The 121,896-nt window shown below is 33.8% G+C and overlaps 8 protein-coding genes and 1 pseudogene across 11 annotated transcripts; 4 read left to right on the top strand and 5 right to left on the bottom strand.

Annotated features, from left to right (window-relative positions):
• The first annotated feature begins 605 nt into the window (after positions 1-605).
• Positions 606-16,284, top strand: LOC147387240 (uncharacterized; annotated as a pseudogene). Its single transcript, XR_015171450.1, has 5 exons — positions 606-920; positions 7,538-8,590; positions 8,687-10,014; positions 15,224-15,369; positions 15,890-16,284. The product of XR_015171450.1 is annotated as an uncharacterized LOC147387240 (transcript).
• Positions 16,285-19,580: 3,296 nt separating this feature from the next.
• On the top strand, positions 19,581-23,575 carry LOC147387239 (putative receptor-like protein kinase At3g47110). Its single transcript, XM_086421969.1, is given in 3 exon segments — positions 19,581-20,725; positions 20,727-22,347; positions 22,893-23,575. Coding segments are annotated over 3 exon segments (3,126 nt in total). The 5' UTR covers positions 19,581-19,615; the 3' UTR covers positions 23,288-23,575.
• A 13,065-nt stretch (positions 23,576-36,640) lies between these two features.
• Positions 36,641-40,883, bottom strand: LOC147387238 (uncharacterized). The gene is made up of 9 exons (XM_086421162.1): positions 40,137-40,883; positions 39,765-40,043; positions 38,520-38,632; positions 38,173-38,423; positions 37,877-38,083; positions 37,691-37,783; positions 37,504-37,608; positions 36,999-37,361; positions 36,641-36,912 (listed from the first exon to the last, which is right to left on the bottom strand). Exons 2-9 carry the CDS (start codon positions 39,800-39,802, stop codon positions 36,883-36,885), a joined length of 1,200 nt encoding a protein of 399 aa, XP_086277288.1. The 5' UTR covers positions 39,803-40,043; positions 40,137-40,883; the 3' UTR covers positions 36,641-36,882.
• A 4,862-nt stretch (positions 40,884-45,745) lies between these two features.
• Positions 45,746-52,832, top strand: LOC147387237 (heat shock protein 70 (Hsp 70) family protein). Of its 2 annotated transcripts, XM_086420818.1 has the most exons (11): positions 45,746-45,935; positions 46,239-47,543; positions 48,681-48,893; positions 49,383-49,478; positions 49,588-49,689; positions 50,532-50,732; positions 50,912-51,058; positions 51,159-51,287; positions 51,372-51,502; positions 52,350-52,453; positions 52,655-52,832. In XM_086420818.1, the coding sequence occupies exons 2-10, from the start codon at positions 46,374-46,376 to the stop codon at positions 52,450-52,452; spliced, it is 2,292 nt and encodes a 763-aa protein (XP_086276944.1). In that variant the 5' UTR covers positions 45,746-45,935; positions 46,239-46,373; the 3' UTR covers position 52,453; positions 52,655-52,832. The 2 variants fall into 2 exon arrangements, with proteins under 2 accessions (XP_086276944.1, XP_086276943.1); XM_086420817.1 differs by having other exon boundaries at positions 45,747-45,935; positions 52,350-52,832.
• Positions 52,833-55,109: 2,277 nt separating this feature from the next.
• On the bottom strand, positions 55,110-59,704 carry LOC147387236 (protein DETOXIFICATION 40-like). The gene is made up of 8 exons (XM_086420352.1): positions 59,238-59,704; positions 58,048-58,679; positions 57,183-57,239; positions 56,835-57,073; positions 56,598-56,716; positions 56,257-56,343; positions 55,263-55,351; positions 55,110-55,203 (listed from the first exon to the last, which is right to left on the bottom strand). The coding sequence occupies exons 1-7, from the start codon at positions 59,628-59,630 to the stop codon at positions 55,289-55,291; spliced, it is 1,590 nt and encodes a 529-aa protein (XP_086276478.1). The 5' UTR covers positions 59,631-59,704; the 3' UTR covers positions 55,110-55,203; positions 55,263-55,288.
• A 17,864-nt stretch (positions 59,705-77,568) lies between these two features.
• Positions 77,569-82,863, bottom strand: LOC147387235 (protein DETOXIFICATION 40-like). Its single transcript, XM_086420351.1, has 7 exons — positions 82,401-82,863; positions 81,226-81,857; positions 80,168-80,224; positions 79,818-80,056; positions 79,581-79,699; positions 78,883-78,969; positions 77,569-77,914 (listed from the first exon to the last, which is right to left on the bottom strand). Exons 1-7 carry the CDS (start codon positions 82,791-82,793, stop codon positions 77,852-77,854), a joined length of 1,590 nt encoding a protein of 529 aa, XP_086276477.1. The 5' UTR covers positions 82,794-82,863; the 3' UTR covers positions 77,569-77,851.
• A 7,401-nt stretch (positions 82,864-90,264) lies between these two features.
• Positions 90,265-99,150, bottom strand: LOC147387234 (Rho GTPase-activating protein). 2 transcript variants are annotated; one of them, XR_015171430.1, is made up of 7 exons: positions 98,528-99,150; positions 96,015-96,732; positions 95,681-95,921; positions 95,473-95,547; positions 94,598-94,660; positions 91,724-91,843; positions 90,265-90,426 (listed from the first exon to the last, which is right to left on the bottom strand). XR_015171430.1 is itself a non-coding variant. In XM_086421469.1 (6 exons), the coding sequence occupies exons 1-6, from the start codon at positions 99,123-99,125 to the stop codon at positions 91,778-91,780; spliced, it is 1,761 nt and encodes a 586-aa protein (XP_086277595.1). In that variant the 5' UTR covers positions 99,126-99,150; the 3' UTR covers positions 90,826-91,777. The 2 variants fall into 2 exon arrangements, 1 of the variants encoding a protein (XP_086277595.1); XM_086421469.1 differs by lacking the exon at positions 90,265-90,426 and having other exon boundaries at positions 90,826-91,843.
• Positions 99,151-105,342: 6,192 nt separating this feature from the next.
• Positions 105,343-105,705, bottom strand: LOC147387233 (uncharacterized). The gene has a single exon (XM_086421513.1). The coding sequence runs from the start codon at positions 105,703-105,705 to the stop codon at positions 105,343-105,345; it is 363 nt and encodes a 120-aa protein (XP_086277639.1).
• Positions 105,706-118,787: 13,082 nt separating this feature from the next.
• Positions 118,788-121,858, top strand: LOC147387232 (exopolygalacturonase-like). The gene is made up of 4 exons (XM_086421231.1): positions 118,788-118,957; positions 119,585-119,890; positions 120,489-121,004; positions 121,413-121,858. Exons 1-4 carry the CDS (start codon positions 118,823-118,825, stop codon positions 121,638-121,640), a joined length of 1,185 nt encoding a protein of 394 aa, XP_086277357.1. The 5' UTR covers positions 118,788-118,822; the 3' UTR covers positions 121,641-121,858.
• Positions 121,859-121,896: the final 38 nt, after the last annotated feature.

Genomic DNA, 121,896 nt, shown 5'->3' with positions numbered 1-121,896 from the left:
ATCAAGTTTGTTACTCAGCTTAGGGTGGGAATACAAATCATAAGATTCAAATCAATGCCAATTACTTTATTATTTCACATACCGCGTGAATGAATCTTCCAAGTATAGATTTGGGCATTCAAAAATATGATCTAATGCCGCAACGTTATAAAGGATAATTCTAAGAATTTTAAAAATAAATTAAAAAAAAAGTTTAATTTTTACCATTAAATTTTAGTTTTAAATTGAGAACTTGATAGCCATTCATATCTACACACTTCCACACGTCAGGAAAGTGAGATATGGCATAAAATCTTGAGGTCACTTAAGCATTATCATTAATTGATGGGCCACCTCTTGTCGGTGACGTGAGTGATAGAAATCTAAGTCAACAAAACTGATTTTGTTGGAGACTGGCTCAACACCTGTGGCAGGAGAATCGTATATTGTTTTCTTCGATATACAAGGAAAATAAGTCTATAATTCTTTGTCCACGTTCACATCAACGTAGTGTAAAACCAAGACAGTTACACATTTTCCTAACAATAATAGGAGAAAAACTAATACCACGCATACATAAATAGGGGGAGATGGGAAATTAGCTCAGTCACAAATATTTTAAAAACAAATCTCTATCTCTCCCTACTTGAAATATTTAATGGAGATTCCGGCTTTGAACTTAAGATTCCTTTGGTTATTTCTTGTACCCAATATTCTCTTGTGCTCGAGGATTGTGGATTCAATCCTTGGCGGGAATGAGACCGATCAACTTTCATTGCTGGCCTTCAAAGATGAGATTAGTAGTCATGACCGACTAGGGGCATTTAGTTCTTGGAATGATTCTCTCCATTTTTGTGAGTGGGGTGGGGTTACATGTGGTCGTCGACATCGACGTGTCACCACCTTGGACCTTACCTCCCAAAAGTTAGTGGGATCTATATGTTGGAAAAATCTGCATTTCTATGCAGATTTTTGTGATCAAGTAGGGATATTTGAGCTACGATTCAAGTGGGTCCCATTACTTTTTTGTAGTTGGACCACTTGGAAACTTATTCATCTCATTGAAGAGAATAGTTTCATGTTTTAAGTTGTCAAAAATTCATTATGGGTGAATGACAAATCAGCTCCAAAGAACCCCTATTAGCCATGGTTTGTTGTATGTGGTTTATAAGATTATTGAGTTTATAAGAGAAACTCTTTAGTCCCACATCGGATAGGAATAAGAAAATTGTCTAGTTCTTATATAGAACTTCTTATATCACTTAAGTGTATATGAGAGAGAGACTTGGATAAGCCCACGCACGCGCACAAGGGGCCCATGGGCTCAAGAAGGATTTAATCCATTGGTCCAAAATATCCTTAATGCGTATGCGGGCACACGATGCGCGCGCAGGGGGGGGGTGCAAATCCCGTCAATTTGGCTTCACGTGGGTGCGCGCGACGGGCCCTTGGGCTTGGGCTGGGCTCAAAATCCATTTTCTTATGAAGGGGCACACACACCCCACACCATGGGTGCCTGTTCGGCCAGTAAGGACACCTCCTTTGATTCTTTGGGTATCTCTTAAGAGACACACATGCACCTGTCCTTTTCTAAGAGACATTTGCACATTCCTTTTCCTAAGAGACACCTTGTCTCTTAAATTTCTATAAATAGGTCATCTCGACCTCAGTTTTATACACTCAAAAATTTTCTCTTCTTTGCTGTTTAAACGTGCAAGCATTCTGTTTTCCTTCTGCATTCTTTGAGAGTATAAACAGTAGCGTTCGGTTCGCTAGACGTGTAGATTGTAGTGCTGCCTCTACACGTGTGATCGTTGTATCCTGGGAGACAATTGTTCATTGATCCGTGTGCACCAAGTTGCGGGAACAAAATTGTCTTAAGGACATTGTGTTCAACACAAGCCTCGGTCAAACTTTCTTTTTGTTCATTCTCGGGTATCTACCGCTTCAACTATTCAACAATCTTAAGACAATTTTGTGTGTTGGATTTTTTTTCTGTTCTTACAGATTAGAAAAATGAATCACCAAGAGAAACCCGAGAAATTTAATGGCTCGGATTTTAAGCGTTGGCAACAGAAAATGTTGTTTTATTTAACAACATTAAACTTAGCCAAATTCCTTCAAGAAGATGCACCTGTTCTGAAGGAAAACGAATCAGATAGCACAACGGTTGCTGCTATCGAAGCATGGAAACACTCTGATTTTCTATGCAGGAACTATATCCTCAATGGATTGGATAATACACTGTATAACGTATATAGTCCAATCGTCACTGCAAAAGAACTGTGGGAATCCTTAGACAAGAAATATAAGACAGAAGATGCCGGACAAAAGAAATTTGTAGTCGGCAGATTCTTGGATTATAAAATGGTGGATTCTAAAACTGTTATCAATCAAGTTCAAGAACTTCAAATTATCCTGCATGAAATTCATGCAGAAGGTATGTCGATTAGTGAATCATTTCAAGTGGCATCGGTAATTGAAAAATTACCGCCATCTTGGAGAGACTTCAAAAATTATTTGAAGCACAAACGTAAGGAGATGAAGCTCGAGGACTTGATTGTGCGGTTAAGAATTGAGGAAGAAAACAGAATAAGTGAGAAAGGGACGAAGTATAACTACTACGAGTCCAAGGCCAATGTAATAGAAGTTAAACGGCCTAAGTCGATCTCTCACAACAAAAAGAGGAAAATCTCTACTCTGAGTCCTAAAGGTAAGGACTTTAAGAAATTCAAGGGAACCTGTTTTGTTTGCAACAAACCAGGACATCGAGCCAAGGACTGTCGCAAACGCAAGGACCAGGATTCATCGAAGAATAAATTGGTTCAAGCCCAGTTGTCCGAAGTAGAGAATCTTGTTGCTGTTGTTTCTGATATCAACCTCTCAGCAGTTGTCTCTGAAGTAAATTTAGTCGGAAATACTAAAGAATGGTGGGTAGACACAGGGGCTACTCGACACATATGTTCTGACAAAAATTTATTTTCAGAATATAGTAAAACAGGAAAGGATGAACAACTCTTTATGGGTAACTCTTCAACTTCAAGAATTGAAGGGCAAGGAAAAGTAGTGCTGAAATTTACTTCGGGAAAGAGTCTTACATTAAATGACGTGTTGCACGTACCAGACATCCGAAAAAATTTAGTATCCGGATCTTTACTAAGTAAGAAGGGTTTCAGATTAGTATTTGAATCTGATAAGTTTGTACTTACTAAAAATGGGATGTACGTGGGCAAGGGGTATTTGACCGATGGTCTGTTTAAACTAAATGTAATGACAATTGTACCCAAAAATTCAATTATGAATAAAGAGAATTCTTCTGTTTATATGCTTGAGTCTTTCAATATGTGGCATGATAGACTAGGTCATGTGAATTTTAATACCTTGCGAAGGTTAATGAATTTAGATTTATTGCCTAAATTTCATATTGATCAAAATCATAAATGTGAAACATGTGTGGAGGCCAAATTAACCAAAACACCCTTTCATTCTGTGGAAAGGAATTCAAAACCTCTAGAATTAATTCATAGTGATATCTGTGATTTAAAATTTGTGCAAACAAGAGGTGGAAAAAAGTATTTCATTACTTTTATCGATGATTGCACAAGATATTTTATGTTTATTTACTAAGGAGTAAAGACGAAGCCTTAGAAATGTTTAAATATTACAAGGATGAAGTTGAAAATCAACTCAATCAAAAGATAAAGGTAATAAGAAGTGATAGAGGAGGTGAATATGAAGCACCCATCGGTGAGTTCTGTTTAGAACATGGTATTATTCACCAAACTACCGCTCCTTATTCACCACAATCTAATGGTGTTGCTGAACGCAAAAATCGAACCTTAAAAGAAATGATGAATGCTATGTTAATAAGTTCTGGTTTACCCCAGAATTTGTGGGGGGAAGCAATACTTTCAGCAAATCATATTCTTAACAAAATACCTCACAAGAAATCAGACCAAACTCCATATGAGTTATGGAAAGGTCGAAAACCATCATATAAATATTTAAAAGTGTGGGGGTGTTTAGCTAAGGTAATGGTTCCTAGTCCGAAAAAGGTTAAAATAGGACCAAAAACCATTGATTGTATATTCATTGGTTATGCACATAATAGTAGTGCATATCGATTCCTTGTGCACAAATCTGACATTCTTGACGTTCATGAAAATACGATTATTGAGTCAAGGAATGCTTCATTTTTTGAGAATATTTTTCCTTGCAAAAATATACAAAGAATAAGTTCTCATAAAAGAACTTATGATACTGCGATTACTAGCTCACAAGGAAATATAGACCAAAAGTCTATAGAAAAAAAGATGAACCTAGACGCAGTAAGAGACGTAAAGTGACTAAGTCTTTTGGTCCTGATTTTCTAACTTTTTTGTTAGAAAATGAACCTCAAACCTTTAAGGAAGCTATGTCTACACCTGAAGCACCTTATTGGACAGAGGCTGTAAATAACGAAATTGATTCAATTATGCAGAATCATACTTGGGAATTAGTGGATCTTCCACCAGGCAGCAAACCTATAGGTTGTAAATGGATCTTCAAAAAGAAGATGAAACCCGATGGTTCCATAGACAAGTATAAGGCAAGACTTGTTGCCAAAGGGTTCAAACAAAAAGAAGGTTTGGATTATTTTGACACCTATTCACCAGTTACAAGAATAACTTCCATTCGCATGTTGATAGCTATTGCTGCATTGCATAATCTAGAAATGCATCAAATGGATGTTAAAACAGCATTTTTAAATGGTGAATTAAATGAAGAAATTTATATGGAACAACCAGAAGGTTTTACTGTCAAAGGACAGGAAAGAAAAGTGTGCAGACTTGTTAAATCTCTTTATGGATTAAAACAAGCACCTAAACAATGGCATGAAAAATTTGACAGTGTAATGATGTCAAATGGTTTCAAAATAAATGAATGTGACAAATGTGTATACGTTAAAAGCATTGAAGATGCTTATGTCATTGTTTGCTTATATGTTGATGATATGTTAATTTTAGGAACTAACAAAAATATCATCAAGTCAACAAAGAAAATGTTGACTAATAAGTTTGAAATGAAAGACTTAGGTGTTGCTGATGTTATACTAGGGATAAAAATTAGTAGAACATCAGAAGGACTTGTATTATCTCAATCACATTATATTGAGAAAATACTTAAGAAATTTAATCAATTTGATTGTAGTCCAGTTAAAACACCAATAGAAGTTAATTTTCATTTGAAGAAAAATACTGGTGAGAGTATCTCTCAATTAGAATATTCTCGTATAATTGGCAGTTTAATGTATCTCATGAACTGCACAAGGCCAGATATTGCTTACTCAGTTGCAAACTGAGTAGATATACAAGTAATCCAGGATTAGATCACTGGAAGGCATTAGTCAGAGTTTTAAGATACTTAAAATATACTCTAGACTATGGGTTGCACTATACAAGATATCCGGCGGTACTTGAAGGATATTGTGATGCGAATTGGATATCATATTCTGAAGAATCAAAATCCACAAGTGGATATATTTTTACACTTGGAGGTGCAGCCGTTTCTTGGAAATCTTCTAAGCAGACGTGTATAGCCCGATCTACCATGGAATCGGAATTTATAGCGTTAGATAAAGCAGGAGAAGAAGCTGAGTGGCTTCGACATTTTTTAGAAGATATTCCTTTATGGCCAAAACCCGTGCCCGCCATCTGTGTACATTGTGATAATCAAGCAGCGATAGCTAGGGCACAAAATAATATTTATAATGGTAAATCTCGACATATTCGTCGTAGACACAATACTGTTAAGCAGTTACTCTCAAATGGAGTTATTTCAATTGATTATATAAAATCTAAGGAAAATCTCGCGGATCCGCTTACCAAAGGTTTAACAAGAGAGCAAATATACTGCACATCGAGAGGAATGGGATTAAAGCCTACACAAAAGAATCATCACAATGGAAACCCAACCTAGTTGACTGGAGATCCCAAGATCTTGGTTCAATGGGACAACTAGTTGTGTGTGATTCGCCAGAAGCACTGAAGAGGAAAAACCTCTTATCCACTCCTATGATGTAACGGTGCTGCCTGTAACAGTTTTTTAGGGTAAGCTTTGCTTTTAATGATTCCTATAACTTGATTTTCAAGTGGGGTACAACAGGGTACTCTTAATAGGAATCACCTATGTGAGTGTGAAGTTGGGCCGCTTCCATGAGAATTTATAAAGGCTAAAATTCTCTATAGCACTCATGAATCCAGGAATGTTCAGGGCCAAAATGAACACAACCGTGAGAACCGACTATGTCAGGAAAGGAACTATGTGAATTCTATTGTCTAGATTTACACTTAAGCTTGAACAGTTCAAAACATGGTGTTCACTGTTTAGCTAGTAAATCCTATAGTTTTTTACTAGGGAAGGTTCAAAGCCACAAGCTACCTACCCCGATGTAGTTTATTTCCTATTTATACTCTCTTTATTTTATTTTATCGATTTTATTTGTCGCCATTTTTCATTCATGTGGGGGATTGTTGGAAAAATCTGCATTTCTATGCAGATTTTTGTGATCAAGTAGGGATATTTGAGCTACGATTCAAGTGGGTCCCATTACTTTTTTGTAGTTGGACCACTTGGAAACTTATTCATCTCATTGAAGAGAATAGTTTCATGTTTTAAGTTGTCAAAAATTCATTATGGGTGAATGACAAATCAGCTCCAAAGAACCCCTATTAGCCATGGTTTGTTGTATGTGGTTTATAAGATTATTGAGTTTATAAGAGAAACTCTTTAGTCCCACATCGGATAGGAATAAGAAAATTGTCTAGTTCTTATATAGAACTTCTTATATCACTTAAGTGTATGAGAGAGAGACTTGGATAAGCCCACGCACGCGCACAAGGGGCCCATGGGCTCAAGAAGGATTTAATCCATTGGTCCAAAATATCCTTAATGCGTATGCGGGCACACGATGCGCGCGCAGGGGGGGGGTGCAAATCCCGTCAATTTGGCTTCACGTGGGTGCGCGCGACGGGCCCTTTTGCTAAATTCCGTATTGGGCTTGGGCTGGGCTCAAAATCCATTTTCTTATGAAGGGGCACACACACCCCACACCATGGGTGCCTGTTCGGCCAGTAAGGACACCTCCTTTGATTCTTTGGGTATCTCTTAAGAGACACACATGCACCTGTCCTTTTCTAAGAGACATTTGCACATTCCTTTTCCTAAGAGACACCTTGTCTCTTAAATTTCTATAAATAGGTCATCTCGACCTCAGTTTTATTCACTCAAAAATTCAAATTTTCTCTTCTTTGCTGTTTAAACGTGCAAGCATTCTGTTTTCCTTCTGCATTCTTTGAGAGTATAAACAGTAGCGTTCGGTTCGCTAGACGTGTAGATTGTAGTGCTGCCTCTACACGTGTGATCGTTGTATCCTGGGAGACAATTGTTCATTGATCCGTGTGCACCAAGTTGCGGGAACAAAATTGTCTTAAGGACATTGTGTTCAACACAAGCCTCGGTCAAACTTTCTTTTTGTTCATTCTCGGGTATCTACCACTTCAAATATTCAACACTATATCTCCCTCCATAGGGAACCTTTCATTTCTTAGAGGGATTTTCCTCCAAGACAACAATTTGTACGGTGAGATCCCTCAAGAAATTGGTCTTTTGTCGAGGCTACAAGAGTTGGTTCTTTCTAATAATTTCTTGGGAGGGGAAATTCCTTTTAATCTATCAAGCTGTCCCAATCTTAAGAACCTTAATCTTTCTTACAACGAACTTGAAGGAAAAATTCCAATGGCGCTAGGCTCCTTGTCCAAGCTCACGGTGCTGTCAATTAGAGAAAACAATCTATTGGGGAGAATCCTATCCTCTTTGGGAAATCTTTCTTCTCTTAACATTCTTGCTTTACCAGGAAATGCTTTGGAAGGAAGTATCCCTGATGCCTTGGGTCAATTGACAAACTTAACTCTTCTTTCGCTTAGTGAAAATATGCTATTAGGTTTGATTCCTCCCTCTCTTTATAACTTTTCATCACTCACTGTTTTTTCCGTGACGCAAAACCGTTTATACGGAAGTCTTCCTCAAGATATCGGCTTCACTCTTTCTAAACTTCAATTCCTTATATGGGAGACAATCAACTTGGTGGAACCATTCCAGTTTCATTATCCAATGTTTCAAACCTTGAAATCCATGAAATCTCTCATAACAACTTGGTTGGGGCAATCCCTGTCAATCTAGGTGACTTAAAGGTTCTCTCAAAGCTAAACGTGGGTACAAATAATCTAGGCACTGGGAAGGCTTATGACCTCAACTTTCTCATCTCTCTTACTAACTACACCAATTAGGAATCTTGGGCCTTAACTGCAATAATTTCGGGGGAGAGTTACCTAGCACTATAACCAATCTCTCAACAAAACTCACAATACTAAATTTAGGACGAAATCAGATATCTGGTAGAATCCCCACTAAAATTGAAAACCTCGTGAACTTGACTAAACTTGGCATGGAGGAGAACCTATTTACTGGTACGATTATATCTATTTTGGGTCTTATTTTTTATTGGTCCAAAGTCTATAACGAGTTTAGAGGGATTTTCTTTATAATTGGGATGGGATTTGTTGTATTTCACGTGAGTAGCATCTTATTTGTAAGGTTTTGCTAGGCTGGTCACCTCGACTGGCCTAGTGTTTTTTTTAATGAAATGCTATTTATCAACAAAAAAAAGAAGAACCTATTTATTGTTAGTATACCCATTGGTATTAGAAATCTTAAAAATCTAGCAGGCCTTTCTTTAAAAGGAAACATGTTGTCAGGACAAATCCCAGTTTCCTTGGGCAATCTCACTCGATTGAGTGAGATTTACTTAGATAATAACAACTTACGGGGAAGTATTCCTTCAAGTCTTGGTGAGTGTAAATATTTGATTTGCATGAATCTTTCTCTAAATAACTTGAATGGAACCATACCAGAGGAAGTTATTGGTCTTTCTTCCCTATCATTGTTCCTTGATTTATCTTTCAACTCTCTTACTGGTCCTCTCCCTTTGGAAGTGGGTCGATTGAAAAATCTTGCGGTGTTGAACATATCTGAGAACAAATTGTCTGGCGAAATCCCCTACGCACTTGGTGATTGTGTGATGTTAGAAGTACTTTCTCTGGAAGGTAACTTCTTCCAAGGAAACATCCCTCCATCTTCGAAAGATCTACAAAGTGTTCAACACTTAGATCTTTCGCGCAACAACTTGTCAGGTGGTATTCCAAAATATTTTGAAAAGTTTCCCTTCTTGCAATATTTAAATCTTTCTTCCAATCAACTTGAGGGTGATGTACCAAGAGAAGGGAACTTCAAAAATATGAGTAAATTTTCCATTGATGGAAATGCCAAGCTTTGCGGTGGTGTTCCTGAATTGGAGTTGCCTGCTTGCCCAAATCAAGAGTCTAAGAAAAAAGGCCGATCTCTCTCTTTCAAAGTTAGAGTTACCATAATTGTTGTGGTTCTATCTTTGATTCTTATACCATCTTTACTTACTCTTTATTTGGTGGGATGGAAGTTGAGAAAAAATGCACCTTCCACAATGATTGTGGGCAATGAGTTTTCAAGAGTTTCTTATGACGAACTTTTTAAAGCAACGAGTGGGTTAGCTCCAACCAATTTGATTGGTATTGGAAGTTTTGGTTCGGTGTACAAGGGAATTCTTCGTCAAGATGAAAAACATGTTGCTGTAAAGGTACTCAACCTTCAACAAAAAGGGGCTTCCAAGAGTTTCATTGCCGAATGTGAAGCTTTAGGAAGAATTCGACATCGAAATCTTCTCAAAATCATAACTTCCTGCTCAAGTGTAGACTTTCAAGGTAATGATTTCAAAGCTCTAGTTTACGAGTTCATGCCAAACGGGAGTCTAGAGAACTGGTTGCATCCAAGTGTAAATGTTCAACAACGACTGAGAAATTTGAACCTTGGACAAAGATTGGACATCACAATTGGTGTTGCCTCTGCATTGGATTATTTGCACCACCATTGCTCAACACCTATTGTTCATTGTGATCTGAAGCCCAGTATATTAGGAAGTTGTGGTACTGGGCACACAATTACAACTAAAGTAGAAAAAGAAAAATGAAAATGAAAATGATGAACACAAAAATTTAACGTGGAAAACCTCCAAAAATTGGAGTAAAAATCACGGGCAAACTGCAGAATGATTTTACTATTGCAAAAGAAATACAACTCTTTCTCTATATAAATAAGGAGAGCACAATGGACAATACCTTCTCTCTTATCATATGAAAAAACACACTCTCTCTCTCTACAAAGGAAAGATTAAGAAGATTAGGAGAAACCTAACAATTTTTCTCTCTAAACTTTCTTTCCCTTTCTCTTAGTTAGGATGGGATTCTAACACAAGACTGGGATGATTTTTGAATGAGAGGAGGCATGTATTTATAGAGGGAGATATGTGGTTATCTAGTCGTCAAGTTTGACTTATCCAATCGTCAAATTTGACTTTATCCAGTCGTCATATTTGACTTTATCCAATCGTCAATTTTGACTTTATCTAGTCGTCAAATTTGACTTTATCTAGTCGCCATATTTGACTTTATCCACTCGTCAATTTTGACTTTTCTTAACCGTCTTTAGATAACAAAAGTGACTTTATTATCTGACAATCTCCTACTTAAAGTCACTCTTGCAATTCTTCTATCTTTTTTACTTGCCATTTCTATGCTACTTACGTTTCTACTAGGCCAATAGAGGATCGACACCAACTAAACTTATCATTATTAATTGACTTTGTTAGCATATCAGCTAGGTTGTCTTTAGTATGGATTTTATATATATCCACACTTCCTTCTTCCACCTTCTCACGAACGAAGTGATATTGAACTCGTATGTGCTTTGTCTTTGAATGAAATGTTGGATTCTTTGCTAGATGCAAAGTGCTCTGACTATCACAAAATAGAGTAATCTTCTCTTGTTTGTATCCGAGCTCCTCCAGTAGCATTTGCAACCATATTGCCTCTTTGCTAACTTGTGTAACTGTAACGTATTCTGCCTCTATTGTAGAAGTAGCCACAATAGACTGCAGTTTCGAAACCCAGCTTACAGCTCCTCCAGTAAGAGTAAACACATAACCTGAGGTGGACTTACTCTTATCAAGATCACCTGCATAATCTGAATCAACATAGCCTTTGACAATAAAGTCTGATCCTCCATAACATAATGCAGCATTTGAGGTACCCTTGACATATTTCAGGATCCTCTTTACAGCATTCCAATGCTCTCTACCAGGATTCGTCATGTATCGACTAACCGCTCCCATTGCTTGTGCAATGTTTGGTCTTGTGCAAACCATAGCGAACATTAAACTTCCCACTGCTGATGCGTACGGTACTCGAGACATTTCCATCATCTCTGCTTCGTTGCTAGGACTCATCTTTGAGGATAACTTGAAATTAATAGGAAAAGGTGTAGAAACTGGCTTACAATCTTGCATATTGAAGCGTCACAAGATTTTCTTCAGATAGTTTTTCTGAGAAAGCCATACCTTCCTATTATTTCTATCTCGGTAAATTTGCATCCCTAGAATCTTTTTTGCTGGTCCCAAGTCCTTCATTTCAAACTCCCTAGCCAACTGTGCCTTCAACTCTTTAAGACGATCTTTGTTGGGGCCTGCTACTAACATGTCATCAACATACAACAGTAGAATAATAAACTTATTATCACCAAATCTCTTGTAATAAGCACAAGGATCTGAACTAAGTCTGTTGTATCCAAGGCTCATAATGAAGGAATCAAATCTCCTATACCAACATCTCGGCGCCTGTTTGAGACCATACAGAGATTTGTTCAACCTGCAAACCAAGTTCTCTTTCCTTTTTTTTCAAAACCTCCTGGTTGAGTTCTTCATGAAGAAATGCAGTTTTCACATCCAACAGCTCTAAGTACAAGTCAAATGTAGTACACATTGCCAGGACTACTCGAACTGTTGTAAGTCGAACAACAGGAGAGAATATTTCGTTGAAGTCAATGCCTTCTTTCTAAGCGAATCCTTTCACCACCAATCCAGTACGATACCGCTCTACTTGGTCATTGCCATCTCGTTTGAGCTTGTAAACCCATTTGTTCCCGATGGCCTTCCTTCCTTGTGGTAGTGGAACAAGATCCCATGTCTTATTTTTATGGAGAGCTTCAATTTCTTCTTGCATTGCTACCATCCACAGAGAAGCTTCTTGACTTTTTATAACCTCATGGAAAGTTGATGGCTCTCCATCCTCTGTTAGTAGACAGTATGCAACGTTTCCCTCCATAATGTACTCTGACTGCCAAGCTGGTTCTTTTCTCTCCCGAGTTGACCGTCAAATTTGTGGAGTTGCAAACTCAGCTTGCTCTTGTTTTTTGTGTTCTGGTGCTGCTTTAGAAGAATCTGGAACTTCTTGTTCTTGTCTTTCTTCAACTTGAACTGTAGTAGTCTTTGATTTCTCTTTTGAAGTGTTATCATTTTCTTTTCCTTGTACTTTATCTTCTGTAAATATCACATCTCTGCTGATTATCACCTTGTGGGCAGTGGGATCCCACAGGCGGTACCCCTTGACTCCATCAGCATACCCTAAGAAAATGCATATTCTGGATTTTGGATCCAGCTTTGATGTTTCTTGGGCATTGTACATAACGTACACAGGACTTCCGAATGTATGTAAGCGAGAATAATCAGTTGGTTTACCAGTCCACATCTCTATTGGCGTCTTCAGATCAATTGCGGTTGATGGTGACCAATTGATCACATAACAGGCGGTCTTGACTGCTTCTGCCCAAAATGACTTGGCCATCCCTACAGTTCTCAACATCGCTCTTGTCCGTTCTAACAAGGTTATGTTCATCCGCTCTGCTACTCCATTTTGCTGTGGAGTGTATGCCACTATGAACTGCCTCTTGATACCTTCTTGATGACAGAAGTTATCAAATTCATCACTGGTATATTCTCCTCCATTGTCCGTCCTCAAATACTTGATCTTTTTCTCAGATTCAAGCTCCACTCGCGCTTTGAACATTTTGAAAACTAGAAATACGTCTGCCTTCTTCTTGGTTGGATACACGCAACATCTCCTGGAGTAATCATCAATAAAAGATACATAGTATCTTGCCCCTCTTAGGGATAGAATTGGTGCTTGCCAAACATCGGAATGGATCAGTTCTAAGATAGCTTTGCTTCTAGCATTAGAACTGTTGAACTTTAATCTGTGCTGCTTACTAGTAACACAATGCTCACAAAAGGGTAATGAAACCTTTTTGAGCCCTGGAAGAAGTCTTTGTTCAGCAAGAATCTTCAAGCATCGTTCCGACATGTGGCCAAGTTTACGATGCCACATCATCGTTAGTTCTTCTACCGAACTTGTCGATGTTGAAGACGCTTCTCTTTCTTGATGTGTTTCTCTTTTAAGCATGTACAAATTCGCAGCTATCTTTTCCACTTTCATCACCACAAGCGCGCCTTTAACTATTTTCATAATCCCATCTTGAACATGGGTTTTGCACCCACTATTATCTAATTGTCCTAAAGACAATAGATTTTTCTTCAGGCCCTTCACGTGCCGTACCTCCTGGATGGTGCAAACTATACCATCATACATCTTCAATTTGATGGTACCAATACCAACAATCTCCAAGGCATGATCATCTCCCATGAACACAGATCCTCCTGAGATAGGTTCATATTGGTGGAACCATTCTCTCCGGGAAGTCATATGCCATGTTGCTCCTGAGTCCATAAGCCAGACATCAGCGAATTTTCTTTTGCCTTCAACAACTGTTGTTGCCTCGCTGTATAAGATTTCGCCATCATCCGAGGTGCTTGCTACACAACCCTGAGCTTTTGACGACTCAGTACCTTTTTCTTTGGCTTCTTCGATCTTCTTGAGATACCAACACTCCTTTTTGTAGTGCCTTTTCTTGCCACAGTGATGACACTTGACATTTTTCTTACTTTTGGATTTTAATCAACTTTGATTTTGACTCCCACTGGAGCCACGTTCCGTTGATCTCCCTCTCGTCATCGTTAAAGCTTCAGGCTGCTGTGAGCTTCCTAGTCTATCTTCTTTGTTCTTGCGCCGACTTTCTTTTTCAAGAATCGCAGCTGCAATATCATCGAAAACTATAACTTCTATGTTGTTCGTTAAATTGATGATGAGTTGATCATACGAATCAGGTAGACTTTGAAGTAGAATTTCAGCACGTTCACCCGTCTCTATGTTGTGCCCCATTGTTGTGAGCTATGAACATAAAGTGTTGAGGGTGTTGATGTGGTCGGTCACCGTAGTTGACCCCATCATCCAAAGGGTGTAAAGCCTTCTTTTCAAGAAGATTTTGTTGTGTAATGATTTGGCCTCGTACAATTTTGTCAGTATATCCCATATTTCTTTTGCTGTCTTTTTCTCCGCCACACTTGACAGTACTCCATCGGCTAGTGTTAAGTGCAGATTAGCAATAGCATTGCTATCCATCTCGTTCCACTTGCTGTCGTCAGTGATTTCCTCGGGCCTATCTCCAATTGCCGCCAAGTAGTTATCTTTTCTCAAAACTGCTTTTATTCTCATTTTCCACAATGAGAAATTATTCCCATTGAACTTTTCTATTTCATACTTTGTCGTCATTATTGAAAATGCCTCTTTTCCACTAACTGGATCTGACTATAGCACGAAAAATCAGCTATAAACCTGGCGCACTGATACTACTGTTAGGAAGTTGTGGTACTGGGCATACAATTACAACTGAAGTAGAAAAAGAAAAATGAAAATGAAAATGATGAATACGAAAATTTAACGTGGAAAACCTCCAAAAATTGGAGTAAAAACCACGGGCAAACTGTAGAAGGATTTTACTATTGCAAAAGAAATACAACTCTTTCTTTATATAAATAAGGAGAGCACAATTAACAATAACCTCTCTCTTATCATATGAGAAAATACACACTCTCTCTAACAAAGGAAAGACTATGAAGATTAGGAGAAACCTAACAATTTTTCTCTCTAAACTTTCTTTCCCTTTCTCTTAGTTAGGATGGGATTCTAACACAAGACTGTGATGATTTCTGAATGAGAGGAGGCATGTATTTATAGAGGGAGATAGGTGGTTATCTAGTCGTCAAATTTGACTTTATCCAGTCGTCAATTTTGACTTTATCTAGTCGCCATATTTGACTTTATCCAGTCGTCAATTTTGACTTTTCTTAACCGTCTTCAGATAACAAAAGTGACTTTATTATCTGACACAGTAATGTTCTTCTTGATGAAGATTTAACTGCTCATGTGGGTAACTTTGGGTTGGCAAAGTTCCTCTCTTGAACTTCTAGGAGCTTCGGTAAGGATCAAACTAGCTCAATTACACTCAAGGGATCAATTGGATATGTCGCTCCAGGTATGAATTTCGTTTATTTTGCCCATTAGCCATGCAACTAGATTTATTTTGCAGGATTTGTATGTAATTTTAAGATAATAAAATAGCATGAATGAATATGAAAGGTACATAATTTAATTTTGGTAAAAGACAACTTATTTTTTGTAATGCATTCATGGGAACAAGAACAGGAATACTCCTGTTTGGGTTGATTTTAGTCCTCCACATTTTGGTCACTATTATAGATACCTTGTCTTTTCAAACTGATGGCATTCCCCCTTGACCCAGGTCTTCATCATGTCTGAGATTATCACAATGACCTGAATGCCCCCCACGAAATTACCTCTACCAACGATTAGAAAATCGTGAACCTGAATTCCTATTAGAATAATGCTGAAGTGACCTATTGTGTGTGTGTGTGTGTGTGTGTGTGTTCTTTTGCACTGTTGGACGTAATAATTTCGAAGTAGTAACAAAGTATCAAATGACATTTTTATTCCCTAACACAACACTTAATTACAATTTTACCAATAAATTGCAGAATACGGAATGGGTAGTCAAGTGTCAACAAAAGGGGACGTGTATAGTTATGGTATCCTTCTATTGGAGACATTCACAGCAAAGAGGCCAACTGAAGACATGTTTAAGGATGGTTTAAGCTACGCAACTTCTCTTTAATGGCCTTGTCTGAGAAAGTAATGGAAATTGTGGATTCGAGTATGCTGTTAGAAGAACAAAGAGATGAGCAATGAACGAAGAAACCCTGGATAGAAAGAAGAGCAAAAATACAAGAGTGCTTGGCCTCTATTTTCAAAATTGGAGTTGCATGTTGTGCAGAATTACCAAATGAACGAATGAATATCAGCGATGTTCTCGTGGAATTAAATGTAATTAATGATGTATTTCTTGGCGTTGGGATCCATGGAGGGAGATGAAACAGGTGCTTATCAGCTTTGGAAGGTTCATCACATCTTAGGAACTATTTTTATATTAAGGAAAATAGCGATATAAATAATCAGTGGTGTGGCTAAAAATGTAGCAATTTAAAAAGAGTTCTATATTGTATAATACTTTAGACGCAATGATGGTAAATTTACTCTTAAATGGACTTACGCCATCAAATTTATCTTGATTGGTAAATAACGACCTTCATTCATTAGATTTTTGTTGTAGCCCAAGCGTGATGAAATGCAGGAGAAAATCATTGTCTTCTTCCTTATGATAAAAAAAAAACTTGCAACCCTAATTCTAGAAGGTAAATAAAAGAAATAAGTCCTTGGAGTACTCGTAGTTATAATCTGAAGGATGATATGAATGTGGTAAAAAATCTTTTAGAATGATGACTTGATTTTTATTTTTTTTTTATCTAAGTTTTTCCATGAAATCTCTTGAGGGTTGTGTTGTTAGATTGCCAATGTGAATGTTGTGATTCATGTGGGCCCAACGACCCTTACCTCAGCAATGTTCAACCCATCTTGCCTGTCAAACACCACAGATTAGCAGTCTAGCATCATTGAAGACGTCAACTATTGAACTTCCAAGCATTTTGAGTCAAGTAATTTCTACAAGTCACGGAGCAATCTAAATTGTACTCCATTGTCCTTGACTTGTTTGAATAAGGTTTGCGAACAAATTTTTGCTCACAGAGCTCACAGAAATCTGGGATCCACCAATCATATGTACCCACGTGTGTTGAATGGTATTCCTAATGTACAAAAGTATTCTTCTTAGTTACAAAACTACCCTTGTATGCTTGACATGGCAAGAACTAAGGAGTCTCAGTAATGTGATAAAAAATTCTATGAGCAAAAATGACTAGAGGGAATGATTTTTTTCTCAGACTCTTAGTGTGACACATCAAGCATGGCAAGGATAGTTTTGTAACTAACAAGGGTAGTTTTGTAAATTAGGGATGCAATTCAATACACTTGGGCTAATGTGATGGGTGGATCCCAAATTTCTTTAACCTCTTTGAGCAAAATTCTGGAAACAAAAAAATTTTAATTGAGAGAGGAAGGCAAGGAGTGATTTTTTCCTCACAACCAACATCTGCTTGATATGTGATGCAAATGACATCAGCAATGGAGAGAGATTCTCTCTCTTACCCGTGTGTCCTCTGCCTATAGATTTATTTTTTAAGATTTCAAATGTTAGAAAGGTTCGTAGGGCCCAAATTGATTATCACATGTACAATCCAACAACACATAGTCTTATTGATTTCATGAAAATATTCATATTAAAAAACATATATATATATTAAAAAACAATTCTTTTTCGAGCTTCATCCAAGGTGTTGAAAATGGATAGCTATCAAGCACTCGAATTTTAAAATAAAATTCAACGGTGAAAAATACCTAATTTTTGAAAGTCACAAGGTGATCGGATAAGAAAAGCTTCTCTTTTTTCACTATGGGCAGGAGAGAAACTTTCTCTTTCATTGCTGATGTCATTTGCTCCATAATCCATCCTACTTTTTATAACGTTCCAAATCTCTGTTAGTCCCTCAATCTTAACCCTAAATTATGCATCACGCTTAGGATTCATGCACTAACTCTATTCTTAGACTTTTTACTTTTGTAGACCAGGGAGTTTCCCCACTTTTTGTGAGACTAATCTCCTTGGGGTCACAACCACCTTCCAACTCCCTGTCTGTGGAGGGCCATGTGGATACTGGAAGTCACGACCTGACTAATCAATGAAAAAACTGTAATTAGTAGAAAACCACAGCTTGTGGAGAGAGACTGGAATTAGTGGAGATTTCATCAATTGACAAATCAACTTTCCCCCCCAGCTGTGATGATGGCCCATCAATTAATTACAATAGTGGTTTTCTACTGAATATTCCACACAGCCAGAAGTATATCACACCTTGACTTTGCAAAAAGACAAAATCTAGACATGGAAAGATGAAATCTCCATTAATTCTAGTCTATCTTCCATGTATAGATATCATCTTCTTGCGAAGTCAAGTTGTGACGATGGGTCTGGCCGTGTGGAATACTTAGTAAAAAGAATAATATTGAAGTGACCTCAAGTGTCTAGTAGTCCTAGACGCTTTTCATCGAGATAGAAACCAAAAAGCATTTAGGGTTCCTAACCCTTTCACGTGAGGATGTGTGATCTTGAGGAAAAAACTTTGAAGTGGGCTGCTTCAAAATTTTGAAGAAATCCCGTCCATTGGATTACATATGATATTTTCAAGGAGGTGTTTCAAATTTTGGTGAAAATGTAGGGACATGAAATAAATTCAAAATGCCACATGTCTAAACAACTTATTTTTCATGTAAAGATGTCCATCAAAAGAACATTCGGTATAAAATGATGTTTTTTCGCAAATTTATGTAAAAGAATTTTTGGGATTAAATTTTTTTTTTTATTAAAAAGCTTTTGGATCCAAACTCGGTACACACGGAAGCCCACAATCTTTTAGGCTGTGAGCAGGTAACTCAGGCTTGGGCTTGAGACTTTTAAATCAGCCAAGCCTACGACGCAACCTGGTACTGTTCAGGCTCAACTTTGCTCAACACAAACCTTGCCAGGTTCGAGCCCAAGTCCAATGTACGCATATATCCGCATGATCACATGATTAAATTTAAGAAACCAAAAAACTAAATGTTACAAGCAATTAGGTGATACACAAAATTTGAATGATACCAAACCACATTATGTAAAGAGTCGTGCTGGAACCGGGAATCTTTCACGTCACATCATGTCACGTTATTCGTATCTTGATGAAAAACATCTATGATTCCCCCAAACAGAAGCGTGATATGAGGTTCCAACCTAGGTCATATGAGGTTCCAACCTAGGTCACTTCAGCATTATTCCTATCTAATAGGTGATTTAGACCTAGCCCTCCTGGTTCAGTGAATATTTGAGATACCTCACCCCTCTCTTTTCAAATTGAGAACATATCCTCTTTTCAAATTTTTTTCTCTCAAAAGAATGATTGTTTGGGGAAGAGGGAAGAAGATTCCCTGGGGGAAGAGACGATTGGTCATTTTTTTACTTCATAGTGGGGGATTAGTAGTCAATTTTTTTTTATTTTTATTTTTATTGTTAATTTCTTGGATTTTGTAACTGATGCTGATGTGGCAGTCAATGTTCAGGCGCAAGAGAGAAATGGTGCTCCACGTAAGTGAGTCGACTGAGCGAGTTGTTTTATCTATCACTCTAAATAAATAGGGGAGGGGGTCAAGACGTTTAGCTGTCAAGAAATTTGATCTCTCTAATTTTCTTTTCTCAAACCTCATTAAGAATAAGGAAAATGGAGGTACCACCACCACCACCACCATATTTTAGCTTAAGATTACATTGTTTAGTTCTCTTACCCAACCTTCTTTTATGCATGTTGATGGTGGATTCACTTAGTAGCACCACCACTAGAATGCTGCTGGGGAACGAGTCCGATCGACTTTCACTCCTGGCCTTCAAAAATGAGATTATTAGTCAGGACCCACAGAGTAAATTGAGTTCCTGGAACGATTCTCTTCATTTTTGTCTGTGGGGAGGGGTTACATGTGGTCGTCGACATCAACGTGTCACAACCTTGAACCTAACCTCCCAAAAGTTAACGGGATCCATATCTCCCTTCATAGGGAACCTTTCATTTCTTAGAGTGATTCATCTCCCAGGCAACTACTTATATGGAGAGATCCCTCAAGAAATCGGTCGTTTGTCTAGGCTACAAGAGTTGTTACTTTCTAACAATTCCTTGGGAGGGGAAATTCCAATCAATCTATCGAGCTGTTCCAATCTCAGGCACATCTATCTTTCTCGAAACAACCTTGAAGGAAAAATTCCAGTGGCACTAAGTTCCTTGTCCAAGCTCATGGTGCTGTCAATCTCAACAAACAATCTAACGGGGAGGATCCCATCCTCCTTGGGAAATCTTTCCTCTCTTAACCATCTTTCTCTACCAAGGAATGCTTTGGAAGGAAGTATCCCTGATGCCTTGGGCCAACTGACAAACTTAACTATTCTTTCACTTGGCCCAAATAAGCTGTCTGGTATGATTCCTCCCTCTCTTTACAATCGCTCAACACTAACTGTTTTTTCTTGTACAGAAAACCAACTCTATGGAAGTCTCCCTCAAGATATGGGTCTCACTCTTCCTAATCTTCAAATCCTTTTTATGGGAGCTAACCAATTTGGTGGAACCATTCCAGTTTCATTATCCAATATTTCAAACCTTCAAAAATTTGATCTCTCTCAAAACAACTTAGTTGGGGCAGTCCCTGTCAATTTAGGTACTTTACAATCTCTCTCATTGCTAAGTATAGGTTCTAATCATCTTGGGAGTGGAAAAACTGATGAACTAGACTTTCTCGTATCTCTTACTAACTGCACCAATTTAGGATTCTTGAACCTAGCTAGAAAACAATAATTTCGCGGGAGAGTTACCAAACTCCATAGCTAATCTCTCAACGATGCTCACATTTCTTATCCTACAAGGAAATCAAATATCAGGAAGTATCCTCCCTGAAATTGAAAACCTTGTGAATTTGATTCAACTGGGTATGGGGTACAACCAATTTACTGGTACTATCCCCATTGCTATCGGAAAGCTTCCAAAGCTAGCATTCCTTTCTTTAGCTGAAAACATGTTGTCTGGACCAATCCCAGCTTCCTTGGCCAACCTCACTCAATTGAGTGAGATTTATTTACAGAATAACGACTTACAAGGAAGTATTCCTTCAAGTCTTGGTGTGTGTAGGCATTTGAGTACCATGGATCTTTCTCTAAATAACTTGAATGGAAGCATACCGGAGGAAGTTATTGGTCTTTCTTCCCTATCTATTTACCTTGATTTATCTCATAACTCTCTTACTGGTGCTCTCCCTTTGGCAGTTGGTCAATTGAGAAATCTTGGGGAGTTGGACATCTCTGAGAACAACTTGTCAGGTGAAATCCCCAATACACTAGGTGATTGTGTGATGTTAGAAGTACTTTCTATAGAAGGTAACTTCTTCCAAGGAAACATCCCTGCATCCTTGAAAGATTTGAAAGGTGCTCGACACCTTGATTTTTCGCGCAACAACTTGTCAGGAGGTATTCCAAATTATTTTGAAATGCTTCCCTTCTTGCTACATTTAAATCTTTCTTCTAACCATCTTGAGGGTGATGTACCAAGAGAAGGGATCTTCAAAAATGTGAGTGCGTTTTCTGTTGATGGAAATGCCAAGCTTTGTGGTGGTGTTCCGGAATTGGAGTTGCCTGCTTGCCCAAATCAAGAGTCTAAGAAAGAAGGCCGATCTCTCTATTTCAAAGTTAGGGTCACTATAATTGTTGTGGTTCTATCTTTGATTCTTGTTCCGTCTTTTCTTACTCTTTACTTAGTGAGAAGGAAGTCGAGGAAAAATGCACCTTCCACAATGATTGTGGGCAATGAGTTTTTAAGAGTTTCTTATGTCGAGCTTTTTAAAGCTACAGGTGGATTGGCTCCAACCAATTTGATTGGTGTTGGAAGTTTTGGCTCGGTGTACGAGGGAATTCTTCGTCCAGAAGAAAAACATGTTGCTGTGAAGGTACTCAACCTTCAACAAGAAGGGGCTTCCAAGAGTTTCATTGCTGAATGTGAAGTTTTAGGTAGAATTCGACATCGAAATCTTCTCAAAATCATAACTTCCTGCTCAAGTGTAGACTTTCAAGGTAATGATTTCAAAGCTCTAGTTTACGAGTTCATGCCAAACGGGAGTCTAGAGAACTGGTTGCATCCAAGTGTAAATGTTCAACAACGACCAAGAAATTTGAACCTTGGACAAAGATTGGACATAGCAATTGGTGTTGCCTCTGCATTGGATTATTTGCATCACCATTGCTCAACACCTATTGTTCATTGTGATCTGAAGCCCAGTAATGTTCTTCTTGATGAAAATTTAACTGCTCATGTGGGTGACTTTGGGTTGGCAAAGTTCCTCTCTTGGACTTCTAGGAGCTTCAGTAAGGATCAAACTAGCTCAATTACACTCAAGGGATCGATTGGATATGTCGCTCCAGGTATGAAGTTCGTTTATTTTGCCCATTAGCTATGAAACTAGATTTATTTTTCAGGATTTGTATGTAATTTTAAGATAATAAAACAGCATGAATGAATATGAAAGGTACATAATTTAATTTTGGTAAAAGACACCTTATTTTTTGTAATGCATTCATGGGAACAAGAACAGGTATACTCCTGTTTGGGTTCATATTAGTCCTCAACATTTTGGTCACTATTATAGATACCTTGTCTTTTCAAACTGATGACATTCCCCCTTGACCTAGGTCTTCATCATGTCTGAGATTATCACAATGACCTGAATGCCCCCAACGAAATTACCTCTTCCAACTGGGTTTGCTCTGGATTAGAAAATCGGGAACCCGAATTCCTATTAGAATAATGCTGAAGTGACCTCTTGTGTGTGTGTGTGTGTGTGTGTGTGTGCGTGTGTGTGATCTTTTGCACTGTTGGACGCAATAATTTCGAAGTAGTAACAAAGTATCAAATGACATTTTTATTCCCTAAAACAACACCTAATTACAATTTTACCGATAAATTGCAGAATACGGAATGGGTAGTCAAGTGTCAACAAAAGGGGACGTGTACAGTTATGGTATCCTTCTATTGGAGACATTCACAGCAAAGAGGCCAACTGAAGACATGTTTAAGGATGGTTTAAGCCTACGCAACTTCTCTTTAATGGCCTTGCCTGAGAAAGTAATGGAAATTGTGGATTCGAGTATGCTGTTAGAAGAACAAAGAGATGAAGCAATGAACGAAGAAACCTGGATAGAAAGAAGAGCAAAAATACAAGAGTGCTTGGCCTCTATTTTCAAAATTGGAGTTGCATGTTGTGCAGAATTACCAAATGAACGAATGAATATCAGTGACGTTCTCGTGGAATTAAATGTAATTAATGAAGTATTTCTTGGCGTTGGGATCCATGGAGGGAGATGAAACAGGTGCTTGTCAGCCTTGGAACGTTCATCACACCTTAGGAACTATTTTTTTATTAAGGAAAATAGCAATACAAATAATCAATGGTGGCTATAAATGTAGCAATTTAAAAAGAGTTATATATTGTATATTACTTCAGACGCAATGATGGTAAATAACGAGCTTTATTCATTAGATTTTTGTTGTAGTCGAAGCGTGATGAAATGAAGGAGAAAATCATTGTCTTCTTCCTTATGTTAAAAAAAAATCTTGATTCAGAAGGCAACCCTAATTCTAAAAGGTAAATAAAAGAAATAATTATCTAGAGTTGTTGTATTTATAATCTGAAGGATATTATTGGTGGAGATTTGATCAATTGAATAATCAAGTTTCTCTGCACGCTGTGATGAAGGCAAATCATGAGTTAATTACAATTGTGGTTTTTTACTAAATATTCAACACGGCCAAACCTATCATCACAGCTTGACTTTGCAAAGAGATAAAATCTAGACTTCGAAAAGATGAAATCCCATCATGAGTTAATTACAATTGTGATTTTTTATCAAATATTCCACACGGCTGGACCCACCATCACGGCTGGACTTTGCAAAAAAGTAAAATCAAGACTTGGAAGAGAGACTTGGAAAAGATGCCGTTTGGAATACTTACTAGAAAACCACAATTGTAAGAGTCCGGATCCTAAGCACTCAGAGTGGAGGATTGAAACCGTCCTCCCACACCTCAACACATGCCGCGTTAAGTCACAATCCAAGGGATTGAGACATGAAATATCTCCTTTTTAAAATTTCCTTGGATTGTGACTTACGTCGCATGTATTGAGGTGTGCGAGGAGGATTTCAATCCTCCACCCCTAGGTGCATACGATCTGGACTCATAAACTAATACGATTGAGGCCCATGGTTTTATAATTTGTTTTGGCATCTCGTCTCATCCAAGAATAAGCCCGAGTTGTCTCAGATGAGTTTTCTAATACGTTTGAGTCATCTCGTTCAACAATGAGAAAAATGAATCGTGATTTTAAATCTTGTCCAGTACGTTTGACTTATCTATCAAACGAGATTTAAAACCATGTTGAGGCTTGATCATATATAAATGACTAATAAATGGGGGATTAGCTCATTTACAGACATTTCACTAACAAAACTTAACCCCCCCTCCTTCCCCCGTGGGTGGTTTGCTTGAAATAATTAATGGAGATTCCAACTTTGAGCTTAAGATTCCTTGGGTTATTTCTTGTGCCCAATATTCGGTTGTGTCCGAGAATGGTGGATTCAATCCTTGGAGGGAAAGAGACCGATTGACTTTCACTAGTCGCCTTAAAAAGTGAGATTATTACTCAGGATCCATAGAATGCATTGAGTTCCTGGAATGATTCTCTCCATTTTTGTGAGGTGGGAAGCGGTTACATGTGGTTGTCAACATCTACATGCCACCACCTTGAACCTAACTTCCAAAAGGTTAATGGGGTCCATATCCCACTTCATAGGGAACCTTACATTTCTTGGGGAATGTGTACAGTTATGGTATTCTTCAATTGGAGATATTCGCAGGGAAGCAGCCAACCAGGGGCGGAGCCAGGATTTTCCTGTAGTGGGGGCAAACTATGGTTAGTTGTTTAGTGAAGATGAATGGTCTTAGGGAGAAATTAAGAGGTTTTTAATTAGAAGTTGAAGAAAATGATATTTAGGTCATTTCCAATTAATATTTGAAAAGTCCCAATTAAGAGGCAATGCCATCAACAAAAAATTGAAGAGGTGAGGGAGTGGGGACAAATGGAACATGTAATTAGTTGAAAATAAAGGGGTGTCTGAAAATTTTGTGGGGGCAAAAATTGGAGGGAGGTGAGGGTGTAAGGGCAAATAGGGAGAGAGGTGAGGGAATGAGGACAAATGAGGCATGTAATTAGTTGAAAATATAGGGGTGTCTCAAAGTTTTGCGGGTGCAAAAATTGGACGGAGGTGAGGGTGTGGGGGGCAAATGGGGAGAGAGATGAGGGAGTGGGGACAAATAGAGCATGTAATTAGTTGAAAATATAGAGGTGTCTCAAAGTTTTGTGGGGGCAATTGCCCCCCACCAGCTCCTTACTAGCTCCGCCCCTGCAGCCAACTGAAGACATGTTTAAGGATGGTTTAAGCCTATATAACTTCTCTTTGATAGCCTTACTCGTGAAAGTAATGGAGATTGCGGATTCAAGTATGCTGTTAGAAGAACGAAGTAGTGAAGCTATCAACATTGAAAGAAGAGGTACAATACAAAAGTGCTTGGCTTCCACTTGTCAAAATTGGAGTTGCACGCTGTGCAGAGTTACCAAATGAACGAATGAATATCAGCAATGTTCTCATGGAATTAAAAGAAATTAATGAAGTATTTCTTGGGATTGTGATCCATGGAGGGAGATGAAATAGGTGGTTGTTAGCGAGGAACTATTTTGATAGCGACCTTAATAATAAATGGTGTGGCTGTAAATATTGCTAAAGAAAGAGAATGCCACACAGTATGTTCCTTTAGACTGTTGTATTCACTCTTAAATGGAACTATGCCTTCAAATTTATCTTGAATGGTAAATAATGACTCTTATATATCCACTAGATTTTTGATGGAGTCCAAATCTTCATTGAATTTCAAATGCATTCTTTTAATAAAGTAGTTAGCTTAGGAAAGTGATAAAAATAATTTTACTTAATTAATTCCTTTAATTTAAAATGATCTATCTTTATAATGCAGTCCAAAAGTTAGGGGGTGTTTTGAAGGAGTCCCTATTACACTGTCCACGCATTCGTTATTTTCCATGTTTTATTGTTACTCTGGAGAATTTTTTTGATCAAAGCAATTCGCTCACAGCACTCCCAACACCTCCCATACATTGACATTTGGTGGAGAGACAATAGAAAAAGGAAAAAAAAAAAAAAAAGGGTTTGAATCCTACCCACACCTCCTCGGCTTAGACATTTGAATCTTAAGATTTCAAATCTTACTAATGGTCGTTGGCCCCACATGGATTAGCAGATTGGCCAATGGTGGATTTAGAGCAACTCCAATGCAATCGGGCTCGGGCTCGGGCTAGGCATCCCCTCCCAACCGTTGTTTTTCAGAGCCAAGGCGTAGAGGTGTAACTCCAACGCACTCTTTTATATAATAGGCATTTTGAAATTATTTGAAGAGAGACAACGAGGAAGAGGAAAAAAAAGAGAGTGAGATTCTCTCTCTCACTCTCTCTTCTTAGTGGCAGTAAAAAAACATGACAGTTGAGAGTGGTTTCACCGTAGATGATTTTGTGGAGAGTCATTTTGGAGAGTTCGGTTGGAGCACAAACCCCTTGAATAGGCAGAATGTCTCTCCATAACAAAATGCCTTCCAATTATGCCTGGCCAATATGGCTCTTTGCGTTGGAATTGCTATTACAATGGGGGCATTTTCCCCACAATTTTTAAAAAAAATGCAAGTGTCTATTGAAATTTTTTGAGGCAGTTGAACCTTTCCTCATTTTTTGGGTTACTTATAGTACCTCCTCTATGTCAATGAATATTTGAGACACCCCTTGGCTTTTTAATCGATGACATGCCCCCCAAATTTTTATTGAATATTTGAAATACCGCTACGTTTTCAAACTGATTTTTTGGAGCAAAATTTATTTATAGGTACTATCCCCATTTCTCCATATCCAAATTGGTAATTTATATATATATATATATATAATTTTTTTGAATTTTGCAATTTTTTCCGAATCTTGACTTCGTAACTATGGCTATATCATATTTGTGATGCATTACATGTTCACAATTCTTCATACACAACTTTTATGAGACTGACAATGAGTTTTCCACTTTAAACCTATGATCTCATCACTTGAAATCTTACGATTTTGCAGCAGGTTCACATTTTTGTAATTAAATGAACAGTTAGCCAAAACCATAAATTTGCCAAAAGTTGGTCACAAATTGGTAATTTATCATTTTATTCCCATTTTTTTGGTGGTTGTTGAAGTTTGCAATTTTTATTGATTTTTTCCGAATCTTTACTTTGTCACTATGGTTATATCATATTTGTGGTGTATTTTTTGTTTACAACTCTTAACACTACTTCTTAGCAAAAGAAATCATAAAAAAATTATACTTAAATTAATCAAATTACTGACAAGTATATATCATTGTTAGCTATTAAGATCTCGATGAGAGAATGTTAAGCCTACTTCTAATGCAAACCAATTACAAGAGAAAGAAAAATCCTTGTATTTTAAAAGTACGGTGCTGATTTTCTAACCAGAAAGTCTTCACTAGGTCAATACTCGGATGATGACGTGGCACAGACACGACATCATAGAACTTTTTTCCTCGGGTTACACAACCACACATTCCCATAAAAGATGTGCAGTTGTAGTTTTCACTCGGGATACATAACTACACATCCTCATAAAAGATTGTATTTGTGTATCCCAAGGAAAAAGATCAATGGTTCTATGTCTGTGCCACGTCAACCGAGTGAAGATTTTCGAGTTAGAAAATCACTATTCTTAAAAGTAAGGGTAAAAAATACCTTTTAAGGTGGAGATTAGAGAGTTAAAGAAACACATAATTAGTAGATATTTTTTAATTGCAATAAAATAACAAAAGAATTTATAAACTTAGACGTTTTGATAGATTGTGTATATTCTTTATAAAATAATAGGTCAAACTATTTTTTGTTCATATGTGTAGACAAGAGTATAGGTAGGAAAGGAGAAAACAAAAAAATCGAAGACAATCAAGAAAGGCTGGCCTCAAGGAACCAAAAGATTCAAGAAAAGAGTTTTTTTCTTTTCTTAAAAGATTTAAACTGGATTTAAAAGAAAAGAAAATGTAGAAAGCACGGTATAATATTTGAAGTGATACTAAAGAAGATTATTTTAGCTTTGAAAAGGGTTTTAATAATAATGGGTATTATAATTAACTTTCAAACTTCAAATCTATATTTTGAGAAATAGAAGAAATTGCTATAACAATCGATTATATATACATATAGGGGATGAATCATGGGACATATGTAAAAACAATGATTTTTCAAAATATAGGTTAGAGGTTTTCGATTGAGCTGATTTTTCGTGAGGATAGTCTCTATGATGAGAAGATCATCCTCACAAAAAATCAGTCCAATCTGAAACTTCTAACTCCTTCAAAAGTGATTTAGCATGAGGCATGTCAATTTTGTACCAATAATTTGTAAACCACTTTTGATGGATTTACAAGTTTCAGATTGAGCTGATTTTTTGTGAGGATGATTTTCTCATCATAGAGACCATCGTCACAAAAATCAGTTCAATCCAAAATCTCTAACCCATATTTTGAAAAACCATTGTTTTTACATATGTCCAATGATCCCCTCCATATTGTGATATTTAAGCATCCACGCCCCCCCCCCCCCCCTCTTCAAAAAAAAAAAGAAAAAAAAACATATTTGAGCATTGAGTATAGTGGCCAAGGCGCATCCCTCCAAAAAGAGGATAGGTCTTGACTTTCAAGCCCTGCTCGTTGGACACCCACAGTGATTTATCCTTATTTACCTGGGGGATATGGGAGGCCAATTGCCTCGCTTTGCTAGTTGGACCTACGAGTCCAAAACTCTCATCATCATAAAAAAATTGATATTTGACCATCTATCACGTCATAATTCAACTTATTGTTTAGATATAAGTATTTATCAAATTCATTTGATGAGCCAGTTTGGAACAGTATGACTTCTCCTAAGTAAAAGACATAAACACAAGATCGTACTTATTGAAGTTAATAAAAAAGAAAAAAAAATACTTACTGAATATATTAATTAAATAGCAGTATTACACTTCATAAAACACTAAAGAACCATTTTGAAAGAAATTAAAAGGTAAGAACCACCTCAGATGATGAAAATGTTTTTCTATGTAGGTTTGAATTTGATGCTTGTAAATTTAACGATAAGAACGAAAAGATAAGATAAGTAAGAATGGCAGACCACAACAACAAAAAAAACAACGTAAGTATGAAATATAAATAAGGGATAGGGGTGATAATCTCATTCACAAATGATCACAAACAAGAATGGAGGTACCAACCTTAAGTTTAACATTATTTGGGTTATTTCTCCAACCCAACCTTCTATTGGGCTTGTGGATGGTGGATTCTTATTCTATTAGCACCACCACAAGAGAATCAACCCTTAGAGAGAACGAGACTGATTGACTTTCATTTCTTGCCTTCAAAGGTGAGATTAATAAGGATCCACTCAGAACACTAAGTTTGTGGAACGATTCTCTACATTTTAGTGAATGGGGAGGGGTAACATGTGATCTTCGACATCAACGTGTCACCAAATTAAAACAAACCTCACAAAGGTTATCGGGATTTATATCTCCCTTCATAGGAAACCTTACATTTTTTAGTAGGATTTATCTCCAAGACAACAACTTCTATGGTGAAATCCCTCAATTAATTTTGCCCATTTCTAAATGTTATAGAACCCAACGGTCTAAAACACATTAACTCTAACAGTTGGTCAGATCAACGATTTTAGCAAAAGTGGGTCTTTCACACGTACCCATGTGAGGCTTAAATCCGAGATTTGCACCTCTCATGTGTGTGCATCACATGGACACACACACATTAAGGTTTTCTGATGGGTTGGCCCAAAAAACAATGGGCTGCAGTTCCACTGTACCTTGGGCTCCCATATGCACGTGAAACCCACTCTCTTTCTCACTCACATCCAAGCAAGATAATGATCCTTTATTAGTTGAACATTATTTTTGTATTTATTCGCCGTGGGATTAAAGATTTGAAGAGTTGTTTTAAAACTCTCACAAACAAAAAAGATAAGAGAATCTTTACTTTTTAACTTATAAAAAAAAAAAAAATTATTTTTGTTTATGTTTCACCAATTAAGGAAATCTCTTATACTGAACAAATAATACTCAAGAGGTCTTGAGTTCAAACCTTCCCCTCAATAAAATACATAAATAAAACTTTGAATTTTACAACAATTGGACCTTAGGCTAAGCTTCGATTGGTATTTTCACCTTGGTTTCGATAGGGATATGACATTAGTTTTATCCACGTTTTGGTGTGGCCCATATGATCTACACGTTTTAAAGAATGTCAATGATTAAAGGAAACCTAGTACGTTGGAAATAGAAATATTCTATTCTCTTTATGTCTTATTTGAAAATCTTGATGGGATGATTTCTAATGAGAGAGAAACTCCAGGTCCTCTACTCTCATTTATGAGAGAAAATATTTGTAATCTTATGAAGTGCACAACCATAATGTTGGAGGCATTAATTGTTGACCATCAATTAATGCATACCTGAGGCGATCTTGAAAATAAAGAGAGGAGAAGGCACTACAACATTTTTGGTCTATAGCGGCGGAAAAATCCGCCGCTAAATGGCAATTTTTCCGCCACTAAAAGCTATTACGGCGATGAGCAGCGGAAACCAGATCCGACGTAGTATCCTCGGTCGCTAAATGTAGCGGCGGAACAAATATGCGCTGTTAAATGTACCATTTTTAGCGGCGGATATTTATATCCGCCACAATAGATCGATTTTTAAAATTAATAGAATATTCAACATCTAGCAGCGGACCTTAGGATCCGCTGCAATAGATCAAATTTTAAATTAATAAAATATTCAATATATAGCGGCGGTCCTCATTTCCGCTGCAAGGTTAATTTTTAAGTAATAAAAATATATAGCATATAGCGGCGGATTGTAAGATCCGCGGCAATAGGTTAATTTTTTAATTAATAAAAATATACAGCATATTGTGGCGGATTTATTATCCGCCGCAATAAGTCAATTCTTTAATTAATAAAAATATACAGCATATAGCGGCGGATCTTAAGATCCGCCACAATAGGTCATTTTGAATTTTAAAAAAAAAATATATTTTTTTTCCTGAATTTTAACAAAGATCTATTTTTCTGCTTTATCAAAATGGTCACTGGAATCTAACTCACGCACAGGCACGTGCACACACACATGCACTCCAACTCACACACACACACGGGCACAAACACACACACATACAAGCGCGCACACACACATATATATAAATACCTTTCAGCTTTGCTCCCCTTTGTTCACACTAAAATCCACAATCAATGCACCAATATTTAAGTCGAAGATAAAAACATACCAAGTATACTTAACAAACAAAAGGGAGAATAGAAGGGATCTGTTGACTAGCGCTTTACCTTCTGTTTAACATCAATGGAATGAGAACCTGATTTCAGCAAGCTCCAAGTATGATTTCCTACATAGAATGCCTCAGTTGCATCATGGAATTGTACACGTAATTAACTTATCTTCCAAAATTACAATCATAAGCAAAGCCTTATCTTCCAAAAGTGCAATATAAGTAGTAGGCAATTCAATGAACTTTGCCTCATTAATTTTTATATTGATGTCTAAGTTGATTATCAGAGTACATTTATTTTGCAAGTATACCACTAGATTTTGAAGGATGATTTTGATCCTATTGCTCAAGATCAAAAAGTTATCGCTATTTTGATGGCTTGTGCTAACTAGAGACTTTTAGAGGGAAGGATGATCATATGTTTGAGTTGAACAGAGTATCATTAAATGCTTACTCCAAAAATTTGGGAGCAAGTGAAGGATGTCATTCTTGTGTTGATGCTTGATTTCATTCTTTTGTATCTCTATTGTTCATCTACATCCTTCAACTAATGTGTTTATTTCGTTAACGGTAATAATCCAACACAACACAAACCAGTGTCATTTAGACCAGTTACAAGTTGATCCACAAACGCCGCTAACTTACTAGGGCTACTTTTCAGTTTGCTTGTTCTGTAAAGCATCCAAGTATTAGAAAGAATAATCTATTCTTCAAGGACTGTCCTTCACCCTCTAATTGGTTAATAAAAAGGTCTAAGATAATTTAGCTCAAATGAGCACTAAACATCCTACACAGATAACCCTCTAAATCTATATAAAAGATCTTTCATTTCTTAAAAATTTACAATTAAAACCAAAAGCCAAAATTTTGAATGCTAGTTCATACAACCATGACAAGGTTACTGCTAATAGTCCTTCACGGTCTATAACATGGATATGAAGCCATTGACTTTCCCTACTTATAAATCTAATTATACTATCTCTCAAGGTTCAGGAGGCCTGCAAGAGCTATAGGGAAGAATTCAAAGCTGTAATTTCATTTTTTATGATGTAGGGTATCCACACCTCTTGAGGTGTTAAATGTTATTGCATTCTGATTTGATATGGGCATTCAGATTCATACTACGAAACTGTTTCCAAAATGAACTTTGAAAACATGAGATTAAATGACCTCGACCTACATACCATTCGGCCGAGTACGCGGTGATGTTTTTTACCTCCTCATGTATATCACCTGTCAATTGTTTAAAATAAAGACATGACAAATAAATCAATATTATCATGTTAATCTCCTTCAACATTGTACAATAATTACAAACACTTTTTTGCACTTTGGAAACTACAGTAGCATATAATAAAACAAGATTAAAAGAGGGATTACAGCACCACAACATTGCAAACAAAGTTACATCTGCCAACCTGAAGTATAGGAGATCTCCCTATACTAGATATCCACCCAACCATATGATCCAAATCATCCAAGCTACAAAGAAAAAAGTTTGATAGTTAACTTGTCCTGGTTGATAAAAATAATGCTCAAAGTGCCAATGATCCTTTTATAACACAGCCCACACAATTTATCAATCTCAAAGTGTATGTTAAAGAAGCACTAAATGACCACCAAAAACTGAAAAATCTGATAAAAAATCACTAAAAAATACTTTTACTCCTAGTCATTAGTTTATCTGTTTGTCTATAATAACATATATACATGCAGGCAAAAACCCCGACCAAAACTGATAACATCTCATCTAAAATATACAAGGAAACAGGGAACATATGACCATAATACAAGAATTTTTTACTTATTCTATCTCAACATACCTAGGCTTTATGCCTTGAAGACTCTTGCATCAAATCTGCGCAAAATTTGTCTCCATCATTCAATGAATTTCTACTTACAAATTCCATTAACTTGTTGTAAGCCTTGGGGTTATAGCTCTGCTATACCAAATAAATGTAAAAAATGAAATGATCGAGATCTACGTGATTATATCTAACTACTCTAATGCAGTATCCATCTTATAAGTAATTTTCTAAGAGTCACAATGGGTCTCTAAACTACAAACCTTATTTGGTTTGGCAAATGGGTCTCTAAACTTATGCATTTTTTGTTTCCTTAACAAATGAGTGGGATCGATTGTGATTTCTCTTTGTGGATGAATTTATTTATTCCTTGATTTGAACTAAAATTTGTTGGATGATTTGGATTTCTATGTTGCAAAAGCTGTTTACCTGACCAAATCCAATAATCAAAATGCTAACTTGATTTATAGAAAGATAGTGGCTCTCTTACAGAAAACAAACAAAGCAGTCTATTGTTTTGGGGTCGAAATCAAACAGCCTTACATACTCCACATGAACCTGAACTTGCTACTAACACACAAGGGACTTCTCACACCTCACTAACTTGGTCTAATGGATGGACCATACATAATAAAGAGTGGGAAATACCTAGTCAAGACCAAGAATGCCGATTCAGGTAGAGTTCAGTGTGAGACATTTCCAACCATGATACCAATATCCACAGAAGTAAGTAAAGAAAAAAAAAACTTAAACAAAGAAGGTAGTTGGATTCATTCCTAGGTGGAGACAAATCTGAGACAGACCACTCAAACACACCGGCTATATCACAATTGTAAGCACTTATCCAACATAGGTGTAATCTAGGAGCCACTTGGAAGTTGGTTACTTAACATATGGGTGTCTAAGCCAATTTCTAACGTGTGACTTTGTGGAGAAAACTGTCTGGAGGTATGATTGAGTTTGGTTCTTGATCTTTCCTATTTTATTCAACAAAATTTCTTAGCAAGGATGCATTTTTAAGGAAGAGCTTGATGATTTGTTATGTTCTATATAAGTTTGAAGTTGAAGTACGTACTTACATATAGGGTGTCCTTTCTAATTTTCTACATGGTTTCATGTCTTTGTCAATACAAACTAAGACTATGTGAGGCACATAGAGCCAAATTAAACATTAAAAAAACTCTCAAGATATGATGGATAAAGCAGGGTGACTCAGACATTATGGATGGATGATCCAATATGAATAATGATGCAAATTCTTTAAGGTCTAGGACTGTCAGACACACTAATCCACACACACCAGATTAACAATCAAGTAATTTTTCAGTCACAGCCCCTTCGTATCAGTTTCTTAGCTATGGACATAGCTCAAGTCCAAGATATTAAATAGAATGAACTCAATAGTCAATTTCACACAAAAAAGTAAAGTGACTTTTATTTCACTTAAAGTGTGTCAGATCAACATATCAACATCAAACCAAATGAAGCAATAATTAGAACTAGTCACAGTAAACTGATGTATACCATGAGCCTAGTCAAAGAAAACTGAATGTATACCCTAAGCAGAATAGGATCTATTGAAATAGATTATCGGTCACTGATTAGATTTATGATAAATGCCCATAGAATCTAGCCTTATACAATTTTTGTGTTGGAAAATTACCTTGATTTGACTATAGCATTGATCGTTGGTGGACTTAACTGGCCAGTTCTATGTCAATACTTCAAATAAAATAACATGCAACCTTCTATTTCTCTACATCACAAAACCCAATAGATCAAATCAAAGAACATAACAATCTTTACCTCACATTACCATAGTGATAAGAACTTTAACAAACTATAGTAGAAACAACCATCAAGGAATACAGTAAGTTATATGCAATCTCCCTCGTACGGAAAATTAGATGAAGCAAAGCAAGAGTGTGAAAGACTATTAAATGACATAAAAGAAAATTTTCTATTTATATGCAATCCCTCATATGGAAAATTAGATGAACCAAAGCAAGCTAAGTGTAGAAATAAAAGCACCAAAATTGGTTTGACATACTGGATGATACTTCAGAAGGTTGTTGATGATGGTAAGCCTGATTCTCTCTAACATATCAGGATCCTCAACTTTGCGCCCAATGTCCCTGCCATGTTAACAAAATCAATTTCCTGTATAACCACTTTTAAAAACACTGATCTGGGAAAGGTGACTCCTTATTCAGGTGATAGTCTATGTGTGATAATAGTACAGACCTTGGATCAAAACTCCACCTTTACATACTCACGTCACAACTATCAAATAGGGAGAGGGGGGAAAAAAGTAAAAAAACACTGATCTGGTAACAGAGCTCTCTAGAAACAGACTGAACTTATGAACATGGGACATGGGAGTTTGAACATCTACTGAAATGTGTGCATCTTTCTGTAAGTGTCTTTTATTTCATATATTTTCGAAATAAATTTTGGAAAAATATGTTTCTACGCATGTTAAATTATTGGTGTGCGTCATGACCATGAAAATCAGACACTTCACATAGTCAAGAATCGATGAAAGAAGAAGAATACCAAGGAGATTTTCATAGATCAACTAGAAGTGACTAGTCAAACGAATTCCACTCTTTGAGAAGCTCCAAACAACTTCATCCGTGTCTGTATGTAAGTTTTCGTAAGTGCATAGGTGCAAGTATTTATGCAATATCTATGCACTCAAATGCACATACAAAACAAGCAGTACAATAAGGTTATTACAAAAAGATTTCTATGCTATCATATTCGAAGAGGATAAACAAAAGATGATTGAGTACTCACAATCGTTGAATGAAAAATTTTGTTTGTGTTACTGATGCCTCAGTCGAGACACTTCCCTTTGCCACATCCAAGCCTAAATCTTTAAGGGCCTTCATCTGTAGAATTGTGAAAAAAACTAGACATGAGAAACTCTTACCTCCATATATAAACCAAATGAATCAACATCTGATGAAATCAGTTAAGGAAAGAAACCTATTACCTGCGGTTATATGGAACGTGCAAATACAGTATAAACACACATAGCCATTTTATTTCAGGTGCTCAACGTTCAGAATGATTTATTCTTCACCAAAGTACAACAAGTTTTACCCAATTGCAGATTATTTTTAACACAAATCAATTAACTCCATCAAATAATCATCTTTTTTTCAAGACAACTAACCCATCTTAAGAGAAGGTTCATCAGACATGCAAAGAGTTAAAAAGTAATGAATTAATGGCATACCTTCTCCCTCCTCCTTTATCCGGGCTTGGGACCGGCAATGTAAAACGTTAATTTTACATTGGCGGAGTTAAAAAGGTTTTACCTAATACATGTAGAGTTAAATAAAGTTTTACCTAATACATGCAAAGAGTTAAAAAGGTTTTACCTAATGAGTGTTAGATATCAATCCATATATATAAGAAACGATACACATATCGAAGACCAAGTTCTTGTCTAATTTTTTATCTTTACATGGAACTGAACAATTATAACATTTTCAACTATCACTAATGAAAGTTACAATACAAAAAGTTGATCATTCCTACCTGATAAACAAAAGTGTGTGGATCTAACTATTACTATTAACAAAACTTGAAAAACAAAAAATTGATCATTGATATATACTTAACAAAAGGTTGTGGATCATGGTTGTGGATCGCTGCCATTGGAAGCCTACAAACAATATTATTTTAACTATTAGTACAAGAAAATAAAATTAAATATTTTTTGTTTAAGAAGGCAGAATAACAAGTTATTACCTGTGTACCTCGAAGAACTTCAGCCATATTTATGGTACGACCAAGTTGTTGACTCATAAATGACATCAGTGCTTCTAATTGCATCGACATGTTTGTCTGAAATTCAATCATCTCTTGGCGTGTTGCAGCGGCTTCTCGACATGCCTCATCAGCACGACGATTTGCCTCAACGGCCTGTGAGATACACTCTTGACGGGTCGGTTGGGGTCCGAAAAATGCAGAGGGTCTCACTCCCATCCCCATCTGCCTGACACGACCATGACCATCTTCTCCCATGACTTGGGAGAAGATGTCATTCCTACCTGTGTTGCTTTGGGAACCACCTGACAATTGTGACTCATTCTCTTTTTGTCTCATCTCATCCTAAAATAAATTAAATACAATCAATACATACATGATTTAGAAAGAAAAAAAAACGTCAAAAATTTATTATAAATTTATTATAAGATAAATAATTTGGATACATAAGTTTTTCTAATAGAATAGATTGAAAATATATACTTACAACAACTTTTGCTGTCTCTGCATCTATAAAAGTCTGGTCCTTTCTTGTGTGGGTTACTATGAACATTTGCATCCGGGATGGCTCCACTCCATTATTCTTTTCTGTCTATTAACAAGTAAAGCATAATAAGTCAATACATATTATTGCAATCTTGTACTAAATAGGCTCGATGGGTATTTGATTTTACCTCCTCCTCGAATTTTCTTGCAAAGCTCTTTGTGCCAGATGTGTGGTGCATTTTTTGGTTCTTACGATTGACTTTGTTTGTCATTTCACGCGTCTACAAAGTAAACCATAAAAAATTAGATAATATTCAAACCTTACCAATAGTTAATTAAATGAATTTATATGTAACTATGGTTGTTATTTATACCTTACCAACTTTGCTTTCCCAAAATTGAACAAGCCAATCCCACTCCACTTGATCCATAAAAGGTGGAAGGTTTTTTTTTGCCTCATCTGGAGCACCCACAAAGTCTAAATAGTATTTTGTTTTCAAGAGGGATTTGCGGTCTTTCCATTTTTTATTGAAGGATTCAAAAACCCAACTCTTCAAGTCGGCATCGATATCAAAAGCCCCCTACATCACATTTAAAAAAACATAAGAGTAAAATTTTTGGATTAATATAAACAATCGGTGTAGTTTAATTGATTTATTTTTCAGATTACCTGAACCGTTTGCCAAATGTTCTCTTTAGCTTCAATCGGCACTCTTCTCCAATCTGAATACATAAAAGATATGAACCGTGGCTTTCGTACCGCAGTGCCTAAGAACTGCCCAAGTAATTTAGCCCCATTGCCAATAGGTTGCTTGTAGTTGTTTTTCCGAACACGTGTTTTTAAATCCTGTGGACCAATGTTCCAAAGTGATTCAAGACGTGTATTGCCCCGCACACGTTTTCTATGCGTCGTGGTAGACCCTGCAGAAAATCATGTACAAAAAATTGATTATCATTCAATTATCTTACATATACATATATGAATGCAAAATCTTAAAAGCAATTACTCCATCTTACTAGATGTTGATTCAGATGCCTGATCGGAATGGGCAGTAATGTCAATCTGCGTGGACCCCAAATGTACCGTCTCATCCCCATGTTGGGGAGTTGGTGAATCATGACGATGCATCCTATAATAAAGATCAAGAAAATGATTAGTTATTTTCAAAACTTATAAGAAATGTTATTAAGTTAATGATAATGGAGGTTAATTCAAAGATTTACCAATGAGTTTCATTGAATTATTAATTACCAAATCTATGTCAAATGATATATTGAACTTGTAATTGCATCATTGTACATGAATAATTTCAAACAGCATCACTCTTCCCCATCAATACTATTGAAATCTGACTCGTCAATGTCATCCTCCCTAATTTCATCTGTGGCAGTTAAAGGTGTCGTGATAATTAGAGGTGCATTGATCGTTATTCCTGGCATATCTGACCTATCCCATGTTACATTATCATCAGAGACAATCGAAGTATCCACCATATTTTGATCATTGCAAGGCAAACTTTGCAAGTAATCATCGATATCCTCTACTGTACCATTTCCTCCCATTTCAAATAAGTCTCTTGGTTTTGATTGTATAGTAGTATACCAGTTTGAATCCATGGAGTCCTTGATGTAGAATACTTGTGCGGCTTGAGATGCTAGTACAAATGGTTCATCGTAAACATTTGCTCCAGTATTGGATAAGTATGTGAAATTCACGAGCGTAAATCCCAAGTCATCTTTTTTTATTCCTCTTCTAACATCAACCCACTCACACTTAAACAATACAACACGCTTCCATCCATAATAATTGAGCTCTATGATATCAGTCAATACACCATAATAGGTAATGTCTCCTTGAATTGGGTTTCTATCATTAACACTTGCGAAACTTGATGTATTTGCAACCACGGTAACTCCGCTGTTTTGAGTTTTTCTCTTACTTTCACTATCTTTCGTGCGAAACCTGAACCCATTAATAATGTACGTGTTGAATCTTTTTGCAACACGATCAGGACCCTTTGCTAATTTCTTAACTTCATCTGAAAATGCAAAATTCTCTGAATGGGAGGACATGTTGAAAAGCCAATCATCAAATTCTTTAGCATGAAGCCTATCAATTTCAAAACGACTGACCCAACGATGCTGCTGCTTAAGTTCATTCTTGTGTTTTCTGTATATGTTTGAGTTCAAGATATATGATTAACTATGGATATATTACATTCAACATGCATGATAAAATTTAAAATAAATATGTATTCTTACTCAAAGTATGGAACAAGCGTATCAGAGTTGAAAAGCATGTATCGATTTGCTTGTCTCTATGATATTTCATCTAGAGTAAATACTTGTTCTTTCCCCAATGATCGACCTGAGATAGTGTTACCAAAGTCATCATTTCTTATTGGCCGATTAAACCTTGTCTCCACACTATCAAAGTACCTCGAGCAAAATGTTAAGCATTCTTCTGCGAGATACCCTTCTGCGATAGAACCTTCTGGTCGACTTCGATTACGCACATACGATTTAAGTGTGAGAAGGTACCTATGACCATGCATTGAGATAATTTGACTATGAGATTGAATAGTGTGGTGCATGTGAAACTAAAATAAAAAGAAGATAAAAATTAATGCATACCTTTCAATAGGATACATCCATCGATAGTGTACTGATCCAGCGATTCGTGCCTCAGCAGCCAAATGAACGGGTAAATGCACCATAACATCAAAGAACGCTGGGGGAAAAATCCTCTCTAAGTGGCATAATGTTAACACAATCCGAGACTGCAACCTTTCAAAATCATCTACCCGTGCAACCTTAGAACACAACTCCTTAAAGAATGTGCACAACTCAATTAGGTTTGCGCTCACATGTTTAACCAATGTACCTCGCAAGGCTATCGGGAGTAGTTGTTGCATCAACACATGACAATCATGACTCTTGAGTCCTGAAATCTTACGTTTTTTGGGGTGTACACATCGTGAAATATTCGCTGCATAACCATCTGGAACCTTAACATTCTTCAAAGCATTACAAAATTTCTCTTTTTCAATATTGCTCATTGTAAAACACGCGGGGGGATAATATGTCTTATTTCCCATATTAATTGGATGAAGTTTATTTCGTATTTTCATTTCTTGCAAGTCTAGACGAGCCTTCAAATTATCCTTTGTCTTTCCTTCGATGCTCAACAAAGTCCCAATGACATTATCACACACATTTTTTTCAATGTGCATGACATCCAAACTATGCCGCAACAAATTTTGTTTCCAATAAGGTAAGTCAAAGAAAATGCTTTTCTTCTTCCAATTGTAAAAATCTCTCGCATCATCTTCTCGCCCTCTCTTGCGACCTTTTGTAACCTTAGAAATCTTTCCGAACGTGATGTTCAAAGAAATGGAGAGAATGAGAAGAAGAAAGGAGAACATGGCTGAAATTTTGAACCTTTATCCTCCAAAATTACCGCTAAAAACTTTTGCGCCAAATTTGGTCGGGGTTTGGGGAATGAAGTATAGCTGCGGACCAAACAATCCGCCCTTATAATGTGAAAAAGAACTATTTTTTAGCGGCGGATCTAAAAAAACCGCTGCTATATTATTTTTTTTTTCACTAATACACCCTTTTAGTGACGAATTTACATCTCCACTGCTACCTTAATTTTTTTTAACAAAAACAACTATTTTTTAGCGGCGGATCTAGCAAACCGCTGCTATATTATTTTTTTTATACTAATAAACCTATTTTTTAGTGACGGATCTACATCTCCGCTGCTATTTTAATTTTTTTTACAAAAACAACTATTTTTTAGTGGCGGATCCAAATATCCGCTGCTATACTAATTTTTTTTACTAAAACAACTATTTTTAGTGGCGGATCCAAATATCCGCTGCTATACTAATTTTTTTTTACTAAAACAACTATTTTTTTAGTGGCGGATCTACCAATCCGCTGCTATATTAATTTAAAAAACATTTTTAACGGCGGCAAAATGGATCCGCTCCTATATTAAATCTCACAACAATGAAATATTTAAAAATTTATTATATAGCGGCGGAAATATAATCCGCTGTTATATTCAATTAAAAATATTTTTATACTTCAAAAAAAATAACGAAATAAAAATTGATTTTTTAATGGCGGCAAAATTATACCGCTGTTACATTTTTTTTACTAAATATTTAAAAATTCATTTTATAGTGGCGAATATCCTGAGCCGTCGCTATATTCAATTTAAAATTAATTGATAAAGTGCATCACATTAATAGAATTTTTTATATTAAAAAATTCAATTTTTACTGGCGGATTTTCAAAGCCGCTGCTATATTCAATTAAAAAAATTTATAAGGAGAAGTCACTAAATCGGAAAAGAAATTTTGGTTTTGTAGTGGCGGATATAAGGTCCCGCTGCTATAGGACTTAAATTGGCGTTTACTTAGGAATCTATAGCGGCGGATATAATTATCCGCTGCAGAATGTACATATATAGCGGCGGATAACATAATCCGCTGCTATAGGGATTCAATACAGCGGCGGAGATAAGTATCTGCTGCAACATGTGTATCTATAGAGGCGGATAAAATTATCCGCCGTTATAAAACGCCGCTGTAGCTCAAAAATGTTGTAGTGAGGTGAGTAGAAATTGTGGAGCGCAAATCAACTTGGTACGTGAGGAATTAAAAGGGAACAATTCACTAAGCCAAATTCCTCACCAAATCAGGGTTTTTAGTCGGTTTGGGTTTTATCATGTTGGAATCATTTAAAGTTTACAATTAGAAGTTGATCAGGCTTAGAGTTGTTCCTAAAGCAGTCCTTTATGATTCAATTTGGGTTGGGCACATGGATCGGACTTTAAGTTGGATTAGACTCTAGTCTAAAAGTTAAAAACTCGAATTGAGATCAAGGAGATCAATCTGACCACACCCGGTCCACGACAACATGCATGAATATAATTTTACTCGTAATTTTTTAAGACCCTAACCAGTCATCAACCCGATGAAGGAACCATGCTAGTTTAAATTGAATTAGTTAAAAACAAAATTGAGACTAAATTTCTCCCAAGTCATGGTATAATTTGTGAATGAGACAAGACATCATGTTCAATGTGTTTGGATTTTCTTCCTCTATTGTTTTGTGGGAGATAAGTATCCCATCCTATTGTAATTTTTTTTTTTAAAGATCACTTAATTGTCTTTCTCTAACTTTACTATATTTTCTATTTAACCTATTTTATTGTTTTTCATCTTTTGCTCCATTAACTTTAATTTTTTAATAACACTCCTCTATTTTTATTTTCGTTTTTACCTGCTTAACCCCTACCTACGACACATAAAATTCTAGTGTGAGTGTGTGTGACCAATTCAACAGCCAACGAAAAAACCAACATCGATAGTCAACGTTTTATCCTATATAGGCTAGAAGTTTCAGAATTGGCTGATTTTTTGCAAGGATGATCTCCTCACCATAGAAATCATCCTCACAAAAAATCAACTCATTCTGCAACTTTTAACCCCATCAAAAATGGTTTACAATTAATCATTCCGAAACTTTTAATCCTTATAAGATAAAATGTTGTTTTTTTTTTTTTTTCTTTCGTCTAAGATAATCAAGATATCTCAATATCAATTTCTTTAAGTTAAAATAATTCCATCAATATGAATTTTTGAAAGTAAAAAAATAAAATAAAAATGAAATGGGGTCTCTCTTCATATATATATAATAAATGATGAATGTCAACATTCAAGACTTCATGAGAACATTAGTATTCTCTAACACTTTTTTTTTTTTAATACTAAGGTATATTAGTCTTTTTATATAATAAATGTTAAGAACATTTAATAGTTAGAATTAAATGTCTTATTGCAATAAATGATTTGGCAATCATTGCAATAAATAATTTGACAATTAATGCAAACAAACATTTATTGTGTAAAAGACCAACATACCCCTATTTTTTACCAAAAAATAAAATGAATATAGGTGTTATTGAAAAAAAAAAGTATTTGATAATGTTAACATCCTCATGAAGTCTTAGACTTTAGCATTCCTCTCTCTTTCTTTCTCTCTCTCTCACTATATATATATGGGTAGCATTCAATGGCCAACTTTTTGACAAAACATTTTTCAAAACATGAGTTAGAAGTTTTGGAATAGGTTGATTTTTGGTGAGGATGATCTCCTCACCGTAGAGATCATCCTCACCCAAAATCAGCCCATTCCAAAACTTCTAACTCATGTTTTGAAAAATGTTTTGCCAAAAAATTGGCCCTTGAACACCATCCTATATATATATATATATATATATATATAGGGAAATGTTAAGCAACAAACATTTTGGCAAAACATTTTTCAAAACATAGGTTAGAGGTTTTGGAATGGGTTGATTTTTGGTGATGATGATTTCTATGGTGAGGAGATCATCATCACCAAAAATCAGCCCATTCCAAAACTTCTAATCCCATCAAAAATGGTTTACAAAAAATGGACGATCCACAATTTTCAACTTGTAAACTGGGGCTAGAAGTTTTGGAATAGGCTGATTTTTGGTGAGGATGATCTCCTCACCGTAGAGATCATCCTCACAAAAAATCAGCCCATTCCAAAACTCTAACCCATGTTTTGAAAAATATTTTGCCAAAATGTTTGTTGCTGAACGAGACTCATATATATATATATATATATATATATATATATATGGATCCCGTTTAGCAACAAACACTTTGGCAAACATTTTGGCAAAACATTTTCAAACACATGGGTTAGAGGTTTTGGAATGGGCTGATTTTTGGTGAGAATGATCTCTACGGTGAGGAGATCATCCTCACCAAAAATCAGCCCATTCCAAAACTTCTAGCCCTATGTTTACAAGTTGAAAAATCGTGGGCCGTCCATTTTTGTAAACTATTTTTGATGGGGTTAGAAGTTTTGGAATGGGCTGATTTTTGGTGATGATGATCTCCTTACCCTAGAGATCATCCTCACCAAAAATCAGCCCATTCCAAAACCTCTAACCCATATTTTGAAAAATGTTTTGCCAAAATGTTTGTTGCTGAATATTTCCATATATATATATATATATATATAATATATATATATATATATATATATATATATATATATATATATAGAGAGAGAGAGAGAGAGAGAGAGAGAGAGAGAGAGAGAACTCTTATCTTGTCCAAGATAATCAAGATGTCTCATCAAGTCATCCCAATATCATTTATTGAATTGTCTAAGTTGATCCATGACATCACTAACTTTGTTAAGTTAAAATAATTCCATCAATATGAATTTATGAAACTAAAAGAAAAAAATGAAAATGGGGTATCTCTCTTGGATACTTGCAACTTTCAATCTTCTTGTTTTTTTTTTATTTATTTGAAATAATTTAATCTTGAAGATTTAATAGAAATTAGGATTTTTTTTTTTTTTTTTAATTTGAAATAAGATCGTGTAGATTATATATTTTAGAAAATCCACCGAAATATCTTCTGCTAGATAATATGGACCGCTTAAGGTCCCACTCTTTGAAACATTGTTCTCACAAGAAACTTTTGACATTTCCATTCACAATATTTAATGAAAATCCTAAAATACCCTCTCGAATATGCCACACACTTGTGTCTATTTATTTTTAAATCTACAAACACCCCTTCACATTTTAATGAATATTTGAGTCACATCTGTATTTTTAATCTGATGGACAAAGAATCTTACCATACTCATTAACCTTAAAGATTTTATCTACTTCAATCTTCAAATAGAATTAAAGAAACTATGATTTTTGAAGCATATTAATTATTATGAAATATAGGAATGAGATAGAAAAATAATAAGACGTGTGGAGAGGTGTTCCCACATCTTAAGTTCAAATCTCTTAAATTCATACTTTTTATACTAACCATTAAACAAAATATAAAATATTTAGTATAAAAAAATATATATATATGAGAGATTTTCTATTGCCAGCCCAACTTTTACTTAATCTCATACTTTTAATTGGAGTGTAATAAGTAAAAGTTGGGGTACCAACAGCTCTCAGAAAATTTGCACGGGCATTATTAATTTAAAATTGATTATTTTTCTTTCATGATTCACTTGAACGAGTGATTATCACATTCTTTATGTGTACCTTCCGATGCTTTGAACATCCCCCGGGTCCCACCCGCCAATTTTTGTGCTGACGTGGAAATTCAAAAACCAATAGAGTCCAAAGTCTAAACCGGTGAAATCGAGATTTCTTCTAAATCGTTCTTGTTCTCTCTCCATTAGTCTCTCTCTCTATATATATTTAGATTTCGAAGTTAGGTTTGTTTTTTCATCCTGAAGAAGCGTAAGACCATATTTGTTTCTCAAACACGACCGCCACTCATCTCCTCGAATCCCTCTATTACTTTCTGCATTTCTAGGGTTTCTCTTCTTCTGTTGTTCCTCAGCCAGGTATTTCGATTCTTATTTCTCTCTCTTTCTTTCTCCTAATCTGTGTCTTTGAAGTTAGAATTTATTACTTGATCGGGATTTCTATCGTTGTTAATTGTTTGTGAAAAATTCGAATTTTGGTGAGATATTTGGTGGTTTTTTAGTTTTATTTCGATTTTCTTTGAATTTGAGCTGCTATTCTTATCTGAATGACGTTTTATATGATATTCAAGTGATTTTCTGTGGTTGTAGATGTTAATTTTGAAATCTAGGTTTTTTATTTTTATTTTTGATAATTTAGAAGGTGATTTGGTGTTGATGCAGCCTGTTTGAGTTTTTGAACTTGCAAAATCGATACGGTTGTTGAGAAGAATCTATGAAATGTATGACATTTAGCATTTTCTGTTAGTGATTTTGTTGTCGAGTTCGTGAGGCTTATGTTTGTGGGTGACAATCAAGATGAGTGTTGTGGGATTTGATATTGGAAATGAGAACTGTGTCATTGCGGCCGCAAAGCAACGGGGAATTGACGTTCTATTGAATGATGAATCGAACCGTGAAACACCAGCGGTGGTCTCGTTTGGTGAGAAGCAACGGTTCTTGGGTTCAGCGGGAGCAGCGTCAGCATTGATGAACCCAAAGTCCACAATATCTCAAGTGAAGAGATTGGTTGGTTTGAATTATAAACAGCCAAATGTCCAAGATGAACTTCGATTATTCCCTTTTGAGACCTCTGAAGGTCCCGATGGTTGCATTTTGATTCATTTGCAATATATGGGTGAGACCCATACGTTCACTCCAGTACAAATCTTGGCAATGCTCTTATTGCATTTGAAAGACATTACGGAGAAGAATTTGGAAACATCAATTTCCGATTGTGTGATCGGAATTCCATCTTACTTCACCGATTTGCAGAGACGGGCTTATTTGAATGCTGCGACAATAGCAGGATTGAAACCGTTGAGGTTGATGCACGAATGCACTGCAACTGCCCTTGGTTATGGGATTTACAAGACGGATTTCACTAATGTTGGCCCCACTTACGTTGTTTTCATTGACATCGGTCATTGTGACACCCAGGTTGCGGTTGCATCATTTGAACCTGGTCATATGAAGATTGTTTCTCATGCTTTTGATAGAAGCTTAGGAGGGAGAGATTTCGATGAGGTTTTGTTTAATTATTTTGCTTCTCAGTTTAAGGAGCAGTATAATATTGATGTTTATTCTAATGTGAGGGCATGCTTTAGGCTCAGGACAGCATGTGAGAAACTGAAGAAGGTCTTGAGTGCAAATGCTGAGGCTCAATTGAATATTGAGTGTTTAATGGATGAGAAAGATGTGAAGGGTTTTATTAAAAGGGAAGAGTTTGAGAAGCTATCATCAGGTTTGCTAGAGAGGATTACAATTCCTTGTATTAAGGCTTTGGCTGATACAGGTTTGGAAGTAGACAAGATCCACTCAGTTGAGCTTGTTGGGTCAGGGTCTCGTATACCAGCTATCATGAGAGTGTTAGCTTCTCTGTTCAAGAGAGAGCCCAGCCGAACATTGAATGCAAGCGAGTGCATGGCACGTGGATGTGCACTTCAGTGTGCTATGCTTAGCCCGATATTCCGTGTCAGAGATTATGAGGTCTGCATTTTGATAAAAATTGCCTTGTTTTATGCTATCTTTATTTTTACCATCTGTGAATGCAAATTGGTTTTTTACATGCGAAGCTTCCCTTGTATTTTGTCATTTTATTGTTATTTAAGGAATTTGTGACACTGATCTTATGAGCACTTTATCTTGTGAATAAATTAATGGCCTTGGTTCTCCACGTCTTATCCTTTTTTTCTTTTAGTAGCTCAGTGTTAAAATTAATTTAGATTTAATCCAGTGTGTACAACTTTCAATTTTATCATCTTTATTGAATAACACTGTTGACTATTTTTGGATTGTTATCGTGTTTTCTTCTTTATCCCTTTGAGGGAATCCTCTTTTCTTTTCTTTTTTTAAGGGAAAAAAAAATGTTAGTGAATTTCTTGTTGGTTGTGACTTGTATCTAGTCTTTAAGTAGGTTATTCTTGGTGTTTTGTTCTGTGGGCTTAGACTCATAGCTCAGTTGGTTTGGCGCATTGCAAAACAACTTAGTGGTCGTGGGTTCAAGACCAGCTTACCCATAAAAAAATGGTGTTTTGTTTTGTCAAATTTATACCTGATATTTTTTTTTTATTGTTTTTTTTTAAATAGGTAAACATTTATTATTATTATTATTATTATTATTATTATCATCTTCTTTTTAGTAGCATGAAGTTTATTATTATTTTTGATGGATTAGAAAATCAAAGTAGACGAAAGGAGCTCGAGAAGACTCACCAAGAACATAACAATGACAACAAGAAAAGAAAGAAAAGAAAAACACAAAAGTACTGCCGTACACTCTACCCTCACAAACAGAATCCCAATGAAAACCCCATATTCATTAGCTCTGTTGTTACGAATTTTCCCACCTAATGTTGTATTTGTTTATGTGGTCTGAACATAACAAGTTCTCTGTAAACTTTTGTGTTTATTATTAGGGTTATCTCTTTTACTTTTATTATTTTATTAAAATGTTGAAAGAAGTGTTTTCTCTCTGACGAAATTTCATATTTATCATGGTGGAAAGGGTTCTACTCACAACAACTAGAATCGTACTTCATAGCAGATTCAATTGAATCATTATTTTCACATTTTCTTGTCTTTGTCTTTCATTAAGTTTCCTTACTTATTATGTATTATTTGCAGGTTCAAGATTCATTTCCTTTCTCTATTGGATTCTCATCAGAGGAAGGTCCCATTTGCACTCTGTCAAATGGCATTTTGTTTCCGAAATATCAACCCATTCCAAGTTTGAAAGTTCTTACGTTCCACCGTACTAGTATGTTTCATCTGGAAGCATTCTATGTTGATCAAAGTGAATTGCCTCCAGGCATTTCTCCTAAAATTAGTTGTTTCACGGTATGCTTGCACATTACACTCTTCTTTTGTTGGGTACTAGGAATATTTGTGGATCAAGTGTTATTGGAACTCTTGTTGTATTTTATAAAGCATGCTATAAAGTTCGAAAAAGTCATATTAGTTGTACTTAAGCATTGGTACCTTTGTGCTTCATGACTGTCTTACACCATCACCGTCTTAGCCAAGGTAAGGATTTCAATTATCAAAATTTTTATGAGAATTCACTTCTTAGACAAGAATTCTGTTTCCACTCAGCAGTCCATTTTTTACAGTTACATTGTGCAACATTCATATTTCCTTAATTAGTATATCAGGAGAAATAATTCCTTTTTCATTTTGTTTAGCTGTGTGGATCATTTTTCCCGCTTTTGTTTGGTCAGATATCCATGTCTGTGCCTATATCACTATTTGTGATAAGAGTTGCAGCCAGGAATGTCTCTGGAAATTGTTTGCAACCATCTCTAAATGGTTGATTTATTGTTTCTGCAGATTGGCCCTATACAAGTTTCCCATGCCGAAAAAGCTAAAATCAAAGTCAGAGTTCACCTAAACCTCCATGGAATTGTTTCTGTAGAGTCAGCTTATGTAAGTATGAAGCCTTGTATTCATTAGTTAATGTAATTTAACCAAAAAAATATTGAATAAATCTATCATGAGTTTCAATAACTCCAATGCAATTATGATTTGACTTCAGTTGTTAGAAGATCAAGTAGATGATCCAGTTACAAGTGACAACAGTAATTCAAATTTGGATAAAGTGGAGCCTGACTTTGCTTCTGGAGTTTCTTCCGATACGGTAGGAAATCATGCAGAAAATTGTAGCTTTGCACATCTTGAATCCTCACCCATGCCTTCAGTTCTAATACGGTACTTTTCATGTACCAGTAGTAGGAGATTAATAGAATGAAACCATAAAGTTTAGGTAGTGAATAAGTAGTTTGTCATCTTCTTGAATTGCAAATGAAAAAAAAAAAAGAAGGGGGGGGGGGGGGGGGTTTGGAAGAGAAAAGTACAATTACATGCTGCATTATCCTCACAAAACTTGGGCCATAAGCATAGATATTATACTATAAACAAACAACCAATAACCTTAGAAAATGGAGTAGATACTCTCTTGGAGCTTAATATTATTAACAATTGTGCTTTATTGTATAGATTTGTCCATCTTCCTTGACAGTGTTCATGCTTTCCGCATTTGTGGTTATCTATTTCTTGTCATAGTAACAAAGATCGGAATCGGTAATTGTTCAGTGGGGGTTCAATTTGGTTAATTCTGATAAACTCAGGAAAGTTTTGTAAAAAAATTGGCAAAATTTCTGAGATTATACAAAAATTTGGGTTTCTTACCAAAACTCATCATTTTCAACCTCTCTAAAAATCCTATCTTCTTTATGTTTGAATAAAATAAAATTTTCAAGGTGAAGGGTAAAAATGTTACAATGTTCAACAATTAATTGGGGAATCGTCGATTAATTCGGCATTTTGCCGATGTAATCGGCTAACCCCGAATTCTGAGCATTTTACAAATTCTTTAGAATAATTCAGAGAATTTTTTTACTAGGTTTCTTGTGCCTGTTTTGCCTCATATTAGTTGTGGAAAGGAATGTGAAAACCACTGACTGCCACTACCATATGCAGCCTGATGGAAAGAAGAATAGAAAGTCCTCTAGGAGACTTGAGATATCTGTCAGCGAGACTGTATATGGCGGGATGACCAAAGCCGAGTTAGCAGAAGCTCAAGAGAAAGAACGTCAGTTGGTACAACAGGATATAATAATGGAGCAAACCAAAGACAAAAAGAATGCCCTTGAAGCTTATGTTTACGAGATGCGCAATAAGGTACAACTCCAAAGTTCAAATAAAGTAGTTATTATCTTCCTTTGAAGCCCTTCTAGCAACTGTTCCGAGTCAAACTCTGTCTAGTCTTTCTAGAAAACACTATTAAGGTTGAGTTACCAACAATGATTGAGTCTACTTCCAGTTGTGTTCTTTGGATTAATACAAAAAGATGTGAACAGCTTTTTAGTACATATCGGAGTTTCGCAAATGATTCGGAGAGGGAAGGGATTTCCAGAAACCTACAACAGACCGAAGAATGGCTTTATGAGGATGGAGATGATGAATCTGAAAAGGTTTATACTGGCAAATTGGAGGATCTTAAGAAGGTGATTTAACATTTTGATTTATTCCAGAATTCTGTCTATCTGCTTTGTCTTTCTTTTTCATTAACGATGATGTGTTGCACTTTTCTTTTTTGGCCCATAGTTGGTGGATCCTATAGAAAACCGATATAAAGATGAAGAAGCCAGAGCCCAAGCTACAAGGGATTTGTTAAACTGCATTGTGGATAATCGAATGGCTGTGAAATCACTTCCGACCAATGAGAGAGATGCGGTACAAACCTTAATTCAATAAATTCAGTGATGAATGAGGGATTTGATTACCCAATCAACAGTTCTGATGTTTTCCTGATTGTAGGTCACTAACGAATGCAACAAAGCAGAGCAGTGGCTTCGGGAGAAGACACAACAACAGGATTCATTACCCAAGAACACTGACCCAATACTATGGTCAACTGAAATCAAGAAGATGACAGAAGCACTAGACATGTATTGTTCTCATATTACTATTTGATACTCGGGAAATCTTGGCTCCTACTGTCGAAAAAAATACGAACTGCAGTTATTTAAAACTAGGGCTTAAAATGGGTTGGGTTCGGGCTGGATCTGAGTATATCAATATCCAAAAAAATACTTGGCTGGTATTTTGCCATATCCAAACCATTTTGCCTTCACTAGATCCGAATCCGACATGGCCAAATTACTTCATTCGGATCAGTCAGGCCTGATAATATCAGGCCATTCAATATTTTCTTGCTATATTTCTTTTCTAATTGCTATATTATTCTATTTTACGATTATTATTCTTTCATTTTATAAGAATTCATGTTATATTTAAGTAGTAGAAAAAGAGTTTTTGAAAAACATAAATATATCATTCGGATCTAGTAGGATCTGTATCCGACATGGATTTGACTTGGGAAGGGGCATCAACCCATTTTTTAATTCAGGTCTACTAACCCAAAAAATTTGGATTCATATCACTCAGATTTTGGACAAAATCCAACCCATCTTATGCCTGCCCTATTTAAATGGCATACCTGTACTTGTGGTACATGCGCAGTGGATCCACTATTCAATAGGTCATAGTTAATACCAGCCAATTTGGTGATCATAACCTAAATCAAGCACATCCTACTGGTTTTGATACTAATTTGGTTGGGCTATTTTGAAATATGTAACGTATATGGGATTCTCATCCTTGAATCATACCCCTCCATGGACTGTTTTCGTTTCTTTTCTTTTTATATGTTAAGATAGGATCATACTGTAATCTAATATCTTCATAGTTTGTTCTACTAATGCTTCCTCTCTGCTTTGATTGACTCCATTTCAGGAAATGTAAAAATATTTTGAGATCCGGGGCCTCTCCTCCAGGACCAGAAGACACCAAGGGCCCTGATCAGCCCCACACCCCCGACAACATGCAATCAGACTGAGGTGGTAGTTTCCCAAACAGAGGCATGTTTTTCTCAAATTTTTTTGTTCGATATATTTATTTTTTGCTTTTGATTCCCCTATACCTTTTTGTTAACAAGCGATCCTGGTCCACAATAGTAAATGTTTACCAGATCTTGTGTTTCCCAACCAAAGCTTTTGTGAACTATTCGTCGTGTTCTAACGTTGACCATGTTTTTGTAGGCTTCATGTTATCCCTTCTTACCTCTCTCTCTTTGGTTGGGTTGGGTTGTAGTTCATGAACAAGTAGTTTCATGTTTTTTAATTTTTTGTGTTAAACTGGAGGAGGAAAGGCAAAGAAACCATTTTTTCTCGTGTTGTATCAAAAAAATTTCAATCTATGAAGATTATATTTATCACATGGATGAAGCTGTTTTGAGTGATATTAGTTATGCGAAATTTTCTTTTGGTTCAAATTGAAGCATTGTCTTTTACTCTTCTAACAGAGCCTAGAAAAGAGCAAAGATAAAGAACTAGTTGAAGCTAAGAGCAATGGTAATGCTAAAATTGCTGTTAAAATTTTTAGTTTTTGATATCAAAAAGTGAAAAAATGTCAAATTTGAAATGAAGCGCTCCAATGCATCTCAAAAAAATGCCATTTGTTTGCTTTGGGTGGCAATTTGGTAAAACAAAATTAACTCCAAAAGTATTTGTTCATTTGTTTTAATGGCAATTTGGTCAAAAAATAATTTAAAACCCCACTTTTATTACCTAAAAGCCACTTTAGCAAATTATGAGATATGCTGAAATTAAGGTTAGATATAGTATCGATTTTAGTATATGTTATATTTGAGACGTCATTTTGGGACGTGCTATTTCAAATTTTGGAATTGCCATCTCAATTTGAGAGACCGTTGGAGATGTTCTGACAATGATATATGCAAAAGTAATATTGTAAGGTTTCTAGAAGTTAGGACTGCAACTTGGGAGAGCAAAATCCAATTGGTTGAACCCAACCTTGGGTTATGTATGGGCAGAGTTTGCGTGGGATAGGCGTCAGGTTCGGGTAAAAAAAAAAAAAGAATGCCCGACTGAAATTGGGTTAGGTGCGGACAAAGAGTATCGGCCTATCCAATTTTTCCGAACCCGAACTTAATACGATTATAATTTAAAAATATTTCTTATCTTGGTTTCTTTCACACTTATAATTCATATTTCAATATGTTTGCTTTTATTTATCTATATATAAAAATTACTATGATTATTTTCATTAGATAAATAATCAATTTTTGTTATTAATGTTTTATTTTAAGTGTAATTTATATTGTCATACAATGATTATATCACAATTTTAAATATATATTTTTCTTTAAAATGATGATTATTAATAAAAATGATTAGTTTAGTTAATCTCACTATTTTTCTTCTCTCTTTAAATTTACTTATAATTTTATTTATATAAACTTTTGAAATAGTTTTAAGAAAAATAATTGTAAATTTTAAGTTCTTTTACACACCACTTATCTTTATATAAACCCTTACCTGTACTAAATTACCTAGTATTAATGAGAAATGAATTAACCCGAACAACCTGATTTGGGTAGGATTCGGGTTGAGAATTTTAAGTCCGAGGTTGGGTTGAGTAAGGGCATAGGTTGGTGTTTGTCAAGTTTGGGTTGAGCACGGGTTGACCCCCAATCCGCCCGAGTTGCAGTCCTAGTCGGATTTTATCCGAAATCCGAGTGATCTGAATCCTATTTTAACGGGTATGATTCCTTCAAATAGATCCGAATTAAAATATGGGTTAATGTCTCTTGACTTAAGTCGGATTCGGATTGGATATATTTATATATCTTTCTATATCCGAATGATGTATTATTTTATTTGTTATATTTATATATTTTTCGAGTTATTTTTCATCAACCAATAAATATTGAGTATAGTAGTTTGGGCTACTCTTTCAAAAGAGAAAGGTCCTAAATTCGCTTGAAATGATTTGAAAGTATATGACTGATCCAATTCAATTAATTCAGTCAAATCTGAATATAGGTTTAATGAAAGCTAAAAATATTTGGATATGATTTGAGTTAGTAAGATCCGAGTCATCCGTCCCTAATCCAATCCGTTTTAAGGCTTACTAGAAGAGGAGTTCAATTATTGGGGTAATTTAGACAATTTTGTATTTCCTTGTGAATTTTATTAGAATTTGATTATTGTTGGTAAAATCAATTGTATTCATAAGTAATATACAGTTATTTCACCACTCCACTTGTTCAACAATTTTCATGGAAACATTGTTTTCTAAGGCATGGGCGTGGATCATGGTGAAATATGCTACAAGTTCATTGGTGAGGCATCACCAATCAGATTGCATTCCTAGATTCTACTAGGAGTGGGACCAACTTTAATGAGATCAGATTACTTGAATGAGTGACAAGTGGCAGAATTTTTTATTTTTTATTTTTTTATTGATGTTTTTTTAAGGGTTTGAAAATAAATAAAAAAAAGAATAATATAAAACAAACGAACTTCATACCCTTGAAAAAAGGAAATTATTTAAGAATAACATAAAATATTTAAGAAGAAAAAGAAATAAATCCGATCAAATCATACTCAAATTCAAGTTCTTCCACAACTCACTAAGCAAATTCAAAGCCACCTTATGAATCTTGATTTTTTTTTTCCAATCAAAGTAGAGAGATGGGTCCCACCCATTACCAAGATTCATGTGCCCACTTATCTGTTGATTCAGACTCAAGAGCTGGACCACTAGTTTAGTGGCAAGAAACTTTATGGTGATTGATGTTAGACTCTCTCTCTCTCTCTCTCACCCCCACCCCCACACCCACACCCACACCAAGAAGAAGAGTTTCTTCACTACTGTAGAACAGCTTCTTTCTTGCCCTCCCACTTATCTAACCGTTTCATTGATTCATCAACCTGTAAAATCCAATTTTCATCATTAACGAAAGATACAAATTATCCCATACAACATGACATACATTTATCGTAAACTACGAGAGAACTATTTCAAAAGATCAATCTGATCAGATGGTCATAACACAGTCTTTGATCAATCTGGTTCTTTGATTGAATTGTCAAAAAGTGAAGGTTCTATAGATTAATTGGTTACTAAAGAAAAGTATTATATCTGAGACCCACTCCTACATGAATATTCATTTTTTTCGAAATAGACCCTATCAAAAATCAAAATAATGGAAAATTTGTATACCACTATTTTTTTTAGACACTTGGGAGGATAATCTCTCATTTTGAAAAAAACAAAAAGATTATCTCAAAAAAAGAATTATTATTTGTATGATTTGTCATTATTGGTATAATATTATTATTTTATATAAGAATTTTATAATATTTTATAAAGAGTCGTGTTGGAGTGATCTTATATGCACATCTTGACGTGAAAATGAATAGGAATCATAAATACTTTTTTATTTGTAATATTTATTATTTGTCAATTTTTTTTTTATTGTTGTCATGTTGATTGTATCTATCTGTGTATCTTTCTCTCTCAACTCTCAGTAAAGATAGTTTCTTTAAACTTTTTCTTTTTCTTTTTAAATACAATAACTGTTAATCTATGAATTGTTTTGCAATAGATAAAATGACTAAAAATATAATAGTTTTACAAGTATTATAAATTTAATAAACTTAAAAGATGGTTAGAAGATGTTAGAATCCTGAACACTTTGACCCACATTTTGATGGGCCCACACATTGAAAACAGCTTTGATTGGTAATTCAAACTATTAAGATCAAGCTATTCCCCATGGCTAACTTTAAGTTGACTCATAAAAATAAAAGATCAAGATGATAACGAAAATTACCTCTTTTTTCCAGTCCGTTCGATACGTGACCCATATCAAAATGATTGTCTGCAACGCAGTTCCCCCAATCATCCCTGACCATACTCCCTACACATACATACAACATGGTTTTAAATCTTGTCGAAACTAAGACCACTTGTCCAAGTTGTCTTGGTATCGTCCACCAACGAGACGAGTTGACAAGTTGACATAGTTTGTTCTAATTTTAAGGCATTTTTTAAAAATTTCATCCGAGACGGCCCAAATAAATCGGACATCTAGTCCAAGACGAGTCAAAACGAGTTTTAAAACCATGACATACAAGACCGAAGCATTGAATCATAAGTTAGTGTAGGTTGTACCTTAGCACCAAGATCGAACTTGAAGCCCAGCAGAGCCCCTAAAGGGATTCCAACCACATAATAACATCCAACGTTCACATAAGCCACAAAAGATTGCCATCCACATCCCACAGCCACACCTTCATTATCAAATAAATCAAAATTAATAAATAACTACTTTCATCTTGTCACCTCGAGATTTGTGTGTAATAGATAACAAACCATTTTGATCTAGTACATAAGGTAGTAAGTTCTTACCAGATAAAACGGGTTGGATCCCATTGAGGATAAGAGTGATGGCTAGAAGAGGACAGAGCTCTGAGACTGCATTTGCTACTGTTTCACCTTCTGTGAAAGCGTAGCTGATGACGTGGCGAAATTGGAGCACTACGATTGCAGCAATCACCGATATGATGAATGACAGCAAAGTCACAACCAGCACTGAAAACGCTGCTGACTTCGGATTCCCCGCCCCAAGTTCGTTACTCACCCTGACACTGTAACGTATAATAAAGTCAATAAAACAGAAGAATCTTTAGTCAAATATTTAAATGGTCATCCAATCTGACGGTCCAAATAAAAAGTTATCTTTAACAAATGACGAACCTTGCAGCTGCGTTGAATCCAACTGAAATCATGAAAACCAAACCAGATATTGTTGTGCTGCACATTTAATTTCAAGTTTAATCTGACGGTGTTTAATTCATGGGTCCCACCATAGATGTTAAAACTTTGCTAACTTAGTAAGATTTAAAATCATACTAAAGGTGGTTGGATTATCACATTTGCAATCAAACATCACAACTTCCACGTGAAATAATGTTTCTGAGATATAAATTTCAGAGTTCTTAAAGTTTTGTCCTCTGTACCTCCCTTTAGCATTAAATTCTGTTTTTTTGGTCCCGTGGCCCTAGTCGGTCTCATCTTCAAGGACATGCTTTATGTATATAACAACAACAACAACAAATTCTCTCAATTTTTTGCAAAATAATTTATAAAATTATTAGAATTAGGGGTTAAATGATTTATTCCACGAAATGACAAATTAATTGATCCCTTAATTCATTGTGAAATATGATAATATTTTTACTCTCAGTTCCAAAATTTTAATTTTTTTTTTAATAAACAAATATCTTTGTAGGCAATGGATCGGACTTATATTTAGGCTTTGTCGAGTTGATATACCATGGACTTGTTTGGACTTTGTTAACTTTTATGCGGCCTACGATTTTAGAGCTGTGGGGCCATGTTGAACCTCTTGGTGGACCTCACTCACAAAAGATCATCTTAATTAAATTCTTTCAAGCAATTTTTAAGATACCAAGATCAAATAGCTATAAATCATCATTCAGGTTGATTTTTTTTGTGTTTAGGTTTCACATCAGAAGACGTGGCATTTTTTGATTGGAGTATCAGTTCACATAAAAAAAAGAATCTACACATAAAAAAATAGGTTTCCAAGTTTTCTTACCAAATAGAGAGAGAATCTAACGCCAGCTCAGGATTCTTGAGCAACCCAGCAATCAAAACTAGAATCTGAAAATACCAAGTCTCCAAACAGAGCATAACAGCTGAAGCTATAGATAACCTCAAGAATTCTGGCAACCCAGAAAAGGCTTGTAAAGAGAATCCAGCCCACGTGTACTTACATCGTTCACTCTTTAGGATATAAATAAACTGGGCCACCACAACAATCCACCAAGACAAGCTCAACACCAAAGAAACACCAATCAACCCAAGACCGATCTTGTACACCACGAACCAACTTAAGAATAAATGCACCACTAACGTAACCGTTGATATATAAGCACTAGGAGCTACGATGCTCTGAGCTTGCAAGAATTTCTGTATAGGGAAGTTAGCTGCGTATGCAAATATTTGCGGAATTAATCCGTAAACAAACACAGCTGCAGCTCCTGCAATTGCTGTTGATTCTCCAAGTAAAATCAAGAGTGGTTTCGAAAATATGTAGATTATTGCAAGTGGGACGCCAGTTGCCATAAGGACAACCGTTGATCTTTGAAGATAGACACCTAGCATTTCATATTTTCGGGCTCCATAGGCTTGTCCACATAGAGTCTCAACAGCACTACCCATTCCAAGCTATAAATATCAAAAATGATGTTATATGTTATGTAGTGAATCGTATCCTTATTGACAAAGTAACAAAAGGATCAGACTATTTAGACCCATCATTTGTGCTCACTGCACCCACAAAAACACATTTTGGCGTGGATCACTAGATTGTATATTTGAATAGAAGAAAGTGGATGCATTAGGCACAAAGGTGGGTGCAAATAGAGCTGCCCAAAATAAAAACTTCTAAAAAAAAAATAAAATAGAAAGTCGGTGAAAGATCAATAAAGTTGGGAAAACATTGGATAAATTAAAAATATTTGTTTTAATTACAAAAAAAATGCAAAAATAATATTAACTTAATATATTAAATTATAAATAACAGTTAAAAATGCTAAAAATAAAAATAATCAGAATTGTTTTTCAAAAAATCGTCTACTAAATAACGAATAATCGTCTCTTTTTTTTCTTTAAATTGTGATTTAATGGACAACTATTGAAATAGTGATTTAAATGGTAGATTTTTGTAACTCTGATTCATATCTATATAGAGAAAGACAGAGTATTAGGTGCTATGTGATGTACCATCAGTCCGTAGGCGAAGACTTGAATACCAGTGTTACCAAGTGAAGCTGCTGCGAGTTCAAGATTGCCAAGATGACCAGCAAATATTCGTGTGGACATGGACATGAGATAGTTAATCATGTAGACCATAACGGCTGGCGAGGCTAGATAGAAGAGTAGCTTTAGTTCAACAATGGTGGCTAATCTAATTCTTTCGAAGCTTGTTATCTGTGTGTTTGTTAGTATGAGTTCAAGTCGATTGAGCTCATTATGTTGAGGAGTAGGAGGAGATTCTATATGGTGGTAGTGCTGATGTTGAGCATCAACGTATGGCAGAGATGATGGTGGTAATTGATTGGATTTTAGGAGAGGTTGATGGAGGACTACTTGATCTTCAGGTTCAGGAATCTTCATTGTGATGGTGTTTGTGAGAAAGAGTGGGTGGTGATGGGGAAAAGAAAGGTTAAAGACTGAGAAGTTTCTATGAAAACATATAAAGAGAATTGGTAGTTGGGGAGAGTGGGCCCTTTGTTGTAAAATTTACACATTGAAATATTCAACATGATTTTCATTATCCTAATAGAAACTAATCAATGCATATTTCAAACATACATATTTATGTTAAATTAAAAAATAGGGTATGGTTATTTACCTTGTGCCATCGTAATTTAATCTTTGATTCAATATGTTGGAGGTGCATACTTTAATCTGCATTCCTTATAACTTTCGAAACCCTAATCGAATTTGATCCATTTTATTATTAGACTCACATTCCCCCTTTTTCTATGTGGATCGATTGGGTTAGTGATTGATGGATATCATTATTCTTATTTGTTGTTTCTCCACAAAACGTTATGTGTTAACGTGCTCAATATGAGGTAGTCGATCCCCTCTTATACATGAAGGTTAAGTACTTAGAATTATTATTTTAGTAGTTTTCCTATCCATCAAGGTCTCCTACTAATTTTTAAAGAATATAAAATTCTAATTATGTTGAGATTCTATTAATATTGATATTCTTAAATATCATAAAATCCTTATACGTTTTTGAAACAAAATCGTGGAGGTCAACTTGACCAAAGTCAATGAGGCTACATGTTCATGGGTTTCTAGCATTCTCCCACTTGGCTCATTAAACCGATTGTGCTAATAGTGAGTTTTAAAAATGTTTTGAAAATTACTCAACTTTAGAATTATATAATTGAAAACATTTTATATGTAATCGTGCTTTTTAAAATCATGAATATTCCCAATATAAAATTCGATTAAATATTAATATGAGTAATGGTAGTTGTATGTCATCCATGTCATACTTTTTTTCATATATCACACAATCAATACCTTATCTGATATAAATCTTTAATCATGTCCCTTTTATTTGTCTTGTCAAGACATTTCCTGTATCACTTAAATCCAAACTAAATATGAATAATATAATTACAAACAGAAACAAACTTTTATTTAGTATTAATATTAATGTCAATTACATAATCACTTCAAAATGTGAGTTGTGACTTTAAAATAAATCCACCAAGTATCAGAAGTACTTCAGCTAAATTTGATTCATAACATACAAAAGAAATAAACATACCTTTATTTTTTAACCAACTTTTACGTTTAACGCAGTCCTTCTTTATGTGTCCCATCTTGCCACAAAAATAATAATTGACATTATTATTGTTCTTCCCTTTAGCCTTATTTGCATTTTGTGGTGTTTTATTTTTTTCTTATTAAATTTTTTTCCATTTCCTTGATATTCCTCATTTCGTCTTTGTTCCTTGAATCATCACAAAAACAAATTGTTTTTCTTCTTGTTTTAATCTCATATCTTCTTAAATGTACATGTTAGTCAGTTCGTTCACAATCAACTTATCTTTATTAGTGTTATAGTAGATCTTGAAAGATCTGAACTGAGTTGGGAAGGAGTTGATGATGAACTAAACCAGGAAGGAGTCGTTTACGCTAATTCTTAATGTTTTTAACTTTGCAGCCTTGTCTGTCATGTTTAGGATGTCGTCTTGTATTCCTCGGCCCCCATTGTACTTCATAGTTGTCAACTGAGCCATCAATGTGCCCTCAAGTGATTTATCAACATATTTAAACTTTTTTTATACGTTCTTCAGGTACTCTTACGTGTTGTTAGTCGGAGGTAGGGATGTCTTGATGTCATTACCGATAGTCATCCTCATGAAAATCAAACTAAACCTATTTGATCTTTCTCAAGCAAGAATCAAGTTTTCTTTTTCTACCATACTGTTCTCAATTAATTCAGCAAGTCTTGCAGAAATAAATCCTAGGTCAAGATCCTGAACTCCTAGAGTGAATTGGATATGCTCATACCATTTTAAAAAATTCGATCTGACAAGGACGCATGAGAATGGAACAATTCAAGAAATTTTTTTTATAAGGATAATACTCTAGTTGGTACTTTGAATTGTATTAAATAATGATGAACTCATTAATATCACATAAATTTATCATTGGGTTAAACTATGTATATTTATTATTCACTCACTTAAAGGTAAGAATTGATTTTATTCACCCTATAAGGCTAACATAATTTATATAATTTATTCAGTTAGTTTTATTATTTTTGAGTATTCAATCCTAGTTCTGTAAAATTATATAGATTATATTACCTTATCCAGAATTCAATTAGTTAAATTAAATTCTTCTTTAGAATAATCTCATGTACTTAATTGAGTCTGCAACTGTAAAGATTATTGTTCCTTAATGCCATCCCGATGACTAAATTTAATAAAATTAGATATTTAATAAATTTTACTAATTAAGACTACTTTGGTAACTGCAAAATTAATAAAATTTATATTTCTCAAAATTATTCAATAATATTTACATAAAGTTTTGACCAACAAAAAATCCAATATCAAAACAAAATGTTGTCAATAGCAAAATTTAGAATCACATGCTTACAATAAATTCGAAATTCAAGAATCCAACATCTAGAAATATATATACACGTGGAAACCAAAATTCATGAAATAAAATTGAATTGAATATTCACATGGCATCGAAAATTTCCAAAATCATAATTGACAAAACATATTAAAACCCAAATCGAATTGGTAACTCACGTATGTGTATGCAAAACAAAATTCCAAAATCGAAATTGATACATACATGTGAATACCAAAAATTCCACTATCAAATATACACATGAATAAATCAAAAATTCTAAAATTTGAATATGCATGATAAACCAAAATCTAAAATTTGAATATATAATCATTCTAAATCGAAATCTGAAATACATACATGTATAAATCAGAAATCAGAAATTTAATATATACACGTGGACAAACTGAAATTCTAAAATTGAATAATCATTCTAAATCAAAATCTGAAATACATACATATATTAATCAGAAATCTGAAATTTAATATATACACGTGTAAAAAAAAAATTCTAATATTGGGTATACACGTGCAAACCAAAATTCTGAAATTGGATATACACGTGTATAAATCGAAAATCTTCAATTTAATCATACATGAAAAAATTGAAAAATCTGAAATTTAATATACATTGGTAAATCAGAAATTCTGAAATTTGAATATATATTTATAAATCAGAAAATTTGAAATTTTATATATATGTATAAATTAGAAATCTGATTTGAATATATATGTATATTCAGAATATCTAATTACCGATTGAATATATATGAATTGCAATATATGAAAATCAGAAATCTCCAAAGATTATCGATCGTATATATAAAATAGAAATACATTAATATCAATCTTTCATTAAAAACAGAAATACCTTAATACCGATCGATTATTCAAGAATGGAAATACCTTAATACCAATTGTTTATACAAAAAATTGGAAATTCCAAAAATGATTTGGGTATACGTGAAAACATAAATTTCATGTATCAATTAAACCTATATAAAATCAGAAATCCAAAATAACAAAATTGAAATCACACACATATATGAAAATTCAACAATCATAGTTATATAATGAGATCAAGAAATTGGTACAATAATTTTATGAAAATTTTTTATTCACAAATAGTAGCCGAGATATGGAGATTTAAAATAAATCATGCTCTAATACCACATGTTGTAAAATTTACGTATTCAAATATTCTACATGACTTTCATTGTCTAAATATAAATTAATCAACGCATATCTCAAACATATATATTCATGTTAACTTAAAAAACAGTGTTGGTTACTTACCTTGTGCCATCGCAATTTAATATTTAATTCAATGTGTTGGAGATGCGTACACTAACCATGTTCCTGTAACCTTCCAAATCCCAATCGAATTTGATCCCTTCTATTGCTAGACTCACATCCCTCTTCTCTTTATGTGGATCAGCTAGGTTAGTGATTGATGGATAAGCAAGTTAAATTTATAAGGGCGATTAATGTCCTTGGTTTATTTATTTTTGGTAGGTCGCATGTGCAACTCACATGTCTTGCACATGATTTTTTTATTTATTTATAATTTCAAATAGTTAATATAAATTAATATAGTAGTTATCATTTAATATATTGTAAGGTTTCTTTTGTAATTTAAAATATTAGTTTTTGTGATTTTGTAGATAAAAAAGTAATTTAGGGGTCATTGTATTGTAGTTTTATATTTGTTTTTTTTAATGGAATTACCTTAATAATAGTAAGATTACATTCCATTGTAGGGGCATTTGTGGGATTTTAAATTTTAGTGTCGAACCAGTTTTACTTTGCTTCCTCACTTTAATTTTGACAATAAAGAAATTCACTCATTAGAAATTTATTTGTAGTTTTTTGAAAATTACCTGTTTGTAATTTGTGAGATTATAATTTTATTTATTTTGACAAAAATGACGTTGATTATTAGTGAGATTAGTTTTAATTACTCAACGTGATTTCAACCCAATTCGGTCTCAAATAAATAAACTAAAGAAACAATTTAAATTAAAAATTAGATTCCTAATATCAAAACAAAGTGAATATGAATCAATAACCAAATAAGCTTAGTCCAATGGCCCGTAAAGATCAAATTGGATCTTTCATGATTGATGCCAATATGGGACTAGAAATCTACCTAATCTTAAACAGAAAATTAATTTTTATTGTCAAAAATTTCTAAAAAACCATTTATATTAATTACAAAGATAATTATAATTCTATTGTATTTTATTATTTATTAAAAGAGTTTTAAAAGATAAAAAATAATATTTTATTTTATATTATCATTGATAATATAAGGTGAATTGCAAATGGGTAGCCAAGATAAAATAATAATAAAATGAGAGAATTTTTTTTTTTCTAAATTTTATTTTATAGTTAAAAACTTGACCGAAGTTACTTGTTATATTAGCTCTTTTCATAAAATTACAACTAAATATAATTTTTTAGTAACAATGATAGAGTAATTGACCATCATATCAACATCTTTACTTTTATAGTGAGAGAAGGACATCCAAATTTGAATTTCAAAAATGCCCCCATCTTAGCATTTACACTTAATATAATCAGGGTCATGAAAATTATAATTTCACATTTCTAAAATCACGTTCAAAATTAAAAAAATATCAAATTTTCAAAAACTCTTCAATCAATATTTTATACAAATAAGTCCTTTTAATACATGTGACATTGCACGTGTTACCTTTTTGTATATATATAATAATAATATATTTTTTATAATTTTAGTAAATTAACATGATTATTAGATCATGAGATTGTAATTTTTTTTTTTTTATTTATACCAAAATGATCTTGATCACATTAGTTATTTTTGTAAAATATAAAATTCAATAAAATTAATGACCGCTTTAGTTATTCCGGGCAACCTAAAGTTGCTTGAAAAGAAACGATCAAAACAACGGTCATATTTGCTTCTCTCAAAATGTGAATGAAGGACACATCTTGGAAACTAGTAAGGGTTCTTCTAATTGCCAGCACTAATTGATGAACTTGCTAAGGGATGCTCCACTTATCATTGAAAATGCCAATAGCCACAGAAGAGTCAGATTGCACTGAAATTCTTCAACAATTGGAAGCAATTGTCAAAAGAAGACCCTCTAGAATATCTTAGAGCTCATGATGGATGAGGTGTCACACCACAGCCGCCTTAATTATACCAAAGTGATCTTGAATAATAGCACCATACCCTCCTCTAATTGTGGAAAAGGCACCATCTGTATTCAGCACCCACACTCGGATTCGATTTAGACCAAGAGCAATATAAACGTTGATTGTGGGAGAAAGAAGCTTGAAGGTCTCGAGCACGAAAGAAAGACCTGTTGTAGGCCGCGTCTTCTACCCCGTCCAAGTCTACCTCAAATTTAATCCAAATTTGGTTGGTCGGATTTTCATACATTGGCTATTATTTTATATAAATGGGAAAATTTACTCAATGAACCCTATTGGTGGGATGTCTTTCTAAATGCACATTGGTTTTAAGTGATAGCTTGGCAACCCCGTTAAGAAAATCTTTCATTTTTTTCAGTCCCATATCTCCTATCTATAAAATAAAACACAACTGAGTTAGTATTGTTATGAAACACAAACATTTGTGTGTTACCCATTTTAACCATTTTATTGTTTCTCACCCCCCTCCCCCTCCTAAACTTAATTTTTACTTTTCTTACTTTATTATATTTTCTCTTTTATCCTTTTAATATATTTTATTATTTTTCATCTTTTACTTTTTTAATCTCAAAATTCTTTAATAATATTCTTATTCTAATTTTATTTTTTTCATTTTTATATCCTTAACTCTCGCACTATACTATAATTTTGTGAGATTCACTTTGTTTTTTTCACATTTTGTCCTTTATAATTTTACTATATTTCTTCTTTTACCTCTTAACCTTAATTTTTTTTAATTTTTTACAGTAATTATTCCTAACATTAAACTCAAATTGATGAGATCAACAATATTAATCATTAATCTTGATGATTTAAATTGACAATCTCAACAATTGAAATAGGATGAAGGGGCATTCGTTTACTAACACAACTATACTTAAAAGTTATGAGTTATTTATAAAGAAAATCCCTATCCAAGGGTTGATTGAATAATTTTACCATAAAAATATCATATTTAATTACTACGAAGGATCAAACCAATCATTTATACCATATTATCAAATCCAATGACAAGTAGAAAGCATGTCTATAGATTGATTTATAAAAAATAAATAAAATATTAAATAAAAGCATTCGGACCAAACTTTTGTAAGAAGAAAACAACAAATTGGCCTCACCCACGCATAAAGACTATTGTATTTGTTTAGATTGACTAAAAGAAATTGAAATACAGAATTAGACAAAAACATTAACATCGAACTTTTATAAGAAGAAAACAACAAATTTGCCTTGCCTGATGACATGTGGGTTTTATAATGGGAAAGAGAATCATTTTCCTTGGTAATATTTAAATGTCGGTTTGCTCAAATGAATGTCAACATCAGCAATCAAACATCACAGTCGTCTAACACATTGTTTGGATTGGGCAAAGTAGAGAAAAGAGAAATCCGTTAAAAGAAGAGAAAAGAAATTTAATTTCTCTCCATCATGTTTCAATTCACTAGAAAGAAATTAAGATAATTTTAAAATGTCTTTAAAATAAATTTAGAGGTAAAGTTAGAACTTTAAAAGGATTTCTCTCAAAATCTCTCTATTTTTTGAAAGAAGGAAAACTCAATCCAAACACAACGTAATTTTCTTCAAAAAATTAAGATCCAAAGAAAAAATAAAAAATAATTAAAATGCAGTTTCTTTTGAACTTTGATTCAATATTTTGAAAAATGGACGACTTCTTAACTTTCACGTAACTCTCAACTTAAAATTCAAATTCAATGTTGAAAAATATATATATTTTTTAATTTGATAGAATTTTATTCTCTACAGCCCTGAACCATTGGATCACGCTTTAGAATGCCACAAGGAGAGCCCGAGGATCCTTTAGCCAGGGTGAAATCCTTACTAACTTAGTAAGGTTAGTCGGACTCAGCAGGAAAGTTGTTGCGAAATCGTAGAGTGCAATTTATTAAGGCGGCTCCTTAATTATTGCAAGATGTAACGAAGGCGTCAGAAACGCAGTACTAAAGAACAAAAGATCCACCAACACTAACTCGTGTGTTTGACCAATTCAATCAAAGATAAGACGCAATCTTAACCATTGTAATGTGGGGACAGCTCTTGGATCGACAATAAATTTGGGAGAATCCTAGACATCGATTGAGACACTCAGATAATCCTGTAGCCTGAACATTAATGCTAAATGGTGTGTAAGTTGCCATTTTCCTAGAGTAGGACTTAAAATGGGACGGATTTTTTCTAAAATTCGAGTGCATCGAATCCGAATTTAACGGGTTTGATCCCATCAAGTATATCCAAATTAAAATGTGAGTTGATGTCTCTATATCTAAATTGGATATGGATTCATTCTTATATCCGTTAAGATCTGAATAATATATTACTTTGCAAGCTTATATTTTTATATTTTTAAAATTATTTTTCATCAACCAACAATAATTTGGTGTAATTAATAGTCATGTCCTCCCTCCAAAATGGAGATGTCTTAACTTTAAATCGTTATTTGACCACATTTTTATAATTTTATTTGAAATGACCTTGGATGGTTTGACGTTATCTGATCAACCATCCTGAATTAATTAATTCGATCAGATTAGATCCAAATATGGATTTAATGAAAGTAAAATGGTTCGGATATGGCTTAGCTATTAGGATTTGAGTCGAGACCAAATCCGGATATGAATTAGAATAAAAAATTCAGATATGGATATGGATATGGACATATTCATATCCGGACCGTATCCGACTTGTTTTAAGCCCTACCCTAGAGCCATCAATGTATTTAAGTTCAATCTAATTCGACTTAGATTACAAAACATTCCATAATAATGGAATTGAATTCAATCTAGCACAATAATTAATTGTTTTTCACACTTTCAATCCTTACGGAATAAGCCATAACCCATAGATTTTATACCGCGGCATAAGAATCTCAGTAAGGATTAATTTTGAGTTTGTATCTATTTGTTCTTATCATAAATGGAGTAACAATTTATTCAAGAGCATGCACATTGGTACAACATTATTTGCAGATGTTATAGTATTAGTAGACAAGACAAGACAAAGAATCAATGCATGAATTCGATACCCATAATGAGCATTAATGCCTCAGGGCCATCTGTGAGGGTGCACCCTCACTTGCCCGGTGCGTGTGATGTGTGGGCATTGCACGTGTCCAGGGAAGGGATCCACACGCCTTGGCCCACTCTCTGACTTTGTTTATTATGATCCCCTCTAATTAGATGTAGATTCAAATACCCAAATCATAAAAATAAAAATAGAGAGAGAGAGTGTGTGTGTGTGTGTGTGTGTGTGTGTGTGTGGATACACAATTATGATTATAGATAGAGACATTTGAGACCAACACCAAAGATTAAGGATGTCTAGTAAAAATTATTAGTCTAGAAAAAGCTTGAAAAAATCACTTTCATTATCTGGAATTATTATATATAAAGATTGAGAGATTGAACATGTTGTCCATAGAACCAAAGATGGACGATTAAAGTAGAAATGCTCAAAATAAAAAAGAAAATTTGCAAAACAATAACAAGAACAGCTATGTTTCATGGAACCAAATGTTGGACTATTAAGAAAAAGCACCATGTTAATAAATTAAGGAAAACGCTAGTGTGAACACATATTTGAGACTTCCATCAAACAAATGATATAGATAACCGGGTAAAAAAAAAAAAACAGGATTTAATGTTTGTTAGGCATTAACATAATTTTTTAGAGATACAATCTTGTTGTGAACCTCTAACATCTCTATCATCTAACAGAATTTGAGCCATGGGTAATTCGAACCATGTGTTGAGGTTATAATAGGCCATAATTTAAACAAATTAGATATCAATATATTGGGGAAAATGCACTACTAGCTCTAATAGACGATCAGATATGAGAAAATCAACTGAGAACATTTGGGATTTATGCCAACTAATCCTACTTAGAAGAAATATTCAAATCCTTAAAAATCAAGAAGAGCGAAAAAAATCATAGATGGCGATAATAAAAAGTTCATGAACTCACTTTCAATATAAAAAAAAAACACTTGATTGTGGACAAAATGACAAAAAAGAACAAACTTCATTTACCCACCCCCAAATCTTTGGGAGAAGGTATTTATATGATTCAAATTTTTTCTCACATATTCTCACAAGTCCTTATCAAGAATTCAAAATTCTATACCATATAAATAACGTGGTCCCTGGCAAATCAAGGACAGCTTTAGATCACATCATCTTTTACCTCTGTGTCCAGGTTGTACCTCCACTATTTCTTGCATGCTTCAGATGCATGGAACTCTCAGCCCACTTATTCTCCACACCATGCCAAAAAATACCTCCTTTAGCTTCAGCATGTACTAGAGTTAACCAAGGCATGGGTTAAGGGGATAAAAATTGAAATATAATAAAATGAGAAAGGTATTAGTAAAAATCTTTTGGAATTAAGGGGAGAGAGAATGAAGAAAAATAATAATATCAGTGGCATAATTAAGAAAATGGGTGAGGTAAGGGCATCCTCTTTGGAGTTAAAAGGGTAAAACAAGAAAGATAGTAAAATGAGATAAATATTATATAAAAAAATGAGTAAAGAAAGACAAATAGTAAAATTGAAAGGATATTATTGACGAGAGAGGGGGGGACGGGTGAGAAGACAATAAAATTAAATAAGGTGAAAAAGAAAGAAAATAAAGTGGACCCCATAAAATGTTTTATTATATAATTCAAGGGGTATTATTAAAATTCTTTGTGCTTAAAGGGAGTAAGAAAGAAAAAATAATAAAGTTAAAGAGGTATTATTCATAAAGGAGGAGGAATGATAATAAAATGGGTTAAAGGGATAAAAGAAGAAAGATTATAAAATTAAAGACGTATTATTAAAAAAGAGGATAAAGGGGAAAAAATAGTAAAACTGGAAGGGAATTATTGAAAAAAGAGGAGATGAAAGGTCATAAAGTGGAATAGCATGAACCCGACCAAAGGTCATGATTTACTGAACAGTATATCCCCTAAAAAGTTGAAACAAAGTAAAACTAAAGATCCCTCACTATGCACACATGTTACTTTGTTACTCAAATAATTGAGTTTTAAAGGAGAATTTCACATTCCATGTCACCCTCAAGATTTGGATAAAGATGTACAGCATTGGTATCAAGATAATAGTTATCACAAAAAAGCAAAACACATTGATTGAACATTGGTATCAAGGGCTTGATCTAGTGGCAAGCCAAGCTTTCATAAGCTCCACAAGAAGGGTAGGTCGAGTGTTCGAAACCCCACAAAGCAATGAATTCATTGGGGCCACCCTCCAAGGTTTGGTTGACCCTTGACTCAACCAGTTGCAAGGAGGATTTTCCGAGGGTGTGATCATGTGATTGGTCTCACCCGGAGGGTGGGGATACCCTTGATAAGTGAAAAAAAAAACTGTTTATTATAAAAATTGCAGTAATTACAGCATAATAATATGAACTTTAGATATATTTTTAGTGTCCCACATGACACGTGTATGATTTTTAGTCTTTTGTTAAAAGACGTTACTGATCTAATCTCTAGAATAGTGGTTGATAACAATTAGAGAAGTAGTTTCTTATTTTTTAACTTCTTACTTTGATGGGAAGTGGAGTGGTAGATACAAAACTACATCAGCAGTTACTAAAGGAAATAGGTTCTCTCTCTACCCATTTTAAGAGGCATTATACAATTTTCATCATTAGTGTGTGAATGCAGATTTTCTTTTTAAGAAAAAAAAGGGTTAAGAGACAGAAACTTATCTCTTGGAGAAATCCATATTTTCAGATCAAGAATTATTTGAAAAAGAAATTGCTATGGATTCATGTATGTTATTTATGTTTGCAAAAATCATGATAATTAAGATTAGGGAATATTAATTTATTTTTATTTACATGAGGTATCAGAGCTACTGTTTAAGACTTTCTTTATTTTCCATTATGATATATTTGTTGAAATCAATTATTTGTGGAAGATTTCATATATATTTGACATGATTTAGTTTTGATTTTATTTTTTCTCTTCCGCTGCGATTATTAAAATTTTTCACAAAATAAAATCTCATTTATTTTCTACCTAATGTGTTATCTATGGATTCTGATATATAAAACATGATGTTGTTGACTGCTTTAATTAATTGAGCAAATCACATATTTTAGTGCATTTTCTACTCTTCATTTCCAGCATGATACTACATACCGATGTTTTATTAAATTGATAATATTGCCCATAATTTGTTCTACAGTATAGAACACAATACACAAAATGTGTATTATTTATAAAATCTGAATCATATCTGGAATTTATAAGTAACATTTCTTGTATTGATTTGTTATAATTATTTTCTATAGTTTATTTGAACATAAAATTGTCACATATATGAAACTGTTTAAATGATGACATGATGTAATTGATGATAAATTATTTTGCAAAGTGATTATTCCAACTCGAAATCCTATTTTATGAAATAGTGTGGTGATCATCAAAGTGACCCAACTAGAAAGTCATAGGTTTCAAGTTGTAGTTTGGATCTTAATACTTATATCCAAAGATTAAGAAAATGAATTTGCAAATTTTTGAATAGATATTTATATGTATTTTTTATCATAAGAATATTTTGGCTTGGCCTAAAGGTGCACCACTTTTCTTGTGATTAATATACTAAGGTAAAATAATTAATGTGTATCCTTAATTTAAAGTTGGAATCGGATACCCAAAGGTAACTGACCTATCGGATTATGGATACATTCTTAATTACTTTTAATAGGTGAAAGGGAATCACCATAATAGTCAAAAGTTTAATTTTGTATGCTGTAATTTTCATCCAAAGATGTGTTACAATACTATTATTTATTGTTTATTATTTAACTCAAAGCATTAATGTGTGAGCATATATTTAATTGCAATTTCAGTTCCTATTTCGCTTTATTCATATGCTTCATCTGTTCCGATCCTTAATGGAATAAATTTCTCAGACTGGTCTGAGCAAGTCCAGTTTCACCTAGGTATACTGGATCTTGATTTGACACTCCGGATTGATAAATCGCCTACTATTACTGAGGTTAATAGTGCGGAAAAAAAGACTATAAGTCATTCTTGGGAAAGATCGAATAGATTAAGTATTATGTTTATGCGACTGCATATAGTAAATAACATTAAGTCAACACTTCCTGAACCTGACATTGCTAAGGAATTTTTTAAGACTATGGAAGAATGTTTTCGTTCAACTGACAAGTCTCTTGCTGGGACATTAATGGTTGAACTCACCACCATGAAGTTTGATGGTACTCATGGGATGCATGAGCACATCCTTGAGATATCAAATCTAGCTGTTAAATTGAAGGCTCTTAGGATGAATGTGGATGAGTCTTTTCTTGTTCAATTCATTTTGAACTCCTTACCTCTTCAGTATGGGTCATTTCAAATTCATGACAACACTATTAAGGACAAGTGAAATGCAAATGAATTGGCCAGTATACTTGTTCATGAAGAGACAAAGCTTAAGCAACAAGGACATTATTCAGTTTACCTTATAAGCAAAGTAGTGAGTAAGAAGTGGAAGAAATCTAAGAAGGGCAAAAGGGCTGAACCACCTAAAATCAATAGGCCTCCTCAAGGTATAAAGGCTCATCAGAAGGAACAAAACAATATCAAGTTCCGTTTCTACAAGAAGTTTGGGCATGTACAGAGAGATTGTCACAAACATATGGCATGGTTTGATAAGAAAGGTAAGCCTTTAGCTTACGTATGTTTCGAATCAAACCTTACTGAATTTCCTTCTAATACTTGGTGGATTGACTCAAGTTCCATTGTTCATATTTCTAATTCGATGCAGGGCTTCCTTACAATCCTAACTTTAAACAAAAATGAAAGGTCCATAGTTGTAGGAAATGGAGTAAAAGTTTCAGTGGTTGCTATCGGGACATTTCGTTTATTTCTAGACACTGATTGTTATCTAGATTTGTTTCAGACACTTTATGTTTATTTTATTTCTCGTAATTTGGTTTCTATATCTCAACTTGACCTTAAAGGTTATTCTTTTTCATTTTGCAATAGAATATTTAGTTTGTTTAAAAATTCTTTTTTCATTGGTTCTGATAGTTTATGTGATGGTTTATATAAACTAAATCTTAATAGTCGTTTTGTTGAAAACCTTCTAACCATGCATCATAATGTTGGAACTAAATGTAACCTGATCAATGAAAGTTCTTCTCACTTGTGACACAAGCGTTTGGGTCATATATCCAAAGAAAAAATGGAGAGATTAGTAAAAGATGGGATTTTGCCTAACCTAGATTTTACTGATCTCGATGTGTTTGTGGACTGTATTAAGGGAAAATAAACCAAACACATAAAGAAGGGTGCTACAAAAAGTGGAGAACTTGAAATTGTCCTTACAGACATTTGTGAGCCTTTTGACTCGTCATCTTTTGGTAAAAAAAAATGTTTTATCACTTTCATTGATGATTTTTCACGTTATTGTTATATCTATTTATTGCATGAAAAATCTCAAACAGTAGATGCCCTAGATGTGTACATTGTTGATGTTGAAAGGCAATTAGATAAAAATGTGAAAATTATCAAATCAGATAGAGGTGGTGAATATTATGGAAGATATGATGGATTGGGTCAATGCCCTAGCTCATTTGCTAAACTCCTAGAGCAGCATGGTATATGTGTATAATACACTATGCCAGGTACGCCTCAACAGAATAGAGTGGTTGAAAAGCGTAATCGTACATTGATAGATATGGTTAGGAGTATTTTAAGTAATACCTCTTTACCCATTTCATTATGGATGGAAACCCTTAAGACCGCTGTTTATTTATTGAACATGGTTCCTACTAAAGCAGTTCCAAAGCCTTTTGAACTGTGAACAGAAAGGAAATCAAGTGTAAGGCACATGCATGTTTGAGGTTGTCCAGCGGAGGCTAGGATTTATAATCCACATGAAAAGAAATTGGATTTCAAAACCATTAGTGGTTACTTTATTGGCTATCCAATGAAATCCAAAGGATATAGGTTTTATTGTCCTAATCATAGTACGAAAATTGTTGAAAAGGATAATACCAAATTCATTAAGAATAGTGTAATCACTGGGAATGATCAATTACAAAAAATAAATATTCAAGAAGCTAGGGTGCAAGTCTCACTACCTATACCTTCTAAAGAAATTGTTGTTCCTACAATTGTAGAATCATCAGACAATGTTGAACAACAACTTAATGATCAATCACTCCCCAATGAGATTATCACTAATGAATTGATTATGAAAGAACCACAACAATCAACATTAAGAAGGTCTCAAAGAGAACGAAGACCTGCTATTTCTGATGATTATGTGGGTCATTTACTCTTCCTCTAAACCTTGAACTTGTATGTTGTTTCTAACCAGGATCATCATAGGTACTCAGTGCATATTGCCAAACCATCTCTATTGACCCCTTAGTTTAGTAAATATTGTGGGTATAATATTTTCACAAATGTGTAATTTCCAATTTCTTCTTTCCTAACTTTCCATTCATCCATCTCAGCATCCTCAGAGTAGTTACACTCAATGCATGAAATTAAACCAATGTTGTAGAGGCAAAATGAGTTTTTGTCCTAAAATATACCAATGTTCCAAAGCCATCTTCAAACTGACTAAATGAAAGATAAATGGTACTTTGTATATCTACAGTGAACACTGAGAAGATGCATTAGATTTGGATATTTCAAAAAAAGAAAGAAAGAAAGGATGTTAGTATTCACTCACTAACTATAAATAAAGAGGCAGGCAAACATGGACTTACAAACCAAGGAAAGACATACAAGAAATATAGCATATAACGAAATACAGATTCGGGACAGCTTCAAGATCACACTGCAAACTAGTATGAAAAAATATCCTCATCGTAAGCAGTTAAGATAACAACAATTATTTTTTGAGATCAACACTGCAGACTAGAACGAGAGAGATGCAGTACAAACCTAATTCAATAAATTTAGTGATGACTGAGGGATTTGATTACCCAATCAACAGTTTTGATGTTTTCCTGATTGTAGGTCACTAACAAATGCAACAAAGCAGAGCAGTGGCTTGGGGAGAAGATACAACAACAGGATTCATTACCCAAGAACACTGACCCAATACTATGGTCAACTGAAATCAAGAAGATGATAGAAGCACTAGACATGTATTGTTCTCATATTACTAACTGATATTCGGGAAATCTTGGCTCCTACTATCGAAAAAAATATATATACAAACTGCAGTTATTTAAATCTAAGGCTTAAAATGGGTTGGATATCAATATCCAAAAAAAAAATACTTGGCAATGATGCAGTCCAATGCATCTCAAAAAAATGCCATTTGCTTGCTTTGGATGGCAATTCGGTAAAACAAAACTAACTCCAAAAGTATTTGTTCATTTGTTTTAATGGCAATTTGGTCAAAAAATAATTTAAAACACACCATTTATAACCTAAAAGCCACTTTAGAAAATTATGAGAAATGTTAAAATTAGGGATAAAATATAACATCGATTTTAGCATATGCTATATTTGAGACGTGCATTGGAGTACATTTTTAGAGGTTATTTCAAAATTTGGAATTGCCATCCCAATTCGCGAGACCATTGGAGATACTCTAACAATGATATATACAAAAGTAATATTGTAAGGTTACCAAGAAGTTAGGGCTGCAACTTGGGCGGGCAAAACCCAAATGGGTAACCCAACCTTGGATCATGTATGGCATAGTTTGCGTGAGTTAGGCCCCGGGTTTGGGCAACAAAAAAACAAAATGCCCAACTCAAATTGGATTGGGTACAGACATAGGTATCAGCCAACCTAATTTCCTTGAACCCGAATTTAATATGATTATAATTTTAAAATATTTCTTATCTTGGTTTCTTTAACACTCATAATTCATATTTCAATGTGTTTACTTTTGTTTATCTATATATCAAAATTACTGTAATTATTTTCATTAGATAAATAATCAATCTTTGTTATTAATGCTTTATTTTAAGTGTATTTCTATGCTGTTATACAATGATTATATTAGAATTTTAAATATATATTTTTCTTTAAAATTGTGATTATTAAAAAAAGTGATTAGTTTAGTTAATTTTATTATTTTTCTTCTCTCTTTAAATTTTCTTATAATTTTATGTATATAAACTTTTGAAACACATTTTTAAGAAAAATATTTGTAAATTTTAAGTTCTTTTACACGCCACTTATCTTTATATAAACCCTTACCATTACTAAATTACCTAGCATTAATGAGGAATGTATTAACCCGAACAACCCAACTTGGGTAGGGTTCGGGTTAAGCATTTCCTGCCCGAGATTGGGTTGAGCAAGGGCACAGGTCGGTGTTTGTCAAGCTTGGGTTGGACACGAGTTGATCTCCGACATGCCTGAGTTGCAGTCTTAGTAAGATTTTATCCAAAATTCGAGTGATTCAAAATCAACTTTAACGGGTTTGATTCCTTCAAGTAAATCCGAATTAGAATATGGGTTAATGTCCCTTGACTTAAGTTGGATTCAGATCAGATATGAATCCATTCATATATCTTTTTATATCCGAATGATGTATTATTTTATTTGTTATATTTATATATTTTTCAAGTTACTTTTCAGCAACTAACAAGTATTGAGCATAGTAGTCTAGGTCCTCTCTTCCAAAAGAGAAAGGTCCTGAGTTTACTTGAAATAATTTGAAAATATCTAACCTGATCCAATTCAATTAATTCGGTCAAATCCGAATATGGGTTTAATGAAAGTAAAAAAATATTTGAATATGATTTGAGTTAGTAGGGTCCGAGTCAAATCTGAATATATGCATATCCGGCGCGAATCCAATCCATTTTAAGGCCTACTAGAAGAGGAGTTCAATTATTCAGGTAATTTAGACAATTTTGTATTTCCTTATGGATTTTATTAGAATTTGATTATTATTGGTAAAATCAATTGTATTCATACGTAATATACACTATTTCACCTCTCCACTTGTTCAATAATTTTCCTGGAAACAATGCTTTCTAATCATGGGCGTGGATCATGGTGAAATACGCTACAAGTTCATAGGTGAGGGATCACCAATCAGATTGCATTCCTAGATTCTACTAGGAGTAGTGGGTCCAACTTTAATGAGATCAGATTACTGGAATGAGTGACAAGTGGCAGAATTTTTAATTTTTAATTTTTTTATTGATGGTTTTTAAAGGGTTAGAAAATAAAAAATAAAAAATAAATAAAAACATAAACAAAGGAACTTCATACACTTGAAAAAAGGGAATTATTTAAGAATAACATAAAATATTTAAAAAGAAAATGAATTATTCCTCCACAACTCACTAAGCAAATTCAAAGCCACCTTATGAATCTTGATATTTTTTATTTTCAATCAAAGGAGAGATATGGGTCCCACCCATTACAGTGCCCACTTATCTGTTGATTCAGACTCAAGAGCTGGACCATTTGTTTTGTGGCAAGAAACTTTATGGTGCTTGATGTTAGACTCTCTCTCTCTCTCACACACACCCACCAAGAAGAAGAGGTTTTTCACTACTGTAGAACAGCTTCTTTCTTGCCCTCCCACTTATTTAACCGTTTCGTTGATTCATCAACCTGTAAAATCCAACTTTCACCATTAACTAAAAATACAAATTATCCCATACAACATGACATACATTTGTCGTCAACTACAAGAGAACTATTTCAAAAGATCAATCTGATCAGATGGTCATAACCCACTCTTTGATCAATCTGGTTCTTGATTGAATTGTCAAAAAGTGAAGGTTCAATTGGTTACTAAAGAAAAATATTATATCTGGGTCCCACACCTACATGGATATTCAATTTTTAGAAATAGACCCTTATCTATTGTATAGTCACCTTTTTGTCAAAATCAAAATAATGGAAAATTTGTCTACGACTCTATTTTTTGGACACTTTGGAAGATAATCTCTAATTTTGAAAAAAAGATTATCTAAAAAGAATAAATTATTATTTGTATGATTTGTTATTATTGGGATAATAGTATTATTTTATGTAAGAATTTTATAATATTTTATAAAAGAGTCGTGTTGGAGTGATCTTATATTGCACATCTTGACGAAAGTGAATTGGAATCATAAATACTTTTTTCATTTGTATCTCGAGAAAAAACATTTGTGATTCCCATCTGCTTTGACATCGAGAGGTCCAATCTTGAGGTCACTTCAGCATTATTTTACAAAATTAGAGAATTGGTCATTTTTTTTTATTGTTGTCATGTCAATTGTATCTATCTTTAACTGTTTTTTTTCTCTTTTTAGATACAATAACTGTTAATCTATAAATTATTTCGCAATAAATAAAATGACTAAAAATATAATAGTTTTACCCCTATTATAAATTTAGTAAACTTAATGGATGGTGAGAAGATGTTAGATCCTGAGCACTTTGGTCCACATCTTGGTGGACCCGCACATTGAAATCAGCTTTGATTGGTGATTCAAACCATTAAGATCAAGTTATTCTCCATCAATTAAGTACCATAGCTAACTTCAACTTGACTAATAAAAATAAAAGATCAGGATTATAACGATAATTACCTCTTTTTTCCAGTCCGTCCGATATGTGACCCATATCAAAATGATTGTTTGCAAGGCGGTTCCCCCAATCATTCCTGACCATATTCCCTACACAAACATACAACATGATTTTAAAATCTCGTCGAGACTAAAATGACTCGTCCGAGTTGTCTCGGTATCGAATCATCTCAAAGACATGGTTTGTTCTAATTTTAAGGTTTTTTTTTTGTTAAATCTCGTCCAAAACGACTCAAATAAATTGGATATCTACTCCAAAACGAGTCAAAATGAATTTTAAAACCATGACATACACGCACCATAGAATTATTTAAGTGAGTTAATTAAGTGATCATCAATTAAAGGGCATAGGACCCCAAAGACGAGAGTCAAGGATCATGATTCATGAAGAAATAGTTGATTTTCTAATTGTAATTTTATTAGTTTTACCAGAAATATGTTTTGAAGCCCCTCCTTATTTTATTTTTGTTATTTTTGTCCTTAATTTTTGTAAGAGGAACAAAGTGAGGACCCCAGAATTCATATAAACCAAATACGTTTAATCTAAATTTGGGCTCCACATTTGATTCCAAGGTAACAAAGACATAAGACAAAAGGTGGGGTCACCTTCTATGAAACATTTTGATGTTAATTTCCTTAGACATCTCAGTGGACGGTGGATAAGACCGAAGCATTGAATCATAAGTTAGTGTAGGTTGTACCTTAGCACCAAGATCGAACTTAAAGCCCAGCAGAGCCCCTAAAGGGACTCCAATCACATAATAACATCCAACGTTCACATACGCTACAAAAGATTGCCATCCACACCCCACAGCCACACCTTCATTATCAAATAAATCAAAATTAATAAATAACTACTTTCATCTTGTCACCTCGAGATTTGTGTGTAATAGATAACAAATCATTTTGATATAGTACATACGGTAGTAAGTTCTTACCAGATAAAACGGGTTGGATCCCATTAAGGATGAGAGTGATGGCTAGAAGAGGACAGAGATCTGAGACTGCATTTGCCACTGTTTCACCTTCTGTGAAAGCGTAGCTGATAACGTGGCGCAATTGGAGCACAACGATCGCAGCAATCACCGATATGATGAATGACAGCAAAGTCACAACCAGCACTGAAAACCCTGCTGACTTCGGATTCCCGGCCCCAAGTTCGTTACTCACTCTGACACTGCAACGTAGAATAAAGCCAATAAATCAGAAGAATCTTTAGTCAAAAATTTAAATGGTCATCCAATCCAACGGTCCGAATAAAAAGTTGCATCTTTAACAAATGACGAACCTTGCAGCTGCGTTGAATCCAACTGAAATCATGAAAACCCAACCAGATATTGTTGTGCTGCACATTTAATTTCAAGTTTAATCAGACGGTATTTAATTCGTGAGTCCCATCATAGATGTTAAAACTTTGAAAAACACTTTCCCTACTAAATTGATAAGATTTAAAATCATATTAAGTCTGTTGAGCCCACATGGATCATCACATTGGCAATCAAACACCAGATACCTTTAAAATTTCATGAAAAAATTCAGATTCACAAAAGAGAAATTCTATTTTTAGCTCCAACCATGGTGTTTAAAATTAAAATTTTTAAAGTTGTCAAAATTTTGTCCTCTACATCCACGTGGTATTAGTTCATTTTTTTTTTATGGTACAATATGAGATTGCAAACTTATTTAGATTTAAAATGGTACTAAATCTGACCAATAATTAATTAGGCTATCTTGACGAAAAACTTTTGTCCGGTTGTAATCATTTGATGTGATTGATTCGTAACCTTATAAAAAAATAAAAAAAAATAGTGGGTCTCATTTTCAAGGGATACTTTATGCACATAGTCACAAAAATTATCTTAATTTAAAAAAAAAAAAATTCATAAAATTCTCCTAATCAGGGGTTGGACGATTAATTTGACGAATTGACAAATTAATTGATGATTCTCTTATTCATTATGAAATATGAAAATAATTTTACCCTCGACTCTAACATTTTAGTTTTTTTTAATTTTAATAAACAGATATTCCCGTAGACAACAGACTAGACCCCTATCTAGGCTTTGACCAATTCATAGATCATGGACTTATTTCGGCTTTGTTAATATGCTTATGTGACCTACAATTTTGGGTCTGGAGCTGTGGGGCCATATTGAACCTTTAGGTGGACCTCACCCAAAAAGATAATCTAAATTAAATTCTTTCAAGCATTTTTTTAAGATACCAAGATCAAATGCTTATTAATCATCAATCATGATGATTTTTTTGTGTTTAGGTCCAACATCAGAACACGTGGCATTTTTTTTATTGGAATCTACATATCAAAAAGTTTTCAAGTTTTCTTACCAAATAGAGAGAGAATCCAACGCCAGTTCAGGATTCTTGAGCAACCCAGCAATCAAAACTAGAATCTGAAAATACCAAGTCTCCAAACAGAGCATAATAGCTGAAGATGTAGATAACTTCAAGAACTCTGGCAACCCAGAAAAGGCTTGTATAGAGAATCCAGACCACGTGTACTTACATCGCTCACTCTTTAGTATATAAACAAACTGAGCCACCACAACAATCCACCAAGACAAGCTCAACACCAAAGAAACACCTATCAACCCAAGACCAATCTTGTACACCACGAACCAACTTAAGAATAAATGCACCACTAACGTAGCCGTTGATATATAAGCACTAGGTGCTACGATGCTCTGAGCTTGCAAGAATTTCTGTATAGGGAAGTTAGCTGCGTATGCAAATATTTGCGGAATTAATCCGTAAACAAACACTGCTGCAGCTCCTGCAATTGCTGTTGATTCTCCAAGTAAAATCAAGAGTGGTTTCGAAAATATGTAGATTACTGTAAGTGGGACCCCAGTTGCCATAAGGAGAACCGTTGATCTTTGAAGATAGACACCTAGCATTTCATATTTTCGGGCCCCATAAGCTTGTCCACATAGAGTTTCAACAGCACTACCCATTCCAAGCTATAAATATCAAAAATGATGTTATATGTTATGTAGTGAATCATATCCATATAGACAAAGTAATAAAAGGATCAGACTATTTGGACCCATCATTTGTGCTCACTGCACCCATCTAAAACACATTTTGGAGTGTATCACTAGATTGTATATTTGTACAGAAGAAAGTGGATGCACTAGGCACAAAGGTGGGTGCAAATAAAGCTGCCCAAAATAAAAACTTCTAAAAAAAAGTCGGTGAAAGATCAATAAAGTCGCTAAAACATTGGATAAATTAAAAATATTTGTTTTAATTACAAAAAAAATGCAAAAATAATATTAACTTAATATATTAAATTATAAATAACAGTTAAAAATGCTAAAAATAAAAATAATCAGAATTGTTTTTCAAAAAATCGTCTACTAAATAACGAATAATCGTCTCTTTTTTTTAAAGTTGTGATTTAATGGACAACTATTGAAATAGTGATTTAAATTGTAGATTTTTGTAACTCTGATTCATATCTATATAGAGAAAGACAGAGTATTAGGTGCTATGTGATGTACCATAAGTCCGTAGGCGAAGACTTGAATACCAGTGTTGCCAAGTGAAGCTGCTGCGAGTTCAAGATTGCCAAGATGACCAGCAAAAATTTGTGTGGACATGGACATGAGATAGTTAATCATGTAGACCATAACGGCTGGCGCGGCTAGATAGAAGAGTAGCTTTAGTTCAACAATGGTGGCTAATCGAATTCTTTCGAAGCTTGTTATCTGTGTGTTTGTTAGTATGAATTCAAGTCGATTGAGCTCATTATGTTGAGGAGAAGGAGGAGATTCTATATGGTGGTGGTGCTGATGTTGAGCATCAACGTATGGCTGAGATGATGGTGGTAATTGATTGGATTTTAGGAGAGGTTGATGGAGGACTACTTGATCTTCAGGTTCTGGAATCTTCATTGGGGTGGTGTTTGTGAGAAAGGGTTGGTGGTGATGAGGAAGATAAAGGTTAAAGAGTGACAAGTTTCTGCAAGTACATATAAAGAGAATTGGTTGTTGGGGAGAGTGGGCCCTTCCCTTGGTTTGGTAGATTTATAGATCATCAAATTAGTTTGTAGAAATGAGTTAAAAAGATTTTTAAGTGTAAATCTTATACAAACAAGGTGTTTGTATGCATTATTGTTGTTGAATCCTATGGTCCACAAAAACTAGATCATTTTAAATGTTAATGTGATCGATCCAATGGAGAATAAATAAAAATGAAAACAGATCGATCAAATCTAGGGGAAGGTTGAAGATCAAATGGGTAGATGTAATGGCTTGATTGGCATTTTGTATTGATGATAGAGAAAATTTTGTTGTATGAGAGTTCAGGCTGACATCATCCCTTAGCTCACATTTGGGTATGTTTGTATTGTAGTGTTATTTTAACAGAGCTGTTGTTAGCACTCCAACTTTTACTTATTACATCCCAACTAAAAGTAAAGAAAATAAGTGAATAATAAGACTACAACGTGGGCTAAGTGGAGAGTAAACCCAAGCTCAACCCAAGTAGTAGAACCCTCAACTTAAGCTCAACTCAACTCAACCATGGTACCTAGCTTGATTTTCTAAAATTAGATTGAGTTCGAGTTAGGTAAGTTTAGGCCATTTTGTCGGGTTGGCTCGTTGTATAACACTAATTTCTTTTTGATTAGCAAATCAATTTTATATTAAAAATATACAACATTAAAAATAAAATTACTAGTAAATAAAGTTGCTTAATCAAACCATACTAAACCAAAGTTCACATTAATATTAACTAATTGTCCACAAATCCTAATAATAAGATGAAATAAAAGAATTAAATAAGAAATCTATAATTAATATAAAATATTTCTATATCAATATATAGCATTAGATTCGGGTTGAGTCGGGTTGCTCATACCCTCAACCTAAGCTCAATTCTAAATTAAAATCAGGTTGAGATACTATAACCGAGGCTCAATTCATTTTTTACATAACTTGATCAGACTCTCCCATCAATTGGGTTGAGCTCAGGTCAACTAAATTGAAGCTCAATTAATAGTTGAGAATAAGTAAAAGTTGGGGCGCTAATAGAAATTCTCTTGGTTTTCCTATTTTGTTCCTAGATTTTATTTTTGGGTTTTAGGATTTTATCATAGCCTAATCATACTTGTGAACAACTATTGAAATTGTTTGCAAAAGAAAGTGTTATAACTTTTTGTAATATGGAAATTATAATTTGAGCCATACCTTCGTAATGTTTGAAGAGTGTGTTTTAAACTTTAATTTTTAAGAAATTGGTGTGTGGTAAGTAAAGTTGGGGTGCCAATAGCAGCTCTCTATTTTAATGTTTTGAGGTTAAGTTGGAGTTTTGATTCAAGGACAGAATGTGTTTTTCTGCTGTGACAGTGAAATAGTCATGCTTGACAAGGACTTTTCTAATCTCCAACATTGTTGATCACTAGGAATCTTAATTCTTATTCCATCTCAACCATTGGTTTGCCAAGTCTGACAAGGGTTGTTGGAGATCATTAAAATTGTATAGCTGTGATTGCATGTACGGTCGGGGATATAATAGGCAAGTTAAATTTATTTATCGGTGGTCGGTGGCATGTGCAACTCACATGTGTTACACATGAATTTTTTTTTTTTTTTTTAAAGTTCAAATAGTTAATATAAATTCATATAATAATTATCATTTAATATATTGTAGGGTTTCTTTTGTAATTTAAAACATTAGTTTTTTTTTTTTTTTTTGTAGATAACAAAGTAAATTTAGGGGTCATGGTATTATAATTTTATATTTGATTTTTTTTATGGAATTACCTTAATTATAATAAGATTATATTCAATTGTAGGGGCATTTGTGAGATTTTAAATTTTAGTGTCGATTCATTTTTACTTTGCCTTCTCACTTTAATTTTGACAGTAAAAAAATTCTCTCATTAGAAATTTATTTGTAATTTTATTTATTTTGACAAAACTAACATTAATAATAGTGAGATTAATTTTAATTATTCATCATGATTTTGATCTAAATCAATCTCAAATAAATAAATTAAAGAAAGAATTTTAATTAGACATTAGATTCCTAATACCAGAACAAAGTGAATATGGCTTGTTAATATCAAATTGGATCTTTCATGATTGATGCAAATATGGGATTCGAAATCTAACTATTCTTGAATCAAAAATTAATTTTGATTGTCAAAAGTTTTTAAAAAATTATTTATATTAATTACAAAGATAATTAAACTTTATTGTATTTTATTATTTATAAAAAGAGTTTTAAAAGATAAAAGATAATATTTTATTTTATATTATCATTGATAATATAAGGTGAATTCAATACCGGAAATGCCCTTGGCATGGGAACAGAACATACCCTTTTTATTAGGTGGGTGTGGGTTGGATAAAAAGTGAACAATACCCTAAGTTGGTATTTTCCTAAAATAATGAAGATAATGAGTTGCAAATGGGTGGTCAAGATAAAATAATAATAAAATAAGAGAATGTTTTTTTTTTTTTTTTTAATGTTAAAAACTTTGACTGAAGTTACGTGTTATATGAACTCTTTTCATAAAAGTACAACTAAATATAATTTTATAGTAACAATGATAGAGTAATTGACCATCATATCGACATTTTTACTTTTATAATGAGAGAAGACATCAAAATTTGGATTTCAAAAATACCCCCACCTTAACATTTAAATTTAATGTAATCAGGGTTATTTTGATAAATAAAAAATTATAATTTTACGTCCTTAAAATCACGTTGATTAAGTTCCAAAATTACAAAAATATCAATTTTTCTATGTAATCTTCAAAAATTCTTTAATCAATATTTTGTACAAATAAGTCCTTTTAATACATGTGCTTTTGCACGTGTTACCTTTTTGTATATATAGTAATAAGATATTTTTATAATTCTAATAAATTAATGTGATTATTGGATCATGAGATTGTAATTTTATTTTTTTGACCAAAATTATCTTCATCGCATTTGTTATTTTTGTAAAATATAACATTCAATAAAATTAATGATCGTACTAGTTATTCTTGGCAATCTAAAGTTATTTGAAAAGAAACAATCCAATCAACGATTGTATTGGCTTCCCTCCAAATGCGAATGAAGGACACATCTTGAAAGCTAGTAAGGGTTCTTCTAATTGCCAACACCAAATGATGAACTTGCAAAGGGATGCTCCACTTCTCATTGAGAATGTCAATAGCCACAGAAGAGTCAGATTGCATCGGAATCCTTCAACAATTGGAAGTTGTAAAAAAAACCCTCTAGAATATCTTAGAGCTCATGATGGATGGTCGATTTAGGGGTGTCACACCCTACAACAGCCACCTTAATTATACGAGAGTGATCTCGAATAATAACACCATACCCTCCTCTAGTTGAGGAAAAGGTATCATCTGTATTTAGCACCCACACACTCAGATTTGACTTAGATCAAGAGTAATAAACACTTTTCTTGTGGGAGAAATAAGCCTGAAGGTCTCAAGCACTAAAGAAAGACATGTTGTAGGCCGAATCTTCTATCCCATCCAAGTCTATCTCAAATTTAATCCAAACTTGGCTGGTCGAATTTTCATACATTGAGTATTATTTTATATAAATAGGAAAAATTACTCGATGAACCCTATCGATAGGATGTCTTGCTAAATACACTTGACTTTTAAGCAATAACTTGGCAATCTCATTAAAAAAAAATTTCTTTTTCTATTCCCTATTCCTTATCTATATAATAAAACACTACTGAGTTAGTACAGTTATGAGACACAAACATTTGTGTGAAACTCATTTTAGTCATTTTAATATTTTTTCTCTTAACACCCCCCCCCCGCCCCCTTCCCTCCCTCCTCAACTTAATTTTCACCCCTCTAATTTTATTATATTGTCTTCTTTACCCTTTTAATATATTTTATAATTTTCCATCTTTTATCCTTTTAATTTTAAAATTCTTTAATAATATTCTTATTTCATCTTTTTTTTTTTTTTCATTTTTATGTTCTTAACCCTCGTATCAAACTATAATTTTATGAGATTCACTTTGTTTTTTTTATATTTTTTCCTCTATAATTTTACTATATTTCTTTTTTTTTAACTCATTTAACCTTAAAAATTTTCAATTTTTACAATCATCATCCCCAACATGAAACTCAAATTGATGAGATTAACAATATTAATCATTAACTCGATTGAAATAGGATGGAAGGGCATTTGTTTACTAACCCAACTATACTGGGAAGTTAGGAGTTATTTATAAAGAAAATCCCTATCCAAGGGTTCATTGGGTAATTTTACCATAAAAATATCACATTTAAGTACTACGAAGGATCAAATCATTCATTTATACAATATTATCAAATCCAATGACAATAACAAACCAAGCCTATAAATTGACTCATAAAAAATAAATAAATAAAATACTAGATAAAAACATTCAAATCAAACTTTTGCAAGAAGAAAAAAACAAATTGGCCTCACCCCACGCATAAAGACTGTTGTGCTTGTATAAATTGACTAAAAAAATTGAAATAAAGAATTAGACAAAAACATTAACATCAAACTCTCGTTAGATGAAAACAACAAATTTGCCTTGCCTGATGATATTTGAATTTTATAATGGGAACAAGAGTCATATTCCTTAGTACTATTTTAAATGTCGTTTTGCTCAATTGGATATCAACATCAGCAATCGAGCACCACAAGCGTCTAACACTTTGTTTGGATTGAGAAAAGTGGAGAAAAGAGAAACCCATTAAAAGAAGAGAAGAGAAGAGAAATTTAGTTTCTCTCCACCATATTTGAATTGATCAAAAAGAAATTGGGATAATTTTAAAATTTTAAAATATCTTAAAAGAAATTAAAAGGGTGGAGTTAGAACTATAAAATATTTTAAAAGGATTTCTCTTAAAATCTCTTCATTTTTGAAAAGAAAGAAAATCCAATCGAAACACAGCGTAAGTGTCTCCAAAAAATTGAGATCCAAAGAAAAAAATAAAAAATAATTAAAATACAGTTTCTTTTGAACTTGATCCAATGTTTTGAAAATGGACTACGTCTACTACTTAACTTTCACGTAACTCTCAACTTAAAATTCAAATTCAATGTTGAAATTTTTTTTTTTTTCGAAGTTGATAGAATTTTGTCCTCTACATCCCTGAACCATTGGATCACGCTTTAGAATGCCACAAGAAAAGCCCAAGGATCCTTTAGTGACGGTGAAATCCTTGCTAACTTAGTAAGGATAGTCGGACTCAACAAGGAAAGTTGTTGCGAAGTCGTAGTGTGCAATTTATTGAGGCAGGCCCTTAATTATTGCAAGATATAACAAAGACGTCAGAAAATCCAGCAACACTTGTCTCCTGTGTTTGACCAATTCACTTGTGTGAAAACAATTCAATCAAGATAAAGACGCAATCTTTACCACATGTAGAGACAGTTCTTGGATCGACTATAAATTTGGGAGAATCCTAGCCATCGATTGAGACACTCGAGATAATCCTAAAGCCTAAACATTAATGCTAAGTATTGTGTAAGTTGCCCTCTTCCCATAATTGGCCTTAAAATAGGATAGTTATTCAAAATCCGAGTGTATCGAATCTAAATTTTACAGATTTGATCCCATCAAGTATATCTGAATTAAAATATGGGTTAACGTCCCTTGAACCGAGTTGGATACAGATTCATTTTATATTTATCAAAATTCAAATGATATATTATTTTGCAAATTATATTTTTATATTTTTTAAATTATTTTTCATCAACCAATAATAATTAGGTGTAATAGTCAAAACCTCCCTTTAAAATTGAGACGTCTTAAGTTTAAGTCATCTTTTAATCACATTTTTGTAATTTTTTTTTAAATGACTTTAAATGATTTGGCATTATCCGACCGACTATCCCAAATTAATTAATTCAATCAGATCAGATCCGGACATATATTTAATAAAAGTAAAATGGTTCAAATATGATTTAACTGTTAGGATCTGAGTTGGGTTTAGATTCGGATTCGGATATGGATATGGGCATATTTGTATCCGAGTCGTTTTAAGCCCTATCCTAAAGCCATCAATACGTTTAAGTTCAATCTAATTCGACTTAGACCACAAAACATTCTCATAATAATTGCAATTGATTTCAATCTAGCACAATAATTAATTGTTTTTCACATTTTCAATCCTTTCGAAATAAGTGATAACCCATAGATTTTATACTATGGCATACGAATCTCAATAAGGATTAATTTTGAGTTTGTACCTATTGGTATTGTCATAAATGGAGTAACAACTGATTCAAGAGCATGGACGTTGGTACAATATTATTTGCAGACTTTGTATTATTAGTAGACAAAACAAGACAATGAATCAATACGTGAATTCGATACCCATAATGAGCATTAATGCCTCAAGGCCACCAACGAGAGTGCACCCTCACTTACACAATGTGTGTGATGTGTGGGCATTGCACGTGTCCAGGGAAGGGATCCACACGCCTTGGCCCACTCTCTGACTCTGTCTCTTATGGTTCCCACTAATCAAACGTAGGTTCGAGTATCCAAATCATAAAAAATAAAGAGAGAGAGAGAGAGAGAGAGAGTCAATACACAATTATAATTATAGATAGAGATGTTATAGTTTAAGATAAGTAAAACTACGATTAAATGTGTGGAAAGTACATTTGTGACCAAAACCAAGATTAAGGATGTTTAGAAAAAAATTATTTGTCTAGAAAAACCTTTCAAAAAATCACTTTCATTATCTCGAATTATCATATATAAAGATTGAGAGATTGAACACGTTGTCCATAAAACTAGAGTTGGATGATTAAAGTAGAAATGCTCAAAATAAAAAAAGAAAATTTGTAAAACAATAACAAGAACAAGTATATTTCATGGAACCAAATGTTGGACAATTAAGAAAAAGCACGATGTTAATAAACTAAGGAGAACGCTAGCGCCAACCCACATTTGAGACTTCCATCAAACAAATGATTTAGATAAGTGGGGAAAAAAACAAGATTTAATGTTTGTACGATATTAAAATAATTTTTTAGAGAAAATTTAAGCATTGGTTGAGGTTATAATAATTCATAAATTAAACAAATTAGATATCAACATATTGGGGAAAATGCACTACTAGCTCTAATAGACGATAAGATAAGAGATAATCAATTGAGAAGATTTGGGATACATGCTTACAAATCCTAGTTTGAAGAAATATACAAATCCTTAAAAAATAAGAACGAAAAATATCATAAATGGGAATGATAAAAAATTTATAAACTCACTTTCAATAACAGAAAACTTAACTATGGAAAAAAATGACAAAAAAAAGAATAAATTTCATTTACCCATCCCCAAATATTTTCGAAAAGGTATTTATATGATTTTAAAAAAATTTCTCAGATATTTTCACAAGTCCTTATCAAGAGTCCAATATTCTATCCCATATAAATAATGTGGTCCCTGACAAATCAAAGACAGCTTTAGCTCACATCATCTTTTACCTCCACTATTTGTTGCATGTTTCAGGTGGACCACTTCAACCCATTTATTCTCCACTCCATGCTATTAAAAAAAAATAAAAACGCCTTTAGCTTTAGCTTGTATTAGAGTTAACCAAGTCATGGATTAAGGGGATAAAAATGAAAATATAATAAAATTAGAAAGGTATTAGTAAAAATCTTTTAGAATTATGGGTTAAAAGGGATAAAAATGAAAATATAATAAAATTAGAAGGGTATTAATAAAAATCTTTTAGAATTAAGGGGTGAGGGAAAGAAGAAAAATAATAAAATGAGAGTGGCATAATTAAGAAAATGGTTAAAGAGGTAAGGGCATCGTCCTTGGAGTTAAAGGGGTAAAACAGAAAAAATAATAAAATGAGAAAAATATTATTTAAAAAATAGGTAAAAGAGGATAGATCATAAAATTGAAAGGATATTATTGGTGAATGAGGGGGAGGAAAGACAATAAAATTAAATGGGGTGAGGGAGAAAGAGAATTGGAATTCACCATTGTATTTTATTATATAAATTAGAGTTTGATTCGTGCCTACAACACCGGCATCACTTTGAAGTTAAAGGGGTAAAAGTAAAATAATAATAAAGTTCAAGAAGTATAAAAAATCTTATGGTTAAAGGGAGTAAAAAAGAAAAAATAATAATGTTGAAGAAGTATTATTGAAAAAGAGGGCAAAATAGAAAAAATGGTAGACTTGAAAAGATATTATTGAAAAAAGAGGAAAAGGTCATTTAAGTGGATTAGCATGAACCCCCAATTCCTCTTTTAACTAAAGAGGAAAGGTCATGATTTACAGAACAGTACATCCTCTAAAAAGCTGAAACAAAGTATAGCAAAAGATCCCTCACCACGCACGCATGTTACTCAGATAATTGAAACACTCAAAGCATATGTTGAATTCATCAAGGACAGAGCTACTGGAAAGCTAAACAAATGAGTGACACGGATAAGGATCACATCTGGCATTCTAAAGGTAGATAATAATTGAGTATTATTGGAGAATTTCACATCCCAACTCACCCTCAAGACTTGGAGAAAGATGATAGTTGTAACGAAAAAGCAAAACACATTGATTGGACATTGGTATCAAGGGATTGACCAAGTGGCAAGCCGAGCTTTCATAAGCTCCACAAGAAGGGTAGGTCGAGTGTTCGAAACCCCACAAAGCAATGAATTCATTGGGGCCACCCTCCAAGGTTCGATTGACCCTTGACTCAACCAGTTGCAAGGAGGATTTTCCGAGGGGCGGTGCATGTAATCATGGGATTGGTCTCACCTGAAGGGTGGGGATACCATTGATAAGCGGAAAAAAAATGTTTATTATAAAAATTGCAGTAATTACAGCATAACAATATGAACTGGCCGCAACATATTCCACATATCTTGATTTCAACGGTCATCGTTTTGATTTCTTCTTGGATGTAGCTTTCTTTTTCGATTTTTTGAACCTTGCCCCACTCTCCTGTCAGCAACAAATGCATATTAGAAGTAACCCCTTTTTTTATATATAAAAATAAGAATTTTATTAGTAGAAGAAAGAAAATACGGTCGAGGAGACCAACCTAAATGCAGAAGACAACATTTAAAGGAACCCCTCACACATCAAACCCCATTTAAAAATAAAATCTTTGGAGAAAACCCTTTGAACTCATTGCCCAACTAACATACAAAAATAGAAGCCCATGGATGCACAAAATGTATTCTTGAGCAAATTGCTCCTTTCCTTCAAAGATTTTTCTCCCCCTTTACACGCAATGAAGGAAACTAAAACCCACAATCTCCACAAAAAGGACTTCATCTGTCTTCTTTTGGAACAAAGATAATGGATCTATGGAATATCCATTGAACATGAAATAGAGAGGAAATGAAACAAAATCTATCCTACACATGCATAGGAGATTAAATTTCATCACTGTTGATAGGTGCATTAGGGTTCATGATGTACAATTTGAAAAAAAAAACCTTATCACTATATCATAATTCAAAGGACACACCTACGGTACACATAAAGGTTGGTCAAAGTTACTTTACCAAGTTATACATTAGTACTTTACGTGAACAGGACATGGAACATGTATTGGTACCCGATAAGGATACAAGGTGTTTGACTTTGAAAAGGCCATAATACTGACACATCCGCACACATGCATAGAATATATTTAGTTATATTTGACTCAGGAGAAGGAAAAAAAGAACAGAAATATGTGAAAAGTGAAAGAAACATTCATATACACTTTAACTTACAAAAATGCATTTCTCATATCAAACAATGGTTGTGTTCAACAATTTAATAAATTAATATATGAAGAATGGATTACACCATTGCTCTTTAGAAGTCATTCTTATATAAAAATTAATAAAATAGATAAGATAGAGGGTGACGCTACTTTTCCTGTTAGGTTTTGTGTCAAGGTATTCTATATGTCAAGTCAAGAAGCATCTATTGTGACAAGGATACTACACTAAAGATTGTTTTGTATAAAGTAGGTATTGTCAACATCCCAGAGACATGTTAACACACTTCTTCATATAAATGTTAATTTCTATTAGCGTATGTCTTTTCGTTTAGTAAGATATGTAATTTTCAGTTATCCTTTGTTATGGTTTTAATGTATATCAGCTAGCTTCTTCCTAAATTGTATGCTTTTGTTGAATAAAATGTGCAGATGTATCACCGCATTGAGATTGTCATGTCAGTACATCTCACAATGTATCGGTGTCAACACGGACCCTTGTGTTTGCATCCTTGTTATATGGTATTATGTTCTTTACTTTAGTAGATGTTTTAGGAATGGTATTTTAGGTAATTAAATCTTTATTACATGCATGGGTTCTGTAGATGCGGATTTTCGCTCTACTTCGAGATGCTCTTCCTCCCTTTCGTAGCCCGCTCGGATCTGCAAAAGAGTCCACTCCGACGCCCAAGTCAGAGATTTAGTATAAAAGAAATTAAAGTTTGAAGGGGGGAGAACAATCATACCTTTTAGCTCATGTGTCCATCTATATATATAGAGATGAGACCTTAGGACTTAATTGGACCCCACTACCGATTTTACTCTTCTCCAACTTAGAAGGGGATTTTGGGACGTATCTCGTACATATTTTGTACTTTCTACCGAGTTTACCCTCGTATATCCATACCAAACTCGAATCCATAGGTGCCACGTGTCACCCCTCAGTTCCTAGTGAGAAATATCCTCCACAGGTTCCATGGATTCTTCTACGCATATCTAAGTACTCGCATTGGACACAACCAATAACTCATACTCTCTTCAATGCATGCATTTTATTGTGCATAGGTATAAGATGCAAAGCATAGGATGTCCCACCATATAATGAACACTATTATCAGTGTTACTACATGAACTTATTTATTTTACATTATGTAAATATGGCATTGAATCCATAATTCCTATTTTCAGGGATCTCCAAATCTAAAATTCCACACCCGCTTTGCATCATATTTTATCAACACAACATAGAATGCACAACAGGTGGGCAACTCATAACCCTAACTATTTTTTGGTGCGGGCAATCGGGCTGGTTAGCAGGTAGTTCGACAAGTACCAGTTATGCTAGTTATGGTATCAAAAACACGAACTCTACCAACATAGCAAGCTGGCATCCACACAACGATAGGTTGTTTCCACCAGATAAGTTTGTTCTTATTGGGATCACTAACTCATTGGTCATTTACTCTTCCTCTCACCCTTTTAGAACCTTGAACTTGTATGTTGTTTCTAACCAGGATCATTATGGATCTTCAGTGCATACTACCAAACCATCTCTATTGATCCCTTAGTTTAGTAAAATATTGTGGGTATAATATTTTCACAAATGCGTCATTTCCAATTTCTTCTTTCCTAACTTTCCATTCATCCATCTCAGCATCCTCAGAGTAACTACACTCAATGTATGAAATTGAACCACTGTTGTAGAGGCAAAATGAATTTTTGTCCTAAAATATACCAATGTTCTAAAGCCATCTTCAAACTGAATAAATGAAAGATAAATGGTAGTTTGTATATCTACAGCAAACATTAAGAAGATGCATTAGATTTGGATATTTCAAAAAAAGAAAAAAAGAAAGCACACTTTTGATTGGTAAATAACTTTTCAATCAAGTACAACCAATGTTAAAGGTGAAGAAGAGTGCATACCAGTATATGAAAAAAGTATGTAGGCACAAAACATCAGCATGAAAAATTCTAAGTACCTTTTTGTAATGCTTATATGCATCTCGACCTGTCAACTCTTGTCCATTTTTAGTTACATAAACCTGAAGAAGATTAAGAAAGCATGTTAGTATTCACTCACTAACTATAAATAAATAGGCAGGCAAACATGGACTAACAAACCAAGGAAAGACATACAAGAAAAAGTGTTATATAGCATATAACGAAATACAGATTAGGAACAGCTTCAAGATCACACTGCAGACTAGTATGAAAAAATATCCTTATTGTAAGCAGTTAAAAAAACAACAACTATTTTTTTAAGTCTCTTTTAAAATGCATTTTGTCCCTTTACCAAATAAAAGGAGTAAAAAACACAACTTTTTTCTCTCCAAAAAACCACAATTTTTTTCCGTTTTAAACATGCTTCTTTACATTTTAAAAGCGAAAAACGCACTTTTAAAAATGTTCTTTTTTTTGTTAAGCCCCTTTTTCTCTTTAGTCTTACAGCCCTTCTAAGTTTGTAAGGGAGGCGCTCAAACAGTAACATCTACAAGCTACCCTAGAAACTAGTAAGAATAAGAGACTAAGAAGAACAAGAACATGCCTCCCTGCAAAATGATGGGTCTAGCATCGCCTAAGTGCTTTGACTACACAGCTAGAAATTGTTTTTTAAATCTTATTTTAGCCAGGACTTCTTCGATGGGAACCACTTGAATAGGGGATACACTAGAAAAGGCATTCTTGTACGTTGCATTATAGTCTTGATCAAGAATTCCAAATCCCTATGCCACTTATAGGGAATTCAGGAAGCAAACAACCAAAATAGATAATAAATATTAATGAGTACAATTATTGAAATAATCCTTCATCAATTGAATTCAAAACATTAACGGAATTTATTTATTCTACTTACCTTTTTTCCATCTTGACCTGTATACCAATGACCAGAAGAACGGCCATCCACATGAACTTGTTTTTTGCCAGCATCCTTCATAGCGGAAATTCGACGAATCAAACAACCAAATAGATTATAAAAATTTATGACTACAATTATTGAAATATTCCTCCATCCAATGTTTTCAAAACATTAAGAGAATTTATTTATTTATTATTATACTTACCATTTTTCCAGCTCGACTTGAATACCACTGACCAGTAGAACGGCTATCAGCAGAAACTCGTCTTTTGCCAGCATCCTTAGGGATGTTATTACGATCTTTAGGGTTCACCCAGCTCCCAGAGGCTTCGGAGACTTGTTTAGAATTCGACTTTTTCGAATTATTCCTGCCCCAGCTTTCTTCAAGGGTTTTGCTCCTTGTTCCATGAAACTGACTAGAACATTCTCTCTGACCAAATTGACTCCTGAGGTAACAATAATATAATGTTATGAGCACAAAACAAAGTTAGTGCAATGTAGAAAAAAACTTGCCGACAAATAATATCAGATGAATTTACATGTAATCGATAACTGCTTCGTCAGATTGGTTATTTCCTCTGTTGTCAGCGGCACCAATAGGGGAAAAGTTAAGTAAGCGGTCACGGACTAATCTCTGGATCCTTGAGTCATCATGATAAAAGTATCGGTAAGCGGGTGGTAGAGGATTGGGCAGGTTTCCATACTGTTCGACAATTTCAGAAACACTACTTTTCTGAAAACAACTTTTGGAGGCACTAAGATGTATGTTATCCTCCTTGCTTTGTCTAACAGTCTTATTTTTCACAGACGTGAAATATTCTTTACAGAACTCATCAAGAGCAGGTGTTGGGACAGTTGTGGTTTTCTTTGGACTGAAATCTTTCCATAAATCCTCGGTTTGAAGAGTATTTGCTGAAAATTTTGCTCTCTTTTGTTGGTTCCCTGTAACAGCTTGGCTAGGATTATACTCTCTTTCCTTTCTAGATGCATCAACCTTAGATGGGTCTCCATTGGGAGAAGGTTCGTCAGAGTCTGAATCAAGTAACTGGAATCTTCTAAGAGGACTGATGGTTAACTTTGGAAACATCAATTTCTTCTTGCTTGCATCCAAACTTGTGGAAATCGATGCACTCGAAGCCGATGCATGTGTATGGGGTTTTGGCTGGCTTACTGATTGTGTGGATAGGACCCTATGACCATGTAATGGGTACTTTGAACTGCTACACACAGAATGGTTTTGTACCGATGAATGTGCATCTGCCATAGAAATAAAAAGGAGAAAAAAGAAGAAGAAAAGAATTAGCTCTGTATTAATTTTATACTGAATTGACTGAAGGAAGTTAGTAGGTTCAGTTACATTACACTAACAATAACTGTGATAAAATATGACATCCCCGAAGAAGAAAGGATGAAAATAACATAATTGTAACTAGAGAGCATTGTGTAAATTATCCACTAAGATTAGACATTACAAAATCAATCATAAATGCGGTTTGAGATGTTCAAAGGTGCAACTACTTTGTTTCTATTACAACCATGGTTTCACTAAGCCATCGTGAGGGAAGAATCTAATTGGCAAGGAATAATCAGATTCTAACAAGAGGAATTGTAGCTTGCAACCCCCTTTCTTTGGTGTGTCAAAGTTGATCAGCAATAACAATCTTCTATTTTATTTTATTTTTTTATGAGAAAAATTTATTGAAAGAAGGAAAAAAAAGATTGACACTATCTTTATATTGTCCTTGGTGAGCAAATCATTCATCCCATTAGGAGCCCACCCCAAGAGTGTGACAAAATGAACAAGAATATGATAACAAAAAAATTTGGAAATGAAATGAAGAATGTAAACAGATCCCCAAAGAAAAAATATATATTTTCAACTAGACCACTACAGATTGCACTGTACAATACTCTGTCAAAAGTCAAACCCCACATTTTCTATTAATACGTTTGCACAGTTTCCACTGAAACAACTTATACCATCTTCCGCAAATAATCTACCAGGCCATCTTTTTACCTTTGCAGGTTTCTTCTAACTCCCAAAAACAATTAAGATGAATTCTGCAAAAAGATCCTGAATCTATGCCAAAAGGGTTTGAAAATGCTGTTATTTTTCAAATTATTTAAAAAGTAAAAAAAAAAAAAACTTTAGAAAAATGGAAATTGTATAACAAGTTTAATAGCTTTCCTATAATAGTTCAAATGGCAATCCCGCACTAGTGGTCTTGAGACAACTCCTATAGATAGGGATTTTAAGAGAGGTTTAGAGCTTCCCAACTGCACAATGCGTTTATGTACTAATGGGCACTTCACTTTGCATTTCGTGCATTGTATCGTAGAGGTTCACTCTGGGGTCACTTAAATTTCTTTCGTCATGGAACTAATGAAGTTAAATGCCAAACCATGAGACGAGATGTTTCAAAAGCCAAAACCAATAAGTGTATAAGCAAGTAGGCATGTAAAAGAGCAAGTCGAAGGTTCTGAAAGGGCAAGAGGAAGGACGAAAAATGACATAGATGAAGGTAGTAAGAACTCATATGAAGACACATGTCTTGACATAACATGTGAATGGCAAAATACAATTCATGATCCCGATAAGGGGTAGCCGATAATTCTCTCACACCCATTATCAAAATCTCAACAACACTTCCCAAATAAAGACATGCATCTCCTTTTAAGAAACCCAAATGACCCAATACTTTTTAATCAACTAAAATTTAAGTGTAGGTTGTTCTTCTTTCAATTTTCATGTTGAACCTTCAATTGTACTCAATACAATCCATGGATTCTTCAAGATGAGATTTTGGGAATTTTAAGAGAGTGTCACATGTCCTTTTTTTTTATTTTTACTAATGCCTCGTGGGCATATTTTCCAGCTATTGGCACAAAAATGGAAATCAAACAAATAGACTCACAAGTTTTTTTTCCTAATATTATTTGTACTACCCAGAAGACTAGAAACTAATCACCAAATTAGAAAATTGATTCAACCCAAAATAAACAATTAAAAAATTAAAAAATAAGTAAGAAAAAAAGGCGAGGAATTTGTTACCTTTATGTGGATCCTTTTGGGGAGAGAAATCCTCAATATCATCATCATCAACAACATTGGAAGATAACAGAACAGGTCTTTTCTTTTCGACAGACGAAAACTGAGTCGTCAGTCCTCGTTTGAGGCGCTTGAGGACAGGAGGTGAATCTTCAACTTGTGGATTCTGATTTTGGAGGATCTGCGGTTGAAAATCTTCATCTTCTTCGAAGGATTGAGAACTTACATTGATCGTAAATTCTGGAGCTTGGTTGCAGACTGGCTCTTCTATCGGATCAGGTTGGGGCTCCGAATCAGAATCTAGATCGAGACCTAAAGAAAACGATGGAACTCCAATGTCCGCCATGGAAATGGTCTGAGAGAGAGAGAGAGAGATTTGAAATTGGAAAAATGGAGGGAATCGATTTGAATTAAAGCTTTTATTGGAAGAAAATTTTCGCAATTTCCCGGCAAAACGAGGTAAGTTCTTGGTTTCTTGAGAACAAAAGCGAAGGCTGAGGGAATTGTTGATTGTATAATGACGGAAATACCCATGGAACGACCTTGTTATGACGTAAAGCCCACAAGTGACATGTTGTAGCTCGAACTGTTGGTGCCCCATTACCTTCGGCCCACGGTCGATGGGCCGACACGATACAAACGTGTTAGATCGAAGATTTATAGCCATTTTATTTATGATCTCTATGATTTGCACATGGAAGAAAGAGTGGAAAAATGATTTTGTTTCGAAAATATAATTTTTAAGGGTATGTAGTTTTCTTGAAAATCAGTTTTCTGAATTAAAAAAGAAACTACCTTCATCATCTTGTGAGGTAAAATGTTATCACATCGCACCTCCTAATGTTATCCTCTCGCTCTTACCTTAGTCCCCAAAATTAAAAAGAGTTGTGATAATCTCACTACCCCACGTGGCACACTCAATTGACTCTCCTGACATGAAAAGTTCGGGAATCATAGATTTGTATGTTTCGGGATACACAATTTTATGGGGAAGTATAGTTTTGTATCTTGAGGCGTACAAATCTACTGACTTCAAACATGTCACGTCAGGAGAGTCGATTGAGTGTGCCACGTGGGGTAGTCAGATAATCACAATTCAATTAAAAAAGCATAGTTCAATCATTTGAAAACTCACCTCAAATGTCTTTAAAAGGAAAATCTAGCAGACAAATCACGAGTCAAACAAAAATATATCAAATTTATAAATATTTTAAAATAAATTCTTCTATATTTTGATAGAAATAAAATTCTTTTTCTAAAAAAGAAATATTATATAAATTTGAATAACTTGGTCAAGTCTATTACCTGACTTGGTGCATTTTCAAGTTGACATAGACAAGTTGGTTTTATCAAGTTTTAGGGTGACCATTTATCAAGGAATTCATATTCCCTTGAAAATGATTTCCCGACAATCAAACATGTTAAAAACAAACAATCATTAATATCTATTCAACTCAAAGGACTATTACAAAAGCTAAAAGTCTCTTCTTTGGATATAACCTTAGAAACACCAATAAACAACTTCAAAAGTTACTTACCAAAGAAAGTGAATAAATTTCATTTATTTCTATTTTTTTTTTCAACTCATCATGAAACACCAACACCAAATTAATCATATAATGTTAAAATCCTTTTGTGAAAAATCAAAAGAATAATTAGAACAAAAATCGCACAAAACACAAGAATTTATGTAATTCAACAGTGTGCCTGCATCCAAGGATCAGATAAGAACAATTATCGTTTTTACTTAAATTTTATAGTCCTAGAAATCTTTATTTAAAGAAATAGGGAGTAATGAAAAACATGTCTCTCTCCCAAAAATAGGAAACCCTTAAAGAAAATATTACATAATTATTTTTTAATTGCCCTAAAAAAGTATTGTGGGGGAAGGGGGGGGGCTCCATTCCCACAACTCTGCGTATGGACAACAGAATACAAGACATTTACACGATACCTCTTCTCTCAATGAAGCATACTTCATTCTTTCCATCTTATTAAAGAATAAGAAAAGTGGGTGATGGTGAAAAATAAAGAAGAGTTAGTTATCTCCATCCCTAACTCTTTTTTAAGTATATGTTAGAGGAATTATATTGTCACACTAACTCTTACTAAGAGCACACCAATTCATATGAATAGTAGATGAGAATTAACACTCATCTTGGGATGTTGTAAGTAAAAGTTGGTGTGGCAATAGATGCACTCAATTATTAATTTGTGTCATAAGTTTGTCTTCTTGCAATTGAAGATATAAGGGGGGAAAAGGGCCAAAATACTTGTTTGAGACATATCCTCGCTTGAAACTCGGAAAACTCCAACTTTAAATATTGGTTTGAATCCTTCAAATAGTTCCTAGCTACAATTTTATTCAATTTTAAAAGACAAAAATACCTTATGTTCTTAATTTAATGGTTTAATATGTTCCACTATTAGAAAAAATACTTTAGACATCCCTTTTGTTAAAATAAACATCAAAGTTTAAATCTAAAGTGCATCTTTTGCAAGTGGAGGGATCATGCAAAAAAATGTGAAACTTTAGACATTGGTTTATGTTGATTTTTAAACATATTTTTTGAAAAATCAATGTCTAAAAACTGCCTTTTACATATACATTTTCATCCAAAAAATAGACATCACTTTTTTCTTATAGACATCATTAAAAAGTGATGTCTAAAGTCATTTTTCTAGTAGTATTTGATTGCTTTCTAAAATAAAATACAAGATGAATAATTATAGTATCAAAGCGATTAATGTACATATGTAGTGAGTTTGATACCCAGTATGAGCAGGGGCCACCCGCAAGGGCGCACCCTCACTTACCTGGTGCTTGTGTTGTGCAGGCGTTGCACGTGCCCTGGGACTAGTCCTTGGACAAGACCATGGTCTATGAACTGGGCAAAGCCCATGTATGGGCCTGGTCCGTTGTCTACAAGGATACCCGATTATTTATATATAAAAATGCAATATCAACATAAAATAGCATACAACACCATTTAATATAATTTGATCAATTACAAATTAGGGATAATTCGGTCCTTTGAAAATCAAATACTATTCCACTTAGATGGAGAAATAGTAACAATCTTGATAAAGTTGTGTTGAAAGATTTTTCTCAGCATTTGTGTTTAAGACTAGCTAGCTAATTACTTTCAAACTATTGTATTACAATAAGTAATTATTTTCTTCATATTTTTCCCTTCAAATTGTTATAATTTCGATCCTATAATTTGTTTGAAAGGAAAGTAATACCATTTGAAAGTTATCATCCATAATCGAAATATATATACATAATCTAAATTATATAAACATTAAACTTTTGTTCATACTTGTATGTCCTAGTTTGACAATACCCTAAGAAACTGTATTTAGTGGATAATTTATTAGACTCAATTCATACTACTAGTGTTCAAAAAGCCAATAATAGCAATTTAGATGGTCTTAACTATCCGTAACCGTTTAGTTAAAAGGATTTCACCCCCATTTGTTATACTTTTGTTTGGTAGATTTTGGGTGTCAAATGGACTTATTAAGACGGTAATTTTCAATTTTACTAATTTACCAGACACTATTGCTACTCAAAGAAAAATATTCATCATCTTTAAGGCTATGTTTGGATTGAGAGAAGTGGAAAGAAGATAAACTCATTAAAAATAAGAAAGAGAAACTCAATTTCTCTCCACAATGTTTTTACTGACAGGAGAGAACTTGGAACAACTTTTGAATTTCAAAATATCTTAAAAGAGCTCAAGGGTAGAGTTGAAATTATAAAATATTTTTAAAAGGTTTCTCTCCACTGTTGGAGAAAAAGAAAATCACATTTTTTTTCTCTCCTCTTCTCTCAAATTCTTTTCTCTTCTTTCCCCTCACTTAACAAACAAAATTCCGAACAAGAGAAATGGAGAGAAACTCATTTATTTTCTCTTCTCTTCTCTACATTTCTCTCAATCCAAACACAACCTAAAGCATTTTCCCTTTCTTCTAATTAATATAAATTTATTTAGAAATATTTCATTTCATTACTCTTGATTATGGTAAATATTCCTCTTCACTTCTCTTAATAAATAATTACTTACAAGTGATGCAAGAGGAAGATGAAGGAAAAGTCAGCACATAGGATGCAAATTAAAAAAAGAAGAAAAAATCATTTATTTTCAAACTAGGAGAATTTCATTTGGATCTTTAGAAATCAAACCTAACTTGGCCTTTAAATTCTTTGATTCCTTTCAAATTGGAAATAAATTAACCAACTTCACTTTAAATATCCACCACAACTTCCCTTACCTATTTGATTATTATATAGGCTTCTTTCCTTTAAAAAAAACCTATATTAAAGCTTTTAAGAATCTTCAAAAAGCAACCATGTAGTGACATACGAGGAGTCAACAATGTACCATGGCACATCCAACAACCCCATGTACGGACAAAACTACTAAGACAATGGACGACCATGCAATCTCACTTTACAAAGGATTGAGTCAAACTTAAAGGTTTGGTACTAGAAATTGACCAAAACACCAACCATTTGACTGTTCATGCTCATTTTACGATTGATCTTGTCTTCAAGCTCTCAAGTTCTTGGCTTATAAGATCTACAAACTTTGTTTTATATAGACGGAATGAACAAAACTGTGACTCAATTATATTTAAAAGCCATTATAATCTCCTATTAAGGGCCCAATTAGCATTATAGCCGTCAATGAAGAACGCCGAAATCAAATACAAACTGAAAAACACAGCCCAACTGTACAATTTTAATCTGAAAAATGATACTTTTCCATGGAGTGGTTGATAAAAATGAAATTAATGACCTAATTGGATGGTTAAGATCATTCAATCAATGTGGATTTCGACTTGTGGGCCATCATATATATTGTGCCCATCAACCACTTTGAAAGATTCATCATTTTAAATTTGAACTTTGTTTGAGGACCATGCATGTCTTTTATTCTAATTTTTTAATATGTAGTTAGTCATGCTGGTGTGACCTCAATAAGCGACACTTTGATGTGATGGCTCACGCGTATCCATAGATGCTTTTTACTCATATCTTAAAAAAAAACACATCTACGGACATCTGCATGTCACCACGTCAAAATGTCCCCCATTGAGGTCACTCCACCATTAATCATATAGTTAATATGCCAAATAACTTGGAGTCAATGAGATGAGCAGCTGATCCCAAAGCTTGGCAAAAAGTTAGGAAAAACGTTTTAATACACACAAGTGGCTCGAGAGGAAAGTGTTCAAGCCAACCTTAAATAGCTTTCAAAGAGGAGACATCACAATCCTGAAAAAAAAAACACTAGATGTATAGACTTTTTCTAAGAGTTTTTTCAATTAAACACACTCAATTTTCCATGAAGGGCGGGCCTTCTAAGGAATTCTTCTTGTAGTTCAATAAAATTTTTCCAACACAATAACAGAATTGTGGACAAGGAACTATATTATAGTAATCTAACTAATTTATTGTAGAAATTTTCAGGATCAATGATTTGACCAATTCTAGTTCATTTTCCCACTCATTAAAATTCATTCCAAAGCTATCTTTATACATAAGATGTAATATTTACGTACAAGGTTGCATGATTTTTACTAAAAATTTCCAAAGCAATGGAAATTTCTTTCCAAAGGTTTTATTTATTTATTTTTTTCTTTTTTCTAGTCAACCATAAGAGCCTAAGATTAGGTAGATCACACAAATAATCAATTTTGAGTTAAATGTTTTTGATATTTAACAAATAATGTCTTAAAGCATAGTCACAAAAATCTGCGATTTTTTTAAAAGTCGCGATTAAATTACGATTCTAATAGTCGTTGATTAAATCACGATTTTTTCAAAAAAATACGAAGTTTTTGAAAAAAATCATGGATTAATTTTATTTTTAATATTTTTAAGTATTACTTTTTCATTGATATATAAAAATAAAATATACCTTTTTTTTTTAAATACATTTTTTATACTTAAAAGTTAAAATAATTATTTTTTACTTTCTAATTTATCAGATGTTTTTCCGACTTTTGCCGATTTTTTCCAAAGTTCTCACTTGTTGAATTATTCCCCAACCCCGACTTTGTCACTATGTCTTAAAGCACGATTTGACCGTGTAGGGCTATGATCATTAATCTACAATTATGGAAAATATTCTCCAAACCAACAATAGGAAAAGGATTTTCTCACCGCGGCCGGACAACCCTAATGTTATTGTCTCACGATTATCTCCGGGCCCCTCCCCCCAAAAAATGACAATTCCCACTTTGTACATCTACCTACTACAATCAAACATCTTTAAGAAATTAAATTAACAATTTAAAAATCGGATCAAAACCGATTTTATTTGTAAATCACAGATTTTTGTGAGATTTTTCTTTTCCTATTTTTAACAAATGGTAATTTAGGAGAAAAGTACATAATTCTCTTTCTTTTTTTTTTCCCCTCTAACATATATAAGTTGATCCAACCAAATTGATTTATGGTGCAACCAATTTGGAAAATTTTCAGTATAAACTTCCAAGAAAATCTATTTCATATAAAGGAATTTTTTTTGGGAGAAACTAATCTTTCCATCAAAATGTTTTCACTCCAATCATACACACCCAAAAAAATAAAATAAAAATAAGAGAGAGAGAGAAGCTGATCATAAAAGAGAGGGAGATTTTGTTCATTAATTTTACACTGATAACCACATACATTCTCTCAGAAAAAAGGAAATATAGAAACTATACAAGTACAACCTTTCTCATCCAGTTTCTCTCTCCTATTGACCATATGTGCTACATACGCAGCAATGATGATGTTAACTCTCATCCCCACCATCCATCACTCAATTCATCTCAGGGATACTCTGTAAGGCGGGCCTCCATGACCGTTGATTTGTATTACAGTGATCACTAATGTTCACCAATTGTGCTAGAATTTGTTCAACCGATGACCCTTGTACGTCCATTCTTCTTAGCAACTCTTCCAATTCTTTCTTTGTGATCTTGATCTTAACTTCTGTTGAACAAGAAGCGTTTCTCTTCTCTCCCAATAAAGACTCTTCTTCCACCTCCATCATCCTCCCTGCTTCATCCTCGGACAAGTTTCCACGTAGCGACGATGTCTTAACGAGCTTTTTCGGCTCTGGATACTCCCAATCATCCCCAACCCATGTCGTGGGTGACTCATGTCTCAGACAATTTCCCATTTGTTTTCTTTGGATATTTTTTTTTTCTCTAGTTTGGATTTTTTTTTGTAGAGGGAAAGATTTGATAATTGGAGAGGTTAGTGGTTTATATAGGGAGAGAGGAGACACGTTGGGGATGGTAAGCTTCAAGGAAATTGTATAAAAAAGAGCTTCAAACCTATCCTTTTGCCACGTCAGATCATGTACCTGATCACGTGGTATGTGATGGTTGACTCTTCAACATGCATTCCTGATTGGTGTCTAAGCACAGTTTTTAAACTGTTATTTAAAATAAGGAAAATGCTAAACTGACGAACTTGTACACTTCTTTCAACACAGAGATAATGTGGCAGGGCCCAAAGAGCCATAGACTATTTATTTTGTCTCTCGAGAAAAAAATCAATGATTTTCTGTACACTACTTCAGTGTTGAACTCAATGTCCAACTGACCTCTTAGAACATCATATCTAATATAAATCTCTTGATACATATAATACCCCACCAACCATACATACCAAGCAAGACATGATAAAAGAGCTTGAATTCAACATCTCTCCTTTTTTGGAGGGTGGCCCTTGCCCTTATACCCAATACTCATTAGAAAAGATAAAATATGAATGTTAATTATTTTTTTATTTATTTATTATATGAAAAAAAGACTCAAGATCCAATCCAGTGTCTCATTCAGGGGTAGATTTATAGTGGGTGCACTTGCCCCACAAGAATTTTCAAAATCTATAAATTAGTGAGTTATTGTAGTAGATTTTGACAATGAATAAAAAAAATATTACACTATTGCCCTCACAAAATAAAATTTCCACTCTTAGTTGCCCTCACAACAATTATTTTTTCATTTATAGTTGTCCCTACAAAAAATTTCTACTCTTAATTGTCCCCACATGGGCAAAATTCTAGCTCCAACCCTGATCCCATTCTTATAAAGTAGAATAGGTGTCTACGCGGCACATTTTAGTTGGTGTTTAAAACACCTTAGGCTCCCAATCAAGTTGGGTGTTTGAATTCCAACAAAAATGTGTCATGTAAACCCCTAATGTTTTTATAGGAATGGGGGACGTATCATTCTCGATCACGACCTTAAGAAAAAAATGTGAAGTTCATCTAAGTCATACATGTATCCAACTTGAGATGCATGATGAACAGGTTCTTTGTCCCATCGAAACACAGACTATGGTAGGGCATTAGCTGTAGAGGTTGTTGACAGGCAATATTTCCTATTTGGCAAGTTGCTCGAGAGCCTTATCCAAGATTGAACTCCAGACAAGAGTGAATCTTATACAAGATTTGATGTCAACAAGAGGTATGGCACAAAGACCTAACTTCTAGTGAAATTCATGTACTCGATAAAGATTGATTCCTATAATCACATTTTCTATTCTCAATTAATTAATATCATAATTTTTCACTGTCTAATAATCAACTTCATAAAGCACATATAATCCCATTACACACACAAACAAACAAAAATTCCTTTAAATATATATATCACATAACACTTGGCGTCAACTTAGTTCATTTGTTTGAAAAGAAACAAAGCCGGTTCTGGGGAAAGGAAAGGTGGTAAGGTGTGAAAGGGTTTACTGATGGAATCCCGACCCGTCAGAGTAAGTGTAATTATTAAAAGAATCTTTTACCTTTATCTAAGAGTCATGCTGACGTGACATTGATACATTATGTGAAAAGTAGAAATTTTAACAAGAAAATTAGACGGCCAGAGCCCACAAATTTTAGAAAATGAATTTTGATGGTCTATAATTGTTGAAATTTTTGATGATCCTCAATTCGACGGTTTAAAGACATCAAATTTCTCTCATTCTCCATTAATTCAATGATTTAGGTCCGTTGAAAAAAAAAAATTGACAATGAAAATTTTGACTCTTTGGTACATCAAATTTTATGAAATTCGACGATCTTAGAATGTCAAATATAATGCTTTTTTCATGTTGTGAAATTAACATCAGATCACACATTGGTGTGCATAGAATCATAAATACTTTTCACTTATATATTGATGAAAAGCATCTATGATTTTGTATACACCTTCACGTCATCAATGTGTGAAACAATTTGAATGTAACTTCAGCATTTTCCTTTTTCGCTAAATGTAATTTGCTTTTGAAAAATGCTGAAGTGATGTGAAATTGACATTGTTTCACATATTACCGATGTGAATTTGTATATAGAGCCAAACACGCTTTTCACCGAGATACAAGTGAGAAGCATCTATGGTTCCATGCACACCAATGTGTGAAACGATGTCAATTTCAATGTCACTCCAGTATGATCCTTTACTTTTTCCCATGAAATTCCTTTATTACCAATATCAATTGATATAGTGAGCACCACACTTTCACATGATAAGAAATTGAGTGACGTTCATGTGATCAAAATTGAGTGACGTTGCATCTTGATTTATCATGTTGCATGTGGAAAATTTTCATGTGGTCAGAGCATGCAACGGTAGAAATTAGTCCATATCTCGAAAGGGATGTAGAGATTAAAAAAAAAAGTTACTTTGCCCAATGAAGGTGTAGACACCGTGACAGGTCATTCTTCGTAGAGATCGATGGCATGTACTTGCTATTCAACAGGTTAATCGGGAGCCTTATTCAAGATTTGACTCCGAACGTGCGTCAAACCCATCCAAGGAAGTTGATGTCGGCATGATATGGCAATGACGTAGCTTCCAAGGAAATTCAAGGATTCAATAAAGATGGTTCCCTACAATCACATTTACTATTCTCAATTTATAAATTATCATGATTATATTTAAATATCTAATAATCAACTTCATATATATATATATATAATATGGGAGCGGTTCGGCAACCCTAAAGTTTGCCAAGTTTTGTGCCAAACATTTTTGTAAATCACTTTTAATAGGGTTAGAAGTTTTGGAATAGGCTGATCTCTACAGTGAAGAGATCATCCTCATAAAAAATCAGCTCATTTTAAAACTTTTAACCCTAGTTTACAAGTTGAAGAATCGTGGACCATCCAATTTTTGTAAATTATTTTTTATGGGATTAGAAGTTTTGGAATAGGCTGATTTTTGGTGAAGATGATTTCCTCATCATAGAGATCATCCTCACAAAAATCAACTCATTCCAAAGCTTCTAACCCATATTTTGAAAAACGTTTGACACCAAACTTAACAAACTTTAGGGTTGCTGAACCGTCCCATATATATATATATATATATATATATATATATATTATATATATATATATATATATATATATATATATAATCACATTACCATCACAAATACATCAACTCAAGATGTTGATTCATTTGTTTGAAGAGAAACCAAGCCGACTTTGGGGGAAAGGAAAGGTTGTAAGGTGTGAAAGGGTTTAGTAATGGAATCTTGATATGTCAAAATAAATGTGAATAAGGACACATCAAAGGGAATCTTCTAACTTTACCTAAACGTAATTTACTTTTTTACGTGAGGTTCCTCAAAATTAATTACAGATGATGATTGATAAAGTGGGCACCCCAACTTTTGTCGTGAGTTAATTCAACTTCTATCTTACATTGGGTTGTTGACTAATGTTTCTTAGATCCTAACAAACCTCACAATCATCTCAGATCTCATGTTAGGATCAATCTTCCAATCCATTCCACGTGTCACTCATGTAGTGATTTTTTTCAATTTTACCAACCTATTACACGTGGCAACTGGCAACTGATTGACATGTCCCTCGTAAGAATGGAGTGAGTTAGGCCGAACATCTATCACTATCTTTGGATTAGAATATTAACTCCTACCAAAATACTTATTACCACCAACGCCAAAGTCTGTGTCTTCTATGACCGACATAAATGATAGGGACTTGCTGATCACAAGCTATCCCTTGCACCACATTAATCTTTAAAAAAATATTTATTTTATTGAAAAAATTACTTAAAAGACCTCGTGATATTGAAGTATGCCTCAAAAATCAAGTAGGCCTAGTCCAAATGTGTGGTACTATTGGATTGGTCAAAAGTAATTTGGGTTGGACTTATAATTTATGTAATAAGTAGTTCATTGATGTGATGTTTCTAAAAATGATTTTATTTTTTTATGATAAGAAGTCTAACTTAAAATCTAAGTTTTTTCTAAATAAAAGTATAGAAAGAAAAAATCCAAGATAAAAAATATTGAGAGATTTGGGAAGAGTGATATCTAGAATAAGGTGAATCTAAGTGATAAAGGGAATCATTGTATTGATTTGTCCCATTTTCTTCATAGTGAAATCGAATTCTAACACTCATACGTTTGTGGACATAGCCTTTATGTGAATCACATAAAATTTCGTGTTGTGGGTATTGTGTTCTTACTCTTTTCTCTGTGTGGTTGTTTATCTCCTTTACATTTATTACTATTAATTGGATTACCCTTTATTGTCATTATCAAACAAGATCTTGGAAGGTGTAGTTTATAATGTGTTTGGTTAAATACCCTATGGATATTTGATCAAATTATTAAGTGAACTTCACAAGGGTGTTACATACACAACATGCAAAAGGGTTTCTTTCTAAATAATTCCTAAATTTTGATGGGACATTTAGTAAGTTTTTTCTTTCTTAATGGTCCCTTGTATTGTTGAGTTCATAATTTTTACTATTGAACTCAACATTTTTAATATAATGTCGAGTTCACATTTTTTATTGTCTATCTCACTGTTATTTATTTTCGAATACACCACTTTTTATTTACCGTTGAACTTGACTTTTTTTAATTATTGTTAAGTTCACCGTTTTTTTTAATAAAAAAGTGGTGAGCTTGACACTAGTAATATCCACTCATTTTCGATTTTTGGAGTTTTTCCGACTTAAATACATGGAAAGGTACTAAAAACCTGAGATAATGACAAAATTAAAATGATTTTAACCCAAAAGAACCATTATTGATCGATTTTCATTCAAAAACTTAGAATTTTTTTTTTTTTTTTTAATTTTTTAAAACTCTAATATTTTACATACACCTTCAAAATGTTTGAAAAAAATCTATGAAAATGACTTCTTCTTTATTAAATCCTTTTGGACGGAATGGAGTCTTTAAAACTTGATTGAGAAGTCAAAAATCCAAATTTTGGATGAAAATGATGAGTTTGAACGGTTAGGGCATTCAATTGCGAAACATGTGGGAGATGAGGTCAAGTGACCATTTAGAAAAAAAAGTTTACTAAATGTCCTGTTAAGCAATTGCTGAAAACTTAGGGACTATTTAGAAAGAAGTTCCTCTGTGTGGGTTCATTAAGTACTTTTTCTTATTTTATTTTTAAATTTATATTAGTCATACCTAACTTTAATAAGGAAAATATATTATTTTTCTACGCTAAAGTAAGAAATATGATTGATCTCTTTTCTTTCTACAATGATTTGATTTTGATTTAAAGAAATTGAGATTTTCTTTACCATTTAGATGATAAATTGACTGGTTAAGACAGATATATGGGTGGGTGACTTTATCCATGGTGACTAAATTCGTCTTCTTTCCACCCAAATCCCCTTATTACAAATTGGTATTTGACGAGTTCATTACTATGGTGAATTTAATTATATTCAATTTTAATTTTGTGAGCAATTTTAGTTTTTAATCCAAAATGAACAATTTTAGGGGAGAGATGTGCTCTGACAGATTCACCAAAATTGTTAAATCTGATTTCATCCATTAATATTTAGAGTTCTATATAAAATTCTTATATCATGTGACAAATTAATCATGTACCATACAAGTGTTAGAAGTTACACAACTACTCTAATTTGACATAATTCATTCTCTACCATACAAATGTCCTAGAAGTTATTGTAACTACATGTTATAATGTTGGACACACTAATTCAGCCCTTGATAGTTCCATGTATAACTTAGAAAGGAAAATGCTTGCCTAGGTTGGACAATGGGCTCAACATTGAGCTGACCTAATAGTGCATAGAGAATCATTGATTTTCCAACTTGTATCTCAAGGAAATAAATCTACGGTTATATGTACATTGCCTAGTCAACTCAGTGTTGAACCTAGTGTCCAACATAGGCAATGTTATAAAAGAATGTTTTCAATTGATTGTAGTGATAGTTTGGACTATTTTAGTCTTTTGGGTCTCCAAGAAAATGATGTTCAATAGTGAATCAAGTTAATTCTCTAATTCAATTTGTTCTTAGACTAATTTGAGCTTCCTGATAAGGTGGGCATTTCTTTTCCTTTTTGAAGTGCAATCATACCCATTAATAAATTTCTAGAGGATTTTTAAGTGATGAAGTACAATCTATACTTGGTCACCTAGTCAATCTCCTAATGATACATGACATTAAAACACAATTCAACATGCATAACCAATTTGGAAAAGGAAAATGCTGAAATGACATTGAAATTGAATTCGTTTCACACATTGCTGATATGGATGTGTGTACGGAACCATGAAAGCTTTTCATTGAAATATTGTTGTGCAAATGTCTTGTATTTTATTGCGTTACGCAAAGTTGCGGGGTGCTGGAAATAACGCCCCCGTTGCGTAGTCAATAGGCAGGAGTAGTGCCCCCTCCCATGGGTGTGGGGGCGAAGCCCGTAACACATTTTTAAGGGGTATAAAAAAAAGTAATCATATAATATTTACTTAATGATTTTCTATTTTTTTTGGGATTTCTGATTTAAAGAGTTTTACATGTTTTTATAACTTTCGATCATATAAATAGAGATTTTTTGAACTGCAAAACTTATGAGAAAATAGTGATTGTTATTGTTTTGTTATGTGGATGTAGGTACACTATCGAATCACATAAATTCCTTGTGTTTTGTACGATTATGTTATATTTATTATTTCATTTTTTCACATATATGAGTGAAAAGCATTTATGGTTCTGTGCACATCTCCACGTCAACAATTTGTAAAACGATGTCAATTTTAATGTCACTCCAGCACGACTCATTTTTATTAGATGCTTAACAACTTTTGCAAGTTCTTTAAGACCTAAGAAGCATGCCCCGATTGTTGTCACCAAAGATTTATTTTCATAATCACAATTCATGTAGAAATGATTCCATAAAAGCATTTCAATTGAAAGTAGAATCCTCACTGAAAATCGATCAATCAAATCAAGAATTTGGTCAACTATCAAACCAGGGTCAAACATCTACTATTAAGTTGTGAACTTTGTCCAATAATATAATTGGATTTGATTCTCTTGGTGCCAAGTGATTTGCCATTTGTTAGATTAGATTTGGTAAAATTTTCTGATTTAAGAGACCCTTAAAATAATAAATAATTCCATACGGAATTATTATTATAGTAAGCAAACCCTAATAATCAAACTTTTATATCAAAGCAAAACCTGGAATATCCTCATTTGATTAGATTAACTATATATGTTCATTATTTTAATCAATAATCAGTCAATATCCACGCTCTTAGTAGGCTTCTGTCATGTAAAATATTTGTTCCGCAAAATAGTCAATATAAATATTATTCTATTTTATTTGGATAAATATAAAAAAAAATTAATTAAAATAATAAATAATATACAAAATCATGGTGGTTGAGAAGACCTACCAAGCAAACAAAAACCATTAACACACTATGGGACCGATTTATTAACAATCGTGCATCATTAATCACAAATAATATTTTCAAAGATAATTCCTACACAATCATGGAGAATTAACAACCGATGGAACATAGATTTTGGAATATGTATGCAGTTAACTTATTTCATGAAAATCTTCGTGTTTGTTTTTAGAAGTCCTATTGTTTTTTTTTTTTTTCCTTCCAAATCATTTAATATATTGAAATAGAGAGATTCTACCGTTTAATAAAAGTATTGATCTCAAAATCATTGATTGATCAACCAATTTTTATTGGGAAATGCTGGAGTGACATGAAAATTGACATTGTTTCACACATTATTGACGTGAATGTGTGTACAGAACCATGCATACTTTTCAAGGAGATATTCTTGTGCAAATGTCTTGTATTTTGTTGTGCTACGCAGAGCTGCGGGGGTGTAGGGAATAGCACACCCCCCTCCCCCCCGCTGCCTAGTCGATAGATCGGAGTGCCTTCTCCCAAGGGTGCGGAGGCGGAGCCCCTAATTCAAATTTTTTAAGGGATACAAAAAGGACAATCGTGTAATATTTTCTTAATGATTTTTTATTTTTGGGGGGTTTCTATTTTGAAGAGCTTTACGTGTTTTAATAACTCCCAATTATATAAATGAAGACCTCTTGAATTGTAAAACTTATGAGAAAATAGTAATTATTCTTATTCTTATTTTGTTTTGTAGATGTAGGTACACTACCGAACCACATAAATCCTTGTGTTTTGTGTGATTTTGTCATCTTTGCTATTTCATTTTTTCACAGATATGAGTGAAAAACATCCATGCTTCTATGCACACCTCCACGCCAGTAATTTGTAAAATTTAATGATGTCAATTTTAATGACACTCCAGCACGACTCATTTTTATTAGATGCTTAACAACTTTTGCAAGTTCTTTAATACCTGAGAAGCACGCCCCGATTGTTGTCACCAAAGATTTATTTTCAAAATCACAATTCGTGTAGAAATGATTCCATAAAAGCATTTCGATTGAAAGTAAAATCCTTAGAGAAAATCGGTCAATCCAAATCAAGAATTCGATCAACCATCAAACCAGGGTCAAACATCTACTATTAAGTTGTGAACTTTGTCCAATCATATGGTTGGATTTGATTCACTTGGTGCCAAGTGATTTGCCATTTGTTAGATTTGATTTGGTAAAATTTTCTGATTTAAGAGACCCTTAAAATAATAAATAATTCCATACGGAATTATTATTATAGTAAGCAAACCCAAAAAATCAAACTTTTATATGAAAGCAAAACCTGGAATATCCTCATTTGATTAGATTAACTATGTTCATTATTTTAATCAATAATCAATCAATTTTCATGGTCTTGGTAGGCTTCTGTCAAGTAAAATATTTGTTCCGCAAAGTAGTCAATATAAATATTATTCTATTTTATTTGGATAAATATAAAAACATTTAATTAAAATAATAAATAATATACAAAATCATGGAGGTTGAGAAGACCTACCAAGCAAACAAAAACCATTAACACACTATGGGACCGAGTTATTAACAATCGTGGATCATTAATCACAAATAATATTTTCAAAGATAATTCCTGCGCAATCATGGAGAATTAACAACCGATGGAAGATAGACTTTGGAATATGAACGTAATTAACTTATTTCATGAAAATCTTCGTGTTTGTTCTTAAAAATCCTATTGTTTTTTTACTTCCACATCATTTAATATATTAAAATAGAGAGATTCTATCGTTAAATAAAAATATTGATCTAAAAATCATTAGGTCCTCAATGTTGGGATGACAAGGTTTGTTAATTTTTCAATGCAATATGTCAATGGAAGACTGGTCCACCCTACGTACGTAACCAAGACATAGAGGACCCTTGGCCGACCTCACACTTAAAACCTAAGCACAGTCGATGGACCAGCCATCAAAATTCACCTAGACTTTGTTAAAGAGTTATTTTCCCCATTTGATTTCAAATGATAATTTTTCCAACATAAGGTCTTAGAGCAATTTTGTTGGACTGTCTGTCTGAGGCAATTTGTGTTCACAAATATTATTGATAAAATCTATTGGCACACCAACTTTTACTTACAACACACTGACCTTAAGAAAGTGAAGGTTGGATACATATGGTTTGGTGTGTTTAATAGAAACTCATATATTATTTGTTTGCCGAAACAAATAAAAGCAACCCACCTAACCCTCAAGGATAGATTGGATCTTGTGAACCCCAAGGGGTTGGCTCAATGGCAATTTTGGACGGATAAGAGGTTGATGCACGTTGGTCATGATGTGTAGGTGTTGCATGTGCCCGAAACTAATCCTTGGACAAGATCATGGTCTATGGACTGGGAGAAGCCCATATACAATCCGATCATTGGACAAGATCATGGTCTATGAGCTAAAACACAAACGACCAAACACTGACACAAAATATAACCTTGGCTAATGATTTTCTGACTTGTTTTTTTTTTTCACTCGGTTTGTACTCAACTGACGTGGCAAGGTAACAAAATCATAGATCTTTTTTCCTTGTGTATCCCAAAGAAAACAATCTATGATTTTGTGCCCTTGCCACATTAGTCGAATATAGACCAAGTGAAGAAAATCGAGTCAGAAAATTACAACTCTATAGTCTTTGATCTTATTCTTCTTTTCTAGACTAACAAATATAAGCTGAGTACCCCCATTTTCAATTTATAACAAACAAAAAAACCCCTTAATTTTTCTTTCTAAAACAATTATCTTTAAGTTCTTCAACCTCTACTTTAAAATAATTTTGAACTATATATACTCATCTTCAATCTATAGTTTTGAACATCAGCGGCTATATCACTTGTATAAAATCTTAAAATTTTCTACCTTAAAGTCTCTTATCTTCTACTTCAAAAATCCTAGCATGTTTTTTAATTTTTGAAGTTTAATTTAGATTAATCTTCATATTGAAAATTAGGGTAAATTTTTTTACCCAAGATTGAGGATGACTGGTTTTGGGAAGAGGAATCAAAGGGATTTGAGTTTTAGGTTGAAGATGACGAGGTCATTTTTCATTAATCTATTGGAGAAGTCAGAAATCAAAGGGGCATGTACACGTTTTAGTAAATATTTGATACAACGGGAAAAAAACCCATATTCAGCATAATTTTTTTTTGTTCAACAGGCCGAAATCATCAAATTAATGGAGGATGAGAGAAATTCGATAGCTCTAAGTCGTCAAATCTGGGGTACATAAAAAATTTCAACAACCTTAACCCGTTAAACTTCGATTTCTAAAATTCATGGACCTGCCCTCAAATTGTTTTGTTGAATTTTCCAATTTTAAAGTAGTGTGAGATACCCTATATTTTTTAAAAGGATAACATTGCCCCATTGAGAGGTCCTCTCTTATGGACTGATGAGAAATGACTTAAATACTATTTTTCTTCAACTTCTAACCATCCTTGAAATTTCTCTCTAAAACCAGTAATCTTCAAGCTCTTCAACCTTACCAATTAATTATAGTACCTCTGGCCTCAAGAAAAAAAGAAAAGAAAATTTTGACTCCATCATTGATTACAACGATAGTGATGAAGTCATAACGCTGTAGTTACCTCAGGCTGGAACCTCATATTGCACTTCTTGACGTGAAAGTGTATGGGAACCTTAGATGCTTTCATTAGATACGAGTGAAAAAGCATCTATGATTCATATCCACTTTCACGTCAAGAAGTGTGATATATGAGGTTCCAGCTTGAGGTCACTCAAGCACGACTCTTTAGTAATATTTCAACAATAGAGAGTTTTATGTGATAAATTAAAAAATAAAAATAAATACCAGTTAAAAAATACTAAAAACATAATCTTTGATTTTTTTTCTTAAAAGAATTGTTGATTAAATCATGATTAATTGTAATTTTTTGAAAAATGGAAGATTTTTTTAAAAGCATTGCGGCTTTTTGAAAAAAATCATGATTTAATCATCGAACAAGCTTTGGCAGACCCTTTCGAGAAGCAGGGGCGAGGATAACATTTATCCCAACACCCGACAAGACCCAAGATCGACAACATTTAAAATTGTGATTTAATTGCAATATTTTCATAAAATCGCATATATATTTTTCACTATGATCACAACCAGTAGATGGCTAGGAACCAATAGACCTGGGCGAAGACACGACTTGCATGGCCTCAAACATGCCAGCATGTTGGAGATTGAAGATCCAAAGTATGTTTTAATTGGGTTAGATCTAACCGGTATGATTGTCGAGTGAGCTCTATATTTTGTTAGAACAATTTCAATTGGAAGACAGAAATTGTTGGAGACTAGAACTTTCTTATATTTTATCAAAATGATTTGAGCTGTGATAATATGACTCACAAGATGGCATACTCAATCGACTCCATGACGTTGACAAGTTTGGGAATCATAGATTGTTACTCCTCAGGATACGGCACGATTGCACTTCCCATTGATAAATTGGGGGGTCCAACTCAAAATCAATTGGCAATGGGTGGAAAGACCCATGATCTTATAAGGAGAGAGAAAAGACAATTTCTTTTCTGAGGTGGGATTAAACTCTACATGCCCCCACATGTGTGGCCTGGATTGAGTCAAAGCACGTGGAGATATGAATTGAGTGATGACATGAAAAAGAGAAAGGCCTACTCTAATAACATGATAAATTTAGGGTCCAACTCAAAACCAATTGGCAATGAGTGGAAAAGCCAGAATCTTAAAAGAGAGAGAAAATACACTTTGTATCCAATGTAGGACTAAACTCAACACCCATTTTTATAAAGTGTATCTTGAGGTGTATAGATACATGATTCCTGAACTTGTCCACGTCATGGAGTCGATTGAGTATGCACCAAGCGAGTCATATTATCAGGACTCAAATAAATTTTCCATAGCTAATACATTCATATATAAAACATTCGATTGGGCCATATGTCCAATCAAATGGACCAAACAACTAGATGCATTCCCAAACTATCAGGTTGGATCATTGGGTCTACCCCCACCCAATCCATTGATAGTCCTTTGAGATGGGTAGGCCTGCCAATGGATTGGGTTCGGATCAGGTTGACCCAATTCGACACCTGTTGGATTAGTTCCAAATCAAAACCCAAATTTGCAATCCAGACCCGAAATTGTCTGATCAGAACGGATCGGATTCTCGGGTATGGTCCACTCCATCGAAAGCCCTAAAAAGGGATATATTGAGAACCGTCAACTAACTATCGACAGAATTAGTTAGAATGCAGGAGTTGGAAGTTAGAACAGAAACGAGAAATAGAAGACTTTGTAAGAAAAAGGTAGGCGTTGCAAAAATAAAACAACCTTAAAGTAAGGGAGATGATGTTAAATCTCATTATACTTGGAACATACAACACTTAATACAACGTGTTGAAGCATCCAATTGGTTAGAGAACCCAAGGCAAAGGAGTTGATTTTCTCGTTGTTATTAGCTTTCTTTACTAACATATATAAATAAATGGGAGAAGACATGATTTTAGTACAATTAAACTCAAAATAAGAAAAATCGAATCAATATTCAAAGAGGACGAAAATGGGTTCAAGAGTAGATCTGCTTTGTATGTTTATTTTTCTATTTGCATGGGTTGTAAATGTTTCTTCCATTTCAGGAATTTTCAATGTGATGGACTATGGTGCAGTTGCCGATGCCAAGACCGATAACGCTAAGGTAGGATTCAATAAGATACATAGTTTGAAATAATTAATAGGGATATTTAGGAAAAAGTGATTAACTTTTGAATTTACAATTCTGGCTCACTGTTCATTTTAATTATCAAAACGTGAACAATAACGAATTCGGCGGATTTTAAAGTGATTATTTGGAAATAGTCCCTTTAAAACCGTCAAATTTGTTATCATTCTGAACTTTTTTTTTTTAACGAAAATGTGATTATTCACATTTTGGTAATTAAAATAAACAGTTAGCCGGAATCGTAAATAATTCATTTTCAGCTCACAAAATGGTAATTCACCCTAATTAATAATCTTCGAGTTTGTATGATTGAGTGGGAAAATCGGTGTGATTTGTAAATGAAAGATTGCCCATTTTCAAGAAAATGTCATTTTTTTTCTTTCAGAAAATGATTTTCATTTCTTTGTAGAAAAATATTCTCCCACCCAACCCACGAAGACAGTTAAATATTTTTTTTGAGAAAACTCATCATTTCACAACTACTTTCCCGAAAAAAAAAAAAAATTCTAGAAAATTTTTTAATTTTTTTCTTGCAATGATACACTCCCCTTATGTTAAATATGTGTCATCTAATTAGGGTTTTTTTTGGGCACTCTATTGTAGGCATTTATGAGAGCTTGGAAGGAAGCTTGTGCATGGAATGGAAAGGGTAGCATTGTAATTCCTGAGGGGGCGTACCTAGCTGGGCCAGTAACTTTCGTAGGTCCATGCAAGGGTAGTGGAATTGCGTTTCTGCTTAAAGGGGTGGTTAAAGCGCCTGTTGATGATCTCACATCAGATAGTTGGATTACCTTTGATTACATCAATGGATTGATGATGTCAGGAGGGGGGACGTTTGATGGACAAGGAGCTTTAGCTTGGTCTCACAACCGATGTTCTAAAGAGGGTGTAAGGTGTAAACTTCCAATTGTGAGTTTTCTTACAAATATGCCTAGATATACATTTGAAATGCATTTATTATTCATTAAATTATCCAAAAAAACTCACATGAATTTTTTTTTTAAATATATATTTTAATATTTACTACATAAGGACCAAAATATACATCTATATATTTTGCAATAAAAGATAAAATAATTAATACATTTTGAAAGATTTTCTAGAAAACCAAAATTTCAAAGGGTACGAACATGCCATGAAGCATCAGAGGTTAACATTCCTCTAAGAGATTTTTTATTTTTAGAAAAGTCAATATGAGATTTCAAACAATGACAAATTGTATTAATGATTTGTAAATTAAGAATGCCCTTAACACAAATGGGTTGGCATGATTAATGATCCAAAATTCTATGAAATCTCATATTGACTTTTATTTTAAGTAATTCTTTTTTTTTTTTTTCACATAATGTAGATACATTCCAAATAATCAACACCAATTATATTCAAAATATATATCTCAACAATGTCTAACCCATTGGTACCGTTCAGAGTAAAGTTTATTGTGACCTTCATAAGGAGTAAGGACTACTAACACGAATTTGATCTATTGCATTTCTCTTGGCTACAGTCTATAAGATTCAACTTCGTCACCGATTCAATAATCCGTGACATATCTTCAATCAATAGCAAGTTCTTCCACATTAATATTTTGGGGAGCAAGAATTTGGAACTAAATTCCCTTAAAATCTCTGCACCTAGAAACAGCCCCAACACGGATGGAATCCACATTGGACGTTCAACTGGAGTCAAGATATTTCGTACGATGATAGGCACAGGTGATGACTGCATTTCGTTGGGTCCAGGAAGCAACGACATTTCTATATCCCAAGTTTTTTGTGGACCAGGCCATGGTATCAGTGTGGGTAGCCTTGGCAAGTCCAAGAAGGAAGAAGCTGTGTTTGGAGTAACTGTGAAGAATTGTGCCTTAAAGGGAACCGAGAATGGCCTTAGGATCAAGACCTGGCCTGATTCTTCTATTGGGATTGCTTCCAATTTCACATTTGAGGATGTTACTATGAACAATGTGAGGAACCCAATCATTATAGATCAAGAATATTGCCCTTATGATTCGTGCAAACGAAAGGTACTTAAATTGATTCATTCTAAACCATATTTTTTAAGGGATTTTATAGCATCCAAACTTTCAATGGGACGTTATCAATCTCCACAACCATGTTTCTTTTATAAAAATCTTTTAAAAAATATTCATATTTTTTCTTTTACCAAAAAAAAATATTTTTTATAATTAAATTTTAAATTTGATTATATTTACAAAATTATATATCGAGCAGTAGTAACAAAACCCATACTTTTTATCATTAAAATGCAAAATAAGAATACTTTTTAAGGACATTTATGAAAGAAATATGGTTGTAAAGATTGCTATTAAATATTAGTAATCACTATATTTTTTAGATTTTGTATAGTTACATGAAAATGTAATCCCATTAATTTCATTGGTTTGGTGATTTCTCTTATTGTTAATATCTAGCCTCCTTCACGCGTTAAGATCAGCAATGTGAGCTTCAAAAACATTAAAGGCACCTCCGCATCCAAGCTTGCCATCAATCTCTCGTGTAGCAAAGGTGTTCCATGCGAGGGTGTGAAGCTTTCTGATATCAACTTGAAGTATATTGGGAAAGATGGACCTGCAACATCCGCATGTTCGAACGTCAAAGCCATTGTTTCTGGAAAATTAGTCCCACCCACGTGCATCTAGTTCTCGATCTTATTCTTTTACACCAGATAGCTGAATAATTTCTCAAAGGATTGATGGATTTATTTATATAAGGACAAATTTCATACAAAAGTGATGAGGGTTTATACTTCTTATACCAAAAAAGTGTAATAGTGAAAGGTTTTATTTGGAATAATATGTAACCATTATTATTATTGTTTTTTTTTTTTCCCGATTTAATAATACAATCAAAATATTGGATCCCCAATCTCATTTTTTTTTATTATTATTATTATTA

Source organism: Akebia trifoliata, chromosome 13 (assembly GCF_017979445.1).
Source record: "Akebia trifoliata isolate Shusen 1 chromosome 13, ASM1797944v1, whole genome shotgun sequence".
Taxonomy (NCBI): Eukaryota; Viridiplantae; Streptophyta; class Magnoliopsida; order Ranunculales; family Lardizabalaceae; genus Akebia; species Akebia trifoliata.
This window is presented reverse-complemented; position numbering and strand designations above follow the sequence as displayed.

Bases quoted from the DNA above. Each gene is read 5' to 3' on its own strand.
- LOC147387238 (XM_086421162.1), bottom strand. From the start codon at position 39,802: ATGCTTTTCAACTCTGATACGCTTGTTCCATACTTTGA. The intron at 38,084-38,172 runs GTAATCTGAAAA...AATGTGATGTAG, and splicing joins ACATTTGGCAAACGGTTCAG to GGGGCTTTTGATATCGATGC. The intron at 37,609-37,690 runs GTAAAATCAAAT...ACTTGTTAATAG, and splicing joins CAAGAAAATTCGAGGAGGAG to ACAGAAAAGAATAATGGAGT.
- LOC147387237 (XM_086420818.1), top strand. From the start codon at position 46,374: ATGAGTGTTGTGGGATTTGATATTGGAAATGAGAACTGTGTCATTGCG. The intron at 49,479-49,587 runs GTAAGTATGAAG...ATTTGACTTCAG, and splicing joins TTTCTGTAGAGTCAGCTTAT to TTGTTAGAAGATCAAGTAGA. The intron at 51,059-51,158 runs GTGATTTAACAT...TTTGGCCCATAG, and splicing joins AATTGGAGGATCTTAAGAAG to TTGGTGGATCCTATAGAAAA.
- LOC147387236 (XM_086420352.1), bottom strand. From the start codon at position 59,630: ATGAAGATTCCTGAACCTGAAGATCAAGTAGTCCTCCATCAACCTCTC. The intron at 57,240-58,047 runs GTAAGAAAACTT...TTAAATGTGCAG, and splicing joins TTAGATTCTCTCTCTATTTG to CACAACAATATCTGGTTTGG. The intron at 57,074-57,182 runs GTTCGTCATTTG...TATACGTTACAG, and splicing joins GGATTCAACGCAGCTGCAAG to TGTCAGGGTGAGTAACGAAC.
- LOC147387235 (XM_086420351.1), bottom strand. From the start codon at position 82,793: ATGAAGATTCCAGAACCTGAAGATCAAGTAGTCCTCCATCAACCTCTC. The intron at 81,858-82,400 runs GTACATCACATA...TGATATTTATAG, and splicing joins TCTTCGCCTACGGACTTATG to CTTGGAATGGGTAGTGCTGT. The intron at 80,225-81,225 runs GTAAGAAAACTT...TTAAATGTGCAG, and splicing joins TTGGATTCTCTCTCTATTTG to CACAACAATATCTGGTTGGG.
- LOC147387234 (XM_086421469.1), bottom strand. From the start codon at position 99,125: ATGGGGCACCAACAGTTCGAGCTACAACATGTCACTTGTGGGCTTTAC. The intron at 95,922-96,014 runs GTAAATTCATCT...TTGTTACCTCAG, and splicing joins GAAGCAGTTATCGATTACAT to GAGTCAATTTGGTCAGAGAG. The intron at 95,548-95,680 runs GTAAGTATAATA...TCCGCTATGAAG, and splicing joins CAAGTCGAGCTGGAAAAATG to GATGCTGGCAAAAAACAAGT.
- LOC147387233 (XM_086421513.1), bottom strand. From the start codon at position 105,705: ATGGGAAATTGTCTGAGACATGAGTCACCCACGACATGGGTTGGGGAT.
- LOC147387232 (XM_086421231.1), top strand. From the start codon at position 118,823: ATGGGTTCAAGAGTAGATCTGCTTTGTATGTTTATTTTTCTATTTGCA. The intron at 118,958-119,584 runs GTAGGATTCAAT...ACTCTATTGTAG, and splicing joins CCAAGACCGATAACGCTAAG to GCATTTATGAGAGCTTGGAA. The intron at 119,891-120,488 runs GTGAGTTTTCTT...TCTTGGCTACAG, and splicing joins TAAGGTGTAAACTTCCAATT to TCTATAAGATTCAACTTCGT.